The following is a 144179-nucleotide window of genomic DNA, read 5'->3' as shown; positions in this document are numbered from 1 at the left end:
CTTTCTCTTTTGTTCACTCACAGCACTTAGTACAGATCCTGGCACATAGTAAGTACTCATTAAATGTTTGTTGAAAGAAGGGAAGCATGTGCTGTTGAGATTCTGGTTAAAGAGGTCCCCAAAAGAGCTATCTAGTTCCAAGGAGTCTGTCTGGAGTATGACTTCCTGGACCAGGTACCTTAGGAAAACATATAGAAACTGCCTGTGAGGAAGTCATGGCCATTGGTGCTACTCTTAGGGTATGAAGTGAATAGGGAGGGACAGGGAGGTACTCTAATATCATCTTACCTGTTATGTCACAGTGAAATACCTCAAAGAAGCTTTCCCCAGTCCACTAAGTGTAGGCCGTATGAGTTTTTTATGGCTGCTATAACAAATTACCAAACTTGATGTCTCAAAATAACAGAAATTTATTGTCTTACCATATTGTAAGGCCAAAAGTCTGAAGCAGGCCTCACTGGTATAAAATAAAAATGTCAGCCTTCTGCTTTCCATTTTTGGAGGCTGTAAGAGAGTAATTTCTTGCCAGGCTACCCACATTTCTTGGCTTGTGGCTCTCTCCACCATCTTCAAAGTCAGCAATGGCTGGTTGAGTCTTCCTCATATCTTATCCCTCAAAACTCCCCTTTTGTCATCAAATCTTCCTTTATCTTTCCTTTCTCACTTTTAGGGTTCTTGTGATTAGACCCACCTGAAAATTCAAATAATCTTCCTATCTTCAGTCCTTAACTTAATCATATCTGCAAAATTCCTTCTACCACGTAAGGTAACATATTCACACATAGGGATCAGGACACTTACATTTTGGGGTGGTGTTATTTAACCTATTGCAGGAAGTCTTTATTATATACTCCCACAGAACTCTGTGCTTTATAGTATGCTTTATAACATCAACAAATGTTAATTACTTAGCTTGTCCTGTGACTATTCATTTAATGGTTTGTCTGCCTCTAAAGATCTATGAGAACATGGGCAGCATCTATTTCATTTATTCTTGTATCCCCAGTGCCTGTCACAATACTTGGTTTATACTACACATCAGCTAATATTTTGGCAAATGGAAAACCTTCCACCAACCATATTTCATTGATATTCCAATGCCCCCGTGAGACAGGGGTACCATGCCCATTTTGTAGGAGAAGATACTGAGGTTCAAAGAGCAAATAATGCTCTGGTTTTGTTTTTTTTTTTTCGGAATCAGTACGCTCCATTTCATATTTGAAGTTTTTCACGTTCTAGTATGTTGCAGGTGGTATTCACTGCCACACCCCAGGAGCATGTCAGAAGACAGAAAGTTTCCAAGAAGGGCAGGGGAGATAGTATCAAGTTTTGATATCACTGCCAGGGTCTGCTTGACTCTTTGACTGGAAATGGTTGACTGTTTGTGATTTGATAAGCAGGAGCATTCACTATCAAACAGGATTTCTTGGTTGAACAGGTTTAGTGTCAACTGCTCCAAGGAGAGGACAAATTATCTGTATGGTTAACAGTTTTAATCATAGCCTGGTGCCCTGATTCTCTTTCTACACATTAAAAAAAAAAAAAAAAAAAAAAAAAAACTAAGCGATTGGAAAAAAAAAATATTTCTTCTTCAACCTCTTCAAAACCCTGATTTGTTCAAGTTTATACTGGGTCCTTATCTATTGTGTTCAGCCACCAGGGCAGACTATGGTAAGAATCTTTTACAAAACCCATCAGGAATGGGTGGCTCAAGGTGGTGCTATAAAAATACCTGCTGAGTTCCCTGAATGATTAGTGACAGTAGCCGATGTTCCTTAGTGACTATATGGGAGTTAGGGAAGATAATAGAAATACTAGTTTATTTATGTTTTTCATCTCTACCTTATTCCAGTGCTATAGGTATGATGGTGAGTTTAGGAAATCTAAAACCAAGAATAACTTCTATTCTAAAGCAGATGCTTTTTATAATAATGCATCAGAGGCCTCAAGAATTACCCAGCCTACTAGCTGATTGGTGTGGAAAAAGGCAACTTGATACGACGGAATGAGATTAGACCTTAGAGGAAGGCGGATTTGAGTTTGTGTTCCTGAAATCACCACTTACTGGCTGTGAGAATTTGGACAAGTTACTTAATTTACCTGAGACTTCACTTTTCATTTAAGAAATAGGTATGTGTTTTGAACTTGAAAATAAATACTTCACGTGGAAAGTACCTAACAAAGTGACTGGCTTGAAACACGTTATTTCTCTTTCTCTTTCCTCCATCTTTCAAAGAGTTTAAAACCTTTCTGCTTTGCAAACATTTCTTCAAACAGCAACGATTATTCTAGACTGCTCCATGTCAGCATAATTTAAAAAGTACGCAATTGATACATGACAGCTTGGTGCTATGTCAAGTTATCCACCACCGGGACAAGGAAATGACTGAAAATGTTCAATCAACCCCCCCATGCGATATGCTTTACAAAGTCAAGTAGATGTGGTCAGCATGGCCGAAAGCTTTGCTACCAGTGCAGAGGCAGTCTAAAAGTTTTATTAGAGAGAAAGAGCTGTGCATTCTGAATCAAAGTCCATCAGGAAAGACACATTCAGTGTTATTTAGTGACTGTCACTTACCCAGCAGGATTTTGATGTGTTTATTGATGTGGTTACCTGTATAAATCAGGATTTGATAAGATTTTAGGGCCTGTAAATGAGCTCTTTGTCTACATTCCTGAATAGGTGAACAACTGCTTGTGGCACCAATTGAGTTCCTGAGGAAGTAATTACTCACCCAGTGAGGTGCATGACAATGAGAGGGCTGAACCCACTCTCAACTGGTATGAATGAAGAGCAGGGAATATGCCAGCAAGCACTCAGAACTGAACTCACAGACAGAGAAGCCCTTGAAAATTAAAAAAGAAAAGAGAGAGTTGAGCAGGATCTTGACCTAAAGACTTTGAATGGACCGCAGACTGTCTTGCCCAACTTTACTGAAGCCTTATGGAAGAAATTTCGGGTTTCCAAAGAATGTGTCCATGCCAAGGACAGGTGGCCAAATGGGAGAAGGAAGACTACAGAGGTAGATGTAGCAGTGCCCATCATGTTCTGTGGGGCAGCCTCATGGGGTCTGGAGCTCTGGCTCCACTGACAGATACCCCCAGTAAGATAAAAATGGCTGCTTTAAGCTCTTGCCAGCTGCTGCTATTTCAATTCAATTCAGGCTCTCTCTCTTTCTCTGAATATGTGCTTGTCAAACAACTTTTGATCCTGACTTGGACACTGATTGCCTTCAGGTGGATGGAGTTGGGATGGGTTAGTCCTGTGGTCAGGTAAACGTGTCACACTTTGCATACGTATCAACTTCATGATATTTAATCAACTTTCAGTTCAATCTTGGGTGATCTATTTCTAGGAGGCAGACTGAATTGGGAGATTCTGTCCTTTAAGGTGACCCGTGTACCTACCTACCTATCTACCTAATTGCCATTTTGTATTCTCTTGATGAGGTTGGCAGTTGCCAGTCTATTTTCTTGGGTAAATAATATCACTTGCATACTTTTTTCCCCCCATCCATTTCTGCCTATACAAAGTTACTCTATAGATCAAGAATTGGAGAATATTTTTTTCCCACTAAAATAGTCTTTGTGGGCCTTCCGTCTTTGTTTCAACTATTCAACAAAAATTGGTTTTGAACGAATATCTAACTGCCAGAAGAGCAGTGACCTTCCTTGTGGGAACATTCAGAACTTAGCTGAATCTCTTTAACTGAAAAAAAAGTTAGTACTATTTTTGCTTTGTATTTTATATGGTAGTGATAAAGGGACATGAGCCTCACTGTCAACCTCTTTGGGAAATAAGGCCTCCAAAGATCTTAACCTGGCCCTTCCTTGTGCACACTCATCTTCTGTTAGCAGGCAGCATTGCATGTTGGGACCCTAGAGCCCTTTATTATCATTCCTCCATAGAATTTTCATCAACTGACTCCCATCCACACCAATGAGACCTCTTGAATTTTATCTCATTTTACAGTTATTTATTTATTTTACTTGTCTCACTTAAGGAATAGATTCTAGTGCTGGGGGCGGTGGCACACACTGAAATTCCAGTGGCTCAGGAGGCTAAGGCAGGATGATTGGGAGTTCAAACTAGCCTCAGCAACTTATCTAGGCCCAAAGCAACTCAATGAGACTCTGTCTCTAAATAAACTATAAGAAAGGGCTAGGGATATAGCTCAGTGGCTAAATGCCCCTGGGTTCAATCCCTACTACAAAACAACAACAGCAAAAAAAAAAAGAGAGAGAGAGAGAGAGAACATTCTAGAAACACCACATTTCTTTATCTTTCTCATATTCAGTTTCCTCATATGTAAACTAGGACCAATGTATATAGGATATATACGTTACAGCTCTGGAGGGCATAGCTCACGTTCTGTCTTTCCACATCACTGCCCCATGATGCCAAGCATAACTCCTTGTATAGTAACTGCTTAATTAATACATTTTGGATGAATTAATGAATTTAATTTGAGGTTACTGATCTCTTTAGTTTTGAGCTTTGGCTTTCTCTCTCCTTTTTATTTTCCAGGTGAATGGCCATGTGTCTTTTCTCTCTGGATCCTAGAAGTTCTCAGTTTCTGAACTAAGCTTCTGCTATAGATTCCACTGGGTCCTTCCCTGTCCCTCTCCGAAACCTGAAGAGAATTTAGGAATTCTGCCAAAGCCCTGGGGTTATTTGAAAGTACAAGAAGAGTCTGCCTGGGATTCCCCTTTCTTACAGTTTCGTTTTGAGTGTAATATAATGTTAGAAAGATAATTTACAGAAAATACACTTAAAAAGGAAGATATGGGGGTGTTATTTATAAAAGAAGAATGATACGTGTATTGGCAAGATGTGTGACTCTTAATAAATCATTTTAACTCTGTGTGAGAGTTTGAGCATTATAGTGATGGAATATAAGCCTATGTTTATGAACTGTGTAGAAGTTGGCAAACAAAAACTGGACTACCGTTCCACCTGGGGTTACACACAGGGATGCCTTTTTTTCCCATAATTTTTATTGGTGCATTATAGTTGTAATAATGATGGGATTTGTTGTTACATAATCACAGATGCATGTAATATAACAATATAATTTGGTTAATATTATTCCCCAATATTTCCCCTTGGTCTCTTTCCTCTAAGAGTAGAGGATCGGGGATGCATAGTTTGCCTTTTTCCAAAGAATCACTCAAGCATTCACCTGGTCGTGTGTGTGTGTGTGTGTGTGTGTGTGTGTGTGTGTATACAAATACTTGTATATTTGTATACACACATGTGCATATATAAGTATATATCTATGTATTTTTCTATGGAGGGATGGAAAGAGAGATTGGAAGAGGGTTTATTTTAAGAATTTGCTAACATGATAATGGGGACTGAAAATCCATAGAACAGGTTGGCATGCTGGAGACTCAAGTGGAATTCTGTTTTGTAGTCTTCAGGCACAATTCTTTCTTCTCCAAGAAACTTCAGTTTTTGTTCCTGAGGCCTTTAACTAACTGTAGGAGGCCCACACACATTGAGGATAATCTTCTTTACTTAAGTCACTGATTGTTAATCACATCTACAAAATACATTTTTAGCAACAGCTACAATGATGTTTGACCAGACAACTGGGCACCATAGTTTAGCTAACTTGACACATGAAAGAAGCCATCACATCTATTAGGAGAAAAATCTCACAGTTACAAATTCTAGGAAAATGTATTTCCCTATTGTCAAGATTTTCTGGGATGGGGACTCTTGAAGGTGGTGTTCATCTTCCTTCCCATTTGTACCTTGGAGTGAAGTCGAGAGGACCTCTTCTGCCACTTCCGTTGTAACCACGTCTCAGCTAGCTGAAAACTTCTCCCTGACTTGCTTCCCACCACAGGGCACAAATTCAGCTACCACACAGGTTTGGCGGTTTTTAGAGTTTACACTCATGCTGGACCCAAAGCCCGAAAGCATTACTTCTATGCCTAAGGAGACTGCAGCTCCAGACAGATTTGCTGCATGAAAATCCATGAGACCCCCCAAATCCCATGCATTATGTTGACCCCCAGTCCTGTATCCCATGTCCCCAGCTTTTCCTTTTGCAGACCTCAGTTGTTACTAAGCTAATCACTTGCAGAGGTTTGTCAAATATCTAGCCTTCAAAGGGTAGGGATTGATTTCTTCCAATAAACTTCTTGTCCTTGAAGCTAGTAGACTCACTTCCTTCCTAATTCTGAGCTTAGTAGTCCCTGTCTTATATGGGGGGACAGCTCTAAAAGGATCTGTTACACCAGGGCAAAGAGTGACTCCCAAACACAGGTTTGAATAACGAACAAAGGTCATTTTGTATGTAGGGAATACTCAAAGAACTGCTTCCCTGTTAATTTTTGAGTGTAAAGCATGGCTGGTAGCTTCTCCTGTGAAGGTTTAAATTTCATCTCAACAGGAACTTGGCTGCATGCAGTCATATATATGTGTGCGCATAATAGGAACTGTTGATCTATTTTTGCATGATGAACCCTCCAATAGCATGGATTCCGTTCTGTAATCTCCAAACAATAAGCTTGGTAGGAAGAGTAGATGTTTTGATGCCATCTCATTATGAGGCATTTTACTACTCCAAGTTTCAATGTGGGATTGTGTATATAAATAATATATACAAGGACTTCATGCTTCTAAATGGCCCCAACAAAAATCTATAAATTTGATTCACCTCAGTTAATGGAGTCTCTTCCCTAGCCAGATTGTTCTTTGTGTGACACTGTTGGGAAGTTTGCTGAAGTCCTTATGCCTCATGTAAAAGCCATGACATTTCTAGCTTAGGTGGTTTGTCCTGTTGTCCTTGGCTAAATTTTCTTTGTAGCCTAGTTAAAACCTGGACACCTGGGAGCTTAAATTATCCCTGTAGGATATTAGTATATTAGCTACCTATAAAAATGAAATTTATATGAGGCATCTGTTTACATTGAGCATCCCATAAAACTGTGGCAGAGAATTCAAAGGAAAAGGCTTTCAAATGAAGGTTTCATAGCCAAGAGCAAAAGGCTCTTGAGAGTGGCATCTCGATAGCTAATTTCCATTTTAGATATTAAAAAGAATTTTTAATAGACAAAGGATCTCATTTTTCCCCACAAATGGCAGTCTAGAATATGCAAAAGAACTAAGAAATCCTTTAAAGTTCATATTAGGTATTGCAGTGTTATTTATTTAATCATTATTATTGCATCAAAGAGAAAATAAAAGGAACAGAGATTTTAGCATTAATTTGTTGACATGTAATCGAGGACTTGGGGAACAGGAGGAATAGTAATTTCTAATTGTTATCTAATAGGGATTCTATAAAGTCGGTGAGAGAAAGCGCTGGAAGGACCTAACGTGGCACACAGGGGCATATCTCTTCCTAGGAAACTGAATGTTAAAAGAAGTCATTTTAAAAGTCTACGGTAACAATCAGATTTGTGGACTAATCTAGTGCTAGCATTCTAAGGTTGCAGGACACGTAGATGTGCCTAACATAATACAAAAGTGGGGGAAAAAGAAAAAGGGGAACTCTTTTCCCTCCCTATGTTACTGCCTTCAAGATGGAAATTGATCAGTCCAACTTGAGCATTCTGCCTACAGCAAGGAGATCCACATTCCACCAGGCCTGTAGGCAATAATAGAGCGACAATTTTCAAGAGAAAAATCAAGGTGCTACTACCAGAAAATGGAGAACGGCCAAAGGTAGGCAAAATAAACACTCAACCAATTTGAGATTGACTTCAGTAATTGTAGTATAATTCACTCTGTCCTTCCCATTCCAATCAACCAGCCTCTATCACTTTGGATCAAGTTTTCTCTTATTCCTTTTATTCTTGGTCTAGCCCTTTTTCTTTTCTTTCTCTTACTTATTTTTCATAGTATTTCAAGGGTAGTATATGAATCGAATAGATTGAAGGAGCAGGGGAAGTCATCAGCTAAGATCTAAGCCTCTCTAGGGCATGGATTCTCTAAGAACATGTTTTCATGTTACCAAGAAGAAAATAAGGCATTCTGGGGAGAATGTATGCCTCTTGGTGTGAGTGTTCTGGATCCAAAATGGCTAGAAAGGGAAGTAGTAATTATCCTGGGTGTTTTTCCTTGAAATGGTGTGGTTGTCTGAAATGTTGGGGAAAGGCTATTCCTAAATGGGGGAAAGATTTTTTTTTTTTAATTTTCTTTCCATTTGAGCTCTCCCAGGCATAGGCCAACCTCCCCCTTATATCCACGGGTACTTATATATTGGGAATTATAAATACATAAACATTTTTTGACAAGTCAAGATTACAGAATGTAAGATTGGGCTCTTATGGAGTCTAGCTAATACCAGCTGCCAAGTGACAAGCCATTTTCCACGGGCTTGACACATCTAACATCAACACTGAATCATACTGTAATTTCTTTTCACATCAAAAAGCCTTCATTGGACTCCCTTTCGGGTAGCAGTTATTTTCCATTTCTTTTCTACCCTTTTCAGCAGAACTTCTTGGGAAAAACATCTATTCTCACTTTCTTCTATTACCTCTTAAAGCACAGAATGATTAGGCTTCCTCCACCTCCTCACCACTCCACCAAATCGCCTCGTGACAGATTAGCCAGATCTTCATGGAGTCAACTCTCAGTCCTCGCCTTACATGATCTAGGATCAGTTATCCCTAGTCAGTGCCTTCCTTTTTTTAAAACATAATTTTTATTTGTTCTAATTAGTTTTACGTGACCATAGAATGCATCTTGACACATCATACATAAAAGGAGTATAATTTCCCATTATTCTGGTTGTACATGAAGTAGAATCACACTGGTCATATAATCATATAGGCACATAGGGTAATAATGTCGGATTCATTTTGTTATCCTTCCTACCTCTAATTTCCCTTCCCCTCCCTTCACTCCCCTCTACCTAATCTAAAGTAACTCTATTCTTCCTTAGCCCCCCACCTCTTACTGTGGATTATCATCCTCCTATGGGAGAAAATGTTTGGCCTTTGGTTTTTTGAGATTGCTTATGTCACTTAACATGATATTCTCTAGCTCCATTCATTTACCATCAAATGCTGTCATTTCATTCTTCTTTGAGGATGAGTCATATTCCATGGTGTATATATGCCACATTTTCTTTATCCATTCATCCACTGAAGGACACTTACTTAGGTTGGTTCCATAGTTTAGCTATTTTTACCTTCCTTTACATATACTTTCTTGACTTGGCTCTCGGGCATCCCCCTCACCCCCAGAACTTCTCTTAGTTCAGTGGTCACTGCTCTGCTCTCTCTTCACTTTCTATCTTTACTTACTTTCCTGCTGATTTCATCCAGTCTCATATCTTAGATATTTCTAAATGTTGACAACTCTTGAATCAAAATGCTCAACCCAGATATGTCCCTTGAGCTCTAGCTTCACAGAACCAACTGCCCACTGGACATCTTTATTTGAATGTTTAATAGAAAATCTAAAACTTGTTATGCCTTAACTGAATTCCTAATCTCTCTGTCGTGAAACTTGCTCAACCCATAGACTTCCCTATCTCAGCTGATGGCAATTCTGTTCTCCCATTTGCCCCATCCCAGGCTCTACAGGACTTCATCAATGCTTGCCCATCTCTCATACTTAACATTCAGTTCGTGAGAGAATCTTATGAGCTTTACTTTCAACTTAGGTCCATATATTCACACTTGTCACCATTCTGCAATGATCACTTGCTTTTTTCTTCTCCTATACTCTGTTTCCTAACTGGTTGTCTTACTATTGCCCTGTGTCCCCACCGTTGAGAAATCTCAACACAGCTGCCAAAGGCTCCTTTCAAAACCATTAATTAAGTCATGTCACTGCCTTGCTTAAAACCTTACAAAAGGTCTCCATTTTCTTCAGAGTAAGATCCTAAGTCCTCACCACGGGCTGTAAGACTCTGTGATCTGATTCCTATTGAGCCTCTTGTGTTTCTCCTACCAGTTTCTCCATTGCTTACTTCTTTCCAACCACATCAGCCTGCTTACTGATAGGGCCTCTGTTTCTGATGCCTGCTTCGCTCTCCTGCTCTCATTACCACTGGATCAACTTATTGACTTTAAGCTTTTGCTCAAATGCCATATTCTCAATGAATCCTTCTCTGATCAACACATTGAACACTGTAGCCCACTCTCCAACCCCACAAAACCTCCTACCAAACTCCAAACCTCTTACTTCTTTTTCCTAGGACATTTGTAACCTTTAAGCATGCCATGTAAATTATTGATTACAGCTAATATTTATTGTCTTTCTTCTCTCACCACAGCTAAAACCACCAATATATTCTCAAGTGCTTGGAAGAGAAGTTGTTAAAAAAATTTCTTTTTTGCCAGGCACGTTTGAGCACTCCTATAATTCTAGCGATTCCAGAGACTGAGGCAGGAAGGTTTTTGAGAGTTCAAAGCCAGCCTCAGCAGCTTAGTGAGGCCCTCAGAAACTTAGCAAGACCCTGTCTCGAAATAAAAAGTAAAATGAACTGTGATGTGTGGCCCAGTGGTTGAGCACCCCTGGATTCAATCCCCATACCAAAAAAAAAAAAAAAAAATTCATGAGTGAAACAATACACAGAATAAATGATCTCACCTAAAACACAAAGAAATCCCAGTGTATAAACTGCTATTTTCCTTTTACAGGAGGGGAAACTGAAGCTCAGGTTAGGAAAGAACAAAGTCCACCCAGAGCTAGTTAGTAAGCATGCACCTGGGATTCTAAATAGCCTTATTTAACTTCTGAAGTCCTCACTTTTATTTGAGCTCATTGTGAATGCCGTGATGATGACAACAACAACTTCTTCTTTTTAAACTCAGGAAGATATTCTTTTTTCTCACAGATTTTTAGATACAGTCCTTCCTATCAGTGGGTTCAGGGGTCAAGACGGCCAACATTTTAATCTAGCATCTTTTCTGTAATGTAAATTTTCTCTTTCCCGTATGAGTTGGTACCTATTTACTGGTGATGTTTAAAAACATAACAAATTAACTGACTTGAATAACAGCACTCAGCAAATGGCACCGTGTTTGGAGTGCAGGATTTTGATGTCAGTGCTCCATGATGGATCACTTCAGCCATATACACCTGTGAAGTCCAGTTGTCAGAGAGGACATCCGGGAGGAAGGACCACCATAAAACCTTTTTCCTGAAACTTCCTCTGAGCCAGAGGGACAATGTGCACACTGGCTGGAGAATGGGCGTATGTTTGATAAAAACAAATCCAAAAAAAAAAAAATAAAAATATTGTGTTGGAATGTGTTGAGGATCAGAACTGAATGCAGACAAGGCTGTACAAGTCACAAGTCACTAATTTTCATTCAAATGAAACTGCAGCAAATTGTTCTACATAAAAGAAGGAACCAGGAATCCATGAAACCAAGGAGTTTTTATCCTTTCAACTACTTCCAATCAGGGCATCACAAACGGTGGGAGAGGAAAGAGCAGATCTCATTCAGACCTCAAGGAATGAAGTGGATTTCTCATTTGCATTGTGGCTTCCTTCCTTTCTCTCTTTCTTTCTCGTTCTCAGCTGTAGGTGACATTGTGGTGGCCGCGCTGCCAATCCTCACCTGCTCTGTCATCTCTGAATTTATGCTGCACTTTTTGGTATCAGCCCCAGTGATCTCTCTTTCTCTTTCTTGCCTTTGCACCTCTTTGCTCACTCACTTCCTGACAAAATAAAACTAATTTTCATTCTGAAACTGTATTTAACCCTGTTCACGATTGCCGGTAATTCAAAACCAATAATTCCCCAGACTGCTTAAATTCAAGGAACTTTATTAAATTTTCAGGTTACTATAATGATTTTCTTTGAGAAATCTAAAAGAAACCTTCTCACTGTGTTTTTGTATTTGGAACTGGCCCTTTATAGCAACTTCCACCATCTTAGAGAACTTTTTATCTCTCCATAGATCTCTCTACGGCAATCACAACTCTTGTTTCTTTTCCTGGCAATGAACTTAATAACCCCAAAACTCCCTCCATTGTGGAGGCTCAGGGAAACTTAAAAAAAAAAAAGTCACTTTGTTGAATGGAAATGATTTAAGTGTTGGACAAAACTAGGTTAAAATTGTATTTGAAAATTTGCCCTGTTTTTAAGTTGTAGTCATCCATCGTACTGATTCTGGTGGATTGAGATTTCAGTTATACAAAGGACATTTCCATATTGGAGATGTGAACATTGAATAAAGCTGGAGACGTCACTACATCTGATGTTAAGACCTTCTCCAGAGCCATAGTACCAAAACATCAAGCTACTGACCTGGAAACAGACATACAGACCAATGGAACAGACTCAGTGTTCCAAAAATAAGCCCAGGTGTCTGCAACCAACTGATTCTCAACCAAGGCACCAAGAACATAGATTGGACAATGGACAGACTCTGCAATATACTGCAATATACTGGATATTAGTAGGCAGAAGACTGAAACTTGACTCCTATCATTAACCCTGTTCAAAAATCAACTTGAAGTAGGTCAAACAGCTAAAGGTAAGAACTGAAAGCATGATAGTGTTAGGAGAAAAGAAAGGGTAAACACTTCAATGAAATTTTTGGATATGACCCGAGAAGCACAGGAAACAAAAGCAAAAATAGGTAAATGGGATGAGGTGAAGGTAAAAAGATTAAGGCATAAAAAAGGAAATAACAGGTGAAGAGATAAACTACGGAATAGAAGAAATACAAAAGGAGCCTAAAAACCTTAATGATATAAAAACAAGTAATCCAGTTTGAAAATGAGAAACTGATCTAGACACTCTCAAAAGAAGAAGTACAAATGGCCAAGAAATATATGAAAAAATGCTCGATACAATTAGCTATCAGGCAAACTCAAAACAATAATTACATAGTATCTCTCACCAGTTAGAACGGCTATTATTAAAAAAAAATGTTGGTGAGGATGTGGAGAAAAAAGAACTCTGATGCACTGTTGGCAGGAATGTAACTTGGTACAGCTATTATGAAGATCAATATGGAAATTTCTCAAAAACCTAAAACTAGATCTACATATGATCGAACTCTGCCTGTCCTGGGAATATATCCAGAGCAAATTAAATCAGCATATCAAAGGAATACCTGCATGCCCGTGTTTATCATAGCACTATTCACAGTAGCCAACATATGGAATCAATCTTGGTGCTCATCCATTGATGAATAGGATAAAGACAATATAGCATATAGACAAAATGGAATATTATTCAGCCACAAAGAAGAATAAAACCCTATCATTTGCAGAAAAATGAAGGGAAATGGAAGACATTATGTGAAATAAACCAGACACAGAAAAACATGTGAAAAAATTTAAAAACGTCAATGTGAAAATAGAATAATGATTACTAGAGTTTAGAAAGGGGTCAGGCACAGGGAAGGTGGATTAAGGGAAGTTGGATTTAAAGAGTCCACACCATATGCATGTGTTAAAATGTTCCATGGATCTCCATTAATACACATAAATTAAATATAAAATAAAGTATTTTTTTTAAAAGAATGATTAGAATAAAAAATGAGCCCTCATACATAGAAGTGGACAGCCCCCAATTCAAAAGTGTACAAAAAAATGTAAAATTAATAGTAAATTCCAATTTGAAATATTGTAGAATTCTAATGCTTCATGGAGTACAAAATCATTTAGAACAAAAATAAGCAGGGGAATAATAATTAGGATAAATATTAGTGACATCATGCTCTGAAATTTTAAAATATTTTTGCATAATTAATCTGCTTTGTTTTTACAATACCCTTGGGAAGTAAATTTGGCATGTTTTATCAGTGTTTATATTTTGCCAATGAGTAATTTAAAAACAAACAAGGAAAATAATGAATATAAGATCACACAGCCATAAGTAGCAAAGATGGACTTAAATATATGTTTTTGACTCAAAATTCAATGATCATATTAAACTAAAACTAGACTTAAAATAATTACTAGTTATAATAAATTGGAATAAATATTAATTATAATTATCTTTACCATTATTATTTTAAAGTCAAAAAATCAAAACATGAACATTAGCCTTTTGAAAGACTGACTTCAAAATAGACTTGGACAATCTTTTTTCTATAAATTAAGCACTAAAGTGTACAAAGCAATAAAGAATGGTCAGTCTTTTTTTTTTTTTTTTTTTGTAGATTGGAGAAAAGATGCAATCATGTTCCTTTGGCCTTTGGAGGAGGGAGAGAAAGAAATTGCATTTTTCCATGGCTAGCAAAACTGCTGGAAATGGATGAGTCGCCAATTTTGATAAGATCCATGACTGGTATCATAATTTGCAGTGATTCATCTGTGATTTTTTTCCTCTTCCAAAATAAGGTCTGAAACAAAACCAAAGCCTTAGGAAAAAAGATAACAACTGGCATTTTTATCTCTTTTGTGTGTTTGTATGTGTGTGAAATGGAACTTATGATAGATTTAGAATACATTTGATTCTGGCACAGTAAGCGATCTTAAAGATCATCTGGTCCACCCCCTCACTGCGCTTCCCCCAAAGTCTGGGGTGGGAGAAAATGAGGCCTGGAGGGGATGGTCCTTCGATTAGCTCCTGGTAAATCCAGGAGCAAAATTCCATTCTGCTAACATGACTTGTTCCTGGGGCACAATATTCCTTCTATATGACTAATTTTTTTTAAAAGCGTTGAATTATGAACTGTTTCTCTCTACCCTCTATCAGGTGACAGATCTTTCTTATTGTCCTTTAAATAGTATTAATACTCTAGTTTATATGTAGCTTGACATGATATACAACGGAATGGCTCCAAGCCCTATGAATTGTTCCATATCACAATGCTCTATTCTCTCTTTCCCTTGTGCTCACATTTCTTAGTAAAACTAAAACCCACATCCTCATGACAACCTCCAGTCCCAAGGCATTGAACAACACAATAGCACGCATGTCTGTTGGGTATATTTTAAAGGTCTCTTTATTAAATGTGCAGTTAAAGGTAAGTTCTGAATTCTCGAAATCTTTTAGATATGAGTTCTGAAGATTGGAAAGAGAAAAATCACAGTATATGATTCTGTCTGGCTTATCTTGTGTGTGTGTGTGTGTGTGTGTGTTTTCTTTTTTTTTTTGGTGGGGTATGTGGGGAGGAGGGTACTGGGATTGAACTCAGGGGCACTTGACCACTAAACCACATCCCCAGCCCTATTTTGTATATTATTTAGAGACAGAGTCTCACTGAGTTACTTAGCACCGTGCTCTGGCTGAGGCTGGCTTTGAACTTGTGATCCTCCTGCCTCGGCCTCCCCAGCATCTGGGATCCCAGGCATGTGTCATCGCTCCTGGCCTGTCTTGCTATCTTTTGGACACCATGCAGCAGCAGATCTATAGGAACTATTATGACTTCTGGTAATCATCGCCATAGCAAACTCTCTCAAGTGAATGTTTGTTGGGGTTTTCAAGTTACCCAGTTCAAGTGTGTTTCAGAACAGGATATTATCTGCTTTCGTCATATTTGGGTATATCATTTTAGTAGAAGGCACATTTCAATAGATGCTGTAGAATTATAGATATTTTGTATTTATGAGGCATGTGCTAGTTATTCGATCTCTGCCCACCACCTCACTCTTTCTAAAGAGAAAGGATGAAGAGAAATGAGAAAATCAACAGTGAATAGAATTTTTTCCTCCTTTTTTTCTTCTTTTAAAATAAAAGTTCTTGGTAATTAGACATGCCTTTCTAGACATTTCATTCAACATCAAAAACCTTTGGATTCTTGGCAATAATGTGATCATATATAATTCTTGGCAATAATACTATTAATTACTTCTATATAACTTTGCAACAAAGCAGATTCCCAAGCTCCATATTCGTATTGGTTAAAGTTTTGAACCCACGTTTGAAACTATTAATATTTATCTTGATTGGCTCACTCAAGTTTTTAAATTCTTTCTCTTCTGGCCCATGTGGAAAGGATTAGGGAAATTTTATCAATGCTTATTCATAACTACCATATGTGGTGCTAAATTATTATATGAAATTGAACTGATTATGGGCAGTGAATATTAATTTGTTGCCGAAAATCTCTTCATTTCTGGATCCGTGTTACCTTGAAAAGCACGTCTGTTCCTTCGGTGAAGGGCTGACAAGTTGGTGAAATAGAAAATGAGAGAAAATGGGGATTGGTGAGCTGGATGCTTCTTTGCCAAATAACATAAGAGAAATTTGCAAGCATAAAATACAGGCTCATAAAGGAAATTCAGGAGGCTTATGTGGACCTGTTCACAATCATAATCTTTAGCCAGTCATAGCTTCAGTCAGCACTTCTAGAAATTATGTGTGTGTATATAACTGTACATATATGTGTACGTATATATACACAAATATATACACATATATACACAAACAATATGCGTACATAAATATACATATATTACATTTGTATTTATAAAATAGTAGCATGAGAATAAATTGTTCTGCAATATCTAGGGTGGGAGGCAGCATTGTGTAACGGGTTATGCCAGTGAATACCTTGGACTTTCTTGCCTCTTCAAACTTGGGCCAAAGATTGAGCCTTAATCTCTGAGTGTCAAAAAGAGCCATGTTTCAGTCAAGGTCTGAGCATGAATGAAATCGTACACTCAAGCATGGGAATTGAAAAGCATGTAAACAAGAAACTCTACTCTGAGATACAAACCAGGGTTAAGGGAACCTAAGAAGACAGAGGACTCAGGGGTCAACAATACCAGGGAGACAATGCCATTCCTAGATATTAAGGGACTAGTGAAGGAAACATTAGAACCTAGAGAGAGCGCCTGAATCTGTGGAAAAGGGCCACGTGAGAGAACTGTGGGTTTTCAAAGAGGGATGCAAAAACTAGTGGTGACCCACAAGTCAAGGGACTCCAACCTTTTTGTCTGCCTTCCAGTCTCATAGTGGTGCCTCTTATTGGTCACCATGAACTGGAAGCTGAAGGACAAGTAAACCAGCTCATGGGGTGTGTACAGGTCAGCCACCTGGAGAAGAGCGTGCTAGAGAGTGTGTCCAGACCAGCTCAGGGCTGCTGTGAAGAAAAGGTGAGTTCCAGTGCAGGCAGGGTGTTTTGACATCTTAGGTCCTCCAAAGCTCCGAGCAATGGCAGAGCACTAGCCTCCATTTTTTGTAATGTAACTGAAGAAACGGGATCAATTAATCTTCAAAGCCTTCGGTGACCACTTTTCATGAAGACATGGCCCAGTTAAGACACTAGCTAGATAAGCAGGTGTGTTGTATAGGAGGGTGGTCCCCACATTTTAGTATTATATATTCCATTTATTTTTTTCTGTCACACATCCTGGTTCTTATGATAACAAAAGAAAAAAAAAGCAGCTCATTTATGCTACATTTACCAATATCTTGCTTTATATTGACCATTTATGGTGAATTTTAAGTTTAAATGTGTTCAGTACTATGGACAGTCAATTTTACTATTAGACTTAAAAACAAAACTAAACAGATTATTAGTTAAATTATTAGAAGACTGCTCAGGAATTTTAATTTTTATGATATTAAAACTCAAAGATGATAGATAAAACATAGGAATTGTTTTATTGATAAAAAATTTTTATTGCTAAATTAAATTCTAACAAAAAATGATTATTTGATACATGGGCTATAGATATTAAGTATGATAAAATTGATATAAAGACTATTCAAGAAACAGAGTTATCAGTAATATTTTAATAAACCAGATAGAAGACTCATCTAAATATTGAAAGTACTCTAGTGGATTCACCAATCATAGTATATAATAGCAATTATAGTAACAATTACAGTAACAATTACTTTTCATTCCTAATAATTAAATGAAGTTTAAATGAGTAGATTTCTTGGTTAGCACTAATATTTACTGGGTTTCAGTACCACATATTTGTAGTACCAGTTACTCAGGAGGCTGAGGTGGGAGGATCATTTGAGCCCAGAAATTTGAGTCTATCCTAGTTAATAGTGAATCCCTCCACTCAAAAAAAAAATATATTGGGTGAATTGATGCAGAATGGAAGATGGAAGTCATATATCCCAAAGTATGCATAATTTACATCTATTTCATACACTAAAATGTATATGTGAGGACATAGTTCAGAGCAGTCACTAATCTAGGGATGATTAGAGCATGGCTGTGGTGATCTTATATACAGGAAGAACTAGAATGCTTATACTTCTTATCTTCCAAGTTCTATTAACAGAGTTTTCTGAGGAGTCATTTGAGGTTCTGTGAGATGTTAAAGCTTGTCATTTGCCAAGTATGCACCACATTCCTGCCTCTATTTTTAGAACTATCCTGTCTTAGTTAAGGGGAACAACAAGGTAAGCTGTAGTTCAGGATACCACAGAGTCTCCGCTTTGACCTGGAGCTATCATGTGTGGGTCAATCAGCAAGCCTGCTGAAGATGGCCAGGATGTAATGATCAAGCCCACATTGGTGGAAGATGAAATGTCAGTGATGCTGGTAAACAGAGAGAATGGCAGAGAAGCACAAACTCAAAGGATGTAGAGGAAGTGGCATATCGAAGATGATTGTGGGTTGGCAAGAAAAGCAGTCACCCGGAGACCCTGAGCTTACTTATGTGTTTGTTTTCTGCTGATCAGCTGAAGTGGAAGATGGCTTATTCTTTGCAGGTAGATGGTGTTTAGATGACCATAGGAACTCAGAAAGAGGAATTCACCATTGTTATTAAAAGTGAAGAAAAAAAAAAGAACAAAATCGTATCACATTTTTGCAATTTCTCTGAATCAATGTCCTGATCTATCTCATTGACTCTGCCTACCTCTCATTTTCCCTTCCTTCCGTCTGCGTAGAGAACTCTTAGTCATTCTCTTTCTCTCCAAACTGTTTTTCCATAGTCGCCTTCCTTGATTCCCTAAGGCTAGAAGCCACTACTTTGAAATATATCCTTTTAGCATTTTATTCTAATACCCATCACATGCACTTATTTATTTCTGAGATTATTTCTTTGACTGTCTTCCCAACTTAATACCTCAGTGAGGACTGGGGCCACATCTTCTTAGTCTCACTGCTTTCTAATGCATAATGGTTGTTCCATACAGATTTGTTACACACTCAATTGAAGAATCAGAATGACTAATAATATTTTAATCCTGTGGTATTTTCTCTTGAACAGTATATCCAGTTGCCATTGGTATCCTTAACCCATATTCCCTCAATACATTTTGGTCATGTTTACCATCTAACATATAATGACCAATATCTTCAATGATTTCCTGTGTACTTTGTTTGGTGGAGACCACTCCAGTAGAATATTGGGTAGCTGGAAGTGACTGGGAATTGGCATCCCCTTGGGCATCCCTCAACAGATGCCTGGTAGGAGTTGATGGATAAGTACCTGGGTCCTTTGCACCTTGGATAAAATCGCTCTGAGGATATGTTTCACATTGATTCCCTGAGATGACCCTGCAGGGAATTGTTCCATAACCCTTTCTTGGCTTTCTACCTCTTTTCTCATGGCTCCATCCACCTTCTGGACTTTTCTGGAATCATCTCCCTAATAAATTACATATATTTGACCCTTCATCTCCAAATATGTTTCTGGGAAAATGAAAATTAAGATAAGAAAGAACTTAAATGAGTTCAAGCACATGTGTGTCCATGCATAAATACTGGGACTTCAATCTTACCTTCTGCCTTTTTAGTTTTGTAAATGTTTTTCTTTTAAATATTTCCAATAATAGTTTACTCTCAAAAGGCTGAAAGAGATACACAAAGCATCTTAAATCCAAGGAAAGATTAATAAATAGGGATTGTCCCAACAAAAGAATGTCCCCCTATCCCCAATTATATTATCCATGCTATAGCTCACCCCATGGTCCATCCCTAGTCTGAACAAGTTCCCACTAATTTTATTGCACTTATTGCTGAGAGGGCCAGAAAGTAGAGGGATTTCAATTTTGATGCTTTGGATGTACAAGTTATTGAATTACAGGGATGTCGAAATCCACAGTTACACTGCTAACTTCACATGACTGACTTGTATTCAGTTTTTCTGATATTGAGCAGTTTTCTAAAATCCCTGGCTTCCAGTTTTCTTCAGATCTTTGCTCAAATTTGATCTTGTCAGTGAAACATTCCTGTAAACACTTTGAAAATTTTAAACTCCATGCCCTCCCGGACTCCTTGCAAACCCCACTGCCCTACTTTATTTTCATTCATAGAATGTGTTATCAGCTGACATTCTATTTTTCTTATTTATTTTCTGATTGTCTGCCTTTCCAATTAAGAAGATGGGGTTTTTGTCTGCTTTATTCACAACTGTATTCATAAGGCACATAGGAGGTACTCAAATCAATAGGTGTTGAATACAATGAATGTGTTTGGATACTGAATATTATACATATGAAAATGACTGTACACATATAGGAAATGTGAAGGCTACTGATAGTCAGTTGTCCTTAAACCTTAGAATCCCAGATTCTGGTTGGAGATTATAGCCATTTTAGAAATTGAGAATCTTTTTAAACAGTCTAACATGACTATTAAAATTGGATAAATTGGTGAAGAAGCGTCTTCTCTGGTATATTAAATAGATGATGTTGTGTGTTGCTAGGGATCGAACCCAAGGACTTCCTCATGCTAGGCAAGAGCTCTGCCTCTGAACTACATCTCAGCTCTAGAGGGTGGTGATTTTTAAAGACTATAAACTTACTTGGACTTTCGTGTTTTCTAAGATCCCAGCAATTCTAAAGTGCTATAAACAAACAGCTGTATAATATATGCAGATACACTGTAATGTGTCTCTAAGTATGTTTTTTTTCCTTTCCTTAGTTTGTTGATGTACACTAACAACAGTAAAACCTCTTTCTGTTCACTTTTTTTCAGTGCGAGATTTCCTTTCATGTCTTTTATGTCACCTTTGAGTTCTGATCTGTGAATTCCCTCCAGCAACCTGTTGAATGTCTCATAATGAATAGTGGTGCAGTGAGGTCAAGCTGTGCAGGTTGTGGGGGAATAAGAGGGGACAGAGAAACCACTTAGTATTATCCACCATTTTCACAGTTTTACCATGGACAAATGCTGGTGTCAGAAACCTGCATAAGAGCTATCTTTTTGTATAAAATACTGGACAGTGAGAGATTAGCATTCCATTTGCATGCTACCACATCAATAATTTATCAAAATTTCTGGGGCTGGGGCTAGGGCTGGTTCTTAGTGGTAGAGCACTTCCGTTGCTGGAGGTATTGTGTCCATCTATAACTAAAATATATACCTATATGTACATATATATACACAGATATATAAATTTACCAAAATTTCTACTTGTTCTTTCTGATAACTTACTTTTTTATTCTTATATTTTACTAGGCCACCCTGCCTTTTACTAGGACCCCAGAACAAGGTCAAAGAAAAACAGGTGATAGCCCACATCCTTGTCTTGTTCAAAGTCTTAAATAAAATTATCTAGAATGGGTCTCCATTAAGTTAGATGTTCCTTGGAACTTGTCTAAACACATACTTATTTGTTTAAGAAAAAATGTCGTTTCTAGTCATAGTTTGCTAAAAATATGTTTTCTAAATATAAATGAGTGATAATTTTATTGTCTTTTCCAGAATTTATTGATATGCTTATATTTTTTCTTTTCTTTGGTTACTATATTAATTTGTACAACTAATTTTCTCATGCTAACACATTTTATTTATTTATTTTTATTATTTTAAAATAGTAAATACAGCAAACTGAATCATGAATCCATGAATTCATGTATATCACTGAAATTATTTATTCCTTGACTATTTAGTAGAATCCACCAATAAAATCATATGGGTCTGACTACTACCTATCTATTGAAATAGTTTTTTTTTTTTTAAATGACAGACTAAATGCTGGTAAAGATGTGAAGCCATGGGAATGCACTACTGCCACTTTGAGTACCACTCAAATTTGGCAATTTCTTACAAAGTTGAACATGCACTTCCCATGCAACCCAGTAATCCTACTCCTATGTATTTACCCAAGAGAAATGAAAACACATATTCACATGAAGATCTGTATAAGAATGTTTGTTGAAGATTTATTCAAATTGCTAAAAAAACCTGGAAATAATCCAATAGTTCATCAATGGGTGCATGGATAAACAAACTGTGTATATGTACAATGGCTTACTTTGTATTAAAAGGGAGTGGACCACTGATACCTGTCACAAGGAAGAACCTCCAGATCTTTATGCTGAATGAGAAAACATCACAATTGTCTTTCACAATAGCAATACTACATGATAAAGTTTTTTGGTAAAAGCAAAAAAAAAAGAGAGAGAGAAAACATCAGACAAAAGGCTACGCAGTGTTCTGAAAGAGACAAAGTTATAGGTTCAGAAATCAAGTTAGTGGTCTCCAGCAGCTGGCGTAAGGAGAGGGGAATGGACTAGAAAAGCATATAAGGAAATTTCAGGTGTTATGGAACGACTCTGTATGAATGAATTGTGGTGATGGCCACGTGACTGCATATGCTTGTCAAAACTCATTGAATTGAACACCTAAAATGCATGCATTTTACTCTGGGCAAATTATAGCTCAATAACAACAACCCTGCACCTTATGAGAATATTAACCTAATTAAATTTCTCTAATTATGAGATTATTCAGCTTTTCTAATCTCCTCTTTTATATTGGAATTTGACTTCTCTTTTAACTTCTTGCTTTAGATTGTCTTTTAAATATTTGTCCAATGTGTTGTTGTAGCTTCCTTTTCATTTTTGATAGTATTTATTTGAGCTTTTTATGAGTAAATTTGAACAGAGATTTTAACATTTTATTAATCTTTAAAAATAGCCACTTTGATTTGTTTTGTTATAGAATTAATTTGTTTTGTTTTGTTATTTTCCATTCATATCTTTTATTTCTTGTCTTTTAATTCATGAAGCTTTGTTAATTTCTTGAGATAGATCTTGATTTTATTAATTTTTAAGTTTTCTTTTTTTTAATTTAAAAATTTTAAATGATACATTTCCTTCTACTGCTTTTACTATGTTCCCCAAGTTTCAATATGTACCATTTTAAAATTCTTCATTTATACTGAGATTTCTTCTCTGACCCTTCGGTTACGTAGAAGTATGGTCCTTAACTTTCCAACTTAGGGTCATTTCATACTTATCTTTTGATTCCTGATTTCTAGTTTAATTGCATAATGATGAGAAGATGTATTCTGCTTTAATCCTTTGAGATTTGTTGATACATGCTTTATGATTCAGTATATGATCAAATTTTGTAACTGCCACGTAGACATAAAAAAATGTTGTGGTCTGTACAGATGTTGTCTGAAAAGCTTAATATATGTTCATTTCATCAAACTTGTGATTTGAATTCATGCTTTGCCTGTGTGGCCTCCCAATTACTGTGAGCTGTATGATCAAAGTTTCCCCCTATGAATGTGGACTTCTTTCCCATACATTTTTTATTAATATAATTTGAGACTGTTCTTACATGCTTTCAGCTTTAACATCCTATTCCTTACTGGTGAACAGAAACCTTTTAGCATCACGATGTGACCCTCTTTAAATGCTTTGAAGTCTGCCGTGTCTGATATTAATATAACTACACCATCTTTCTTTTTTAGGATTGACTTTTTTTCTACTTTAGTTTCAAACTTTTTATAGCTTTGTATTTTAAATGGATATTATAAATAGCAAAAAATGGATTTAAAAATATTTAACTTTAATAGAGGCACTTAGTCCATTTATACTTGTTATAATTATTGGTATGTTGGATTTTAAATTATATTGTCCTTATGCTGTTTAGTTTTATGTTTCATTTTCCTTGCTTTCTTGTCTTAGTTTGAATCGATTGGTTATATATATATATTTTTTTTCTTTACTAGTTTTATTCTTTTAACTGGACTTTATAGAAATTCTAACCTGAAAAATCAACTCATCAAATTCTAAAGTTAAATAATATTCTTAAACTCCAGAAAAATATAAGAATCTTAGAGTATTAAGATTCTAATTCCAATGTGATTATTAATATTTGTGCCACATACACCATCATCATATTATTTTAAAAGTCCACATTTCTTTAGATTTCATACATTTATACCTCTATTTGCTCTTCATTCTTTCTTCTTTCTGACTTTCTTTGGGGGATGACTTACTTTCTTTTCGAAATATAAACTTTAGAATTTTCTTTTATACAGGTGGGAGATGCTTATTTTACCTTAATATTTGACAAGTATAGAATTGTAGGTTGATGGTTATGTTCTCTGGGAAAACTGAACATACAGTTTCTTTAGCTTCTAGCTTTAATGATTCTTAGAAATTTGAGATGGTGATATGTCTCTCCAGTTTGGTTGCTTTTCAGGTCTTGTTGACATTCTTCAGATACACTGTATTTTGAAGTATGTATTTCTTTCTATCTTTCTGGAGTTTGTTGGGGTTTATTAATATGCAGATTGGTGACTATCATCAGTTTGGGGAAGTTTTCAGTCATTTTTTCTTTCAGATATTGCTTCTGTATCATTTTTTTTCTTTTCCTACACTCTAATTAGACATATATTAAATTTTCTCACTCTATTTTCCACTGTGCTAATCTACCTCCATGCCCTATGTTTTTTTTTTTATCTCTCTGGTTTGCATTCTGGATGACATATTTTGCCTTATCGTCATGTTTTTTCCCTACCCACTCCTGCTGGCTCTACTGGGTCTGCTATTAAGTGTATCCATTAAGAATATAATTCAATTTTATTTGTAACTTATTGAAGTACTGTTTGGCTCTTTATAACTCTACTTACTATTATATTCTCAAGCCTCTTTTATTCTTGAACTTCATAAAGTCTATTTGCTGCGTATTTTATGTCTGATTCTACACAACTATTTCTTCTCCTTCTCATACCATGGTGCCTAATTCCTTGTGGATTTAATAATTTTTGACTGAAATCTGCTCATTTCCCTTGACACTTTATCTTTGGAAACTTTTTGCAGCCTGTACTGAAAATAGTGTCTTATATAGAGAATTTGTATTTATCTTTGTTAGGTGCTTAAAACTACTATACCAATCCAAGACTATTTTAAACTGAATCTTCAAGGTTTTTAGATTATCCGGATAGTAGGAATTCAGGCTATAAACTTTTGGCAGCTGATTTGTGATTATGAATTCTCAGAAAACATATTTCACCTCTCCACTTAGCACCAAGATTTAAGACAAGCAATAATTTCAATGTTTTAATGTGGACGGAGTTTTGTTATTTCCAAATGTTTGAGCCTTTGTGAATGCAGCATGAGAATCAATCTCACCCTGGGCAGCCTCTGAGCTTTAGGTTGTGAAAATCCGATGTTTAGGTGTTTTGGTTTGGTAAGTGATTTCAAGATGAGAGGGGCCTAGGTGCTTTTCCTACCTCTCTAAACTCTCCCTTCTGTTGGCTATAAGCCTGCAATTTTCCACATTCTTTTACCAGATGCTTTTCTGTAGTTTGTCCATCGTACTTCCATTGTCTTGAGCAGGAGTGACAATCCATTTATCTAGTCTTCTATGAGTCTGGAAGAGGAAGTATCAAATACTTTCTTTTCAAAATCTGAATAAGTGATTGCGAGTAATTTTTATGAGGAGTGTTAACTCCAATTAACTAGATGCAGTTAGCTACAGTCTTGAGATGAGAAGGGTTCTGCGGCCATGGCCTGGCTAGGATGATAAGAGAGCTGTATTTTGTTTGTGATGCTTTTGGATTGGGCTAATGTGGGAAATTGGTAGGGGAGTGGCATATATGCTATGTTCTGTCCAACCATGACCTGTCTTCTGATTACTTTGAACATTTCCAGGAACCATCATTGAACTCTTCCTGTGTTGTTCTTGATTCCGAGTTCTAGAACTCAGTGAGTAACACAATCTTCCTCGCACATTTTTTTCATGGAGTTTTAAGGGTTGAAGTATCTAAATACACTTATGAAGGAATCAGAGCATCATCAGATCAAAGGTACAATCACACTGACACATTTTAGATAGTACTATGAATGGGTAGTGTGACTTGGTTCCATTTTTCTTCTATATTTTCTTCTTTTCTGTTCTTAAGATCTGCTATGAAAAATAAATAAAGATTTTGCGGCTATGCATAATTTTTTGCTTTTAACTTCCATAAAAATATTTTATGGTTGTATTTTTGTGAGATGACATTAACTGTGGAAGATTGAGGAATGGAAGATAGTGGTGATGGTGGTGGGTGATCAGAAAAAGAAAACTCTGAGTGGCATAGAGTTAAGTGGAGTCAATTTAATTATCTGTCATGGTAGAAATCAACTAGCATTAGGTGAGACTATGTCCACTTTATCTTTTCTGAAAAATTTTTTATCACATTTCAAAATAAAAGCCATCTGCAGATTTTAGTACAGATCAACTTCCTGACTCTGACTTTTTTTTTAAAGTCAGCCGTGTCATTAATAAACTTCTCATAATCTAACGACATTTGTAAGAACATAGTCCTTCTTTTTCTGTAGGGGATTCCCTGGTGAATGCCTGAAATCACAGATAGTACAAAGCCCTGTGTGTGTGTGTGCGTGTATGTGTGTGTGTGTGTACACTATGTATACTATGTTTATAGCGTGTTTTCTATCTATACATGATCTGTAATATGTCTAATTTATAAATCAGGAATAATAAGGGATTATAAATAATAATTAACCATAAATTTAAGCAACCTCAGCATATGATTCTTTCTTTCTTTATTAAATTGCGTATTTTTACCTTTCCACTAAAAGAAGCAATTTTTGCCTTCTCTTTGCTAGAGTCCCTACTCTTGTGTTTTGGAACCATTGGTAAGAAAAATAAAGGTTACCTGAATACAAATATTTTGATTCTACAACAGTTGGTCTGGTAACTGAGAGGGGTAGTACTGAGTGACTAACAGGAGGGTAGTACATGTAGTGTGGATACCAGAGAAAGGGATGATTCACATCCTAGATGATTATAGCACATAATGTACAAGGTTCATCATGCTACTTGGAATAGCATGCAATTTAAAATTTATAAATTCTTTATTTCTGTAATTTTCCATTTAATATTTTCAAACTATGGTGGATAGTGAGTATCTGAAAGGGTAGAAAATGAAACCATGGATAAACGGGGACTACTGCCCTAATGTATCATATGGAATTATTTTATAATCTGTGCTGATATTGTGGGAGAGAAAAGACAGGATTTCACCTTATAATATAAGCAATGACAAAAACAAATCAATAAAAAATTAAAAAAAGACTCTTTGTGTTTGTTTTTCTTTTAGGTGACCAAAATATCTAATATAAAAAACTTAACAAAGACTTTTTGTTTGTATGTTTCATAGTTTCAGAGTTTTCAGGCCATGGTACCTGCTTTGGGCCTATGGAACACAGAATATCATGGTGGAAGAGCATGATGGAGAAAATCTGCTCAGCTTATATGTTGTTTTATTTAGAGATTTGTCCTCCAAGAAAGAAATTAAGATGATATAAGGCCATATGGGTGGAGCCCAGATCCAACAGGATTAGTGTTCTTATAAGAGACACCAGAGTTCACACACTGGAGAAATGTCCACGAAGAAATACTGAGAAGATACTTACAAGTCAGGAAGAGAGTCCTCACCAGAAACCAAAATTTCCCTGGCCAGGTGTAAGTTTGAGAATTTTTCCATATATTTGAAGAGGTATTTTATGTCTTATTGTGTAAGTGGTTTGTACATATCTTTCCTCATTTACTTATCAGGTGGTTCATTCTGTTACTCAGACTTTAGGAGTTCTTTGCATACCAGAGATGTTGGCTCTTTGTGATATCAATGACACAGTGGTTTTTGTTTGGTATATTTACTGTTTTTATTTTGTGCTTTTAAATGTTTCATGTAATAAAATGCATCTATCTCTAGGTACTTTAGAATTGGAGTCATAGGAAGAATTTACACAGTCCCGAATTATAAAATTCTCTTCTATTGTTGGTATGGATTCAAAATTTTCTTCTAGCACTCTAGTCTAATGTAGAAATGGTTTATATATAAGATATACATCTACTCTCATATTTGCTTATTTTCAAAATGATTAGTTAAGCCAACACCACTTATTTAAAATTCTTGCACTGATTTATACTGACATTTCATTCCCACAATTACTTGTGACTTTTCGTCTATTTGTCTTTCAATTTATTTATGCAAAATATTTACTATACTGTTTTAAATGTGGAAAGTTTAAAAAATTTACTTTTACATTTTAATATCTGGTAGCTGATGATCCTATCTTGCTTCTTTAAAAAAAATTGTTCTAATTAGTTGTACATGACAGTAGAATGCACCTTGATACATCATACATAAATGGAGTATAACTTCTCATTCTTCTGGTTGTACATGATGTAGAATCACACTGGTCATGTAGTCATATATCCACAGAAGGCGATAATGTCAGGTTCATTCTACTATCCTTATTATTCCATGCCCCATCCTCTCTCTTCACTCTCCTTTGCTTAATCCAAAGTACCTCTATTCTTCCTTAGCCACTCCCATTATTGTTAATTAGCATCCACATATCAGAAAAACTATATTGCTTCTTTATTGTGCTAAAGAAGGATCTTTTGAATTGTATTTCAGTACATGTTCTATCAGGATTGATCCTTAAATTTTGACAAATACCTTTCCATAACTATAAAAATTATTGTATAATTTTTTAAAATTCTATCAATGTGATATATTATTTCATAGGCTTCCTAATTTTCAATAATCCTTGTGTTCCAAGAAAGATCCACCCTTGGTCATATGAATTATTATTTTTAATAATAATAGGAAAAAAATCATATTATTTAAGCATAGTGTGAGAAAAAACCTGCTGTATACCTTTGCTTATGATGCTTTGTTTAAGATTTTGCTATATTAGTTGTATAATTCTTTCTCTCTCCATAAACACAGGTACACACATGCATAGTCATACACATAGTTATGTATACCCAAACATAAGCAACCACACACACACACACACACACACACACACACACACACACATACTTAGGCAGTGTTTGGGCCTGTCCTTTTCTTTGTGGGAAGATTTTTGACTAATTCCAACTCCTTACTTGTTGGTGACATGTTCAAATGTTCTCTTTCATCTTGAATCACTTTCAGTAGTTTGTATTTTTTAGGAATCTTCCCATTTGACTCTAGATAACCTAGTGTATTGGTTGTAATGTACCTTTTCACCCATATTATTGTTAGAAAGTGAGCAGTGCTTCCCCTCTTTGGTTCTTGCTTTTGATAATTTTCATCTTTTTTTTTTCCTTTTGGACTTAACTCAAAGATTGTCAAATTTGTGCATTTTTTAAAAATTTGACTTCTTTGATTTTCTATTTTTTTCTGTTTTCTATTTCATTAATTTTCACCTAAGTCTCCATTATTTCCTTTCTTCTTCATGCATTCAGTTTTAATATGCTTTTCTTTTTCTAGTGTATTAAAGAGGAGTTTAGGTTATAATTAAAATTTTCCTTTTTAAAAATGTACTGTCATGGCATTTGCAGGTAAATGAATGGAGTTGGAGAATATAATGCTAAGTGAAGCAAGCCAATCCCCAAAAAACAAAGGCCAAATGTTTTCTTTGATATGAAGATGCTGACTCATAATGGCGATGGGGTCGGGGAGCATGGGAGGAATGGAGGAACTTTAGATAGGGCAAAGGGGAGGGAAGGGTAGAGAGAGGTCAAAGGGGTATGAATTACAGTGGAATGAGTTAGATAGACATCATTACCCTAAGTACAAGTATGAAGATATGAGTGGTGTGAAAATACTTTGTGTACAACAGTGACTTGAAAAATTGTGCTCTATATGAGTAATATGAAATGAATTACATTCCGCCATCATGTATAACAAATTAGAATAAATAATTTAATAAAAGCAAGAATAAAATTGTACTGTCTGCAGCTATCAGTTTCCTTCTAAGCACAACCTTAGCTGCAAACCCTAAGTTTTTTGTATATTGTGTCTTAATTTTTTATTTATCCCCAATATTTTCTAATTTTCCTTGTGATTTCTTCCCTGATCCATATATTTTTTTCTAAAAGAATGTGTTCAATTTTTACATATTCATGAATTTCTCAAATTTCTTTCTGTTATTGATCTATACTTCTCTACATTGAGATTGGGGAAAATACTTCACATGATTTCAATCATTTAAATTTGTAATAACTTTTTTATGGCATAGAACATGAATTATCTATTTCTCCTTTTAATTCTCTCAGTTTTGTTTCATGCATTTTAGGACTCTACTGTTAGTTGTATATATGTTTATAGTTGTTATTTCTTCCTGATGGATGAACTCTTTAATTATAATATGTCCTTTACTTAAAATAACATTTTTTTTGCTTTAAAAATCTGTTTTGTTTGATAATTAGGATAAACACTCCAGCTTTTTCATGTTTGCTTATTGCATGAGTTTTTTTTCAGCTGATATTCCTAAGTGAGATTGATCTATAAATTTTCTTTTATTGGGCAAGCCTCATTACCTGTAGTGTTAATGTTGTTCTTGCTTTGTATAACAAAATAGAATTTTTCTTTATTTTTTGATCTTTTGAAAAAAATAACAATTATGTATAAATTTTGAAACAATCATGGAAATTATATTGTGAGCATGAATGTTACATGATTCTAGAGAAAAATGATTAATTCTTTGATATAATTGCAAAAGAAAATATCTTAATTCTTGGAGCGGCATGTTGCAATATATAGGGACAAAATTATATAATATCTGGGCTTACTGCCTTAAATATTTCAGCAAAGCATAGATACATCAGATCTTTCTTTTCAGTGCTGAAGATCTGAGCACAGAGCCTCATACATGCTAGATGACTACTCTACCACTGAACTATATCCCTAGCCTCTCAAATATTGATAAATGTTAAATAATTTGGGTGGTGTCTATATGGGATGTTGTTGTACTGTATATTTTATTTTGCATTATAACTTTTTTCAAAATATAGAGTGACATAGATTCTAATTCATATTCAGTTTATCTGAATTTTCAAGTATGAGGCCCAGGAATCTGTATTTTTAAAAACCACCAAAGTCATTAAAAATACTCTCAAAGTTCATAAGAGTAAAGAGAAGGGGAAGGAGACATTATCAATTGAGAGATGCTAATAGAAATTCTTGAGACAGAATGCACATGTAAGTGTGGGAATTGACAAGGTAGAGAGAAGGAAAACACAGCCTAGAGTTTTCTGACATGTTTAGATGCATCAATATGGTGGCAGATTGGAGTGAAAGGTAGGGCTAAAGGCACCAGGAAACTGGATAAAATCTGTGTTTGGGAGAGCTGACATCCTGTCTCCCCTAGAGCAAGCAGACTCAGGCAGCCAGGTGTATACCCCCAGGTAGCCTTTTCCTCTGGAGTGACTCAGTGTCCCCAGATAAAAGATATCGAGGTCCAGATGCCTGTTCTGTGTCTAGCACTTCATCATTTACTCCCAGAAATGCAAACTTGCTTCAAGAGAAGTTTGTCTTTTAGGAGTATTCATAATGACTTTCATTAAACAATAAAGAACACTAACAGTATGTTCAACATGGAAAGAGTTGGTGGATTTGATGTCACTATGGTTATCTTTCCATACCTATGCCACCTTCCAGGGAAAGTTACCTGAAACCCACCATGTGTTTTGACCCAACACCTCAAAACTTGGAGAAGAAGTCTCTGAAGTAAGGTTGCTCAGGTTCCAATCCTGTCTCCACTGCTTACTAGACAGAATTCCCAAATTTTCTTATGGTTAAGTTTGGCCGATGGAAAATGAGTAGAGTTTGTGTGTACAACTTCAAGGCCACCTGTGGTGGTCTTTCCAGTGTTGAGCTGGCTGGAATGTAGTCAGTCCTCAGAGAGAGGTGAATTTGTTAGCTTCGAAATGGAAGGCACTTGAGTCCCTTGATCAGTCCTTGGAAGGAAGTTGTCTGCCCATTGGTAATACCCAGTTTAGACTTTGACGAGTGAGAAATAAACTTGGGAAGTCTGGAAACCTTTGAGCCTTGGGGGTTATTCTCTCACAGAAGCCAGCTTCACCCTAACTAATACACCATTCTTTTCTGTTTTCTTATTCATCTTAGCAAAGAAAAACACAAGACCAGCTGCACCAGAAGAAATACAGGGAACAGCAATGGCTTTACGTTTCCTCTTTGTTCCCATGTAGATAAGCAACTGGCTGTTCTGAACACTGCAGGGAAAGCACTGGAATGTTTCAAAAGACCACAGAATGCTCCTTCCAGTAAGCAATGGGTAATAACAACAATAACAGTAATACCATTAATGGCAATAATAATCAACATTAATCTTTCTTCAGCGGGGCCTGAATGTCTTTCAGTGGCCCAAGGGCCATTATGACTCCCGTGTGACTAGGCCCCGCTGTGGGTCTTTTCTAAGGCAAAGGGGGGTGGGGAGGGCACAAAACCTCTGAGCCTGGTACACAATAGAACATAACCTCCTTCTCAACATTGCTTTTCATAAGAAGCCAGTGGAGATCTGTCAGGGCAAAAGCTTTCTACAGAGGCTCCCAGAATGAGAACGCCTGGTGCCGAACGCTTTTACTGGAGAGCACCGGGCAAGCATAATAAAGTCAGTAATTTCTCCTGCCTGCAGCCTTGAATTAGGCCACATGGTAGAGCTTTTTAGGCTGATGAAAAAAATAAATAAATAAATAAACCCATAGAACTTTAGAAAAAACGGTAACGCCTTATTAAATTATTTGAAATCTCTGGAGTTGCATCTCTTTTACGGCTCCAAATTGGCATACCTGTTAACTTAGAGTGTTCAAATTTCTCTAAAATATTATTGTATTTAAGACATAGTGCCATCCCCAAACTGCACATGAATTACAGTGCGTCGGGGAAAGAGAGAGAGAGACTCACCATTTCCCGGCTTAAAAACCTTTACCACAATTAGTAGTTAGTAGCTTTCAGAAACATTTGCTGGATAAGTAACCACGGTCAAATCGCATAATTTTGCCCCCACCTCCTCCTCTCTCTCTTTTCTTTTTATTCCAGGGTTTTGAGTGCTGGTCTAAGAGCTATAATTTCATCTTTAGGCATATTTCTTCAGGCATTCTTAATGAGGCATTTGATTTGTCCAGTCCTGCCTTCTTGAATTCAGCCTTTTAGGGATTTGGGGTTGGGAGAGTGTGGGAAAAAGGGAGTGTGGAATACCACCATGCTACTGAGAAAATACAAGCTAAGGATCCGAAGAGATTATGAATGATCTCTTTTCCCCTTCAGGCAGGGCTATCTCTAAAAGTATTTGAGACAGATAATTTTCCATCCTCAAATATTTATTGCTTGCCTATTGTGTGCTGTGCATATTCCAGGCATAGAGATACAAAAACAAATTTATTTTTTAAAAAGCTTTCAAATATGTGGAAATTTTAATAGTTATGAACTTCTTTCTATGAACTCAGTGGAAGGGTACTAAATATTCTACTTTTATCATTTAGCAATCACAGACATGAAAATAGTAAAAGAAGTCGGGTATAAAAAAAAAATGGAGTTTTGCCCCCTTTCTTTAATTAGTTTTGGATACCTTTAATATGTCCTGAATCAGTATTTTCCCCATAACAGACTAATGGGAAAAGAAAGTCATTAAATGATTCTCTAATAATTGAAATAGAAGTGTGTTGCAGACATAAATAAAATATTTCCAGAAAAGTTAAATATTTCCACACTGGGAATGTGAATTGCTTTTATTGCCTGGCTTTGTATGTACAGAGCCATCAACGGGTGGCTTTGCTGAAGTTTCTTTCTACTTGGAACTGGGAGTTCAATGTGTCAGAGCAAAATGCAACAATGTTGGGGGGGTCCTAGGTCTATCCCACAAAGTTCTCTAAAAGGATTTTTCAATTAATTAAGTACATTTCTCTGGTGCAAAATATATATATATATATATGGTAAAATTATATACAAAAACATGTTCTTTTGCTTGACTGTTACTTAAGAGAAATTAGGAAGAATGTGAAAGATATAGATGTAGGTAGATTTGGCAGAAATTTGGAAATGATAGACTTTTCAGTTCTATCATTTCATATTGCTATTTATGAGGCAAATAATAATGATCGTCCTCTCAATGGGCAATAGGATAAATACTTAAAATGTATTTTTTTTCCTTTTTCTTATTTTATTGCATTGCCAGAAACACTTTGTTATTACTCGGGTAATATTTTGAGTTCACCAATAACATAAAGTGCAGAAAAAAAAGAAGAAAAAAAGAAAAAAACCTTTTGGGGAAGAATAGAAAATGATTGGAATTTAAAAATTAAGACACAGGAAGGAAACTAGAGGAAGTAAAAGTAGTTAGTGGTGAAATATTAAGATGTCAAGAGCCCAGTATTTGTTCTTTAAAGGAAAAAAATGGTGGTAAAGAAACTTCTAGAAATAATTTATAGAAATAGTCCAGACAAGTTCCATAGGAGAGTAGAATCAGCAGGCCCTAAGCCCAAAGAAGAAACTATATTAAGTGGGAGAAGATAACCTAAAACAGGTAGCATTTTACCAACTTGGCTATAAGCTCATTGGAAAAGAAGGAGAGATATTTTTGTTTTTCTTTAAAGGTTGTCAGAGATTTTTCTCCTGAATTTCAGATTTCTTTACCCTAGAAGAAAGTTAAGAAACCTTCAGGATGTTTCTTCTGCTAGTGGCTGACAACGAGATTGCCCTGATGGTGGAGGATTGGTGGGCTGAAAGAGCACAGGGGGGTCCAGCTGAAAAGAATTGAATTTCTCAGAGCTAGGAGGTTGGGAGCTGAGGTGGGTCTTTTGCCTTGTGCCCAGAAAATTGTGCAAGGTCTGAGAACTCTAATTAGGTGACTAGGTGGATTCTGTGCCTTAACGCAGTGTTGGTGGCCCTGGGAGCTCTGACCTGGGTACTAGAGGCAGGGTTGGCACAAGATAGTGCATACAACAAAGATTCAATATGCCTGCTTTTGAGGGATCTGTGTAGATTTGGGCAATGGGCATCTCAGATGTGACCCAAATGAGCTGAAAACTAGAGGTTCTCTTCAATGTGTTGGGTTGCCATAGCAGTAGGTTTTGAATAATATTTTAGGTGAGGAAATAAACCACTCTTTGAAATGACAGAGGTGTGATTTCTTGGAACCCCTGATGTGTGGGGATTATATTACATTTAATCTAAAGTAGAAAAACAAAAAAAAAATTCTGCTGTTGGCATGTTCTAACATACTTTTTTTTTAAATAAGTTTACTACATGTTCAGCAAACCATAAAAATACATAGATTGTTTTGAGTGTTTTAGAGTTTTGTATAAATAGCATCATATGGTTAAGCAGGATACGGTGAAGGAGTAGAGTTGTGTGTGTAGTGTGTTATTTATTTTTAAAAAGATCTAAAGTGAATATAGTAAAATGTTAACATTTGTTAAATCTGGATGGTGGAGATACAGGTGTCTTGTAAATTTTTTTATTCCTGTATTTTTCTGTATGTTTGAACAGTTGGTTATTTTTTAAAAATAAAGAAAAAGAAGAAGAGAGAGAAAGCCTACGAGATAGTTCTGAACTCCAAAAGTGATAGAATGTTTAATACTGGTTTTACTTGATCATATTTGCAAATTGGTCTGTTACAATTCTTGAGGTGAAGTCTTTTCTATTTGGTGTCAAACCAATATGACAAACAGAACATGTCAACTATTCCTGATTTCTACTCAACTTTAGTAAAAGTTACAATGACTCATTCAATTGCTCAGTCCATAAACCTAGCAATCACCCTTGATTTCTCTTTTTCCCTAACTTATCAACTTCAAGCCACTGATTTCTACCTCCAAAAGCACACATCATAGGTGGACTGTTATCCTCACTTCTGCTGTCACCTCCTTATTGGGAATCATCTTCTTTTCCCAGGAATTCCACAACAATCTTCCAGCTGATATCTCTGATCTGATTTTTTCCATGCCAGTTCCTTCATAGGCAAGTGATTTTATAATAAAAAAATAGAATTGTATTATTTTATTCCTCTGCTAAAAACTTGCAACGACTTCCCATTGTTCTTGGAATAAAACACAAATCTCTAACCACAACCTACAAGGCCCTGCACGATCTGACTCTATCTTCAGCCCCTCCACGTCCTTCATCTATGCTCCAATCCTTATCGGTTATGGGGACACACCAAGTTCCTCCCCACCCTTGGGGAGACTCTTGCCTTTTTTGTTTCTTCTGCGTATAGCCAGTCTGTGCATAGACAGATTCTTCTCTTCTTTGTGTCTCAGCCTGCACCCCTCATTGACCATGGTATTTTAAGTAGATTATTCTTCTTTTATTCTTTCTCAATTCCTATTTTTGTTTCTTTCATAGAACTTACTGCACATTCGTAACTTTACATTATTGACTGATGGCTTGCCATTTGTCATTCGTATTTGACTTCTCAGGATCTAAATTCCTACATATTTAGGAAATCTCCCACATGATAAATGGAAGCCTATCCTCAGCATGGAAGGTAAAAATGGCAAATACTCACTTTCCCAGAATCCCATGCATCCTGCACACATAACTTAAACTGTGCCATTTAGATCACATGCATCTGACCTTGACTTAGAAGCTGGTGCAGTGAATTGATTCTAGTGATTGTGGCAGTGACTCATTCAATTGTGGCAGAAGCAACAGAGGCTAAAATCCACTTTCTAGAAACAGTAGGGACCTGGTTATAGTGGAACTGGTTTGCTTTCCAGTTCTATTGTGGTGAGCATTCCCAGCTTGGATGTATCTGTCTGAAGTGAAAGCTGAGATGCTGTCACTGGACTGGTGGCACGACTCAGAGCTTGTTTCCCACTATAGCCTCCAAGCTCATTCTCGTAGCCCTTTTTGTGATTCTGAAAGTTGACCAAATTAAATGCCTTTTAAAAAATACCTTTTATGCTTAAATTCACTGAAGTTTCTGTTCACTCGTTAAGACTGGCACTATGACTGAAGTACACACAGCACAAAATTTAAGGAGGTGCTCACGACCATCTGGTTGTAAAGTGCTAGCCTTGTACTTGCCATATCCCTAAGAGTGAATGCCTCACTGGCTCTACTCTAGTGCCAGCCCTGGACTTGCAATGATAAGGAGATACAAAATCCAACTTTTCTAGAGACCCAGAGCTTCTGCTGTGATGAGTGGCCCATCTCATAAAGCTAAGTAGTAGAATATTTTACAGGACCAGCCGAGAGGGAGAGGCGACAGATTCAACACACCACTCTCCTCCAGCCTGTATAAGAGAAGGCAATGAATTAGATGGAATTTTGAGAGGCTTGAAGGGAGAATCTGTTTTCAGAAAATTGCCAGTGTGCTATAAATTACTCATTTCCCCAACCGATAGGAGAAGGGAGAGTTATACTTATCCTTCATCTCAAGGTGAGTGGAACTTCAAGAGAAAGATCTAATGTGTTTTACATCTTCTGTACAGATTGAAGGACACAGGAGCTGTATTTTGACGCCAATCGAAAGACTTGATTTGTTTGTCGCTCCTGGAGGGCAGAGGAGGTTAGGTGTCATTAGAAATAACCAGAACTTCCTGAGTTTGGCAAAACAATTGACAAATTGCTCTCCAGTCAGAGTTATGCTTTGTAAATACACAGCAGGCCTGTGTATTCTGTTTAGGGGAACAATATAGAAAAGCCAAGAGTCCAAACCAAAATACAAACCACCAGGGACAAGGAAGGAGTGGAAGAGTTCATACCTGACCTACTGAAGAGTCTTTGATTCTGTCATAGGTATGATGTCATCTGCAACAGAAGGTCTTAAAAAACTCCTGAAGGTGATTTAGGAGAGGAAAGAATCAACACATGACATCTACTGCACGCAGAGGGTATTTCTATGAGATGCCAACTTTATAGTTGTGCAAAATGTTTTTTGTCCTCTACCCCCAACAATATCTCCTCTTCTTTCTCCTTACCATGGGGTGTGAAATTGAGGGAGTTCACAACTCCAAACTAGCCAAACAACCATTACGTCTCCCCTAGATTTCTGCAGTTTCCTGATTGCTCTCCCTCTTGGATTTGCCCCTCTTCCATTCTCTGTAATCACAGCAGCCAAGTTATCTTGAGGTAACCCACACCAAATCTTGGCTTCCCATTGGCCCTCCAACTTCATGTCTTTCTGCTTTTCTCTCCCACCCCTACCCCAGCCTTCTTGCTGTTTTTCAATAAGTCAGATCATGTTCTGCTTTAGGTCTTTCAACATTCATTAATCTTTGGCCTGTCAAAACTTGTATCTATCCCATCTACCTCTATTTCTACTTAACTATCACCTTCTCTAGGACACCTCTACTTGAATAGTACTTCCTTGACACTTCCCATCCACCTTTTCCTACTATATTCATTACTCAACTTTATCATTATGATATTGCATATTTCATTAATTTCTCAAGTAGAATGTCCACTTTATAAAAGTAGAAAACATGTCTATTTTGTTCTTTGCCATATATGCAGCATCTAGATCAATGTGTGGTAGAGAAGTTGCTTAACAATTCTCTGTTCAAAGAATGGGTCAGAAATGTGTGTGGGACCAGAAGTAAATCCAGAAAGAGAAAAGGCTGAGCATGCCACCTACTCTCATATAAACTTGCCCCAGGAAGAATTCCAAATGTAGCATAAGACACAACTGGGTAAGTGCTTACATTATAAACTCTTGGAGTTCCAGTATCACACCAGACTGAACTATTTGCTACCATGAGATAGACTAGTTAATGACTTGATAATGGCCAGAGAAGTCATGGGAAAACCCAAGATGTCATGTTGGGTAAAGAGAAGTAGGAGGTTATTCATAATTGCAGTGTACCAGAGTTTGGGTCTGTGCTTTCTGGGCACAGAAAAGAATTGCATTTCTGCTCTCTCTCTTTTGGCATTAAGCGTGGCCTCATGACTTTCTTTGCCAATGAAATGTGGGTGGAAGTAAAAAGCCTCATTTCCAGACAGAAGCTTTCAAAGCTAGAGCACAGTTTGCCACATTCTCTATTGTTATGAGGATCATGAAAACTCACGTTGAGATAATGCCTTTGTTAGCTTGGGTCTTTGAGAGATGTCAAGGAGGAAAACGCTCATGCCAACTTACAATGGACTGGGAGGAGGAGTGAGAAATAAACCTCTCTTGTGATAACTCAATAAGATTTTCGGGTTGTTTGAATGGACTGAATATTTAGAGGACTATGGTTGTCATTGATGCTGTTAAAATATTTCTAGCTTCCTGAACTCCAGGCATGTGATGGGTGTGAATTTCCTGCCACCTACTTCCCATGGTTAAGTTGGGTCTTATGACTAGTTCTGGTCAATGACTGTGAGCAGAAGTGATGTGAATTCCCCACTGCCTGGAACGTTCAAATGTGGGATGCATAGCCAGAGATCTTATTCCTTCTGAAGCAGGGCCTAGAAGTTCTTTTTCCCATCTGAGAGACCTCTGAAATAGACGAATTATTTTCAAAGGATGGGCTTACCAAATGAGATGGCCAATTCTAGTTTGCTTTCCCTTCCTTCCTCCTGCTCTCCGTCCCTCCTCTATGCCTTGTCTTTTGTAATAATTAGTGTAGCTGGCCTCTCATTCCATCCCAAATTAATAGTTTTAGCCAGTTAGGGTAATCTCTCCCCACTTGCAATGGTTGGTTTATAAATGGTACATGTCCCAATCCTGTCAATGAAATGTGGCTAAAATCTTAGGAGGAATTTCAGTAAGAGGTTTCTTTCTCTAAAAGGAAAACACAAGAACAAACACTTTTTTCTTTCTTTCTTTGAACATTGTCATGCTCAATATGAGGACTGGACTTGCCACATATACTTTTTAAATTTTATTTTATTTTTGGTCCAAGGATAAAGCAAACACAGAGAAGAGCTCAGTTAAGAGAACTCCTAAAAAGCAAACATGGAGCACCCACCTCCTACCTCTGGACTTTGATTATGAGTTAATATATCCCTGTATTGTAATATTAGTTTAACTTAGAGCTTGCTACTGGTTGCAGCCCAAAGCATCTTATCCTGCTACACTTTTATGCTTGAATTTATCCCTTACTTTGTTCTGGAAAACAGATTTTCATCCAAATAAAAGGAAAATGAGAGAAATAAAGCCATAGAGTCAGTAGTCCTTACAAGGATATATCTTTCTAAGGTATTTCTAAGACTTTCTAAGTAAGAGAGAATACAGAATATATTAAGCAGAACAGAGTAGATGAAAAGAGTGTGTCAGGATTAAATATATGTGAATTTTAGAATTTTTGGCTACTTCTGGTTCCATTTCTCTCACCCAATTCACTCTTATAAACTCATGACCTTCTTCTTGAAAGTCTTAGAAAGCAGGCAGCAGCTTCGGAGGTAGGTATCCAAGAATGGGAGGAGAGAGAGAGGCCGGAAACACCTTAAGGAACTAATTTGGTGGTACAGATGAAAGATAAGGAGTACCTGAGAAGAATTAACAATGTCAGTGGGAGATTGAAAAGAAGGAAAATGTTCAGATGCCATTGAGGTAGAATCAATTGATTTGGAAGGGCCTGACCCATATTCTGGCAAGTGGAATATGGGTAGGAACAAGACATCACTGATAGGCTTGCTCCTTAAGACGTGACCTCCCAGCCCTCATTTCCCTTCTGAAATGAGTTTAGAAAGGTACCAGATGGTGTAGCCACACAGTGAAGGGAGCCCAGGTACTTGTCACGAGATGCCATGGAAAGTCACCTGTCTTCCATTGCACTAGGACACAAGGTTTTGGTTCATTTGTTATTGAAGTATAGCCAAGGAAACACTAACTTAACATTTATTGTTGAAGAAGTTCATTAGTTTGTTTTAGGTTTAATGAGCTTGTGAGGCTAGTCTTAGGCATTTACAGTACCTGCCAGGCAGTAGGAAAGGTATGTTTGAAGTTCAAGGGGTCATTGAGACGAGAGTTCCTATTTGCCCACATAAAAATTCCATATATGAAATAGTATACACAATTTAAAAAGACAAGGAGACTTTATTATCTTTTAATAACAAACACAAAGACTGCGGCTCAATTTAGCTCCAAAATTAGGATTCTTAAAAAAAAAATTCCAAAACATTTATTGTCTTGTTTTCTTTTCCCTCAACTTTATTGAGGAATACTTGACCAAAAAAATGTATTTAAGGTGTATAATGTGATGTTGTGATATAAATTCATTGCAAAATGATTGCCACAATCAAACTAATTGACATACCCATTATTTTTTCATTTATCTAAATGTACTTCCCCACCATTGCACTGAAGACCAAAACTTTAGAAAGAAAATCTACTCCATCTTTCCAACTCTGAGGCTGTAGGGCACAAGAGCAGGAGAAATCTATTTGTGTGATGCGGAGGTCACCAAGGAGGGCTAAAAGCTTCTAAAACCTCTCCATCAGAAGAGATTAAATTGGCATCTGAACGGAGTTTTATATCATCAGGCAAACCTGCCCCTTTAGGGATAAAAGCCTGTTCAATCAGATCTATGTTCACTCTTCTGACTAAGAGAAAAGAGCTTCTGAAGAGGAGATTCAAAGGAGAATGACGGATTCCTAAGGTCTTTGCTCTGGTATCACATGAATCTGACCTTTCTGCCCTGACCCTATAGGAACAACCTTGTACAATCAGGTCATACGATCGAGGGCTTTTTCACTCTCTTCAGGATGCTGTAACAATACACTGTGAACTAGATGACTTATGAGCAACAGAAATTTACTTCTCACAGTTCTTGGAAGTCTAAGAATAAAGTGCTGGCAGATTCTGTGTCTGGTGAGGGCCTATTTTCTTGTTCATAGATGGCACCTTTCCCTATGTCCTCACCTGGTAGGAGGCGGTAGTCAGATCTCTGAAACCTTCTTGTGTGTATGTGTGTGGGGAGCTGCAGATAAACCCAGGATCTTGTGCAAGCACTCTACTGTTGAGCTACACCCCAGCCTGTGAAGCCTCTTTTATAAAGGCATTAATCCCTTTTGTGAAAGACCCACCCTTATGATCTTATCACCAGAAGGCCCCCCTACCTCTAAACATTATCACACTGGGGCTTAGACTTTGACATATGAGTTCAAGGGGACCACAAACTTCAGTCTATACTAAGGGCTTTTCTAGGACCCATAATAATGACAATAGCAAACATTCATCAAGACCTCACTATACCCCAAGCCTCGGGCCTTGTTTATACTTGTCCTCTCACAATAACTTTCTGAGTTTTAGAGTCTTAATAGCACTATTTGCATCTGAAAACAGAGGCTTCTTGATTTGTTCATGGTCACAGGATATAGGATACCCCAGAACTCAAATCTAGGTAATCTGCATTCAACATTGAAGCTCTTAAATACTATCTTCTATTGATTCAAAACTTTACTGTTTTAATTTTTTTTTAAGATCTATGAATTGATGGCATGCTATGTTCTCATCAGAAATGTTCTTATTCCCTTTGTGGTACATATAATAATAACACATCTTACATTTTGTGATTTAGACTCTGTAAATACAATACAATGCTATTTGGCATCCCCTGGCTGCCCACACACACATAGTTAGGTGGGAGAGAGGGGACTGACTTAACAAGATGTCCTATGTGGAAAAGAGGCTTTCCAGATTTCTCACAAACCAGAATCCATTATGCAAACAAAATCTGACATAGAACTCCAATATGTTAAGCAGAGAAAAGTGCAATAAATGAATTTTATGTTAAAATATACACACTTCATTAAATGGTTAATTAGTGACACTACTAGTTAGCACATTAGAGACTTCTAGTGGATTCCATTGCTACTTGAATGTGTTGGTGTCTCTTTTAACTCAATGTTAAAATGTCAGAAGGCATATTTAAACTTTCATATTTATATTCAGATCAAATATGGAAAAAATCCAGGACACATCTTTGTGAATCCATAGTTTAAAAACCATTCTTCATGGTTTATAAATCACCACAGGATAATTATTTTTCTGAAATGAAAACATCATCTAGTTTCTTTGTGATACTGAACATTAGTGCATCAAACGTTATTTGGTATGACCTAGCCATTCAAGGAATTGCCCCGAGGAATCATAGAGTTTACATGAACCTAAAGACTTAAGTTCTCTGACTTCATCAACATCACTCCTAACACCGCTGGGCATTTTTAGTAGTATGACAGTATTTCCGGGGTGAGCCTTCCAGGTCTGAGTCCCAATTCCTCCGCTTGCTTATAAATTCCACAAGCTTCGACAAGTTGTTTAATCTTTCTGATCCTTGACTTCATCATCCATAAGTATAAATCAAAATACTTGTAGTCATTTTGTAATAGTGTCTTAAGAAGCAAATAAAATAATTTAAATAGGTGCTGGGGTCATAGCACAAAAGTGGAGCACTTACCTGTCATGTGTATGGCTCTGGGTTCGATTTTCAGCACCACAAATAAATAAATATTCATTAACATAAAAAATATTTTAAAAATAATTTAAATAAACCATCACCCAAAGAATGTCTGGCCTGCAGTAAGCAATTAATGAATTTCAGTTGTTATATTTATTATGGTGGCTCTACAGAGGAAAAATTACAGTGGTAGAACTGGGGACAGAAAGATTCTCGAGTGATGATTTCTGATCTCCAGAAGATCTCATATATTTGAGAAAATTGGAAATAAGCATGAAAAATAAATGCCAATAAATGTCAACACAAAGTCAGAGTTAGATAAATGATAAAGACAAGGGTGTAAAAAGTCACAAAAGTCACTCTGTTTGCAAATTATATTTATTAAGCAAGTTTGTAGACTTCATAGACATATCAAAATATATGACAGAAGTTTAATCCGGGGTCTGTGGAATACATCTGAGCTACTGTCATGTTGATATTGGACACAATATTCAGGAAGACTGAGCCAACTTTAAAGTATCTGAATATTTTACATAAAAATCTGAACATTTGGTATTTTTTCTTTTATTCTTTTCTTGCATACTACACCTCCAGCTCTGCATGACAACACTCACTTGGGACCAAGTAGTGGCTGTCTCTCTTACAAATGTAAATGGTTCCTCTGATTGACCAAAGACCTCATCACTTCCCTGATGCTTCCCTAATAATGTGGTTAATTACACATCTCTGTTAGCACTCCCTCATGCTGTTGTTTTTCTTTGGGTGAATAAATATTCTTTCTACCTCCTTTTTTTTGTATGTGGAAATAAAGAATATTATGACATGTTTTCCTTGCAAACAAATGTCTCATACCCGGTTTGCTTTACTTACTTACCACATCTGTCTGTCTCCTGTAAGCTTGTGATTCCTTATCCTGAATGATTTGCAAAGATTTGGATACGAAAGGACATTTAAAGAATGCTTCATTGGAAAAAAATGCATAAGGAGGTAAATGATTCAAGAACAAGAGCCAAATCCTATAGGGATGATTGGAGAGGGTTGGAATTTCATAGGGGAGGTGGGTCTTGAAGGAAACATGGGTCCTTTGGCTAATAATGTTTGGTCAGGTAAGTGTCTAAACTGGGCAAAATAAATAGTCGTCAAGAGACCCTGAACTTAACTATTTGATTCTCAAATGTTAACTCCATCACCCCCTGCTTAAAAACTTTCAGTGACTTCCCCTTGTTTTCAAGTGCTGGGGTTGTAGTTTTGTGGTAGGTGCATGTTTAGCACGCACAAGGCCCTGGGTTCAATCCCTGCTCAGCACTTCACACGCACTCAGAAACCTAAGCTCTTTAGATTCACTACAGAAACCTTTTTTTTTTTTTTGGTGCTAGGGATCCAACTCAAGGAAAGCACTCACCAAATGAGCTATATCCCCAGCCCAAGAAACCCTTTTTGATGTGGCCCCTTGGCTACCCTTCCAAGGCTTGTTTTGGGTAACCTAAATCTTCCACATTAGCTCCCATGAAGAAACCATGTCCAGTAGTTTGCTGTTCCCTCAGAGTCCTAGTCTTGTATTTTGAATATATTTTCTGTTCCGATTTACCCACAACTTCACTCCACACCTCTTCTGAGAAAACCTCTCATATTGCCTTCCTCCAAAGCTGAGTTTAGAGCTCCTTCTCTTGGTTTATTTAACACAGTGAGCAGGACAACATATTCCGGTTTGTGCTCCTTGAGTTATCACAAGTTTATTACTGTCTCCCTTAATGGATGTCCAAGTCCTTGTCCAAGGTTCTGGAGTCAATCCTTTTGAGGAAAGCATAGTAGGGCTTGCTATCCCTGAGAGAGGGAGTCTCTTCATGAGCCTGGAGAGTATAAGGGACTGTTCTTTCTTAGGCCACTAAGGGGACAGCAAAGGCTTTTATTTGCTCATGAATTGTCAACGCATTGCCAACTTCTCTGAAATTCCAGAGCTCTCCCCATAATTTTTTGCAAATTCCTGACAGCTTATGCCCTTGTGTATCTATCCCTTGACATTACAGCTGCTGTGTGATTGTCCTTGTTTCCATCTTACATGGTCCTAGGGGTACCTCTCCACCCCACCTTGCCACCAATTTCCATGAAAAAAGCCTCTAGAAGTTAGCTTTGGCTGGTTTACTTATTTTATTGAAAATCTGAGGGGTCACAGGAGAGGTCGCAACGTATAGGAAAATATTTTGTTCATACTTAAATTTCTCAAATACTCTTCTTTTTCTTAAGTGCTTGTCAGGGCATATCTGTAAGCAAATATTGTTTACTTTCCAAGGAAATAACATTTTTCCATCACCAACTCATACCGACCCTAAGTATCTCCCTTTTTATATTGCTATCCATCTGCCTTCCATTATACCTTATGGAATGATCCAAAATGAGTTTATGTTTCACAAGACAGATTTCCAAATCTAATCATAGTCATGAACTTGTACTGGTAGAACATCCCCAGGATTTTACCCAAGACGGGAACTCTGAGAAGGACAATCACAGATTTTTGTAGTAATATTTTCAGAATTTTTAATGCAAAAAGCTTTCTCCAAGGTTACCTTAAATTAATTCAATGAATTATGAGTTTTCTGTCACATCCAGGTGGATGAACACTTTAGGAAACAAGTGAAATGGACTATTATCCTAACTTATTTACATAAAGTAAGAAATGGGTCACAACCTTTTTATTTAAGCTGATCAACTTAATTATATCTCTTTGGATACAAGCATTTGCAATGTTTTCTGTGGTTTGGGTGTAATTTCCTGCCAGAGGGGGATGTGGAGGCGGAGGGAAGGGGAGGAGTTGCTGAATTTTGGCATCAAATTCTTCAGTCCAGCTGCTCTCTGTTAAGTGTCAATGACCTTACTCAACAGAATGCAGACTGGTCAAGGTCCCCGTAATGAGAAAACCAAATTACAGGTATGTAATTTTCACAGTTTTCTGCCAGGATCTCCAAGCTGGTGACAAATTGATATACTACTGTCTGTACAGAAGTCTGCTTTCAGAAAACAGGCCACTCTCAGTTGAAACCCTATACCTGAAACATTGCATAATTTCAAACCTCTGAGATATTAAAAAAACATCCTTCACCCAAGTCTCTTGTAGAATGTTGAACAGTACAGCATATTTGTTTAAGCTTGGAAAGCCCTGCCAGGACAACAGACTGTGAGAAACATCTTTAGTCACTAGGGACCTGGAGATTGTAGAAAAGCATCTGAAATGGGAGATCATGTAGGTCCTGGAAATTTGAACCTCAAATTGTGAATGTTATTATACATTCCCCTACAGGACTTTTAAGTATTGATAACTAAGCAGTAACTATTATAGTTACGTATGTTTCTAGAAGGTAATTTCTTCAAACAATAATTAAAAATAGTCTTAACAGTAATAGAAATGATGTTTACGAAGATTTTCATACACATTAAGTTCCATTCTAAAGGCTCCTCGTGCATTCATTCATTTGACCCTCACCATACCTCCATGAGGGAAGGCTTAATATTGTTCCCATTTTGAAAGTGAGCGAACTCAGGCACAATCATTTGACTAAGGCTGTACAGCCAGTGAATGGCAGGACCAGTAGTCAACACAGGCCACTTGTGTCTCCAGAGCACTCATGCTCAGCAACCAAACAGGTTTTTTTTTTTTTTTTAAGACACTATTATTTCCCATAGGACTAAAAGCATCATTGGATGGTATATTCCTGACAAGGGCTAAACCTTGGGTAAAATATAAATGATGGAATGAATCAAAAAAGTGAAGATATAGGGAAATAGATCTCTTCTCATTGAAAAGGTAAATAGTCAAGCTGAGATCTTGGCAATTTCTAAATGTGGTGGAAATGGGCCCTAACTCTGGGTTATTCAGTGGGTCTGAAGTCAAGCATGAGAATCTATGTTCCTAAAATTTCTCTAGGTGATTAGATCACTGAGCTAAATTTTCCTTACATCTGTTGGGCTTCAATATAGTTGCTGGATAGATAGAGGTTAAAAAGAGACATGACTTCAAGGTGCTAAAAAAAAAAATCAAGGTTTGATGAGTTGTAGGGAAATAGGTAGGTACCCACCTATAAGAAAGTATAATAAAAATCTCTCATAGAGCAGAGAAGTGATAACAATTCCAAGAAAGGAAAAAGAACAAGGAAAATCAGAAAATGCTGTGTAGAGGAGAGGGCAGCCAGACTGGATTGCCTGAAAAGACTAGACGGGAGAGGGCCTCTGGGAAGGGAGGTTGAAAGAAGAAGGGTAGGGATGACTTTTCTGAACAAAAGGAATATATTTATTCAACAGCAGTCATAGTTTACTGCCTGTTTTCCACCTGCTAGGTTTTGCATTATGTGATGGATGAAGAACATGTGCAAAAGAAGATGCATGTTCTTCTGTGGCAGTTCAAGAATCTGGGAGAAGTCAGTTTTGTTGACATGGGTTGCAAGATGAAAGTGGGAATGGTTTGAGAGGTTGCAAGTTATGCTCCCTGGAAACAGACTCTGAGGTGGTGACTAGTGAGCAGTGGGTTTATTAGGGACCACCCTTGGGAGAGACACCTGTGGAAAATGGAGTAGGCATGCAATTCAGGGCAAGGGAAGTTCACCTTCAATGCAGTCAATCCCTGCAAAGTCTCATCCAACCCCATAGGGAGCTCTGGGTCAGGAGTGGATAGGGAAGAGGAAGAAACTTAAAAAACATTGTGTTTAGAGCAGAAAAAAAAAGAATCCCTCTAAAAACAGTAACACGTTTTTGAAGTAGGCCATTTACTGCGTGCTTGGTTCTTTTCTAAATATATCTGTATGTATATAACCCTATATAGAAAATTTCATTTATTATAATTTTCTCATCAATTCCCATCTATTATTAAATGAGACACACACACACACACACACACACACAGCCTTATGGGATATTTTTATCACTGTTCTCGCTTCACAAATGAGGGATGAAGATACTGGTCCTAGATCCCCAGGATAGAGTGTTGAGAAGCCAAGCCTCATACCCAGGCAGTCCAGGTGGCTCCCGCCCCTAGGCTCTTAACAAACAACTGAAGTAGATTGAGAATTACCTTGATCTACCAGTGCATTTTTTTTCCCTTTTCTTTGTTCCTAGTGTCTACACAATGAAACGTAAGGCAAATTAGTCTTCATGCACAAGGGAAAGGGAATACAATTTGGGGAATGCAAGAGGTCTGCTCTGCATGGGCATGCGATACTAGCTCTTGATCCACACTGGGCCTTGCCATCCAGACTGTGGCACCCACCTCCCACAAACAGAGCAACATCTTGTTTCTTTAAATTCCTGTTACTCACTTAAATTCATTCCGTCTTCTTATGTTTCTCCCTCCCCCTTGACCCTTCATGCTTATGTATCTATATAAAACTAATAAAAACTTGAGCAGGAAATAGAAAATCACCATGAAACCAAACCAAACCTGCAGCAAGACCTCAGAGGGCTCCGTGCAATCAGAGCTGTGTGAAACTATTTTCTGGGAGTTGTAAACCTAATAGCTTGCTGGGTGTGAGGCACAGCTGCAAGGCTCCTGGGACAGATATGCCCCTTGTTGGAAAACAGAAGGGCTTGTAAAATTATTTTCACAAAAATTTTTTTCTTTAATATTTTCCCAGCTACCTTGGGCACTCCTTCGCCTCTGCCCTACTTAGCTAAGTAGCTAGGATCTGGGAGGAGTGGGTGGTGATGGAATAATGATATTTCTCCTTTATTTATTTATTCATTATTGAGGAATAATAAATTGTTCTTACAATATCTTCCTTTTTTTTCTTAAATCACTTAAAATGATTTTATTCATTGTACGTGGGTATGTATGTGGTTATGTAAAATCATCGTTAAGTCTGTGACCTTAGTTATGGCTCAGGAATACTCTCTTGCTTCCAGAGACATTGCTCATAGGCTTCCATCCAGGCCATCATGCTGCTGCTCTGTACAACGATGCCCCCTTGTCACCTCACACAATTATCCTGCTACCTAGACTCTTTTGCCCACACATTCAAAAGCCCATTCTTTTTCAAACCTACACTTCTGCACAGTTCTCTGTGTTTTTGGAGACTGGATTATCTTTCAGTGTCTGTGCCTAAGCCTGATGTCCTGCTTGAAGGGATTGAATGCTGATTTTGTTTGGCTTGAGTTTTCACTCCCTTAGGCTCTAAGCTTTGGAATTAGCTTCAGACAGGGTCACATCTTGCTTGGTTGATTACGGCATATATCAAGGAGCTTGAATACATCATTCAATCGTTCTCATACTTCCATCTTCTCAATGATAAAATATATTCAACAGTATACACCATGTTCACAAGTGTTTTCATGTGGTAAGTTTCTGCCCATGTATTAACCATTTAGTCCCTTAAGCGATATGCCATCAAAACCCTGTGTTAGGGATAAAGAGAGGATAGGGCAAAAATCATACCCCAGGTTGCAGACCCAGGAAGACCTGGATTTTACTCCTGGGTGTTATGACTCTGGAGTCCTGGCTTTTAGGAGCCTGTGATGATGCCATCCAAATCACAGGGTGGTGTGAAGGGTAAAGAAATGCTGCTTGCTTACGTCCATGAGCCAGCACTGAGAGAGCGTGCAAAGTGTTTTTTCTTTCATTTATGCGCACAGGTCTATAATCACTGATGCTTCTGCCTCCAACATTGAGACTTACGGCATTTTCTTGCCTCTGTACAAAGCAATATTCTGTAAATTTATGTTACCTTGAGTCCATAACCTTTATAATTTACATTGACTATTATGTACAATCGTGGTTATGTATGAATAGGTGTGAGTCTGGTCTAAGATGAGATTAAAACTTGTCTCATGTGTTATCTTCAAAAGAAGAAGAAGGGAAGGAACACGAAGGAATGGAGCAAGGCTCTAAGTCTGTGTTTAACACTCACATGAACTCTCCTTACCACTCCCCCATCTTTCCTTCGTTCCTGACCCTCACCCTAGCCCATCTAGAGTAAAACAAAGAGAAAGTAGAGATAAGAATTTTATTAAAATTCCCATTCTGGGATAATTTGGTCCACTAAAAATGTAGCAAATAGATGTAGCTCTTCAGAATGATGTTCTAGCCTATAACCAGAAACTTAAGTCCTATGTGCTTAAAGTAGTGGTTCTCAAAGTATGGGGCCCTGGTTCTAAAACCATCAGCATCCCTTGGGAAACTGGAGTGTGCTGATTCCTGGGTCCATCTTAGACCCACTGAGCTAGAAATTCTGGAACAGTGGCACAATAATCTGTTTTGATAAACCCTTTGGTGATTCTAATTTATGCTCATATTTGATAGTCATTACTGGGAAAGGTGGGGGGATAGTTAGCAAACTATATTTGCAAGTTAAATTTTGCATGTCACCTGTTTTTATAAAGTTTTATTGAAATACAGCCATACCCATTCATTTTTGTTTTGCTTTTATAATTGCTTTTGGGATATCAACGAAGGATTGAGTTATTCAAATAAAGCCTTTATGATTCACAGTAAATATTTAAAATATTTACTATCTTTAGCTCTTTACAGAAAAAAAAAATTCTGAGTCCTTGCTCATGAGAACTATAGGAACAGCAACTTCTAAGTCAACTGCTTGGAACTGCCTCTGCCGGCTCTACACTTTTTGACCTTACACAATTTCTTTGTGATCTTTAGGGTTTTTTTTTTTTCTTCTTCTAAGTTGTGACAATGAATTAATATATGCAAAGACAAGAGTAGAATTCCTAGCAATTAACCATGACTCAGTAGGTGAATGTTATTACTGAAATAATACTAAATAAAATTTTGTTAGTTTATACTCCAGACTGAACAAAAGTAGAAAAACATACCTGGTTTATCAATCATACTCATTAGTTTGGTGGAGACCAAAGAAAATGTTTAGTCTTACAATTCTTCAACTGAAAATATTCAAAGTAATGAAATGTGTGCTTAAGTTTACACTTCAATTTCAAAATGTATTTATGTATTTAATCTCTTTGGCCTTGAACACATCTGTTTAACAAGAAAAGTCCATTCATCTCTCAATGCTTCTGAATTTTCAAAGTCTTTATTAATTGATGCTGTTATTTATTTTGACTAAAATTATATAGAAAAATACTTTTGGAAAAGAGATGTTAATTGAAGAATAATTTACACTTGACAATTTTTCTTCCCCACTATGGATATTAAAGTTTGAACTTGATGTGAATATTAAAAACATCAAGAACCAACATTTTCAGCTGGGCATGGTGGTTCTTACCTGTAATCCCAGCAGGTCTGGAGGCTGAGTCAGGAGGATCACAAGCTCAAAGCCAGTCACAGCAAAAGCAAGGCACTAAGCAACTCAGTGCCCCTGTCTCTAAATAAAATACAAAACAAAAGGGCTGGGGATATGGCTCAGTAGCCGGAGTGCCCCTGAGTTCATTCTCTGGTACCCCAAAAAACAAAACAACAAAAACAAATAAACAAAAAAGAACCAACATTCACATCACAGTTTTTATATACATTATATTATTTGTTGTGATATGTATGCATTATATATCAACTGAAATAAACCTATATAATTAATGTTTCAGTTTCTGTTACTTTACTAAGAGATTCAAAATAATATTTATCGTTACTCATGATTCTGTATGTTGACTGGACACAACTGGGCTGTTTTGTATTCCACATGATATAGCCGAGAGCGCTCATGTAGCTTCATTTAGCTGAGGACTTCATTGAGGGATGTGACTTCCAAGACAATCTTTCTTCTTCCATGTGTACTCACATGGCTGAGAAATTGGACTGAATGTCTTTTAGCATACTGGCTTCCAAGATGGGACATTCCAAGAGGATACTCAATATGAACAATTTTCAAGCTTCTGCTTGCATCAGACTTATAAAATTTCCATTGGCCAAAGCAAGTCATATGTGCAAGCCTAGAGTCAATGTGTAAGCAACTTAAATATATAAATACATGAATTCTTGAATGCTTGCTCATCGGAGACTACCAATGCACCAGTCATTCATAACTTCTGAATAATGAGACTGTAGTAAATCCAGAGGATATGAGGATTGACTTGACTGCTTTAAGCTGGGTGGGTATTGGAGAAGGGCTATGCACACTTATTTATCTTAACATGTGCTTGGAGCTAATTATAGAAGACAAATTTGTTTCCGAATGTTTGTTTAAGGACCTAAGTTTTGAAGAACTGAGCACAGAAGAAGACCTTCTATTTTCCATTATTCTCTATCCTCTTTTAGAGATTTTGAGCACAAAGTGCAGGACAGATGTTTTGGATTAGCTTACACATGGCAGCCAGAGTTTGGAGTGCAGTCGTATAATACACAAATTATGCCAGATTTTTCTGACAGAGTCAAAAGTCAAACTGTGGCAATGAGAAACCCAGGTAGCATTTGGCTAGTATTATTGATACAGTTAAAACGAATCAAAATATTTCTTACCCATACCATCTAACAATAAAAGGACACTAACTACCATCAAACACTATAGTGACAGTTGATTTTCAATCCCTGGGTAAAACCCCTGACTCCTTAACACTTGTGTTAAATAACCCATGAAAAAAATTTTCCCCCAAATGATACAAGGCTCTATTAAGATCATATGTTATTTGAGATTATTTTTTAAAAAGAAAATAGGAAAGTAAATAGATGTCATCATTTCTTAGAAAGGATCTGTTTATTTGAATGGACTAGATATAAGTATAAAATCTAGAAATTTATACTGGACTTGCGTAGCTACTTCAGGGAATCTGCTTAGATACCATGAGTTTAAAAAATGTCCTAAAGTGGGGGGGGTTCCTCTTTGAATTAATATCAAACTTCATGAATGAGTGCATATCTGCCTGAACAGCTGAAGGAACCCTAGTGATTAGTGGAGTGGTTGACAGGCTTCTGGGTCATCCTCACTTCTGTTCAAACTTGATCCAGCTTCTCTAGAGTCTGAATCAGTCCTTAGAATTTAATCATATTACTACTTTGCAGATAATTTGCAATACATGCAGGTGAGTATTTAATGATCGATAAAGATGATTGGTGGTGAGAGGACTGCACTTGAGACATAATACATAGATCATGTGACAAAATAAATTCATTTGTTCCATCAAAGAGCATTTTGGGATATCTGTTACGTTCCCATCCTGGGTACTTCGAAGAATTTCTCCTTCTTACAGAGTAACAGGGGATGGGTTTCTGGAGCAGGGTGAGAAATCAATGTGAAAGGAGAAAGAAAACATCTGAGAATCCCTTGAATTGTTTCTTAAATCTCTGAAACATGATCATTATTTCCATGGCTTTCATTAGTTTCTGAGGGAACCCAGTAACTCCCCAAATATGGAAAGCCAGTACAGCATTTGGGATGGAAATAATCATGGCTCTTTACCTCAAGGCTCATTTTCTAGTCTAACCCCCTCATTTCTCAAGTGAGAAAATCCAGGCCCAGGAAACTGACATGAGTGCTTTGTTCAAAAATCACTCATGATTACTGTTGGAGCTCCATTTGAATCTCAATGGGTCTCACTACCTCTTGGGTGGTTCCACTTGAAATGATAACCATAGTTTATCCAAATGTCTTATTGATATAAGCATCCTAAAACAGAATGAATATTGCAGTTCCATCCATAAAGGGATATTATCCTAGTAGGAAATACATCTTTCCCATGGCTTCCCCATTCTCCACTCCATTATTCCCTGGCAAAGAACAGGGATTGGAAAGAGGACTTCTTGCATGGCTAAGGGCTGTGGAAACTGTGGGGGAAGAACAGCTTCAGTGAATCAAAGTTCCCGGAATCTTGGATATGTAAAGCAGGACAAGAAATTCTCCCTACTGACCTCCATAATATAGCAGCTCAGATTAAGACTGTATCTTCTCATTTCTAAGTTCCTCTTTCCTGATGTAATGTATTGGGTTTTGTTGATAAGAAAATGATTCATGCTATTAATATACTTAGTAGACACTGAACATGTGAAGTCAAGACAATTTAGGATGATGCTGGAGAACCTCATGAGATATAGACAAGATGAAGGGGAAGAAACTATAGATTTTATATATTCATAGAACCACAATGGTAAAGAAAGACAAGTTAGCGTTCAACCAAATGGAGTAAAGCGTTCAGTTGTGACTGAACTGCCAAGGCCTACTTCCGTTTACATAGTTTCAGGGCCCCTCCTCATACGAATGACATCATACAGGAAAAAGGTCATATACCAATTTAGTAAGTCGTAGATAGAGCAGCAAGTTACTAGCTTCACAATGAGTTTTAGTTGAGAAAGAGTTTGGGAGAGTTCCTTGTGGTTGAAAATGATACGATCTACTTAAGTTATCAACAAAAGAGTCATATTGATTTTGCACACACTGGAAATTCCTGGGTACTGCATAACATTTTTATTAATTGTTGACAACATGTGGCCTCTTCTTCCTGCCTTGTGGTCATTGCAAGGTGAGCAGATTCCATATGAGGAATTGGTAGGGCTCTTCTCCTCACATGGTGGCTTTTTTGGACTGGCTTCATCCATTTGTGTGGATTGTCTGGATTTCTTTCTGCCCCTTGTAACCATTAAGGGTGAAAAACGGTCTCAATTCTGTTCCTTAAATATTACACCATAAAGACATAAATATGTAGGACATCTCTTTCAAAACACTCATCTTCTTTTATCAGAGGTCCAGCTTCACCTGCTCTGGGCAGTTCCAGAGGGAGAGAAGGGTCACTTGCAGATTATATTCATGAATGTGAGACACAGCAAATTCATTTTCTTCAGCTTTCTGTGTTTTTACCACATAGAAAGATTTTCAAATGTTTAAAATAAAGATGGATGTTTCTTAGTGTTTTGAGGGCTTTAGTTGCAAATCTGCTTCTAGAAAATATTAAAGCTGTTGGCCTGCTTATTCTACATTCTCCTACACCAAGACTTTATAGACTCTTTTTTTAAAAAAGATTTCTTTAGTTGTTGATGGACCTTTATTTTTATGCAGTGCTGAGGATCGAACTCAGTGTGTCACAATGCTAGATAAGCACTCTACCAGAGCCACACCCCCAGCCCCTTTATAGACTCTTAAAAGCAGGAGGTTTCTATCATAGAAAAAGATTAATTACATTTTCTAGACCTTATTGCTCATGGAAATTTTTTCCCAGGAAGACTCCTGTAGGGTAGTTTTGTTAGCCCTGAGGTAGAACAATGGCAGAAGTATTTGGGCCAAATGGGTACCTTGCTCAGTGCTAGGACATCATGTTTGTCTGGCAAATTTGGCTACTCAGGAGCAAGGTCATTCCTGGGCACATACCAACTCCATTTTTCTTTCACAGAAGTAAATACCAGTCTTTCTAAAACACAAGTCTGAGTTTGTCATACCCTTGCTTAAAAGTCTTCAATGCATCTGTGTCAACTACGAAAACAAACAAAACAAAACACAACTGACCTACTGAAATGAAGTTCAGGCTCTCCTCTTTCTTATCCTAATCTAAGGTTTAAAGCTTTTTTCTCATTATCTTCAGTAACTTTTTGCAGCTATAAAATAATGTCTCTCTGAACTTACCACCTTTTTACACCTTACACTTCTCTAATTGGGATATCTGATGATCCATTACAATACACAAGTGTCTAATTCTTTTAGAAACTTGTCCTAGCCAGGATTTTCCCAAGTTACAATTATTACCATTATTTATCTCGCATCCTCAATTATTTACTCTTCTCTTCTTTTACACAGGTCTTAAGTGTGGGTTTCTCCTACTCCTGTGTTTGAACTTTCAGGAATAAAGTCGTTTTGTAGCAGCATGCCTAGCAATGGGCACAGTACCCAGGACAGAACCGGCATTCTCTAAGTGTGACAAGAGAGCAACCGGGTTCTATGATCAGACTTTCTATAGCCCTGCCTTTGAGGGTGTTTCGAGTGGCTCGCCCTTTGCCTGAGTAGGAGGAATGCAGGTTGAATCTTCTTTGATCTTCTTTGTCTATGGAGGGATGCAGAGAGAACTTCTTTTGCTCTCCCCACTTCAGGTTATCTTATTCCACCGCACCAACTCCTTTATAAGAAGGACACGGATGACATCCCTTGCCATTTAGAAAATCTCACCAAATTGAGCAACCCCAAAGAATAGTTATTTGCATTGACTCATAGGGTGCCAAGGACTAGTGCTGAAACTTTTTATGTTGAAAAACAACAGAGAATAGTGGCTGAGATCATGGAGTAAATTGAAATCTCAGCTTTGCCACCTACTACTGTGTGACCTCGGGCAAGTACCAGAACATCCCTCTGCCCTAGTTTCCCACAGCAATTGCACCCACCTCATAGATAACATAAGATAGAGATAAATTTGTTAAATTAAAAGCTTAAAATAACGCCTGGCCCGATACTCCAAGAAATAATGCAAAGTAATTTCTAACAGGCCATTTTAGGAAAGATATATCTGACTTTTTTTTTTTTTTTCCGTACCAGGGATTGAACCCAGGGGTACTTAACCATTGAACCACATCCCCAGCCCTTTTCATATTTTATTTAGAGACAAGGTCTCTCGGGCCTTGCTAAGTTGCTGAGGCTGGCTTTGAACTTGAGATCCTGCTGCCTCAGCCTCTTAAGCCATTGGGATTACAGATGTGTGCCACCAAACTGGCAATATATCTGACTTTAAGGATTTTTTCCTTCCTTTTTAAAAAAATATATGCATTATATTCATATCTAATGGTGGGCTTCATTCTAATATGTTCATAAATGTGCATAACATAATTTGATCAATTTCAATTGACTTTGAATTTTAGTTCCTCCATTCCTTGGCAGTGTGACCCTCTTTGAGTTGTTGGTTATTCCTATATGTTAGTTTGCCTCCTCTGTAAGTTAAAGTTAATATCCGTGGGCTGGGGATGTGGCTCAAGTGGTAACCCGCTCACCTGGCTCGTGTGGGGCACTGGGTTCGTTACTCAGCACCACATAAAATAAAATAAAGATGTTGTGTCCACTGAAAACTGAAAAATAAATATTAAAAAATTCTCTCTCTTTAAAAAAAAAAAGTCAATATCCGTGCTTCCTTCTACTCACTCAGATATCTCACTAAAGTCATGTAGTATGATAAGTGCTCAATAAATTCTACCTACTATTGTTACAGCTCTTGGTAAATATTTGGGGCAAAATTTTAACTGGGTTAATGATGAAACCTCTTTTGCCATTAACTCTTTAATTATTAACTCCTCTCATAAGTAAAAAAAAATGATTTGTTTACTGTTTTCTCCTTTTCCTTACTAGTATAAATTAAGGTTGAAAAGAAGAGGTCCCTTGTATCAACAAATTGGCTAAAGATCAAGAGCATTAGATTGTTATTCCCATGGAATTTTAAAAAAGAAAGCTGTCATAAAATTCAATCACTTTACTTTAGACTGATGGTGCTCAATAAGTCCTCAATTGCCACCCCTACTCCATAGGGAACATTTGACAATGTCTGGAGACTATCATAACCAATGATAGGTGCTGTATACATATATATATATATAGTGGGTAGAGGCCAGAAATGTTGCTGAATATTCTAGAGTATAGGGCAGCTCTCTACAATGAGAAATTAACCTGTCCCAAAATGTCAATAGTCATGAGAATTAAGAAATGGCTATTTTAGACTTTCAGAAACTAAGGCCTAGAGAAGCTAAACAGTTTTGGGATTTGATGACATTGTTTGCTGTAAAGATGACATTGCAGGGTTCATTGACATTTTATTTCATAATTCCATACCATGGAATCTCTACAGAATCCCAGGTGGCAGAAGACAGCCCAGTATTCAGACTCCTTTCTCAGTATTTCAAACCCCTGTACTGTCATGAGCATCTAGAATCCATTTTTCCCACGTACACCACATTTCATTCCCTTCTTTCCCATTCACCAATATATATGTGTTTACATATATGCAATTTCATTCCTAAAAAAGTGAAGCAGAGAACCCAGTGGCCAAGCAAATTCATTGCAATTCTCAGGTCCAAGAGAAGCCTAGGTCAAAAGCCCCGGTGCGCAGACCTTAGTTGCTGAAGGTCTAGGAACAGGTCAAGGCTCTCATGTATAATACCATGGCTCTGTGCTAAGTGGGGCCCATAGACAATTGCAGAGACGGGCGCTGTGACTACCAACTAAAGAACAAGAATAGAAACGAGGGTAAGTCTTGATGAGCAAGCCACACAAATTCACAGGAAGTAGACTTCATCAGTTCTAGTATCTGTGGTTTTCTTGAATTCTCTTCAGATCTTATTCTGGGAAAAGAAAGTTACCAGGTCAATAGTGTTAATGTGTTTTGCTTTGTTTTGTTTTTGCTCTGATCTACACCAGCAGAACACGAAGAGACAGAGAGACTTACAAAGGACTGGGAATAAGGGAGAAGGAGCCGTCCTGAGAGGGAATCCCTGAGGCAGTTCAGGAAGAAAACGAGGTGAAGAAGATGCATGGATTTTTGATACTGAAAGAATGACTGAAAATAGTTTGTTCTTCTTTAAATATCATTAATGAAACCACACAGTGATGTCACTTCTGATCACGCTGTCATTCGAGGCGTTGATCTGGAGATAACAGGCTTCCTTTCTGCGCATTCACAGCGTGTCTACAGTGGAAAAGACCTTCAGGTTAAGTGTGAGTGGGTGGGACTCGGCAAGAAAAATAACTTCTCCACCACAATAACAAACGATGGGAGAGACTGAAACTTTTTTGGGAGAGAAGAGGGAAAGAAAAAAAAAAGGCAAAAAAAAAAAAAAAAAAGCAAAGTCTAAGTATTATTAAGCATGTGAAAGAAGAGTCATTTATTTACTAGGAAGTCACTCATTCACACAAATGTAACTTTGTGGTCCCCAGAAGTACGTAAATACAGCCCATCATTCTACCACAGAGGATCATCAAAATTTCTTGGGAAATGCCTCATTAAAGAGTCTTTAAAGAAAAATATGAGTGTGCATAGGTCAAATAATTTCCAAAAGACATTAAACACGAGCTACTGTACTATAAATTTTCTGCTTTTCCATGAGTACTGCGTTTTTGCCAAATTTAGTATGAGTTTTGAATTGAGGCCAAACGCGAACCTTCTGAACCACGCTCATCTTTGCAGGAGGAAAGCAGCTTCCTGTTTCTAAGAGGAAGGCCTTAAATGGACGGAGGAAAATGGGTCTTTGGCATCAGGCAGCTGTTCCCAGAGTTCATCCATTACTTGATGGAATAATTCTATCTTATAAAACTTAATGAATAACAATTGGTGAAAAATACTTAAGGATTCCTCAATCCCAGACTCCCACCCCCCCCCCACCTTGGCATGCTCATTTTTCTCCACCGCTCTATACCTGGTTTTGTAAACTTATATCCATGGTGGTCACATCATGGTTTCAGTGAAACATTTAATTACAGAGATCCACGTGTGACATATTTGTAGTTGCTAATTAGTTCATTCTCTACTGTCTACTACTGAAGCTAATAGACCAATGGCCGATGAAGATGGTAAATGCCTTTTTTTTTTTTTTTTTTTTTTTAGGGCAGTGGGTTGCTTACGGTTGGAGTTCCCAGGCCACCTGTTGTCTAGGCCTGCAGATGTGCTTGTTGAAAAAAAAATGCATATTTCTGGGCTCAGTCCTAGACTTACTAAATCAGAATCTCTTCGAAAGTGGAACTCCAGAAACTACATTTTAACCTGTTTCTCAAGTGATTCTTTTCTGTCTAGGGGTGACTATTAAAGATTAAGAGTCAAGAAAAATGATACACATTATGTAAATTGGGAAGCAGAGAAAAAAGATGAAGGTCCCCTAAGGGGACATTATTGAGAATTAAATGTTTTGTTTTGTTTTGTTTTTTTGAGGAAGGAAAAATAATACTGTGAAACCATTTTTGTATATATGTAAGTTATTTTTACATTTTATTATTTATCTAGTCTCTCTTCACCCGTGGCCACTGTGCAAAACTGCAGCTGATAATCTTCACCTAGATGATTTCTCCTACTGATTTTCAAATTTTATTTTATTTTTACATTTAGTGTGTTTTAATACCTCTGCTGGCAAAGAAAGAGAAAATGGGGCCAAAAGAAGGAAACTTAGAAAGGTAATTTTTTTTTACCCCATACTGGGAATTGAACCCAGGGGCATTTTACCACTGAGCCACATCTCCTGCCTTCCACCTTTTTTTTTTTTTTTTTTTTTTAACCTTTTGAGACCAGGTCTCACTGAATTGCTGAGGTTACCCTTGAACTTTCAATCCTCCTGCCTCAGCCTCCCACATATCTGGGATTACAGGCATGTATCACCATACCTGGCTTGTCATATGATCTTTAAAATGACTTAACATTTAAAAAATGTATCTATCTTGACTTTTTAAATGCTATCTGGCATTATCCAGTTTGTGCGATCTATATTATCATATGTTGGAAAGTGAAAAAATAACTAAAATTATTTTTCAGACCTCAACATTATTTACCCCATTCAATTTATTTATTTATACTATTTATTTGTTGGTTTTTAAAAGACCACAAAGTATAGAATGCTTTTTTTAATCATACAAGAAAACCATCTAATATTAAAAGTGTACCTTATATTTAACTTTAATCACTGTTCAGTGATGTTAGTACATCCACTGTTTTCCATGCCATAATAGTAAAAAAAAAAAAAGAAAAAAAAAACTGTAGGAATTTTTAAAATTAACATTTCAATGGATCGAATCTTCTGGAAATTGCTTCTAATAAAAATAAGATAAAAAGAGTGGGAAAAAAAAAACAACTTCCACTGTCACTAAACTCCAGTCACAAGAACAATCCTGAATCTGCTCTCAATTTCCAACTCGAAGGACAAATAATGGTTTGGGGGGCCATTATGTAGATGATTCTTCCATTCCTTTGACTTCTGGGCCCACATTTAATTTCTAGCCTGTTAGGATTAAAACCTGAAATTATGCTGTTATTTCAGTTTAGAATTCTTAGTCTTCTCATAATCATCATTAGCAAGATTCTTGCTTTGTTCAGAGTTATTGTTATAATCAGCCGTAATGATAGCCATTATTATTAACAATGCGGGGCAGACAATAAAGTTTGGACTGAATCTGAGGCTCAGTATATGCACCACTGTGGCCACTGTGCAAAACTGCACCTGAAAACAGCAGGGGCAAGCAGTGCAGCCTGGTCACCCCTACCCCAGCCTTTGGGAGTCCTTGGCAAAGTGAATCAGGGACAGCAGCAGGGCAGGGAGACTTTGAGCCTGGTCCTCCAGCAAATTGAGAAGGAAGACCTGCTTGCCTGTAGAAGTGTTGATTCACTAGAAGATGAGAAATCAGGCAAGATTGAGGACATGCCTCAGAGTGTTGATAAAAAACCGGCCAAAATCCAGGCTGGGGATATCCAAGGTGAGGGGCTACAAAGAGTGACGAAGGTCTTGCGGTGTGTGCAGGTCAGCTGGCTGCTCAGGGATTCAAGTCTCAGGGCCACCTTTGTAGACACAACTTGCCTTTACCCCTACTGGTGCCACCTCTCCCAGCCTGATCCACAAAGCTCAGCAAAGCATGGTTTCACTATAATTTCCACATGATCCCCAATGCCTATCAGTTCCCCAGGGGTATGGCTCAGTGCCAGGAAGATACGACAGGGCAAGCTGGAGAGGACACTGCAGGAAGGGAGGTCCAAGCTTAGCTGCTTTAACTCGGCAGCCCATCCTGGGAGAGAGGCCCAGTGAGGGCCTTGCTTGTGCAAAACCAATCTCCAGCCTGTTGCCTGGAGCTCTGCTACCCTTTCTTTAAGTGATAAACTTTCCAAATTTATTTGAGGCTGTGTCTTTTGCCTTTAATAAAAATAAAAGCAACATTTCTGTCTTCCTATTGCTATTAAGTTCAATGGGAATTTAATAAAAGCACCCTTCTTTTTTGAAAATTTAGAAATGTCAGCTATCCTTTCAGATTTTGAACAAATAAATATTCTCATTCTCTCTCTTCCTCTCTCTCTCTCTCTCTTTCACACACACACACACACACACACAAACACACACACACACACACACACACACAGCCTTAATACTTATTTCATCATCTCTCCAAGAGCCTGTATTTATTCTGCTCTGTCCTGGGAAGAGAAGCAAGAGACTGGAGATTAGGAGCCAGGTGAGCAGAACCTGATTCACAGAATTGGAGCTGTGGAAACGGAGGAGAAAAGGACACACCTCAAAACAAACACTCCATACTGGACAAAAATAAGGGCCAACCAACTAATGATGAGTGATGTGAATTACCAGTATCAGGACACCGAGTTCTGGCTGCTCTGCACTGTAACCTTTGCTAGGGCCTTCTGTGTATCACTGTGCCAGTGGGTACTTTCAGTTTTCTCATCTGTAAAATGTGTTTAATCACATTGACTTGTTTCCTAGGGAAGTAAGGTGATATATTAATATTTGTGAAGCACTTTGAGATCTGACAATAAAAGATGCATTATTCTAAAGAGTGTCTTCTTTCTTTGCTCCTACCCCCAACAGGTAATCTATGCTTTTCTCATATAGGTGTATTGTTTTGCAAAGTTCATGTAAATGATTTCAGGCTGTTTTCTTTTAAAAAAAAAATGAATGCTTCTGCTATTTCTCAAGAACTTGAAAAAGTCATTAAGAATAAAAAAAATAAAATAAAAAAGAGTAACAGCAGCATACAATGAAGGTGAAGGTTTTTAAAATTTCATAAGAAAACAGATTTTAGTACTAGCGTCATACGGGGTTATTATAAGCAACAGTGAGTAATAATGATTACGAAAATGAGGAAAAACACATTGACAGTGTCATTTGAAAACAATTGTGTTAAGAGGCTTTTTACACACATTTTACGCAGTGTGGATATCCAAAATGGGTTTTAGAGAATATTAAGAGGATTGTTTTTCAAGGTATTAAATGCACAAAGAGCACGGATGAGAAAGATGGAGACTTGGCTGATCAGATCCAGCCCAGAGAAAAGATCCAGCTATGGAGGATATGGGAATAGTGTGACAGTCACTTCCTCTCTGGGCCTTTAGGAATTTAAATATCTTTAAGCAACAACTGATTTCCTTTGACATATATTCAGCCCTAAAATATTTTCTTTGCTTTTTCCTCTCTTGCAGTTTCTCTCTACATTTGTGGACTCCTAATATTAGAAGTGAACTACCATCCATTGCTATTGGTTTGACTGGACAAAAAGATAAACCAACACAGTTCCCCTTTTCCTAGTCTGAATGGCATCTCTCTGCCTCACGCTCACCCCCACTTCAAAACCAGTTCCTCATCTGATCTTCCGTATTTTAGTTAACGCAGCCATCGCTGTGCCAGCTGCCTAGTCTCAAAACCACAGCCTTCTCTGACCTCACCATTGCCAGCATGTCACACCAACATGCCCACAGACTCCTTAAATGGGCATGCACATCTCAGAACTCCACATGGCATACATGAGTTACCCGGGCATCTTGTACTCATGCAGATTCTAATTTGGAGGACTTGGTGGTGGTGGTGGTGGGGAGCTGAAATCCTGCTCCCTGGTGGTGTCCGTGTTGCTGGTGGGTGACCAGAGGCGCTAACCTTCACTTCCAGGCAAGAGGTTGGCTTTATGCTCATGTAACTCTCCCTTTCCCTTCCCTGTTTTAGAGAAATTCCCAGACCAGGCAGTACTGTATGCAGGTTATACTTTGAGATAAAAAAAAAATTTTAAAAGGAAAAAGACAAGGAACATCATGAGACCCAGCCCCCAAACAACCGGGGAGCCAACAAAGCTCTACCATCTATCACGTTCTGCTCTCTGACAGCTGTTTCCATTTCATTCCTTTACATACTGTTGTATGCTTTATTTTGTCATAATTTATTCCTTCAACCATATTTTGAGGGTCTACTATGTATGAGACTCTGAACTACTCTCAGGGAATAAAAAAATAAGATAAATGATATCATTTTCTACCATCAACAAGCTTACAACCCGACAGAGCAGGAGCCCAGTAAGCAGAGAAATTCAGTGACGTGTAATATTTTATTGTGCCTAAAATATGCTTCTCACTGTTCCTTTTCCCAACTCCAAATCCTCATGGCCACAGGCTCACTTTGTATCATAACAAGACTGAACTGTATCCTGCAATACTTCAGGTCATCACTGTGATCCCTAGAAATTTGGCATTATCAATGATACCGTTTCTATGCCTTATCAAAAATGTGGTATAGTAATTGTTATCATGAAAGGGCTTACAGTTGTGAGCTTGATCTTTTTTTCCTGGTTCCTAAGGACTGAAAATTCCAGCAACAGATATGACTGTAAAGAAATGGTCCAAAGCCTAAAATTCTTTCAAAAAAAACATGTGGCCGGTGAAATACTGAAGTGACTGCGAATACAAATTCAAATGTGGCCTGGTTGGTGAGTAACTTCCAGGTTTAATGCCTGTCCCTGTTCTCAAAAGATTCCTGGTAGCGGGTTGGAGCAGCCTCTGGGGTGGACTCAGGCAGCTCCATCTTGGGAAGTGCAGAGGCAGAAGGCAGGTCGCCAGGAGCCCTGTTCCTGTCAACTAGGTGCCTCCAGAGTAGGATCTGAAATTCCCATTTACTACCTGGAGGAGTCCAGGAATCTCTTTCTCTTCTAGATGTTTCTGGCAGCTTCACCACACCCATTGCTATTTCACTTTCCACTAGTTAGTACTGAAGGGAACCACGGCTCATGTGGACAGACCTAAGGTGCGCAGATTGCGCACATGATTCCTCTAACTCTGCGGTGATGCAACTCTAAGCTCTATGCCCCAGGAGTTTCCTGGGTTTGATTCCAGCGAGCCTTTAACCTCTGCTGATGGCATTTCTCTTTCTGCCTCATCAACCCAGGGCTCATTCCTTTTATTTCCTTTTCACCTAGGTTATAATAAAAAGCCCTAGGCCACTCACTAAAGTGGCTTGATCCGTGCTGATTCCTGATCAAGGCAGCCCAGCAGCAATCTACTAATGCAAATGTATTTCCTCACTAGCCTGTTTTAAATCGTAATAAAATATAAAACATAGTGTTTATAACGTGTCAGACATTATCCTAAGTGTCTTCAGGAATTGACTTGTTTAATCCTCTTAGCAACCTTATGAACTATTTACTACCATCATTCCCATATTACAAATGATGGACTTTAGCCACAGAGAGGTTAAACAACTTACCCAAGGCCACACAGAAGGGGTCATATTTGAACCTAGACAGTTCTGCTTTAGATTTCATACTTTATACATGAGCTTGGGCCCTTGAATCAGACAAGTCATAGAAAAACTTCCTATTAATAACAGTAATTATTTTAATGAGTGTTACTGAGGCTCCATGAATTTTACATGGTTATAGCTTTTAATCTTCATAATTGTTATGCTTTAGATGTGAGGTGTCCCCCAAAAGCTCATGTATGAGGAAATGCAAGAATGTTCAGAGGTGAGATGATTAGATTATAAGAGTTGTGACCTAGACAGTGAATTAATCCATTGGTCATGGCTGTGGGCAGGTAGGATGTGACTGGAGGAGGTAGGTCACTGGGGACATGTCTTTGAGGGTTATATTTTATCTCTGGTGAGAGGAGCTCTCTTTGCTTCCTGATTGCCATGTCCTGAACTGCTGTCCTTTTCCACATATTCCACCATGATGTTCTCCCTCATCTTGAGCCCAGAGCAATGGAATTGGCCAACATGGACTGAACCTCTGAACCCATGAGCCCAAATAAACTTTTCCTCCTCTAATTTTTCTTGTCAATTCTCTTGGTCACAGGGACACAAAGATGATGAACACAATAATCTTGAGAGAGAAATTGTTACTCTCCCATTTGTCATAGGCAAAAGCTGAGTTTTAAGATTGCTTTAAAAGCCAGGCACAGTGGTGCATGCCTGTGATCCCAGAAGCTTGGGAGGCTGAGGCAGGAAGATTGCAAGTTCAAAGCCAGCCTCAGCAAAAGAGAGGTGCAGAGCAACTCAGTGAGACCTTGTCTCTAAATAAAATACAAAGTTGGGCTGGGGATGTGGCTCAGTGGTTGAGTGCTCCTGTGTTCAATCCCTGGTATACCCTCGCTCCCCCAAAAAGATTTGTTTAAAAGATGTCTGGGATTATTCCACTTGTATAGGACAGAGGCTAAAAAACTATTTATCTAGTTTTCAGATAACTGTTGGGTGACCTATTATAATACAGATTGCTGGCTATTTGGCATTTTATAAAATTGTTTCTTCTTTTCTATTCATCTGAAAACAGAATTATCATTACCTCACTCATAGCCAGGTAACAGGGGAAAATCAACAATAACAACAAAACAAAAACAAAACAAAAAACTGGTATACACTTAGCAAAGATAAACTTAACAAATAAAGATTTTCTTAAAAACGTCGCAAATAAAGATATTCTTAATGTTTTACTTTCTCAATAGATAGGAAGGCTTTTGCTCTTTTGAATGGAAACTGATCCCTTTTGTTCTTAAATATACAGCCCAGGGCTCCTTTCAGATATGTAGCTTACCTTATTTCTACAAATAAGTCAATATAGAATTGCTTTCTGATGTTTTGTATCAATCCTTTGTTATATGATTTTTTTGTAAGTTCAAAAGTTGACCTTTCCAGTTGATCCCCAAATAAATTCTGGAACAGCTGTGTTTTGGAGATTTTAAGTTTTACTCATTATAAAAGCAAATTGGTAAAAATCATTGTGTAAACTGAAGTGTGATAGCCTTATGCTTTTGATTGGTGGTCCATGTTCCTCATTTCTTCCTGGATTCAAAGTTTATGCAGGGCTGGGTTGTAGCACCGTGGTAGAGCTCTTGTCTGGCATGTGTAAGGCACTGGGCTCAATTCTCACCATCACAAAATAAAGATCCATCAACAACTAAAAACAACAACAACAAAAATAAAGCTTATGTAAACAAAAAAAAATCTAAATTTCTCAGTCTGTAGTCTTATTTCCATAATTGTTAAGATAATTAAGTGTAATCATATCAGAAAATCATTTCCACATTATGAGTTTTCACTATTAGCTTGCTAGTGTTCATACTAGTAATAATAATAGTAGTAACAGTATTCCTGCTATTAGTAATGCTAACCTTGTTACTGATCAGATTGTAGCACTAATGATCAAACTCTCAGAAAGAAAAAGACTGAGATTCCAAGGAGTGGAATAAGCTTCTCACAGTCCAGAGAGAAGATAAGACTCTGCCACAGCCAGGTTAAACATGGATGAACTGGAGCCTGACCCCCGCTTTCCATTTATTAAACAATGAATTCTCATAAAAGAACTTTTAATCTTTGCCTGCATAATGACATCCTCAACAATACAGTTAATTGCAAAGCAACTAACGTGTGTTTGCACATAGCTGTTCATACAAATGGTGAGGTTGACGCTCTATCTTTCAGCTTTAAGTTCTTAACGTCAGAGTAGGTGACTTCATTCATTCATAGAGCATATAATTCCCAAGCCTGTTTCAGGCACTGAGTTAAGGAATGAAAACAAAACAAAACAAAAATGAATAGGTCATTCTCACCCAAGGAAATCAACATCTTCAATGTTTGTTTCACATGATCTTTTTCTCAGTCTCCATTTTCTCTTATTGCCATCCACTTAAAGTAGCCCCCAGCATTGATAAGGACAGACCCACTCCATTCACTTATTTATCTTATTCACTTATTCATTCAGTAAATAGCTATAGACGGCTCATGGTACACCATGGGACAAAGAGAAGAAGGAAATAGACACGGTTCCTCCCTCTGATCATGTTCCTTAAAATTTCCAATAGAATTGACAGATTAGAAACAAATATATAAGTAAAATAATTATGGACCTCGACAAACACTATGGAATAAAGATGAGGGAGATGATAACAAGAGGACAGGGTTAGAGAGAATGGCTAGTAAAGGCCTTTGGGGGAAGTGACATTTATTCTGGAATTTGGAAAATGAGCAGAAACTAGCCATGTGAAGGGTGTAAAATAACTTCAGTAAAGCAGCAGAGCATAAATAGCTAAAGAGAGGAAAAGAGCAGGGAGATTTTCTGAGCAGAAAAGGACATGGTCTGCCTTGAGTTTTCAGAGTATGGATATGGCTTCTGTGGTAGAATGAGTTAGTAGGGGCCAGGAATTAAAATTGGGGAAACACTGCATAGTTACCAGCTGATTTTGACAGGGTTAGACGGTGGCCATGGAGCAGGAAAAGAGCTGGAAGATGAAAAACGTTTTAGGAAGAATGGATAGACTTGCTGATAAATTAGAAACAGCAGTATGGTAAACTTGGGAGTCCAGAAAGATTTTCAAATTTCCCAGTTTGAGAAGTTGGATGATCATTATTGTCACTGAGTGAGATGGGGAGTTTGGATGGTGGGATGTGGGTTTTGTGGGGAGAATATACGAGTTGAATACAAAGGAAGAAAACATCTTACAAGAATCCCTTATACCAGTCCCCAAAACCAAAGGCCAAATGTCCTCTCTGAAAGGTGAATGCTTACACACAACAAGGGAGGGAAAGGAGGGAAGAATAGAAGTTCACTGGATTAGACAAATAGGAATGAAGGGAAGGGAGGGAGGATAGGAATAGGAAAGACACTAGAATGAATCGGACATCAGAGCTTTCCTATACTCATATATAAATACACAACCAGTGAAACTTCACATCATGTACAACCACAAGAATGGGAAGTTGTACTCTATGCATGCATAACATGTCAAAATACACTCTTCTGTCATGTATATCTAAAAACAACAAATAAAGAAGATATATTCATAGAATGTTCTTATATTCATAGATTAGTCATTGATTTTCTGATAAAAGATCATTTTGAGCAAGAAAAAAAAGTATCCTTTATATTCATAATTCAGAAACTTGATCTCATATATGGAATGGGAAGAGCAGGATCTGTGAAAGAATATTGTGACCTCATTTAACAAGTTAAGAGGCTTCTGCATAGCAGCAATGAGTCTTTGGTATGCCAGGATTACCTTGTCACAGAATATCTGGTTGGCATATTACTGATTCCACTCATCTGATGCTTGAATCTGCTGGGTTATACCCAATCAAGGAATCACATAGATTGGTTGAAGAGCCACAGTTAGAGAGGGTGCAGATAATAACAGCATCTCATTCTTATATATGCTCATGTAAGGGGTTAATGAAAACAAGATCTACTTGTCAAGTATTTTTTCAAATACTCAGTAGTCTGTTTCCCAATCTACCCATTCATTAAATTAATCTTCGGGGGTTCTATCCAGAAAAGCAAAGCAGAAGCAAATCCTTGGTGCTGAGACCACTCATGGGAGGACCTGTATGGTTAAGTTTCTTGGTTCTCTTTGTAGGTCACTTATCACCTTAGTGTTGTGGGTTTTTTTTCTCAGTGGCCAGTGCTGAGGTTAGATGAGATAACCTTTGAATACTTTTATACCTGTAGGTCTCCACATTTCCAGGATTTATACCTTCACTTTAACATGTCCAGGGGAATATGCATAAACTACAAAGAGAATAAATCTGGTAAAGAACTAAAATTGTCCAATCCTGCATTTCTTATGTATGGAATTTATATTTAAGCAACAAATAAAATCGTTAAAGAACATAATCACCATTCATTTTCATACTATTTTAAAATTTGAGGTGCCAAATCCAGGCTGACTAGACTGTCTACTATTACATAAAGTATTTATTTTTCAGAAATTCATGTGCTTAAAACCTTCTAGAGTTCTAAGAAACTACAGATAAAAAATATATATACTTTCCACACCTCTCACAAATGCCATATGCTAGTTGAGGGAGAACCACTGATGGAGAAGGCAGAGGATAGAAACTAGGTCAGGACATCTCAGGGTGAAGGTAAGAGAAACCAGTGTTATTCTACTTGCCCACCCTTCCACCCCATCTCCTGCTTCAGCAAGAACAAAGGAAACGTGATAAGTGGAACCCGTGAAGATAGCCCAGTGTGTGGACACATCTTAACATGAAGCTCCCGACTAATCCCATCAGCTAGCAGAGTAACTCCACAGCCCCTCCCTCCATATACCATCTCCTGGGAGTGAGGACAAGTGAAACTTACCTTCAAACTCAGGTTTCCTTGGCCTAGGAACAGGCTACAGCTGAGCCTGCAGGAGGCTCTTTACGCCATGGGTCAATGGAATGGCAGTACAACAGTAACAGAGCAGGTCCCTCTCCCACTTTATTGCTGGGGCACTAGAGGCCCAACCCTTGCAACAAGTCACCTCAGCTTCCCAGTGACATTTATGCCTTTCATCGTAATTGTCCTGTTTTTATTCATAATTATTTTGCAATGAATACTAACAATGTCTCAAGTCTACAGCATTAGTTGGTGTTCTCCCCTCTGGAAAAAAAAATGCTGAGGGATGTCCTCTCTGGCAGGTTTGCCTTTTTATGCTCCCATCAATTTAAACTGGATGTTTTCAAGGAGGCAGTTGTGTTGGATCCTGTGCTAGTTTATACCACTTGTGTTATAGTAATGATTATAATACAAGTTCTAATTAAATATTCTGTAATCTTTGGAATTGTAATGCAACAAGAAATAGAATTGTTTCTGTGAAAACAAAGTTGTATGCTTTGGAATGATTCAATAAAGTGAAAGTTGCTAAATATAAAGACACTGAATTAGGAATGAGCAAGACAAGTGGAAAAACTTCCTGAGGCGGGGGGGGGGGGGAGAATCAGTTAACTAAGAGAATTCCACATTCTGATCACTTTGAAAATGTCTATAAGTTCTTCCTTCATTTTAAGAAAACCAAACCTTAACATTGCAACAGTGCCACATCATGAGTGTGGCCATGAAAGGATTTTGATTCCATATCCAAATATTGAATGAATGTGTATTTGTTTAAGGTAAAATGAAATGATTAAGGTATCTTTTGTTCTAATTTCCTTCTTTAGCTGACTTTTTTCAATTATCCAACTAATGACTATGTTGGATAGGGGAATAACTTCTATAAAAGTCAATCCCAATTAGTTTGTGAGTAGGAGAGATATAAATCTAAAAATACATAGAAAGGAATCAAAATTAACTAGTCTGTGATTGTCGAATTCAAGATCATTATTTCAATTTGACCAAATTATCTTGGTATGAGCATGATGAGATGTGAATGTGAGGGACACACTCACCTGCATCTCAGGATACCTGGAACTGCTGGTAGATGCACACAATACCAAGAGCAGCAGCAGTTCCAGGTATCCTCTGACAGTTTTCAGTAGCTTAACATGGTAACATAGGGATCCCAGGATTTGGAGTCACCTGGATGCCATTTTCAGGGCCCAACCCCACCCCTGGCCACCTGAAATCTTTAGCCGAATGGACCCTGGGTTTTCTCATTTACAGAAAGACAAATACATCATCTCATGCATATCTGAAGAGGCAATTAAATATAACAAACCTTATGCAAGCATCTAACTTGAGAGCAGTCTTCAAATACTCAACAAAAGAGCCCTTTTTCTCTTTCTTGTTTTTTTTCAAATGCAAAAATTTAGCTTTTGGGTCTTTGAATAGATCCACAAATATACAGGCCTCCACTCTCTCCCTTTTGCTCTCTATGTTAATTCAACACTGATGCTTGCATTAGGTAATTCTCTGCGCATAAGCATTATTCTAAAGAAATGTATTGGTTATCGATCCTTTTGTATATCACATTATTTATAATTCCTAAGTCTTTGGAATGGCACAAATATATCTTTTGACAACTGTTGCTTTTGATTCACTCACATAATGTTGCAGAGACTCTTGGCTTACAACCATTTCAGAAAAGAAATGGGAAATGTCCCCTGTCTTTATTGATTAAGTCTACATGGATAGATGTGGTAAACTGAGGCACGAGCATCCTTTAGGGGCTTACGCTCAGCCTAATTACTGGGCAATAAGGGTTGAATGTCCTGATATTTAAATTTCTACAAATGTCATATTCATCCATCACTTTTAAAATGCATCTGGAATTGTTTAAGTGGAGAATCTGTGTTTGTTAAAACTCATAGACAGGCCATCGTGAGCACGCTGTGCGGAACAGCCGTGGTAAATCTAGGCCACTATACCGCTCCAAGTAGTTGACAAATTCCACTGTTGCTTGCTTTTTTTTTTCCTTCTATGAAGTTTAAAATAAACAATTAACCTATTTCCAACACAGTGTTTGGTATTGATTTAATTTAGCATGTGTTATTCATCTGCATGCCTCACAACGGTTGCTTAATTGTCTAAATCTTCCCGTGTAGAGTGCTGCCTATGGAATCTCTTCCCACAGAACACTCTTAGCGGAGTGTGGCTTACTATTTCCATAACATCTGTCTTTCCTACTAAAGAGCAGATTAACAATTATGCTTCTTTTAAAGGTGTGTGTGTGTGTGTGTGTGTGTGTGTGTGTGTGTGTGTGTGTGTGTGTGAGTGCGCATGTGTATTTAGGAAGGGATGGGCAAGATAATTTGCTCTCTGGTACAATAGTTTGCAGTCCTATCACCAGGTCAGATATTTTGCTTGTACCCATATTGCAGCTGGCAAGGTTGTCCTTCCCTTTTGCCCTATTGTGCCACAGAACACCACATTGTTCTGCACAGAGACAACATACGCAACCCCTCCTCCGGCTACCACTCCCAGTCTCTTTCTCTTTCACACACACACACACACAGGCACACATACAAATGTATGCGCCTGTATACCCAAAGCTCCTTTCAATTGTGTTAAACAGTAAAGCAGAAGGATTTTTTAAACTAGTGTTTTGTTTTGCAATGGTTGCTGATGGTGTTCGTGTAATACAGTTTTAATCAAATCCCCAAAGCTGAAGACCTTTCAGCATATCTTAGGCTGTACCGTGCAGGGTTTATTCCACTTGAAGTGGCCACCAGGGAGGTACAATTAGCTGTTCCCATGGAAAAGTTTGTTATAGTAATAAATAATAAGTAGCATAGGTAGCGATGGAATCAATTAAAGATATTTTTGACCATCTAATGGTTTATGGGAATGCTAAATAATTGACAACAAGTTTTTGACTATGTTTTCCATCTGCATGTCTCCTTGTAACTAAACATTGACTGTGCACACAGGATGGTATCTGAGGTCACTCCTTTTTCTTTCTTAAAGCCACATTGTCAAGGGTACTGTATGAAAGACAGTGGCAGCCCTTACATAACTGAGCTGATTTTGAGAGGGTTAAAACTCTGCTGTAAATATTTGCTGCAGGCGGAAATCTAACATATGAAGCAGGAGAACAAATTGTGTTATCAGTTTCAAAAACAATCTGTTTCGCCATTCATTTATTTATTTTTTTAACCAGTGTAAAAACAGAACAATAGGAGTTGACTGGCTGAGAGGGCTTTGTGCTTTGTCTCTGGGTTCCAACAGCTTTGATGTTAAAATGGAAATTTGGCAAGTGGGGTGTGTTGGTAAAGTGCTCTAAATGCTTTTGGCATCTTGACAGGGAAAAGAATCAAAATGGTCAAGCTACCTTGGTTCAAAATTGGTGCGTGTATGTTCATGAATTGCTTTCTAAATAAAATCTCAGAAGGAAATAGGATGAATGGGTTTATTGTGTGTATTCAGGGGTGAATTGATATGCTACACATCACCTACAGCAGGTCAGTGATCCATGAGCTTAGTGAGATTTACATGAAAAGACACAGTTGTTCCTTCGAAGTGATTGGATAAGTGACATATGGTTGCAGTGCCAATGTAGGTATCAATGGGAATTAGTTAGATGAAAATTTGGGCTAAATAAAGCTTAAATTGTGATGATCATCGTTTGATTAGGAGAAGTAGTCCTATCTGATGATCTATTTTACAAACATTATCATTGTGAAAAACCCACTCTGTGGATTGGTTTACCTAAATGCAGAATGCATCCATTCTTTCCTGAGGGTCCTTATGAACTCAATGTTAGCCATGCATTACATACAAGCAACAGAAACGATGGCTGCTGGGTTGTGCAATTTCTAAGTGCCTATTAATTATATCTCTAGTCAAAGGTATTTAATGCCATATTACCTTGTATTGAGTAGGGGTGAGCAAACTATGGACCAAAAGCCAAATCTTGCCCACTGTGTATCTTTGTAAATAAAGTTTTATTAAACACTGTGACATGCATTCATTTATGTATTATTTATGACTGCTTTATGCTAGGATGACAGAATTAAAGAGTTGCATCAGAGATTGTATGTACGACCTGCAAAGCTGAAAATATCTGCTATCTGACTCTTTCTAGAAATGTATCCCTGCCCTGAACTTAGAGGATCCCTTAATCTGAAGATTTAAAATGTACCTGTTATTTTCACCATATTCCTTTGGATTCATTCGTTCATTCCTGTTTCTCAGTTCTGAATTTTGAAGATCAAGGAATCTGAGAATGATCAGATGATCAAATAGAACAGTGAGAGAATTCATACTCCCCCCCGCCCACCATCCCTCTTAATCTAGAGTTCCAGAAGTTATTGAACAGAGTAACCTGATCAACTGAGAGACACCCCCTTTTGGAGGGGTTTGGCCAGCTGCCTCAAATCAGTAGCTGAAACACAGGTGGTAGGATCTCTTGGAAGTTTATCAGGATGGTGAAAATTTCCAGAGGTAGGAAGTGGAGGTAAAAATAGGAGAAAAAGTAATAAGAGAAAAGTAGATTGGCTCTATAATTCTAAGTGAGTGAGAAAATATATATGAATAAAGCAAAAGACTTTAAAGGAATTGCGTGAGTGAGGAGGAATGGCTGGGACTTCTTTTCCTTAGATGATGGCTCCTTAATCGTCATCCTACAGGGGGTGGACAAGTTCTGCATTTCAACAGTAGCTGTAGTCTGTAGAAAAATGTAGGCTATTTCTTTTCTCCCCTACCACATACAGGATGAGCTGCAGAGAGCTAATAGAAAATGATGGAGAGTAGGAGACAAAACAGGGTGGTCTTTGCCCTGAATTAGGAAACCCTTGAGCTCTCACCTCTGACACCACTGATATTTCTTTTGAGTGTATGGGCCTAGAGTCATATGTACCTAAGAGGGTACATATTCTAGAACTGTCATACTTGACACTTCCTATTATCTCTTCTAATTAGGTAGGAATGAATAAACATGCAAAAGAGGCACTATTTTGTTACTGATTTTTAGCATTGATAGTTGTCTGATACAAAGAAAAAAAAGTAAATTGAATGAAGAGAAGGGATTGAGTGGCTCGATGCTTACCTTATTTCGGTGCAAAAGGCTGAGGACACCTGCTAGTGGTGCTGCAATATCTCTGGATTACTTTTAGCCTTTCAAACTCAGTGTCTCTCCTTTCTCCCCTCTATCCCAAGATTGTCTCCAATTTTTGCCCAAATGATTATTTTTTAAAGTTTTTTTTAGCTTCACACCTCTTTCTTCATCTATCCCTTTTATTTTTCTTTATTTTTACTTTTTTTTCCTGAGACCTGTCAAAAGTACTCATTACATTTTTTTTTTTTTTTTTTTTTTTGTTGTTGTTGTTCTGCCCCTAGAAGTTCCTGACTTCTGTTTTATTTCTTGGAAATCATTTATTTCTCATTCTACTTCTTCACAGTCAAAACCATACATTTTCAGCTGCCTGAAATGCCTGTACTCATAATTAGGCTTTGTGTAAACATCAAGGGTTTTGTTTTCCTTCTAGAAAGGGCGGTTAAATGAGATTTGGGTGGGGATTTCGGCCCAGCCGGTCTCTATTTTTTTCAAGTTACTTATTAAGACTTGACAACCCACACATTTTATGGAACACAAATAGGGGTCATCTTTCCTACCCAATGTTCTATGAAACTATTAGAAGAGTCAATAGAATTATTGTTAGTCAAGGAAATTAAAGTGAGAAAAAGCAAAATTGACATTCAAAGTGGTTTTGCCTTCCTTGTTATCTAAAGGACTCAGATGTGTGTCAAAAAACTCTTTCCAGGTCTTTGCCTGAGTTAGGTCCTTTAGGGTGCCATGTTTTCACTTATATTTCCATTGTCTACCAGTCTTTTTTCTGACACTCTTATCAGCAGGTCTGTCAAGCATAGAGCTGAGTTACCATCTGATTTGGAGCCTAAATTACCATCTAACTTGGAACAGTCACTTTGTCAATAAGAAGCCCTGCCCTCCTGGTTTACTCTTCAGTTGGTTCCCATTCCTGCTCTGTGGATCTCCACTCCTGTCCCGTGCCAGACCCTTGACTTCATCTCATGTGACTCCCTCTTCACATTAGTGCCAGTGACATTAATAAAGGAGAATTACTCAAATACATTGTTCTCTTTATGCCTTTTTACATTCTGCTTCATTTTAACCAAAACCCTTTCTCTCTTTTAGGTTATGCTTTAAAGCCTGGTTTAGGCATTAACCTCTCTTTATAAAATATACCTCAATGCCCTACTTCAGATAAAGTTAATTACTTTTTCGTACCTCCTTCATATTTCCTGTGTTTCATGAATCACATTGTCAAGAAATTATTTGTTAAATGTCTGTCTACCTAAATTTCAGTTTCCAAAACCTTCCTTTATCCCTGCTACTTAACTTATGAGTGGATATATATAGTAGAGATCCCAGGAATGTGTTGAACTGAGCTGATGAATAGGTAAATAATTAGTTATCTGCCTCCTGGGAGATCAGACACAAGGCCTGGACCTTCTAACAAATGTGGATTAACCTAGGATGAATGTTTAAAAAACTCAATATAGTTTGTCATTAGGTCTATACAAATTCCTATTGAGCTATGATTATTGGGAGTAAAGATTAGGAGATGAAAGTGTAGTATTTTAAATGGCTAAACTCCAGATCACCAATGTTTGGAACCATAGGATATCTATCTATCTAACTATCTATCTATCTAATATGTATATATATATATTTTTTCTCCAGTATCTGCAAAACTCCAAAATACACACAAGTCCCTCCTTCTAATGAGTCAGTTGAATGCAAAATCAACTGTAATTCAAGAAATCAAAAGCACTAAGAGGGGTGAGCTTTGTCAGACTGGACCAACTTGTTCTACCTGTTATGGACAAAGGAAGGTCTGATGAAGTCCCAGGGTACAGGGAGTGGTAGCTTGGGTTGCAAGAAGCATCCTGTGTCTCCCCCTACTGGTTGGTGGAATAACTAAATGAACAACCCCAGGAGTCCCATTGGCCATGACCTCACAGCTTTGTCCCATCTGGTCACCTGGCTTCTGTGAACTTTTAATAAGGAGGGTTGATATAGAGTTCATGTCAGGATATTTTCTCTCATCCAAGCTTTCTAAATCTAGTTAATTAGCATTCTGCATTTCTTAACAATTCTAACTTCACATCCCATTGAAATAAACCATTAAGAAACCCACTTCTGGCATATTTTAATTCCAGGCTATCACTACATTTTGATTAGATTAAAATTGTTTTAAAAAGGTCGTGTTTGAAAATAATCAGAAGGGTTACCACAAGGGATATCATTTCCTCTAGCCTTCCAAGGATGTGTTCAGCATCCCAGTAAATCCAGAAATATGAAAAAAGTATAGTTCTCATAAAAAGCAATACCATCTATGGTAAATCCACAGAACATTTGGGGGAGGGTGGAAAGAATTACCCCAAATTAATTTGCATTATCCAATTATCTTTATTCTATGATTATATATCAGACAGATTCAAATTCCAAAAGAATTAGAAAAGGCTTTTATTGTGTGTATTCATAACAAGAGCCGAGTCTAGCCAAGAACCTACAAAGAAGATATTGTAGGATAGATATGGTTAGATATGAGAACCAGAAATTAAGCACCACGAAGTCAGTGCAATAGAGAGCAAAGAAAAGTAACATCAGGAAAAAAAGGATGAAAGAAATCACCCCAGGAGAGTGGATTTTGAAAAGACTAAAGGTTCATTGCAAACGTCTTCATAGGTCTAGTTGTACATTATAGCTGTCAATTATTTTGGCTAGATGGTGTTCATTATATTTTGTTTACTGTATTGGGGTCTTCCCCAATATCATAACTTTTAGAGACAGTTCTGTTAAAACAGTATAAAAATTATTTATTCACAAATCTGTATTGAGTGCTGTATTATTTTGGATATGCTAATTACTTAAATAATTCTAAAAGATCAGTATAGTCGCTGGATGCAAGGATGGGTTTCTTGTGTGTATCACTGCCTGCTGCTGGCTATTTAGGGACCAGGTTTCTTCTACCCTAAGGTGCTACAGTCTTTAACAGATAGCCTCCAGGTTTACTGAACAGGAAGTGAGAAGAACATCACCCATGAAAGGTTTTCATGGACCAGACCTGGAGATGGCTTACAATTATACACATTCCACATTGCATTGACCAGAAATCAGTCACCCAATGCGAAACTGCAAAGGGGCTCTGACAATGCTGCCCTCCTACCTGGGCAAGAAAACAAATATGGATATTGGTTTTGACATTAGCAATGACAATTTTCTATTTGGGAGTCTAGAGATTTGGCAGTGGGTGGTTGAGGGAATGGACAAAAATACTGCCTTCAAAAACTGGAAATAGACAACAAATGAAATCATCGTTAAGTCAAATGCACGGTCTATTAAAGGGTAAAATGCCCTAAGAAGAAAACTAAAACACCCACAGGTAAAGAGGGTAGAGAGTCAGTTGCCATTTAAATAAAGCAGCTGAGGAAATGCCTCATCAAAGAGATATTTGACAAAGGATCTGAAGGAGGCATGGGAGTTAGTGAATAACCAGGAGAAGAAGATTTTGATTAGAGAACACTGCAAGTCCATGATCCCTGAGGGGCAAGCATAGATGGCATGTTAGAGGAACAGCAAGCCAGATGCCCAGTGTGGATGGAGTAGAGTGAGCTGGTGGTGGGGGGTGCTATTAGGAGATGAAGTCACTGAGGTAAGAGAGGAGGTGGGCTTTGTATTGTTTATTGACTACTGTAAGAAATTCAGATCTCGCTCTTGCCTTAGCCCTTTCTTTCTTTCTCTCTCTCTCTCTCTCTGAAACTGGAAACATTGGAGGCTTTTGAGAAGAGAATTGACCAACCTGCATGGACCCATTTTTAATGACATCCCTCTAGTTGCTGGAATAAGAATAAAAAGTAGGAGGCAAGAGTAGATTAAGAGGAATCCTTTGGAGATCATTCTAATAACCAAGTTGAGAGACTATCAAATCCAATTAGTTGCAGTAAAAGTGGAAAGATGTAATTGGATTATAGGCATATTCTGAAGGTAGGGTCAAAAAGATTTGGTGATTGGTCAGATGTATGGTGGAGAGAAAAGAAATCAAGTGTGACTCCAAGGTGTTGTGTCTTAGCAAACAGAGCAATAGGAGAATGTGCAGATTTTTAAGATGGTCCAACCAAGATCTAAGTTCTTGAAATATTAAAGTTGAGATGGTTATTAGCAATTCCAAAGAAAATGCTGAAAAGGTCCTTATTTTATAAGTGTGCCTGGATTTCGGCGAAGTGGCCTGGCTGAAGAGAAATGTTTGTTAGTTATCAGACTCTAGTCAGATGGGATCCCTAAAGCAATGAGGAAAGAAATCCAGGGCGGCACTTTGAGCCACTGTGATATTCCAGAGTGGAGATGTAAAAGATGAGGAAGGTTGGAGATGAGGAAGATTAACCAAAGGGGCCAGAGAGTAAGTGGCTAGTGAGATAGAATGAAAACCAGGTAGAGACTAACGGAAGAAATGCTTCAAGAAGGAGGGAGAGAGCAAATGTAATAAATGCAGCTGGTAGGTCAAGTGGGACAAGGAATGAGATGCAATCTCTGGATGTAGAACGAGGATGTCATTTGTGTCCTTGACAAAAGCTTTGTTTCCATCAAGTGGTAAAAACAAAACTCAACTAGAGTTAGTTCAAAGAGGATGCAGGGAGAGGAATTGGGGTTTATGAGTGTCAATTAAATACTTAATATTATGCTGAAAAGGGAAGGGAAGAATTAAGGGTTATATTAGCAATAAGTATATTAGCAATTAGAAATTAGGTTATTAATTAGCAATTAGCAATTAGAAATAAGAGTTTGGCAAGAGTGGGAAGTGGGTGTAAAGAAGGAATTTTCTTTAGATATTTGTAGACTAATGAGAAAGATTCAATAGGCAGGAGTCATTGTAGAAGAAAGGAAACTACTAGAGCAATATTTTAGAAAAATTGACAAATGCGCAAGAAAAGGGACTGGCTTTTCCTGGCAGAGGTGACAGCCATTCAGTAACCGGGCACAAAGCAGAGTTCTATGACACAAAGCAAATAGGGGCTGGGTGGGGTGGGAACTGGTGGAGCTTCTCATCCAATTGCCACTGTTTCTTCAGCAAAATGAGAGCAGGCACAAAGTAGGATTGGAAGAGAGGAAAAAAGTACAAAATGGTCACCTGGGAAAGTGGGAGAGGGAACGAACTGGGGAAAAGGGATGTGATTGGCCACATGAAGGGCTCTCTGTGGAGAGTGAGCAGGAATTTAAAGCGAGGCGAGTCAGCAATCTTGTGTTTATTTCCAGCTTCATTTAGCTCCACGGGTGCAGGTGAGGATAAGAGCAGAGTTGGATTTGACCAGAGTTGCATTTTTCAAGTGAGTAAGCTGAACAGAAAGCCAAGCAGATGAAGGCATAGGCAAAGAAAGGATCATCATGATGGACTGCAGAACTTCAGCTGGCTAGAAGTGAGCTAAGCTGGGAAGAGTTTTAAAAGGCTGTTACAGAGAGAAGGTTAATGGTTTGCAGATGCCTGTACTGAGTTGGGGTATCCCATGGTGGAAACTGCAAAGATTGAAGATGGTGAACAGAGGGGAGATTTAAAAAGAGGTTTCAGTTGTGAGGAACAAAATCTAAGGCATGATTATAGACAGGGAGGAGGGTTCCCTGAACTCTTCAGGCAACTTAGCAAGCAGAGTTTGGGATTCATTTGCATGGACGTGGAAATCACCGGAAATTAAGATAGAAGTAACTTTATAGAAGATGACACAGTGTCAGGAACAAAAACCTTCCAAGAATTAGAAAGGGATGACCACTAGGTACACAGGGAGGAAGGGATGATGTGGGGTGTAACTCGATGTCAAGGGATTGGAGGTGGAGATTGTTGGGACAGGGAAAGAGTGCATCTTGGTAACAGAGCTAAAGAGAACACTTGCCTCACACCCAACCTGGTGGTATATAGAGATGGGTAAGAAAAAAGTATGGGGGAGATAGTGTCCTCATGAGACAGCCTGGTTTCAGTTCATAAAACCAGATAAATAAGAAGAGGTTGAGGATGTTGGAGGTTTTCATAAAGCCTAACAGTGAGTTCCAAAGGGCTCTAACTGGAAAGGATTGAGGCCATCAAGAGAAGTGAGAGTTGTGTTTAGAAAACATTTTACACAGAGCTGGATGCAGATTGGTGTGTGGGGTGTGAGGGCCTGCAGCTCAGCTTGAACTTCAGATAAATGATGGGACTCGTTTTTATTTGAACCTATCCCCCACCATCACCAACCTCCTCCTTCATCCCTTGCCTTGGCAACTACTATCTGTTCTTCATCTCTGTAGTTTTGTCAGTTTGAGAATATTGCATGAATTGCATCGTACAATAGGCTACCAGTTTTGCCTGACATTTTTCACTAACTGTGAGGCGCTGAAGTCTATCCAAGTTGTTGCTGGTATCAACCATCCATTCTCCTTCATTGCTGTAGTACATTCTGTTGTATTAAAAGCCAGAGTTTGTCCAACCATTTGCTCATTTAAGGACATTTGAGTTATTTTGACTTTTTTTGCTCCATGAATAAATCTGCCCGGAACATTTCATATATAGGATTGCTACTCTTTTTTTAAGATTAGTTTTATCCTAAGTTTCCTTTAAATTGTGTATTTGATATTCTTGTGGTATTCTTCTACCTAACCCCAAAAATAAATAAATCCATAAATTAAAAGAGTAAAAAACAAACAAAAAAACCCATTCATCAGTGGAAATGACATTGGGACACAGCATACAGAATGATACACACACATACACAAATACACACACACACACAGCACTGTGGATGATTCTTGCAAACATAATGATGACTGCCACAGAAGTTTGACTCCTTTTACATAAAACACAAACAGCAAAGTTAATCAATATTATCAGAAGCCTAGAGAGAAGTTATCCTTGAGGAGAGGTTCTGACTGTCTGAGGTGCTGATAACATGATTGAATTGATGCCTTTCTTGGTCTGCTAATTGGGTGAAATGGGTAAAGCTCTACCCACACTGGAGGTGCGCTTTTCTGAATGTGTATGGACTCCCAGAAAGAATTTAAAAAGGATCTTTAGCATGTTCTCTAATATGTTCCTTTTCTTTATTGCTCACAGTAGGCATGAATCCCCAATTCCATTTCAGTTTCGATCATGGATAACATTTTATATGAGATGCTCTCAAAGAAAAAGGGGGAGAAGCATTTCAAGCTAGGTGGTTTGAACAAACTCTCACTAATTTACTTATAGTGGTAGCATTGATTTCATCTGTAATTCTTTTTTTTCTTCCTGTAATTCATCTCACTGTCAACACCCAACCTGAGAACAATGGAATGGGTAAGTAGAATTTTTATTTATTAAAAGGGCAACATCTTAGAAATGAAATTACAATTTAGTTGGGATAAATTGTCTTATAACTTCATTTTTTTACATTAAAGCTATAATTGAGGGGCATTATATGCTGTTTATCACTGCAATGAAAATGCAGTCAGAATGAACTTCTTGAGGCTGTTAAACTGCCTCTTATTAGCATTGAAACTATACTCACAGCCCATTATCTTGGGCTATATTTTTTTGGTATAAGGGAATTGCTATCAAAGTGTACTTAATCTGAAAGGAATTGGATTATAATTGGAGTCTTTCTGAAAGGGGAATTAAAATTATTTGGTATTGTGGTAAGGTAACAATGTGCTGTTAGAATGTTAAAGGAACGTAGCATGACATTGAAAGGGCACATTGATTATTATCACTTGACGTCAAGTGATTCTCCGTGGTTTTACTCCTAATCAATCTGGGTAGCTAAAGAGAAAATATTTATCAATTCATCTGAGAGAGCTGGGTTTTCACAGAGTGTTGAAAAGTTTTCGTCATATTCTGTCATCCATCCATAGACATCACTTGGTGTTTCTTTACAGGGAGTGCTAGAACCTGAGTACTAGTGGAAACAGAATGGAGATGAGGAGAGGGCAAGGAGATGTCCAGAGGGCAGGAGGAAGAGAGAAGAAGGGGAGGAGCTCCACGTATTGCTGTATGAGTATATGAATATGCCCCAGGGAATCCCATATTTATGTATAATTATAACATACTAATAAAACTATACATATACCTGTAAAAAAGTAGAAGGAAGACAAGAAGAACAGAAGGAGGGATGAGAAAAGGGAAAGGGGAAGTGCTAAGGCATAAAATAGAGGAAATTAGGTTATGGGCACATATGCCTATGCTACAATGAATCCCACTAATATGTATAATTATAACATACTAATAAAAGCATGAAAAAAGGAATTTCTGTGCCTTGGAATAAAGTGGGAATTTTATAAAGGTGAGTTAAATTAAATCATATTGCCAAAAGATCTAAGTAAAGGGGAACTGAAAATTCCTTCTAATGGATTATTTTAAATGCAGCAAGATAATGGGCATGGGATTATTATTGTCATTTCCATATTGTGATATGCCAATATAATTGCTGCCAGACATGCCTTTTGACAGAAAATAAATAAATAAATAGACACTGTCACATGATCTAGGTCAGAGGTTGACAACTATAGCCAAATAGTATTTTTAGCGTTGCAGGCCATATGTTGTGTCACAACTATGTCACCGTAGCATGAAAGCACTCATAGCAGGCAGAGGGATCTAACTGTTTTTCAGTATAACTACATAAAACAGACCACTGGAAGGATTTAGCCTGCAGACCATAATTTGCAAAAACCAACCTAGGTGATTGCCTGCTAACTTTGGTGATTATAAAAGGGAAAGCAAACCGCACACTGGAATTTCAGGGCTGTGTAGGTCATAAGTTGGCCATCCAAATGCAAAATATGACTTTATTTGTTGTAATGATGATTATATTATTAAAATATAAGGTAATTTTAATATAACTGTTTTAATTATAATATACGTATAACACTTATTGCTATCATTAAAAACAAATAGCACTTTATTCTTTTCTCTTTGGAGACATTGAAATACAGCATCTCCTACTCTTAAGTAGAAACATAAAAAACAACTCAGTATAATTTCTAAACAAAGAAGGGATTTGAAAGTCCATTTTTAACCTTGCTCTTTCTCCTTTCCTAATAGAAAGGAAAAGAAAACCGTGTGTGTGTGTGTGTGTGTGTGTGTGTGTGTGTGTGTGTGTGTGAAGCTTTGATCAGAATGCATGGCCCCAGCTGGGAGTGTTCTTCCACTCTCCAATGCTTTTCCAATGCCTTTAAAGAAGGCAACCTGAGAGTAGGTTGGCCCCTCTCCTGACTTATGAGTAATTTGTTGCATTACTGAAACAGCCGTCACGACAGGATCCTGCCTACGCTTTGAAGTATTAGATATATCCAGAAACAACTAGGGCAACTTCTTCCACCAGAGAGGGACATTTGAGGTATCACTGCTGACCGGCAAGCTAGAGTTGAGAGTTCACTCTGATATAAGCCATAAAGAGTGTACTCATGCCATCATTTTCAGAATGGCACAAAGTCACCCTGTGGCCAATCATTTGACCTGTGCAAGTGCCAGTTTCCATATTTGCAGAACTGCACTTTCCAGGGTTGGAGTGAGCACTGCATACAAAGGAGTAAAAGTGCTTGGTACCCTCCATCTAGAGCTGCCTCACTCCTCACGTGTGTTCCCTCAGTCCTCCGTGGGCTGTCACTGCTTCCTTTGTTTATGACGATGAGTACTGGGTAAATTGCAGGAAGTGATAAACAATCACCGACTTATGTTCCTACCTCCTGATTTGTATTCTTCTCAGAAATCTAACAGACTGACATCAGAACGCCAAGTTTGAACTGTGGGGTGGTGGCACCCTCATCTCCTTCAACTGCACATGCCATCCAGGGCAGCAGTACCAGCGCATTTCCCAATACTTATATTTCCAGTATTTTTTGACATTTAACACCATTAGAACATACAGCGGAATCCAAGTACAGTTTCTTTGAGGTAAAAATGTGAGTGTTTTTTTTCATATCTCAGTGTGTGGAATAACCTTTAGATGCAAAGTTAGCACAGCAAACATTGACATGATGCAGGCGGCTCGGAGCACAGTTCCTAAAAATAAATATAAGAAGTTCATATGCTATAAAAAAAAAGTTAAGAATTTTAATGAAAAAAAAAACAGCTTTGAGGCTTACAGACTCATGAAATCCCACTATTGTCTTTGATCTCATGAATACAATCGATTGGAAGATACTAAATATAGTTGTGCCAAATATATAAATGTATACATATACATAAAATTGGTTAAACCTATCAATTTGCTTTTCAGCTTATTGTTTTCAAAGTTTTCCTTCTGCTGTGAAGTTTAGTTATTTCCACTGGGGTCTCAATTCATTTGACTACGTAAGGTTACACACTTTTGGAATTAGAAGTTCTGGAAAGGAGTTCAGAAGTTAGTTTTTTTTTTTTTTTTTTTAGGGCAAATTGATTGACACTTTAGCTCCTTAGCTGTTGTCTTTGTAGGATTGTTAGGATGTCTTTTAAGGATGATCTAGAAGTCTGTTGTTCCTGCAAGATGACACTCACCCTCACCCACATGGCTACTGGGTGTGGTCCTTGGAGGAAGCACTAAACCCAAGATTCATCTTCCTTAAAGATGAGGTCTTTTGCCAGGATGCTCCCTGATCCTTCAAGCACGTTATCTTTTGGCTCCCATTCCTTTCCTTTAAAGGTAATAATATGTTCAAGGACTTTGGAAAAACCTTCCTTCCCTTTTTCTCAGCTTTGCAGTTTAATGAGATTGACCTTGATTTCAGTTTCCCTGATAAGTCCAGATTAGTTTAAGCAAATCAGTGTATCCTGCATCCATGATAACAGTCATTGACCAAAGGACATTCACATGTCCCAGAATCTACTCTTACTGGTGCAGCTGAGCAATGTATCCTTTGCTTAAGCCACAAGAGTGTCTATAAGGACTTGGGCTTAAGTGTTCAGATAGAGACTTCCTCTTTCCTATTGAACACAAAGGCAAATGCAATATCCTTGAAAGCTTCTGGCAGTCTTTTTTAGAGTTAGGTATGAATGTAACTGGGCTCTTGGTGGCTTTCCAGAGTCATGGGTTAACAATTTGCTTGAAGCCAGTGATACCTCCATACTGTAGTTACATGAGCAAATAAATTTATTTCAGTACTTAAATCTGTATGCATAGCTCTTTTGTCGCAAGCCCCAAATAATCTAAACCAAAGTCCATAGGATTTTCAGATAGACCTATATGTGTGTGAATATAAGCATGAATATGGAATAAACTCAAATGAGAATTTAATTGCATAATGAAGGTTAGTATCAATTTAGCACAATATTAAACTTAAAATCAGCATACTATAGTGATGTAGCCACCTCAATGTTTACAGCAGTTCAGCTCACAATAGATAAACTAGGGAACCAATCTAGGTATTCTTCAATAGATGAATGGATGAAGAAAATATGGTATATATACACAATATAATATTACTCAGCCTTAAAGAAGAATGAAATGATGGCATTTGCTGATAAATGGATGGAGCTGGAGAATATTGTGCTAAGTGAAATAAGCCAATCCCCCAAATGGGAAGGCCGAATGTTTTCTCTGATGTACAGATGCTAATTCACAATAAGCAGGGTGTGGGTAGGGAAGAATAGAGGTACTACTTTGGATTAGGTACAGGAGAGTGATGGGAGGGGAGGAGTATGGGGGTAGGAAGGATAGTAGAATGAATCAGACATTATTACCCTATGTACATATATGACTACATGACCAATGTGATTCTACATCATGCACCCAGAAGAATGAGAAATTATACTCCATTTGTGTATGATGTGTCAAAATGCATCCTACTGTTATACATAACTAATTAGAACAAATAAGAAAAAAAAAAAAGAAGCTACGCAAGCCGGGTGTGAAGGTGCATACCTGTAATCACTGTAATGTAGGAGTTTAGGGCAAGAGGTTTGAGGTCAGTCTCTGCAAGTAAGCAAGTCCCTGTCTCAAAATACAAAATAAAATGGTCTGGAGATGTAGCCCAGTGGTAAGCACCCCTGGGTTCAATCCCCAAAATCACAAAAAGAAAAAAGAAAAAAGTTATACTGACTTTAGGTTGTTACTCCTGTGCATTCCCATTACATCCACCTTCCTAAATTTTTTTCCTTCTGTCTCTTAAACTCCAATACTTTCTTATTACCTATAAATGCCCTATTAAATTTTAAAGTTATCCTTTATATAACATTTACTAAACCATATATTACATCATTTGATTTATAAGGATGCCAAATCTATAACAACCCTATTATTAGAGTGTCAGTATTCTTGTTTTAAGATGAGGAACCTGAGACTTAGGATGACCAAGGAACTTGTGAAAGGTCATATAACTGGTAAGTGGTACAAATAGGAATCAAGTTGAGGTTTACTGGAACCAGAGTTTGTGCTCTAACGCTGTGTTCAAGGATAGCTTATGGGCTTGTCCTCAGGACATAAAGTACATTGTTGTGGCCTTCCATGTTTATTCAGTTCAACAAATATTTATTGAATGTCTAATATGTGCCAAATACTTTTCTGTGTGATGGATAGCTACAACTGTAAGCTAGCTAGGCACAGACTCTATTTTCCTGGAACTTAAGGTCTAGTGGGGAATATACATGAGACAGACTGGAATTATCAACCCAGTGTGGGAAAAGCTGCTATATGGGAAACTTTTTTTTTTTCAGTTGTATGTGGACACAATATCTTTTATTTGTTTATTTATTTATTTATTTTATGTGGTACTGAGGATTGAACCCAGGGCCCCATGCATGTGAGCCAAGCACTTGTACCACTGAGCCACAATTCCATCCCTAGGAGGAATTTTAAAGTAACTAGTAAATGTCACCTAAGCCATCATATGGTATCAGGGGAAACTTTCAGGATAAAGAGAAACCTATACCATGACTCAGTAGGCATTGGCCAGGTGTCAGGTGCTTAAATAGATGGAGCAGGAAGTGTCTTAGAGAAAGGGAATAATGTGAACAAAAACCTGGCAGTGAATGGTGGGTTCAGAGAACTAAAAGAACTTTGTAGCAGAAAATGTCAACAAAGAGAGACTGGATAGGTAATCAGAAGCCAGGGTACAGAATTCAATCTTTATTTTAAGAATGATAATGAGAATTGAATATTTCTGTAAGTGTCTTGATCAGAACTGTTCTTTAGAAAAATTACTTTTGCTGTTTGCAAAATGGATTACAGAAAGCAGGAGAGGGAATTGTGAGACTAGATAGGGGACTAGTAATATGGGTGAAAGCTGAAATGGTCTTAAACAGAGGTAGGAATGGAGAGAGGGGAGAGAGAGAGAGAGAGAGAGAGAGAGAGAGAGAGAGAGAGAGAGAGAGAGAGAGAGAGAGAGAGAAGAGGATGATGAATATAAGACCGCTTTAGAAAATGGAATTGGTGGAAATGAAACTGATCAAATTATGTTATGTGCATGAACAAATATACTATAATATTTTGTTAAGTATAATTATAATACACCAGTTAAAAAATAGATGTGGCCCAATTTGGTGAGATTTGAGGAAGAAGTGACATTAAAAATGACTCTGCATTATATGTAGGATCTGGGAGAAGAGCAGGTTTGGAGGGACAGGGAGATCGAGTTGTCCCCTTACCAGGTCTGTGGTTTCTAAACTTAGGTGTTACAGAGCGCTCTTGATTTAACTTTTTCTTCTGCTCTTTCCCCCCATGATGAAAACTATACTATTGCATGAGGTCAAATGCATGTCTAACTTTCTCAGAAAACAAAAACTTAGGAGAGCTGCTGCCACCTAGCATATATGAAGCCAGTATAGTAAGGTATCAGTAGTTCTTCTAGACCAAAAGCCCAGTATTCCCCAATTAAACATATTTTAGACAGACTTTAAAACAAATAAAACAAACAACTTGATGGTGCTTGAAGGTTTAAATGAATTTGGGAAGTGAGCAATAGATGGCATGTGGGTGTCCAATAACCGTGCAATAGGAAAGAGGTTTAAGCCAACACTTCTATGCCAGTCATTTTCTTGGGCTTTTAAGCAAATTATCAACAAACCTTAATAAGGAGCTCACATAGGAGAAATCCTTTGATGAACCTAAATAATAGAAGAAAAACAATGAACCTTTTTGAAGTTAATTCCAGATTTAGCCTGCAAAACATTAAACTCCCTCAGCCAACATTTGTATGCAGAGTCTCCCCACCCCCACCTTATGCCACATTTATATTTTCCTCAGGATTCTCAGTTCTTAGACAGGAGACATGCTGGAACATGTACAGTCAATGGTCTTCAACCCAGTCTCTGAAAAAGTGAAAAGACAGACAAATAAGAGATAGGATATAAATCTGTGACCAGTGGTGCTTCCTGAGCTCTGAGATTGTTGACAAATAGTTACTCTCTTAACTGCCTTCATCTGGTTTTGATTTTTTCTCTTCAGTTTTCATTTTTGTCACATACCATAGGTTATAACAACCATGGAAAATTACTTATGGCTCTCTGTTTCAAGTCAGTTTGGGCTACTATAAGAAAATACCTTAGGCTGGTAATTATAATCAGCATAAATTTATCTCGCACAGTTCTGGAGGTCAGGAATTCCCAGATCAATGGACCAATAGATTCTGTGTCTGATGAGGATTTGTTCTCTACTTCAAAGACATGCCTTCCACACATGGCAGAAAGGGCACAAAAGCTCCCTTGAGATTCTTTTTTTTTTAAGAGAGAGAGAGAGAGAGAGAGAGAGAGAGAGAGAGAGAGAGAATTTTTTAATATTTATTTTTTAGTTCTCGGCGGACACAACATCTTTGTTTGTATGTGGTGTGGAGGATCAAACCCAGGCTGCACACATGCCAGGCGAGAGCACTACCGCTTGAACCACATCCCCAGCCCCCCTTGATATTCTTATAGGGACACTAATCGAATTCACAAAAACAGAGCCCCACAGCCTAATCATCTCTGAAAGGCCCTACCTCTTGACACAGTCATCTTTGGGTTGAGTTTCATCCTATGAATTTTGGAGGAGAACAAACATTCAGACCATAGCACCCACTTTTCGATGAGGGCAGTTGAAATTTCAGAACCTTCCTCAATACAATGTTTCAGGGGGTTACAGATATTTAGTAGAAATTGGTCAATGCAGTGTTTTGAGTTATTGGTGCTCATTTCCTCCGTCCTCTTGCCAAACGAGTTTGTATTTCCTCCCACTTCTCTTTTTCTTGATTCTAGGTTTGACCATGGAACTTGCTTTGGCTAGTAGAATGTTAGTGGACTGATGCAAACCAAGGCTTAAAATGTGGTTTTGTTATACTTCTGCCTCATCCTAGGAACCAAAGTAAGTCACAAGAACCAAGTGGGAAGAGACTAGAACCCTAGATAGAAAAGAACATAGATACAGGGCAGGGTGAAGAACTGAGGTCAAGAATAAAATCCAGGCTGGGTGTGGTGGTGCACACCTGTAATCCCAAAGACTCAGGAGGCTGAGTCAAGAGGATCATAAGGTCAAAGCCAGCCTCAGCAACTCAGCAAGACCCTATCTCTAAAAAATATATATAAAAAAGAGCTGAGTATGTAGCTTAGTGGCTAAGAGGATTCAATCCCTGGTAACACACACACACCCACACACACACACACACACCCACACACGAATAAAATCTGCTATAACCTTAATTACTGCTTTGTTTTACTTTTTACTAGGTTGTATTTCCATCCCCGTTGGTTGAGTTGTCCCAGATAAGGGGACAGAAAGGGAGGTCCCGAGATTATGAGAACTATCCGAAAGCCACCATGGTTTACAAGCATGATTAACTTGGAATAATTATTTATAATCAAATAGTCATTGATTATTTCATTGATTATATGATAAAGATTAATCCTAAGGGCACTACAAACATCTGGGTTTGCTAGACAAGTATGTGTCACTGCCTGAGTAGGAGGTATTTAAATTTGAAGTGTTAAAAATCACCACCCATTAATCAGTCAGCAATAAAGTCAAAGAGCCTTTGAAATAAAAACGTACATGCATGAGAAAATATAACTTATATTTTAAGGATTGCATATGTTGTTTTAAAAATGCATCTATATGGTAAGGTGAGTCATGACTCAAGTAGAGACAAGACAGAAAACTATTTTTGTGAATCAAACACTTAAAATGAAATGGGAAGAAAATGAACTCTTGGTGTGGTTTTCATGATCACAAGAACCATTTCTTCATGCGGGAACATGGGATGAAGGTGGATTAGCAAGGTTGGATCACAGTTCATCCCATTCCATGAAATGTCCTTGAAAGAACCTTTGTTGTCCCTAAACCTGGATAGAACCTGCTGGCCGTCCCTTCTCTTTTAGAAATGCTCATCTCTGTGTCATACTAGAAGCAGAGGACTGGGGTTAAAGGAAAGAAGAAAGTTATATGATCTTTGTAAGAAGAACCTCAAATCTTGGTCCATGGGTTGATGGGGGACTCAGAGACTGTGGCAATGATTCCTGATTTATGGAAGAGATGGAGGAGAGGGAAACCAAGAGAACAAACATTTGGAGGGGTGAGGGAGTTGAAGTTGAGCATTCTGCAGTGACTGAGCAAGCAGCTGGTGTGTGGCTGGACAGCTTGAATTCTCTGCGGGTAGATTGGATATTTGGATGGAAGGACATGAGTTGCTTGGCTTGGGCTTTCATTGTGAGCAGCAGGTGTTATAATGGGCAGCCTGGATGATTTTTTTTTTTTTTGAGAGGCTGGAGAGGGAACCAGACTTTTGCCATTGCTACTTCTGTAGCAAAACATTTTTTGCTATTGTTTCTAGTACATCTATTCTGAATCTCATCTGATGGGATTGGACGGAATTAAACCATTTAACAAAATTGGGCAGAGTTGGATATTTTAGGAGGGTCACGTTTGCCCATTTGAACACTTGGATTCTATTTCATCTTAGAGCCAGAGGCTTTAAAACAAGCAGCATTCTTTTTTCAAAATACTATCATGTAAAAATATCTTTATGGTTTTTGCCTTAAGAGAGGGAGATCCTATGTTTACCTATATTGTTACTCCTGCATTTGGCAGATTTTGGAGCAGGCTCCATTGGCTTGGAAAGTATGCAACTCAGGGCAACTGTTACTTCATTACATTTATCTGGTTTTTGTTGTTTTAAGTTTTCCTGAGATTCATATACACTGATACTACTCCCAAATTGCATAAAACAAACAAACAAACAAAAGAAACTAACAGTTTCAGAATTAAATGCAAAGAAAAAAAAAAGAAAGATGGAAGTCTCTTTCCCAGGCTCCCCCTCCCTGGAGGCCAGTTGTCCGCCTGGTGACCTCCACTGGGAAGCACATTAAGCTTTTCATAGTCCAGCTGGCCTTCTGTGGGATTTGCAAGAAGGTTCTTTGCACATCTCACTCTTGCTGTCTGTAAGTGACTGTTCTGCTGTGCTGACATTTCCTCCCAGAATCAGGTGGGAAGGGCTTCCTTAGTCACCCACTCCCTTTTGAACAGAATGCCCTTTGCAATGGTTGATGCCATTGCCCATCCACAGCACAAGCCAGGCAAATCAGCAGAGCATTGCTCAAGCACTGGACGGAATGTCTCACTGGTTGGGTAATGGTGACAATCTGGGAACAGGCAGTGACTTATGTTGATCAGGATCTCTCCTGCTCAAACTGATGGCTGGGAAGCAGGCCCCTTGGCCTGCAGAGAGGACAGTGTGTTCCCTCTCTGGCTGGCTACAGGGTGGGAAGCACTGCTAATCTGAGCAAAGAGAGCCCGTTAATCTTGGAATTATCTAAGAAAAGGCAATTGCCTGGCACCTCCTCAGCACACAAAGCAGGGGCTGCTATCACAACTGCCATCAACAAGGTCTAATCGGACAGAGGCTTCAGAACAGCTGAATAATGTACACTCAGATATCTCCTGGTCCCTGAGATGCCCGCTATCTGAGCTCCAGAGGAAACTAAAAACACAGAAACACTTGAAGGCTGTTGCGTAGATTAAAAACTTTACACAAGTTATTCTCAAACTTTAGTTGGAGAGATTGTTAAAACACACATTCCTTAGCCTTTCTATAAGAATTCTGAAGGAGTTGGTCTGGACCAGGGCCCAAGCCTCTGAATTTCTATCAAACTTCACGCAGCTCATGTTGTGAATCCAGGGCCTGCAGATTGAGTTGTCCTGCCCTATTTATTCTCTCTAGATTGCAGAGTTAGTTTGGGGGAAGTTTTTGCTCTGACCCTAAATGTCCTGAACTCTGGAATTTCTGACCACAGGTCTTTGAGCTATGATTAGCCCATGGCTTCATAAATGTTCCAGTAATTATTAGATTCAAAGCCAAAGAAATTTGATAAAAATACAGCCATTTGGTACCTACTATTTTTGTTAATGAGGAGCTTTGTCTAGACTAGCAAAAGGAGTTTTAAAAAGTTCTCCCTCTGCTTCTCAGAGAAGTCTGTTGGTTTAAACTAAATTGATGTGATCATTCTACTCAAGTTCCCGAGGGGCTAGAATGAGACTGTTTTGCTTTAACATCCTTCATAAAGGTCTATGATTTTGAGATTATCCCTCGATATTGATAACAGAGGTGTGCATTGATTCCTGCTGGGACCAGTCTGCTGGAACATTTGACTGACACAATAGTAATTATCCCAATGTTGTTCTCAGGTAACCACTACAGAGTCGCTGGCTACACACTCCGTTCTCCCTCCCTCGATTAGTTTTACTCTCAATATTATGCAAGCTGATTTTAAAAGAAATAATCACATTTGTCATCAAAATCACATATTAATGAGCAATGTTATATATGTAACTACAATCCAGATAAAGAATTATCTGGAGTCGAGCTGGATTTCCAGAAGTACACAATAAAATCATTAGAGGAGTAAATAAGTTTGTTTGTGCTTTCATTCAGACACAGAGAAAATAAGTCAGACTTATATTTTGCCTGAAAATGTATCACTCAAAACATTTCTTTGTCTTCCAGATTGTGAATGTGTATGTGTGTTCTCGAGTCTTCTGATATAGCAGAGAAGCTTGATTGGATCAAATATTGTTCTATTAGTTGGATTAGATCCACTAGTTTTGCTTTAATAAATGGTGTCCCAAATCTCTGTGGCTCACCTTAGATGCCCAACACTGGTCAGCTGTGCTTATTTTAGTTATCGACAGACCATGTTGAATGGTTGGTCTATTTTGATTTGTGCTGTCTTTTCTTATAGGGAAGGCAGAAAAAGGGCAAGGTGCGGGGCTTTAAATTAACAATTAAATGATCTAGCCCAAATGTGACACATGTCATTTTTAACCACAATCAATAAGCCCTTTGACCAGGAAGTAGTTATGACCTTGATCATCATCAGAGATAATGAAGCACAATCTGCCGTGAGGGAAACTGGGTATTGGTAAACAATAGAAGGGTCTGCCTCAGGTGAACTCTGTACAACATTTGAATATGGAAGGAAAGAAGAGAGAGATTCTTTATTGGTCTATAAACTACAAATGCATGTCAGTTTGTGGCATGAATCCAGGCCTGACTAGAGCCTTCTTAGAGAAGGTCAGATCTCTTTTTGGAAAATGGTGTAATTAAGAGTCTGATCAATCACTTTAAGGTAAAATATTTAGACCACCAGGTTAAACCTCCTTTGCTATTAGTCTATAAGTGGGAAGCATACCACATTGGAATGAGATCATGATTCTGCCTTGTATCTACTATTCCATAACTTCAGACAGATTGTCTTACCAACTCGTACATGAAATGGTTAAATGAAATCATCTTTTAGCTTCCTTTCAGCTCCAAGATTCTGTGATTCTATGAATTATAATCTTCACTTGGATTTATATAATACTGACCAGAATATGGTGTGGTAGAAAAAAGATACTCGGAAGTATTAATGATAATAGTGCTGGCCTTCTAATGGAACATACATAAGTTATGTAATGAGTTCCCCTTAATATCATATATCTCTCTCTTTGGTGCCAGAGTTGAGTTATCACTTTTAAGCCATCTAAAATTCCAGGGCTTTAGTCTGGATAGAAGTCCTGCATGTGGCGCTGAGAAGGAGCACACCAGTAATGACTGATTGTAAAGGACAGACTCTGGCTCTTCACCTGCTTGATCTCTGTAGCTTTCAGGGTCCTGTCTATTTGGATCAATGGTTTGCTAATTACAAACTGTCTTTGGAAGGCTCCAGCATACTCTCTGGTGATTCATGCTTTTGCATTGATTTTCACATAAGCTAAGATGCAGTTGCACCATTTAAGCACTTTGAAATTGGTCATCAATGAACTATTTTGGACTTAATAGATTTGATAACACTTGAAGACTCATGTTTTGATTTTTGGATTATACTACCTAATACAGTGGGAGCTAAGGCTTATGTCCTATTTATCTGCTTTTTAAGAGAATCCCAGTAACGATAGGTTCTGATTTATGGGTGGACTTCTATACAGGAAGCCTGAGATGGAATGAAATCTGAAAATTAGTTCTACTGGCCCCAGGATACCAGAGAACATTTATCTTACTTAGACTTGAAGTTTCTCCCGCTAGTGAAGTGATCTTCATTTTAAGCAGTGAGTTCTTTCCCTTTGCACAGAGATTGGACCTCAATTGCTGAACTATAGATTTAGAACCACACTGAGTCCTTTGGATTCTAAGTACTAGTTTTAAGAAACATTGCAATCACTATATGTTCTAGCTGAGACTTAGAATGAGTGATATAAACCATGATTTTTATAATTTTTTAATCACTGGAAAAATATATAGAAGATAAATATAGTGCTTGCTTCAGATGATTTAAAGTGCCTGGCTTAGCCCTCCAACCCCACAGCCCTCTTCTGATTTTCCCAGGTTGTCCCTAAGGTCACTCAGTGGCATGCTAAGGTGCCAAGGGACTCATCAGGGATCTCTTCCAGGTTTGGAACTTCACTTAGTCAAGAATGTGGACAAGAGTGTGGACATTGAGAGCTCTATCTTGAAACTCGGATGCACTTAGAATAGTTCCAGTTATCATTTGTGTCATGTCTAACTTCTTTAATCCTGTTTTATATGACAATTACACCTAACTTAAAGAACACCTATGAGGGGAAATTGAGCAAAAGGAAAAGAGTAAGATGTCTTTGGATATAAGAAGCACATGGTGATTGTTAGCTCAACCCTTTTTAAATTTTTTTTTTTTTGTACTGGGGATTGAACCCAGGGGTACTTAACCACTGAGCCACATCTCCAGCCCTTTTTACTTTTTATTTTGAGAGAGGTTCTCACTGAGTTGCTTAGGGCCTCACTGAATTGCTTAGAGCCTCACTAAGTTGCTGAGGCTGGCCTTAAATTTGCAATCCTCCTGCCTCAGTCTCCTGAGCCACTGGGATTACAGGCATACACCACCATTCCCAGCCCTCCTTCTTCTCTTAACAGGAAACATGCCTTACTTAGTGCCACAAAGTTTGAGAAATTAATAGGAAAACTGACACAGGTTTGGATCAGTCATTGATTGGTGATATCTTGTTTTACATCCTAAATTTAAGAATTAATTCATTTGCAAAGAGGCACAAAAGTATCAAATTTAACAGATAGAAGGAATATTTTTTTATTCATCAAATTCACTTTTTCTAGGTAGCCGTAAGTATCACTTCCCTGCGTGTTCCCAAATCTTTTAGTGTTGTAGGGTCATTCTTTCTTGAATACCTAAATAAAAATGCAAATGGTGTGAACTTGTACTGTTAATACTTAAGCCTCCCTGTGTGTCTTTCTTTCTGTGATTGATCTCTTCTCTCTAAGTAGACTGAATCCAAACCTCTTTTTGTGGGTATTCCTAAAGTATCACTATACTAAATGGACAGGTGAAGGCATAAGGATAGTACTACACAGAAACCAATCAAAACTGTTCCCAGCACATCTTTACTTTGGTCTTGCAATGTTCAATTTCATATATCAACTTGGCAAGTTTATGGCATCCAATTAATCAATCAAATATTGGGCATTGCCATGAGAGACTTTGTAGAGATGGTTAACATCTACAGTCAGTTGCCTAGGAAAGGAAATTTTTCCCTCCATGATATAGATGAACCTCTTCCACTCAGTTGAAGTCTTAAGAACAAAACAGGTTTTCCTAAGAATTTCTGACAAGACTAGAATATCAATTGTTGCCTGAGAGTTTCAGCTCGTCTACCTGCCCTACCTCACAATTGTATAAGCCAGTTCCTTGATATCTATCCAACCATCCATTCACCTAACCATTCATCTACCCATCTTTCCTTCCCTTCTTCCTTTCTGATGATTTTGTTTCTCTGGAGAACTTGGACAACTTATACCGACCAGGTCCCCACTGGATATTTCCCATCCATCTTATTTTCTCTCATAATGGAGATTTGGGGGGCAAAAACTCTAATGGCAAGAATTTGTTTCATTCCAATATTATGAACAGTGCTGGCTGCCATTTAATCGGCACTGATATGTGTCAGGTGCAGGCAAGGCTATTATATGCTAGAGCCTGCTTCTCTTCAATGGCCTCTGTATGGTCTTGCAGTACATCAAAGTCCTGTTGATTTCAACCAGGTGGTATAATTTTGTAAGGACCCTCCCAGGATCCCCTACTCTGCTCCAGCCTCAGGAATTCCATTAGTTCCTTTGAGCCAAAGTTTTTGTTACAGAGAATCCTTTGTTTGGAGGAAATAACCAGGGAGAGGAGGGCAATAACAACCCAGCTGCTAGAAGACCCAATGCTAGATCAGAATTTTCTTGACTGCTAGGTAGGTAACAAACAATGGCCCAAATTTTTAATAAGCACAGCCTTGAGAATTATCCCCAGGGAGCAGACCTGGATGCAGTTCCCCAGTGGGGGGCCACTGGGCACCTGCAGGATGTGGTAGAAAGGAGAGGGAGAAGAAAGGTGGGAGACTGCCAAAGGAAACGTCAACTCCTTCACACTTGAATTGGTTCCAATCACACCTGCTCCCTTTAGGGGAAGCCTTTCCATTAACAGTGATTGTGACAACTTGGCAGGCAGACTAAGTTTGGATGCAGGTAGATTATCAAAAGGATTTTTTCCCCCCTAATAATTATATTCTTTATTTCACTGCAAAATATGTTCTTTGCGACTGCTTTCTTTTCCAAGGTCTCATAGGGAATAAAAAGCAATTGCCCTGTGATCTAGTGATAGTTCTTTCTATTGTTCCTTAGCTCTCATATTGTGCTCCTGCTTTCTGAAGAACCTTGTTCCATTGATCTTTCCTCCTTCTACTTTTCCCCTCCATCTTGGGTTTTCCTTTTTCAGTCTACCTAACATTTCTTTATCTTGCCAGGAAACTTTCTCCACATCTTGATGCCATTTCTCTTAGCTCCTTATAAAAGTGCGCCTCTTTTCTATGTCCATTTCTTCACTGTTCTAACTCAAATCAATGTGGTTTCTGGACATGTCATTGTATCAGAAATCTTCGAGAATCCTTTAGGCTGGTTTTGAGAGGCAATAGTCTTTTCTCAGACCTGTCTTCCTGGGTCTCCTTTTAGCCCTCAGCACTTCTAGCCACAAAGTGCTTGCTTGGCCTCATTTCTGAATTTGGCTTTCTTGACACGGCTGATTTTTTTTATGTCTTCTCTTTATTCATTACACTTGTCATCCATTCCCTAAATGTTGATTTACTCCAAGGTTTCAATCATATTTTTCAATAATTTCATTTATTTAAATTTCTTTTTTTCTCCATCAGGACTTTGTCCCCTCTAGATGGTTAAAGCTGCAACTACTAGTATATACCATTCTCCTGAATTTTACTTGCATGAAAACTTACTAGGACACTTCTACTTTGAAGTTTTTATGTCTTTTCTCTCCTGGAGTATTTGCAAACATAAGGCTTACCCTGCATTCACAAACTAGTATCCCTGTATGCATCCTAGTCACTGAGGTTATGATCTTTGGAGTCCCTGTATGCATACTCACAATTTTTCTTTTTTTGTACCAGGGATTGAATCCAGGGGTGCCTAGCCACTGAGCCACATTCATGTCCCTTTTAATATTTTAGAGACAGAATATCCCTGCCTGGTTTAGGACCTTGCTAAGTTACTGAGGCTGGCTTTGAACTTGCCATCCTCCTGTCTCTGCCTCCCAAGCTGCTGGGATTACAGGTGTGCCCTACTGTGCCTGGTGACCCAGAAAATCTTATTGAACCTTCATGATGATGTTTTCAGTGATCCCTTAATTTCATGACCCCAACATCAATCTTGTTCACAGCCTCTTTCCTGTTCTTATCCACCCCACCAATTGGTGCCAGAAACTCATGTTTTAAAGACATTTTTTTTTTTGGTTGGTCGGTTATTCTATCCTCTTTAAACAGTGGTTAGAGACTAAAGTCCAATTTCCTTCCTGTGATTTTCAGGACTCTACTACCACACCCTAATCTTACTTTTTAAACCCCATGTAACAGTGACCTGTAATATTGGGTGACACATGATTATCTTGTATTTCCATCCTGAGCGTAACATCTTTTACTTCTTCAGAAGGTTTTCCTGCTGCTCCCTGCTCCCACCCATCCTTTGGTGCCCACCTAAGATTCTGACACCTATTTGTCTGCTTTAGTTGTCAGTTGAGTCCTGCCTTTTCTGAACTCCTGGAACATTTTTAAGCCTCAGTGCATCTTTATATAAATATATTCATGTCACTGTCCTCCAGTCTTGCTGAGCAGGCCCTAAACTCTTTTGAAGTAAGGGACTAGTTCTCTGATTGGCTTATCCCAAATGTCTAAAAAAGTATTTGTTTCTGTTGAGGCCAAGAGTTGCTTTATTTCTACAAAAAAAATTAACAACAACAACAACAAAAAAGGATAGAAGAAAAAGCAGAATTTCACAGTGATTTAGCAGTGCCAGTGAGGGACTTTGGTTTTTACTTCAATTTTGCCATGTATTGGCTGTGTGACCTTAGTCACATTATCTCAATTCTCTAAACCTTACCTGAAAAAAGCAGATAATAACAGTACCTGTCTCAAATGGTTGTAAGAATGAGAGATAATATATGTAAAGTGGTCAGCATATTTCCTGGCACATATTAAGAAGCCAATAAATGTTAGCTATTACATAGTGGGTACTCAATTCACCTGTGATAAAGGACTGAATTAGTACCTTGCTGCTGAATTAGAAAATTATACACTTTATAATTTTAACATGTTCTTCAAGTCCTATTTCTGCACGAGTTTATCAAAACTTGAATGACTGAAATGAATTAAATGTGTATTGCCAAATTACCTTTTACCAGGCCGGGGTTAGGAAAAGTGAGTCATGTTTATTAAGTGACTGTTACATATACAATGCTTTAGAAACCTGATGGTACTTTGGGGTATAGATTAGACTTAATCCATATTTCAAGAGAAAAGGCAGATTAGGAAAATTTTGGTTTTGACCCCATTAGTAAGCAGTTCTCTAGTTTAGAGTGGGTTATTTTACCTCTGCGAGTTTTAGTTATTTGAGCCTTTCTGAGATACAGTAAGAATTAAATTAAAAAATTATATTTAAAATACTCAAATAGTATATTCTGTCAACAAAAATGCTACTTGATCTTTGTCTTTGACTATTTTAACATTAAAGGGTGGTCATGTAATTTTTAGTAAGGTTCAAACTCTTTTCATTCATTCATTATGTGAAAAATATATTTCGTCTGTTTTCAGAAACTCTGGGCTTTTGTTTGATTGGAGCCCTTTTTTTTTTGACTAGTGAAATAAAAATGTATTGATTGTTTACTATGTGCTAATACTCATGGCAGAATTATATACCTACATACACACATAGGCAGGACAATAATACTTAACAAAATATTTTTAAAGTGCTAAGTGAACAGACAAAAGGGAGTAACTAATTCTTCCCAGATGGGGTGGCAAAAGCGTGAATGAAGATTGGTCAGGTCTCCTGGGCCTTGGAGGTAAAGTAGAAGTTTGCCAGGCATTCACATGGATGGGGACGCCTGCAGTAATAACAGCATCAACAATGGCAGGGAAGCTTCAAAGTGCTATTGCATTTCAGAAATCATGGATATTGTGCTGTGATTACAGTGGTGGTGTGTGTATGTGTGTTGGAGACAGTGGTGTGCTCATGTCAGATCTTACCAATGCACTCATGAGGACCATTTTGTCTATATCTCCCTGTGTTTGCATCCCTGATATATCCTTGAGATTTGGAGATTGACCAATGATGGGTATTTTCACCTGGAAAATTGGCAAACACAACTAATCAGGGTTTTGTTGTGGGTGGTGGTTTTATTTTTCTTCAGATGGAAGATTTTTATACATTCATCAGTACACCTCTTGTAAGATGTGGCAGTTTTGACAAGGTTAGTTTCAAAAGTTAAATAAGGTGAGATCGTGAATGGCTTAGTAAGATGAGCTAAGGAGTTTGAATTGTAAATAAACTCCATTTATGATTTATACTGACATGTGACATTTTGTGGGCAAAATAGCTATAGAAAAATGATCCTTTGAGAATGGGTAACACATATGTATACAGAAACTTGATTTTGAGGGCAAATGATTATAAACTGGGTAAGCATATCAGCATTGGCAATGCTCAGGGTAAGAAATGAAAGCATTTGGAAATAACTTGGTAGTCTTGGCAGCAAAAATAAAATGTTCTCTCAGTTGTAAGAATTCTAAGAAGCATTTCTACTATGTAAACATTTTTTGGTAATGCTAACATTTCTTCCTGACATTTCATCTTTCAAGCAATGGCAGGTAAACATTGAGCCTATACAATTATTTTTTTAAAGAAACACTTTCTCTTCGTGTTCCTTTCAGAAAACAAATGACCAGTGAAGTCCTTAATGTAATAGGAAGTACACTAAAGGGTAGAAGAGGCAAATTAGGTAACTTCCTTTAAATAGATGATCAATGACAATTATATAGAGCTTGGTTGTTCTTAAAATGAAATAGTCAATGAGAGAAAGCTATTTACTGAACTAATCTTGCAGATATTTTAACTGTATGATACAATCTGAAAGAAGAAAGCAGGAAAAAAAGGTTTAAGTCCTATGGAGGGAAGTGACTCAAATGTCTACACTTTACATCATTGATTTTTATTAATAAATAACATCTTTTAATGCTTAGGTTAGGGTAAACAGTTTGCCAATGAGGACAGCTGCACTTACTGAATGCTTGTTCTCTGCCAAGAATCATCCTACAAGCTTTACCTGTGCTTTTTTTGTTTGATGTTCTCAAAAGCTGTATAACAGGCTAATCTTATTATCCCTGTTTGACTGATGAAGTAGTTGAGACATAATATCAAAAGAATAGTAAGTGGCAGAGGTAGGATTCAATTCCAGGAGGTCAGCAGAGAAGCAACCTTAGTTACCACTGAAAACACAGTAGTTTTCCAAAGTGGGGGCTCCAGAGCAGCAGCAGTAGCTGCTGCCTCTGGGAGCTGGTTAGAAGTGCACATTTTTGGGTACACTCCAGAACTATTGAGTCTATTCATCCGGGGTAGGGTCACAATCTGGGTTTTAGTAAGCCTGCTAGGTGATTCAGATACATGCTAAAGTTTGAAAGCCACTGATTTGCACCGTACTCTCTTTTCAATCATTTCTATGAATACCCATGTCTACTTTTCTTTTTTTTTTTCCCTGGAGATTGAACATAGGGTCTCACACATTCTAAGGATGTGCTCTGCACCTGAGCTATACCTCCAGTCTATAAATATCTAATGTTCAAATGAAAATTACCTTATAATATTGAACAACATGGGGATGCACACTACATACAACAAGGAATGATCAAGAAAGTCTTCATGCATGTCAGAAAAGCAAAAACTGACACTGTCTTATACTTCCCATATGGCTATACCCTTCTAACTTGCCACAACCCACACAGCACCAACAAAGGATCTGGAGTAGGGGCAACTGACTGGAGATGGAGGAAAATACAGAGACAAAGAAAATAGAGACATTTTTAAGCAAAGCTGGGGCCAGGGGAGACAATGTACTGTGATGGAGGAACAGTGACTCAGAACTACCTTTGCAAGTTTATAATCTAGTGTCTTATAATCAGGAAGTTTAACTATAGGGGCATTGTAAATTGTTCAAGTCTTGTGAGTTATCAAGAGGCTTCTTTGTGCACTAAAAAGTTACAGAGCTAGAAACATTTTTGCAGCTATCCTTCTGCACCCAGGAAGCCCATCATATTGGAACATCTGATAACTATTAGCATCAGAGTGGGGTATCAAGGCTGTTAACAATGTTAACAATGTTTCCCAGGCTTGGCATCTGCCTACACCACAGGATCAGCTGATGATGGAGGCTCATCTGCTCTCCACAATACCTTAAAGTCTGAAAAAATTTGTACCCTGAAATACATTAAAATGAGCAGGGTCACCCTGACCAGTATATAATAAAACCTTTAATATTTCTCATAAACTTGTACTCCCTAACTAAAAACCTGAACTGGGCTGGATCACCAAGAAGGTTCACTAACATGGATGATAATTAATACAGGCTGGGAGCTGAGAGTATTGACCAGAACTGCTTATACGTAGCCTCTCCATGTAGCTTAGATTTCTTGCATCATGGTTTGAGTGACGAAAGGATTGTCCCAAAAGCAAGTTTCTAAAGCACCCTGGTGGAAGCTCACGGGCTTTTAATCATCTACTTTTGAAAGTATGTATATTTTTTGTTACACTAAAGGGAGCCAGGTCCAAAGAGATAGGGATGCAACTCAATTTCTTGATGTGAGGAGCAATGTGTAAGAACAGTAGGGAAAGGAATGGATGGGACCCACTTTGAAGACCACCAAACACTCTCCTGTATTTTCTTAATTCATTTTTCTTGGTGTTTTAATTTGACAATATCCTCCAGTTAAGTCTTAAAGCTAAGCAAGTATTTGCTGTTATTAAGGACTACGTAGACTTTAGGACTTTACCTTTCTGCCAGGCTAACAAATCATTCTACCACAGTGTCATGCATGATGGTAGAAAACATAAGACACCCGAATCAGAGACAAATGACAACTTAATACCCATGGCAATAGAAGTAGCCAGCATTTCAGCATATTTTTTGCTCTGGCCACCTGAACCTCTTTTCCCCTAGGGAGACATGACAAGAGCCAAAACACACAGTGGGTTGTATCACAAGAGAGAAATACTGAGCTGAGGGCACACTAATCTTTTATAAAGGGCAATAAGCAAACCTGCTTTTTGCTCCAGAGGGAAATATCTTCTCTCTTTTCCAAGGTTACTAGAAATAAATATCCTAGAAAAAAACAGTTCAGAAGAAAAATACACACATCTAAGAGATATGAAAACCAAAGACATCCATGAAGAATTGTCTTCCAACAGCCACGTGATGATGATCGTGGTATGTGTGGAAATGAGGGGAAAAGGTGGACCTCTCAAACAGAAAAGAAGTGGAAAAAGGTTTCTATATTTTGGAAATTTCAAGGAGTTCAGTTTAAAATGTGTGACTAAAGGAGTAAATAAGGATACAGCAAATTTAAAGAATGTCCATAGCATGTTTTACATTTTTTATTTATTCTGTAGGCAATAACAAACTTCTATGTGGGAAAAGATATGGTTACTGCTGGAGTATTATAAGCTTATTTTATAGGATCTATAGAGAATTTAAGTGCCTAGAGGAGGAACACTCCTTAAGAAAGAAAGAAGAGCCCGAGTTGAGATGGTGGCAACTGGAGGGAAGAATAAATAGAAGATACAGAAAGTTAGTAGGTAGACTCTGTAGACAAAGACCACTGCTAATGTCCCTTAATGCAGTGTATTGTCATTGTCTAACTATATATTTCTTCTGTTAGTCTCTTAACTTTTCCAGGGGAAGGACCACATCATCTATTTCCTTATATCCAGATGTATGACTTCATTTTTTTGGGGGGGGGGTGAAACTGGGGATTGAACTCAGGGGCACTAGACCATTGAGCCACATCCGCAGCCCTATTTTGTATTTTATTTAAAGACAGGGTCTCACTGAGTTGCTTAGCATCTCACTTTTGTTGAGTCTGGCTTTTAACTCGTGATCCTACTGCCTCAATCTCCTGAGCTGCTGGGATTATAGGAGTGTGCCACCATGCCTGGCTGACATCATTTTAAAAAATGGATTTGTTGATGAAGGACAGAGTTTAAACTGCATCAACAATGTAGAAATTAGCTGCAAATAAATAATGATCCAGTCCAATGGAAGTTATATTCTCATGGAAAAGACAAATAATAACGTAATCAAAAACTAAACATCAAGTATTGTGCCAGGCGGTTAAAGATGCCATGATAAAAGTAAAGGACCGGGGATGGTGGTGGTGGGACACTATGTTAGGTAGGATGGTCAGAAAAAGCTTCATTGAGAATAACTTCATAGCTTCTGTCACTTTGCTAAGGATATGTAGTAGGAGCTCATAGATATGTGGGCCAGGCAGAGGGAGTCCCAGGCCAGGCTGAGGTGCTCGTAACTATAATTAAGGAATCTACATAGTTGTGTTCAATAATATTCTGGTTTGGGTTCCTCCAGAAGCTTATTCAGAAACAAAGGTTTATTTTGGAGGTGGTCTCTAGAAACACTAGTAGCCAAAGTGAAGAAATGAGGCAAGGATGTGGAGGTACCAAATAAATGTGGGTAAGTGGAGATGCATCCCCATTGCGGAACTCTCGGAGCCAGAGTGCACTGGTCAGTGTTTGGCTCTCTGGAAATAAAAACAATCTGCCTCATAGAATTTACCAAATTCTTTGTTGTAGATACTTCCATCAGAGTCTTTTTCAAACTACCAATGTGTCATCCCTAAACATGGAGTTTGGAAGAACACATGATAGCACACCGTGAATCACACACTATTTCCACCATCCAGATACAGTAGATGTAAATGACCACAAGAGCTCAGAGAGTAGTAAGATCATTAGGAAGTGATGCATCTGGGTATTTATTACCTTTGTTTTCAATATAATTTATTTAAGTGACATGGATGTAATTATGTCTTCAGTAATGACTACTTAACAACCAACTGGCCAAATTCCTGAAAATTTAACATCAGCCCTTGCAGTGGAGTGAGCTGGCTCCAGCACACCACTGCAGTGTCCCTTTGAGAGGCAAGGGGTCTCGGGTATTATTCCATAATGGTTGGAGGCTGTTCCTGGAGAATGGGGAGGTGGCAGGACTTAATCCTCAAGCACCTCAGCATTGTGTTCTTTGAGAGCAGAGCCAATCGTCATCATCATCATCACCCAGAAGAAACCCTTAGAAAACGGCACTGGCAAAACTTGAGGATTAGAGTGAAGGACTGGCACGATCTTCTACAAGTAGGTAGAAAAGATCCTGTATTCTGTGAAAGTTGAAGCAAGTAAGCTTAAAAAAAAAAATGGTCGCCCCTGTGTTTGTGCTGGTAGACTTCTGAAGAGTTTGATGTTCATTTTTATGTTGTGTTTTTTGGAGGACAATCACGTATTACGTTTGTAGTAAAAGTCCAACATGCACAGCGACACTGGCATCTTTGAGGAAATAAAAGGGAAAGTGGCAGCTTCCTAGAGATACCAAGACAGTTGCAGGGATAAAGTCAGGAGTGGAGAGGGGATACAAGGGCATGTGACTTTGAAGCAGCCATAGCACCCCTTTACTCCAATCACTCAGTGACAATGTAACCCTTAAAAGGGGTTTGGTGAGATCCCACTATTCCATAGATCAATCAAGGTGGTGGAATCTTGGACCACATGTGCATTTTTGAAAGATGGAGAATTGGAAATCCTTTGGTTAGCTTTTTCCTTTTTACATATTTAAATATTCTAATTATCATTGATATTTAAAATCTATTATTTATTCAACAAATATTTATGGAGCCCTACCTATACACCAGCCATACAACAATGCCTGGCATTGTTGCTCTGTCAAGGAAATCAGTACAATTACTTTACCAATTAATGATATTGCCCCTTAGCTAACTGTTGATTGACAGAAGGCCTTCATTGGTTCAAAGCCTGCTTCTGTCCTATTTGCTTGTCTGTCCCAGGAGATACAGTGTACTAGTAGTTCTGCAGAACTGATCAGGTTTTGCCCTAAGATAGAGTTCAGCTTTGAAAATATGCCCCAGCCCTAAGCCAAACCATGGAATGTAAGTCTTATATAATGCCAGCATCCTTTTCCCTCTTAGGAGCAGGTTTCTGCCTCCTCTTCATATAACAAAAGAATTCAGGGGCACACAGAGTCACAGAACTGGAAGGAAGTTCAGAAAACACCGATTCAAACCCTTATCTGAATTTCTTCTATGTCTCTAATGTCTTCTCAGAAGATTAAGACACCACCATGGTGGAAAATGTCCAGGATCTGAACAGGAACAAGGGATAATTGCAGAAATGCTTTTGCATAAACATATTTTAAAAACAAATATTTATTGATCATTTGCTCTCCTAGACCTTACTCAAAGAGATGAAGCTAGAGTGGTGTCCATGATAGGAAAAGTTTCTGACATCACAGAGCCCAGCTTAATTTCTGATGATGTGCTAATGACATTTGGGCTAAGCCCCGCCTTGTTAAAATCTAGGGAAGAGAATTTCAGGCAGTGGGTCACAGCAGATGCAAACACCCTGAAACAGAAAGGGTTATAACATGTTAGTGGAATAGACAGAAGGCCCACATGACTATGGAACTTAGTAACAGGAAGACAGTTTTGAGATGAGAGAATTAAACAGAAATGAGACTGTAGAATCAACTAGTACATGGAAAAGACCTTGGATCTTATCTCAAGTATGATGGGAATTCATTTGTGTTTTAAAATGGGTAGGGACATGCAATAGGGATCAATGTTAAAACAAAAACAAAAAAAAAACTGACTTCTGAGTGGAGAACAGGTTATTAAAGGCAGAACTAGAATGAAAACTAGAATGAAATTTGCTTATAGGGTAGAACTCAAACCCTTTCCCAGTTTCTGTAAGTTCCTCTGTGGTCTGTTTCTGATTCCATCTTCATTGCTCACCATAATTCCTCATTCTTCACAAGACATGGTCAACTTTTTCCTTTTCTGCTCTTTCTTCTCTGAGGCCTTCACATGTTTTACTTATTGCCTGGAGCATGTTTCTGCACAGCTCTTTCTTTTTCTATACCTACCTAGCACTAATGAACTGCTCCCTATCCCCATTATTAGTTTCAATCATTTTGATTCACTTTTAGATCTGCGATTACACCATAGCATCTTCTACCTCTGGGTCTTTGCACATGATATTTTACTCTATTTTGATCTTATTAGTTCCTATTCATCACTCTAATTTTAGCTAAGCTGGCAATTCATTTAAGAAGAAAAACTTCTAAATATGGTCAAGCCATTATACTTAATGCACCCAGAAGCCTGTGGGTATTTGAGGTTTATGCTGTGTTATAATTGCCTCTTTTGGAGTATAAACCCAATCAGCAATCTTTGTTTCTATGGTGTCTGCCACATAACCAGACGTTCAACAAATAGTGGTTGAATGAACATATAAAACCAATACTAAGTCCAAAGAACTTCCTCAAAGCTATAAATGAGAAAAGGAGCTATGACTCAGAAGCTGAGAAGAAGTTCAGTTGAAGGAGGATAAGGTCAAGAAAGAATGAAGAAGGACCAACATCAATAGCCTCCCATGGCAAGGGACAACCTTATTAGTTATTGGCATAAGAATATACGTGGCACACTTCAAAGTAAAGAGTTGGGCTCACTACTGTATCAAAAAGAGGATGAGTTGTTTTTTTTTAAATTAGAAAGCAATAAAAAAATTAAATGGTATTTTAATGATTTATAAATTTATTATTATTATTATTATTGGCACTTTTGATGGACTCATTTTTCACTCTGACAGAGAAAAACAGCTTGGGAATTTTCTTAAATATGTAAGCATTCTTGTCTGGAAAACGTTTGGTGATAAAGGTCACTGTGAACTTACCAAGGAGCTCAGTGGGACAGAAATGGCATTTATTTATGTGTATTTATGTGCTTATTCACTGATGGCTTTGCTGAGGAAAGCTATATTGTCAAGTGTTCTAATTAAGAAATAATAATGTAATTGATTTTTTATGGATTATCTTCAATTGAGTCCCTTTACAACAGCAAACTCTCATTGACTACTCGGGATAATTGATGGCTTCTCAGCACAATGCCCTTGGCTGATTGCAGAGCAGTTGATTCTGCGTCTCACAATGATCATGAGCAAGCTTGGTTCTCACAATGGGGACCCCTAGAAGGGGAGCAAGCTGCTGCGAAGAGGATGCCATTAATTCAGTGAGTGACATGGGTCAAGTTACTTTCAATTTTGCAAAATGAGGGAGGTGATTGGACTAAATCCACATCTTGAAAACTAAAACTAAAAATTCAACAGAACCCTATAATCACACAAATTTTATGTAGAAGACAGTTATGTAAAACAGGCCCAAGAGGTAACTCCAGTTAAAGTGAGTTTGAGAAATACAGAATTGGATCCAGCTTCTCGCCTCCAACTAACAGAGCGAATGCTGAAGAATTTCCGGATTCACAGTTTGAAACAGCTTGGAGATGATCTCCAAGTACACCTCTAGTGCTAAAACTCTAGGATTCTGTGGAAAGACTTCAAGGACTCCAGGGCAAACCAAAACAGCCATTAGTCTCTGCTTTGGAACACATGCCTCTTGAAGCATGTGCTATCACACCCAAATCAGAGTAGCAAACTTGACTCAAAATATCCAGGCTGTGGTTTAAGCAAGGTGGAACAGTTAGTCCTCTGATTTGGGTGATTTCATGTAAGAGTGTGTGTGTGTGTGTGTGTGTGTGTGTGTGTGTGTGTGTGCCTGTGCCCACACATGTGTGAGTTAGTCTACAATCCTATGAAACTTGGAGTTTTCTATTTCAGTAGACTTTAGGGGTTGTCATTGAGGAGAGCTGTTGAGGACCAGTGAACACTCTGCTGGGAATTTATAAAAGGAGATCTATTAGTTGCATTCATTCATGAGGTAATTAAAATTCAGAAATGCCAACCAATGTCACAATAATTCTTTATGACTCCAAAGCTCATACTTTTTTTTTAACCCCATGGTGATTTATTCTTATGTCCTGTTATATTGTTTGGGGAAGGTTGTTCCAATCTTTTTTTGCTGCTGTGACTAACGGATCTGACCAGTACAATTTTATGAGGAAAAGTTTATTTAAGGGTTCACAGTTTCAGACATCTTAGTCCATAGAAGGTGGGCTTTAGTCCTTGGGGCTCAAGGTGAGGCAGAACATGATGGTGGAAGAGTGTGGCATATGGAAGCAGCTCACAGCATGATCGAGAGAGAGAGAGAGAGAGAGAGAGAGAGAGAGAGAGAGAGAGAGAGAGAGAGGGAGAGAGAGATATTCCACTGGCCAGATACAAATATATACCCCAAAGCCACACCTCCAATGCCCCACCCCCTCCTGCCACACCCTCCCTTCCTTCAGTCAGAATTCAATTAATCCCATCAGGTGGTTAATTCCTTGATTGGGTTAAGGCTCTCATAACCCAATGATTTCTCCCCCAAACCCTTCTGCGTTGCCTCACACATGAGTTTTTGAGGGACACCTCACAACCAAACCATAACAAAGGTAATACACAAAATTATTATGCAAAACTCCAGCCAATATAAAACTTTGCATTTTTTACTCCAAGAGGGTTGAAGGAATGAGATAACTGAGTCAGGTTCCACGTCAATTGGGATATGTTCATATGGTCTTAACTAGAAAAGTGATTCTCAGCAGAAGTGATTTTATCTCCTACCCAAAAGGTGCATTTGAAAATGTCTGGAGACATTTTTGGTTGTCACAGTTAGGGGAGGAGGTGTTTTGTTATTGGCATCCACTGGACAGAAGATGCTGTCATGCATCCTGCAATGACAGGGCACGCTTCCGTGATAAAGAATTATTGGGCTCAAAATGTCAACAGTGCCAAGATTGAAAAATTCTGAACTAGAGCTTCAGCTAGCATTAGAAGAGGTATTAAAAGACAAGGGGGTCAAAAGGTCAGTGTGAGAACCCAGATATAATTTTAATGTATTTGATTTTTTGGGAATATTTTAGTAAGTCTGCTCCAAAGTTTCTTAGCTAGCTAATGATGCCCTGATTAATAAATCTGCTGGGAATGAAGAATAAGCCCTGTTCAGATACACTCATATATACAAGGCACATTTTCATAAATCATCTGGAGCAGAAGTTACTATTATTAGGGTTCCGGAAACACCATTTTCTGAACTTATGATTGACCTTGGGCTGTTCAGAAGAACATCCTCACCTCATAAACCAGAATGACATGTTTTACCCATCAAATTACTAAGGCTGATATATTCCCATGCAGACACTCTTCCTATCAAAACATACAAAATGTTAAAACATGCATTTATTTAGGTTAAGTGAAGTTTTATATGTATGGGAAGCACAAGAATGTTTCACCTCTCCTCCTCAAAGATGTCTGTGTCTAATTCTGGGAACTTGTGGCAAACCAGACTTTACAGATATGCTTAAGTTAAAGACCTTGAGATGACATTGTCCTGCATTATCTGAGTGAGCCAATGTAATCACAAGTGTCCTTAAAAGTAACAAAAGAAGTCAGAGTAATGTGATATGAGAAGGACTTGCCTCATTGCTGACTTTGATGATGCAGGAAGAGGCTGTAAGTCCAGGAACATAGATGGCTAGTGAAAACTGGAAAATGCAATGCAATGGATCCTACCTGGGGACCTACAAAAAGGACCACAGCCAGGTCAATGCCTTTAGTTTAGCTGGAAGAGACCCATTTAAATCTTCAGACCTACAGAACTGTAAGATAAGAAGTTAGTCAATAAGTGTGTGTTGATTTCCTAAGGCAACACCAAAAAGTTAATACAGTATACCACCTGTACCAGGTCTGCTTAAGATTTAATTAACTTTGAAGGCATTAGGACAATGGTAAGGGTCCTACCCTCAGGCATCTGTTTTGATTTTTGGATATTCATGGAGAAATCAGATTTGTGCATGAAGTTGGAGGAGGAGGAAGCCAGAATTTCTGGGGCCCAGCACTGGTCACCAACATTACATAGAGAGCCATCCACTAAGGGAGGTGAGTGATTGACCAGGGGGAGTGCTTGGGACAGAGAAGAGGAAGAGAAAATATTAAAAACATAGGTATTTGACCAATCACTTCCAAGGTCTTGATTTGATATCCTAAAACAATAGTATTCAATACAATTTTAATGTAAGCCATACAGGTAATTTTAATTTTATTAGTCCAAAAATAGTAAGAAACAGGTGAAATTAGTTTTCATAATATACTGAATTGAATGCATTTAACATTATTATATTAACGTGTAACCAATATAAAAATTACTGATAAAGTATTTTATATAATGTTTCATACTAAATATTTGAAATCTAGTGTGTGTCTCATATTTAGAGAACATCTCAATTTGGACAAGCCACATTTCAAGTGTTTTATAGCCATATTAATAGCTACCATGTAGTAGCTAACCTATTGGATGGTGTGGCTCTAGACTAGACATATAAGAGATTCAGATGAAGCCTGAAGAAGTAATTTTGACAAAGAAACTTGGGAAATTTAAGGCATTTGAAAGGCTGCCTTAGAAGCCAGATGGCACAGATGCTTCAGGTGGTTAGAGAATAGTTCTCCCAAATTTTGCATAGTCACGGCAGCAGATCTGATGGGAATTTTGTGGAGAATAGAACAGTCTTGAAAAGATCACTGTAGCAGCCCCGTGATCACAAGCAGCCCAAGGTCACCCCTCAGATGAACAAAAGGCTCTGTGCTTCATTTGCAGGGGTTCAGCACAAAAAGTGAATTCCAGAGCTTTGTTTCTATGCACCTGTCTTTGCTCCCATTTTAGCTGGTAAGTTTTAATAGGAGAAGATCTTTGAGTTTTCTAGAACATCATTCTTCTCATGGTAGTGGTCTATAAGTCTCTTGAATAAATTAATCATTGAACAGATGTATTTATTTAAGCAGACTAAGAGAATTTGTTCATTTTCTTATCACAAAAACTAGCAAATTGTCAAAGGAAGAATATTTTGAGGGCTTTTTCATTATTTTGTATTACAATGCCTGGAGCATATTAGGTGATTTTTTTTTTTTTTTGCTTGTGGAATGAAATATCTGGCTTTTTTTCAGAAAATATTGTATTGCTAAAACTAGTCGAGCAACTTATTGTATGTTTGACTAATGGACTATCATGATAGCATTTTTTTTTCCTTTTTTGAATGAGAAAGGAAATGACTCTATTACCCCCATGGAAAAACACATGAAAACAAGGGGAAAAAATCTAATTCAACATAACTCTGTAGATTTTCTATTAATAGCCCCAGTGAGTGCTGAAAAATGTTTGAAATTCACCACAATACCCAAATCAAAACCCTCAGATGATATTACCACAAAGGCTATGAACTCTCAAGCCAGTAAGCTAATGGATGAGATGCTAAATAGCAACCGAGGACCAAGATATATTTTTAATTACTGTTGGTATTTTGCTTCTGCTAATCCATTACATAGGAGCCAAGATCCTGCTTTTTTTTTTTTTTTTTTGCCAATTTCTGACTTCATCCATTTCTGGAGCTCAGCCCTGGTCAGCAACATTAGGTAGGAGGTCAACCACTAAGGGAGGTGAGTGATTGACCAGGATGACACATCTATACCACAGGTAAAACCAAGTGAACCCAAAGATGCACACTGACAATGTCCTCAGATAATCATGCTAATGTTTTGCAGCATATTATGATTCTTAGGCGAGATGCTATGTTGAATTCCAGATTAGAATAAAACCTTTGCTTTTGGGCTGGAGTTGTACCTCAGTAGTAGAGCACTTGCTGTGCATGTGTGAGGCACAGGGTTAGATCCTCAGCACCACCAAAAAAAATAAATAAATAAATAAAATAAAGGTATTGTTCCCATCTACAACTAAAATTATTTTAAAACAAAAAAGACCTTTACTTTTACTTTTCTTTCCCTGATAAAAACAAGATGAAAAGCATTTTATACAAAAGTCCAGTACTGGGAGACAAAAGACATAGTCATATCTTTTCACTGGATGATAAAATTTGAGGCATTTTAGTCTTTTTAAGCTTTAGTTGTCTAGTTTATTGAAATGATTAAAAACTACCTTCCCTCTTTTTTTTTTCCAACTGCATTCTGTGAGGTTCAAATGACAAAAAGTATTGTATACAAGATTTTTTTTTGTTGTCATCATTAAAGGGTAATAGAAAGATTTAAATGATTATTTTATGATCCACATCATATCAGTGAGGTAGACTAGGACTCTGTCGATTTGTTCATGTTCATTTTCCTTTTGTCTTTTTGAACTCATTTGCCCTTTTCCTAACATTGGTCCCATAACTTTTTTCCCCCTATCGGATGTTTTTTAACAATTTCCCTTTGTATTTTCTTTCTGTGTTTCTTTCTTTCTCCTTCCTAATTAAAAAAAATAGTTTAAAAAATATAAATAGTTTAGGTATAAAATACTTGGTATAAAGTAGTCTCTCTCTTATTTGGGTTTCCTTTGCATCTTGTGCCCATTTCCCAAAATATCTGTGTTTATTGTTTTTAATGGAAATATACAATGCAATGCCTTATTTAAAAAATACAAAAGACAGTGGAGTAATTCTGACATAACTTTCCTGTGTACCTATATAAATACACCACAGTGAAATCTCTCTATTGTGTACAACTCTAAGACTGGGATCCTAATTAGAATAAAATGCACTCCATATTTGTATAAATATGTCAAAATATAGTCTACTGTCATGTATAACTAAAAAGAACACCTAAAAAATAAAAAAACTCTTATTTTGTATAATTTCTCTTTCAATTAAAAATACATGTATTCTACATTTATATATGTCATACACATCATCTGTGTAGATTATCTATTGCTATATTATGAACCACCTCAACTCACAGTAGCTTAAACCAATCTGTAATTCTCACTATCCTGTGGGTGAGGCATCTGGCAGGGCTTTTCTTGGCAGCCCTTCTGCTGCATGGGGTCAGTTATGGCCATTCATTTAGCGGTATTGAGCTACTGACAAGGATGAGCTGGAAGATCTGAGGAAGCTCCACTTCTGTATCTAGCACCACCATAATCCTCAGGTGGCTTCTTTCTCCCTAAGTGACTTGGGCTTCCTTGAAACATGGAAAGTGGATGGTGTAAGGGCTTGGGCATCTTCCAGTGAGGAGAGGCTTCCAAGAGGAGTGTTTGAAGAGGTAAATATGAAAGTCCTGGGGTTATAAATTCTTATGTCATAGTAGTCAAGGGTTCCAGCAACCACCAATGCAGAGATTTGAAATTTAATAATTTTTTATGATTTTTTTTCTATTGATCAGCCTATTTTAAGACTACCTTTGGGCTAGCATCTTAAGGTTTAGCCACAAGAATCTGTCCCATTATAAGTCACAGAGTCACCCTAGATTCAGGAGGAGGGAAAAAGATTCTACTCCTCAGTGGATGAGTGGTATTAAAAAAAATCACAGCCATCTTCGATTGATGACAATATCTGTTTCATTTTATATATTTTATTTTTTCATCCAATTTGTGATAGAAGGAGACCTGCCAAAGAGTACAGAGAATTTTATTTTTGCTTCTTAAAATAATAATTAAGATTCTGAGAAATACTGAGGTAAGAAGCAGTTCTTTTAGAAATAAAGGTAGTTTTCTATTTTTAAAGAATAAGCCCTTCATCATGAGCACATGGGTTTGCTTTAAAGCCCATATTTTTATAGCACAATGTTTTGTTAATTAAAAAAAAAACCTCCCCAAAGTATTTTTAATCACTTGGACACATCTTGACTGCCAATTTGTGGACAGGCTAGTTTCTTCATGCATGCTTTGACATATACATTAAACCTTCCCTTACTATTCTCTTGATGAATCTAATTCCCATCAAACCTGTGACATAACCTATAACTATCACCAGCTTCTTTGTGGGAGTTTACGATCTTCATGATATATGCCTTTTGAAATATACGTCTGTAGGCTTATGGTAAAATTAATAAAACCGAAATTAAAACTGACAGCTCTGAAATGATATGCTACCCTTAGCATATGGAATAACTACCGTGAACACTTATGGGGTTTGTTGCAAGATTATAGACAGTTACCCAATGGGGGATAACTTCTGAACTGTGTTGCTAAATCTCATTTGACAGGTTTTGGATTTGGTATAATTTTTCTATAGCATTTTAGTGTTGGGTGAGCAATATGTTAGCTATGATTCAGATGACATTTTATTTCTAAGCCCTTTAGTCTTTCCCCTCTGAGTTCTCCCTCACTTCCCTGTCACACCCTTCCTTTTCCTCCCCTTTCCTCCCTCTATATATACTCCATCTTATCTAAATATTTTAGCAGGTTCATGGCTAGGGGATTTTTTTATGAAATATGATCATAAAAAATCCTTTTGTCTGGCTGCAAATCTGAATGTATACATCTGCAAATCTGAGAAGGCACATAAGTTTCACTCATCTGTCTATTGATTTATTAATGTTTTTCTTTTCTATACTCAAATGTTTACATTTATTTCTCCTGTGATGGTACAATTGAAAAATGTAAGAATTTAGTCCTGTATACTTGTGTTCAGTGATCCAGTCTTATAAAATCTACCTCAGCTCCATTTCATGCATGAACACATGCAGGTGCATACACACACACACACACACACACACACACACAGAGAGAGAGAGAGAGAGAGAGAGAGAGAGAGAGAGAGAGAGCAGAGCGAGCGAGCGAGCGCTAGTATTATTTGTTTTTGCTTTAATAGTTCTATTTATCTCTTTTTCTGGTGGGCTGCCAGATAGAAGTTGACTTAGTGAAGAACATCAATATCTCTACAAAAGAAAGACTTCTGTAGTTTGGGGGGGGGATAGTTAACCGTGGGTTGCTACAATAGCTAAGAAATACTCCTATATTATAATAATGTAAAATCTTTAGGATTCCATATTCTAGAATCTCATCTTGTGAGATTATTCAAAACATGAAAATAGCCAGGAATTAAAGCCAAAAGGAATTTTGAAGTGGTTTTGGGTAGCTCTATCAATCCCATGTAAGGTCATGGACATGAACTTCTCCAAAATTTTTCCAATGTAAGGTGTTCTGAGATGAGTTAATATAGGGTTATCCTTAGCAGCTTTTAAATAATTACTCTTAAATTATTTCTGTTTCTGCCGTCTGGATCATTCTTCACTGTAAAAAATAAGATGCTACTTAAGTGCTGTAGACATTCATGATTATCTACTCAACATCCAATTCACTCTTTTTTCTTGGCCATTAGGATGCAATGAACCCTACTAAATGTTCATGTTCCAAGTCTTTCTTTCAGTTAAAAGTGAACTTGGTTTAAACAATGTGTTTTGTGAACAGAGATCCATGAGTATTTTCTTGGGAAGATTTTTTTCCTTTCTTTACAAATAGTATGGTTATATTCTTTCCCCACTGTTCCCTTCTTGTGCCTAGAATGATGATGCAATGGTTAGATTCACAGGAGCCATTTTGTGACCACGTAGGAAAAAGGTAATCTATTTCATAGACTTTGACCCTGACAATGTACAACTGCTAAGCCTATGCAAGCAACTGTCTCCCTCCATGACTTATTATAAACTAAAACAAAAACAACAACAAAAAACACATTCTACCTCTTTCAACTATCATGTCAAGCATTTTGTAACTGTCAGCCAATTCTAATTACTGTAACTTGTAAATAGATGTGAAAGATTCATTTGTGATGCTAAGTTTATAATTTTAATGTTGCTTTCTGTTGTTGTTATTATTGTTGTTTTGACATGTAATTTTTTTTTTCTGTTCTTCAAATTGGTTCCAGTCTCTGCTTTGATGCCTGAGAATATTTGCAATATAATTTCTGAAGTTTTTACTTAAAAGTGTTATATTCATGGAGGAGTTTGGAGTGGGGGTAGATTAGAGAAATTTGTGTGTCTAATGAACACTGAGTACCTAATTGTTTTAAGTATGTGGCTATGTAGAATATTAGGTAGCTGGATCTGGTCCAGGAACTCCAAGCCTACCTATGGATTCCATGTCCTAAGAGTAGGGAAGAAACAGCTGAGAGAGAGCATCTGCTAGGCTGAAATCCTCAGTGCAGGTGTCAATCATTTTCAGGGTTCCCAGATACAATCTCCCTTCTGAGCTCTCCCTGCTGCTTTTCCCACTCTTAACCACACGTACCCTTCAGGTCTGCTGTCTCTTGGAATGACATCCTGGCTGCACAGGATGTCACTTGGCTGCCCTTTCATGACCAGAGATGGCACAAATGGCCTCTGCAGGGCTGCTCAGACCTCTCCACCCAGGAAAACAGTGCAAATGCCCTCTGTAAACTCCATTAATGGTAAGAAGAAGACATTCTGGTGAGATGTGATATTGCCTAGACAATTAGAGCAACATAACACCCATGAATCCTCTGTTCTTAGAGGCACAAAATTATTATTATTATTATTTTTTACTTTTGAGTTTTTCAATTTATTTTTTTAATCATAAATCCCATGCATGTTCCCAAAGTACTTAATTAAAAAAATCTCTCAATTTTATGTGGTAAATAATTTTAGGAGACACGTTTTTCTGTGTTTTAACTTATGGCACAATAGGCTCTGCTTTTTCAATGTCTTTATGGTTTATTTATCATGTCCACAATCCTTGCCGTTGTCAGATTCCTTCAGGCATATGCTGGTGGCAAAAGATTAGTTCATAACATTTAATTTCTATCATGCACCTGATGTGGAAAGTTTTGAAAGACTTAATAAGCCCACCAAGTGGGTTCTTTAGCTATTTCAGAAAACCAGATACAGTTTGTGGTCCTTATGCTGAACTTGAAACTCTGAGCTCCCCAGAATACCTGCTTATGGGACATTTTTATATATCTTCCCAAGAAAATGATTCTTCTCCAAAAAAAAAAAATGCCCATGGTCCTCCTGATCTTATATTTAGTTCTATTTTAAGGTTGTTATAAGTGGCTGTTTTTGGAAATGGAAAAAAGAAAGGTCCTCATCAAAAACATGATGACTGCAGATGCCACCTCACGTAGTATGTGGATCCTTCATTTGCTCATTTTGATGCAATCTGGGCAGTTATCTGCTGATGACAAGATGAACATAAAATTGAATAGAAATGTCCTTCATTTTAAAACTTTTTTCTTATGACACCTTTATTTTCCCTTTGACTCAAAGAACAAAGTGGCTTACCCAGGATAAAAATTGAAAACCAACCCATATATTTCTGCTTGTGAACACTATGGGGACTAGCTCTTAGCTCTTCACTTTCCTTTTGTAATGTTCAAGTTTTAAGTAAGGTTAAAAGCATGTGTCTGTGATGATAAACTATGAAAGTCAATTCTTTTGACATGGTAGCAAACATTGGTTTTTGCATTACCTAAATAATAATACCATGTTATCCAAATTTTAAAAAAAGTATTAATAAAATAACTTTGTCACTGAAAGTCTATTATTTATATGATAATTTAGACCTAGATACAAAAAATAGTATAATAGTTGACTTAGTATAACTAAGTCAACTCAGTCCTTTAGAAGGGATCAACTAATAAAAACATTTATTGACAATTTCTCAGTCACCAAGTGACCAAGCAAAAATGGGTATTATATAAACTGCAAGTGCCAAGAGCTATTACATCCAAAGAAACATCAAAAACTCTGGCAAAAAGTGTCAGACTCAACTTTTTAGATCTCTGAAAAACAGTTAATAGTTTATAAAACCAAAATAACACTGAATTAAGAAAGGAAGGACTTAACGTGGCAGAAAGTCTTCCAGATATTGTTTTGAATTGGTTCTATTTTCTTTTTCTAGTTAGCAATGTCTTCTTTTTTTTCATTTTTTATTTTTATTTTTTTATTTTTTTTAAATTTTATTGTTGGTTGTTCAAAACATTACATAGTTCTTGATATATCATATTTCACACTTTGATTCAAATGGGTTATAAATTTTGCAGGCAGTTCTGTTATTCCTCCTCTTTCTAGAAAATGGGGAGGGTTCATAAGCCAAGGGATTTTTAACCTTGTTAAAAACATTGGTTTATTTTGTATTATTAACTATAACCCCTTTTTAAAAAAAAGTGCATAAAATAAATATAAATTCTGTGAATCATCACAAAGTGAATACTTATGTAACTTCTTCCAATTTAAGAAGTAAAACCTTGCCAGTTCCCGAACACCTTTCTCAGGAACTCTCTCAATATCATTCTATTACTATTTCCCAAAGAAAATCCTGATTTTTTTTGAATAATATTCTTCTTGCTTTAATTCACTGTTTAATTGCTTACATGTGAAATACTGAAAACTACTTTTGTCTCTAAATTTTACATTAAAAACCATATAGCATATGTTTGTTAGTGATATTTTCAGTCAAAATTATGTTCATGAGATTTACAGATATTATATTTACCATTCAGTCATTTTTATTGCTTTATAGTATTCCATCCATTACATCATAATAATTCTTTATTTATTAAGCCATGCTATTGTTAAAGGGAACTTAAGAATAAGAATTCAGATGACTTTAGTAGAGCAGGCAGACTCATAGGTAACCCTCCACACCCTACATTCTCACCATCAACTCCCATACTAGAGCCCTGAAGTTGGTTCTCCGACATAAAGAGGCAGTCACAATACCTGCCCTCAAGAAAACGTTTCTGTTTGGCCAGAATCGATTGGCTTAGAAATCTACTTGATGTCAAGTTTCTCCAAGAAATGCCTTCCTGAGAATATTGAATTGGAACAGAGGAAGAGTATAAGTTTCTGATTTTCTAGAATGCCACTTACCAATCTAGGCATGACCAACAGTCATGTTTTCCAAACGGATGAGAGAAAAGATTAGAAGTATCTACAGAGGAAGCAAAGAAGGAAGGAGACGCCCAGAGATGCACTGTTTTCAGACTGTCAGGAATTCTAATGATCACATTCCCGAGGTCAGTTTCTTCTGAAGCTTTTAAATCTTATAATAAATTTCATTTTGGCTTATGACAATTTAAACTGAGCATCTATACACAAAAGCACATGGTCCCTCCACTGTAGGTATTTTTGACTATTCAACTTAGGCAATGTAGCATAATATTAACTAATGACATTTTCAATAATTTTGTGTTTGGGGATTCAAGTATCTGGAAGGTGACACTAACTTGTTGGATCAACTTAGACAAGTAAAAATAACTTCTCTGTGACACAGGTTTCTCATCAGTAACATATGGGGGTTTGCAAAATACAATCTCTAAGACTCACTCCATATCTATTATTCTTTCTGAGTGGCAATAGGAAAACTTAGAATTCATCATTTGTACTTGGCTTCTTAGAGGAAACAGGAGGATTCTAGCAAAAATATATTCTAGGGCTGGGATTGTAGCTCAGTACAGCCTCTGGGACTGAATCATCTTTCAAAGATTATTAGTGTATTTGCTGTAAATGGGAGTACCCATAGGAACCTGGTACACACAAGGCCCTCAGTTTGATCCTCAGCACCACATAAAAATAAATTAAAAAAATATATGTATATATCTGTATATATACATATATTTTTTTCTAAAAAAATTTAAAACCAAAATATTTCAGAACTCCTTTACTTCTTGGTAAATGATGATGCATTCTCCATTATAATATTTCCTGGTGCATAGCAGGCACTCAATAATTATTTGTCAAATTGAAGACTGAATGAATGACTATCAGTTTGGATTATTTTATATCCCATGATCTAAAACATTAAGCACATGTGTTAATGATGTCAGTTTTTACTGTACCCTTACCATAAATCCATAGTCTTTTACAAAAGCCAAATGCAATCTCTAAAACATGTGGGCTTCTGCATCTGGGTGATTCAGAACTGAAGGGGTTAATGAAGAGTCAGATGTCTCCATAGGATTTCTGTGAAGCACAAAAAGTACAGTGCCAATAAAATCCCCTGAAGAGTAAACAAAACTTGGAACTGTTGCAAACAATAAATTGTCAATACCTTATAGAAGAAATGGATAATGAAAACTTATCATGCCTATAGTTAGTATCCTCTTTAAAAGAATTTACAGAGCCTATGAAATTAAATTCTGTGCACAGTTCTCTTAATTTGTCCTTAATTAAACAATACTCCATAAATGGTGCATTCAGTGACCAAATGTTCAGAGACAGCAAAATGGTGGGTCCCAAGCCATTAGGAATGAAATAAAGGCAGTCCCTGGAGAGTCTGCAAGAATCTGGTCTCTCTAAGTGACAACTGATGGTTTAGGAAAGATAATTAACTTTGCAATTACAAACTGCAGCTTTCACCAATGCTGTTTTTCTCCCAGTATAATCTTTTAAATGTTGGATTATTTCCTATAACATAAAATAGTTTGCTTGGAAAAGGAAAAAGCAAACAAATACCCCACCTTAGGCTGCTGAGTTCATCAGGAATTAAGGTCTTATTGATTAATTTAATGGGTATTGTTTTTTATTTCTAATGTTAGATCAATATCCATTTAATGTGCAACAGCTATGCAGATCCTCAACACTAAAATTTCAGTAGTAAATTTATACAAATAACAAAACAATATTTGTATTTTGCACCAAACTAGAAAAAATAAATATTCTATTTATCAGAAATTAACTGTGAAATTCCTGTTCAATAAATGAAGAGCTAAAACTTTAAAAAAAAAAAAAGCCTTTATTCTGCTATAGACCTAGTAACTTTATGGCATTTTTTTTTTCTGCTTAAGTGATTCTCTGAAAATCTCATTACTTTATTTATTATGGATTTTTAAATTACCTTAGTGCCGGAATAATCCAGTTTTCCTCCTCCTCCCCCAATGAATTCAGTCTACCCTAACTCTACCTGACCAACTTTTCTTAATGTCAACAGACACTGTGCATTAGGTAAATGTTAATGGCAAATAAGAATTGCTTTTTTTAAAAAAAAAAAATCTGATTGCGGGAAGGACACTTCATTGTGTCCATGTTGATTGAACTGTGAGCTGAACAAATATCCTAGACTCATTTTTAATTTAAAAAATACCCATTTTCTCCTGAACAATGTTCAACTCATTGGATAACCATGCCCTTCTCTACTCTGCTTCATACTTTGGTTATTTCTGTTTCTAAATAGATGTGCCTATGTGTGCCAGGTTCATACGAGTGCTCCCATTCACAGCAAATACACTAATAGTCTTTGAAAGATGACTCAGTCCCATAGACAGCAAATGGCCTTTTTGGTTTGTTTGTTTGTTTTTTACACTGCACAATTTAGGTGAAGAATTAGAAGGAGCTGAAATACATACTGATTTTGCTTTGGTAGTTCCAAAAAGTCAGAGAAAATTTGTCAGATTTGGTCCTATGTCATTAGGCTTTTACATCATGAACTTAGGTTTCATCAGAGGCCCTGAGGTTAAATAATCTATGTATGTTTTCTGAACTTGAGCAGAACCACCCTTCCTCCTTTCCTTCTTTCATCCCTTTCATACATCAAGTATTTATTAAACACTTACTACATGCTAATAATAAAAATCCTGTGGGTATGGAAATACATGCAACACACCCAAGAAAGTCACTATTAAATGGAACCTGAAGTCCTCTGTTTGAGGATCTCATACCCATACAGTTACCGGGCCCTTTAGGTAAATATAAGAAATGGGTGGCTTTCCTTCCCAGAGCCTCCCTTCTACATTGCCATGAAAACCCCAGACAACTTTCCAAGTTTATTTTCAAGTCTACTTAGCAAAATTTTAATCTTTCTGTAAAGAAAAGAGTAATGAACACAAATTATCTACCAGGTCACTTGACAAAAGCCCAATTTCCCTGCAAGGTTGTATCTGTTTCCACCTTTATCAATTCATAAGGATGTTACTTCAATGCTTTTGACTTCTGTTCCTGTCATTGGCACCTTTAAATTAACCTGAATTTGATCTCTGCACTGGAGAGACCAGTCCTAATGGCATCTGTATATATCTCCTGGGCTCCAGAGATTTTCTCACACTTCTCTAGCCTGTGACTTCTCATTCTTCTCCTCATTTCTCTGACCTGCTTTTAATTTTGGATTGGACTTCATCTTGCACCTAAGTTTTCTCTTTTAGCTCTCTCACATGATCACCTGGTTTGCATTTACTCTCCCATTTCTAACTGGAAAATGCCCTTATGTCTCAAAAAATATCTAGCAAATATGACCTCACCCTGCCTCTAGGTCTCATGAGGTTTCCTAGCTCATGGAAAAAGAAATGAAGCAGGGATTGAACTCGTAACCCTTAATCCAAACTTCATCCCCTTATTTTTGGACAGTTACAGAAGTTTCATAACTGGTCTCTGTGTATTTATTCCTCTAATACTCAAGTTCATTATATGCCATTTTAAGAAGAGTATATCTTTGAGCTTATTTTGATTGTATTGTTTTCTGCCTTTAAAATATTCAATAAGCCCTGTGGTTTATCCATGGCACAGTCCCACATTACTCATGGTAGGAAATGGAAAATATTCATCTTTCCCTGACAATTACCATAGGACCATGGTAAAGTGCTTCTTAAAATGTATCCAATGGATGCTAATTCAGTGTGAATTTTGCATGGAAAACTTTCTTTCAGCAAACACGAATGCTAAACAGAATGAAATAAATTACTTGGGACTTTCCCTAAACCTAAAATATGGTAGTGTGTTTGGAGTATTCCAAAGGGAAATAATGGATATAATACCAGACATGGGTCTCCATTTTTACCTCTAGAGCATCTTGAGTAGCTAGTGCTAGTGTTCTGTGGAGAACGTATTTAGAGAAATACTGTTCAACAAAGTATTTAGAGTAATTACAAGGCTTCTGTACTTCTCACTTCCTATCCTATGTGTCTTCTAAAACTTTAAAGTTGTAAATAACTTTATTTTCCAGGCCAAAAAAAGGCCATTTATTATTTCAGTGTAACCTATGATTAGCTAAATACTTGCCTTTACTCCTCTTTCCCCTGCCCTATATCTCTCATCTAACATTCTCCAGTTAAAATTTTACCCATAATTTAAGAACCCCAAGAAATGTCTATCTAATCCATGAAATCTTGATTCATTGCTTAATTACATGTATTCTCAAATTCTATGTCATTATCATAATCTGTTGGGTATGGTATCTAATAGATATTTCCATTACCAATTTACCAACTTTGCTTTTTTAATTTTAATTAATTAATTATTATTATTATTATTATTTGGTGCTGAGAATTGAACTCAAGGCTACACTACCCAGCTCTAGTTTACAAATTCTTAAAATAATACTATTGAATTTTAAGTTCTCACCATGAGCTAGCCATGCTTCTAAACATTTTATTTAGTAATTCAGTCATTTCTCCATATTGGGATGGCTTTGATTGTCTAAACTAGATGGCTTCCATTCATCCAGCCAGCCAGCCAGCCATCATATTTGGTAAGTGCCAAATCATGTTCTAGGGCTAAGCATTGGGGATACAGCAGTAAACAAGCTAGACAATACACCATCCCTCATAGAGTTTACATACTAGTTGGAGAACACAGACGGTGAATATGTAATCAAAAGAATAAATCATATGACTTGGAGGGTGGTAAGTGATAGGTAGGAAATAAAGTAGAATAGTGATACAGAGAAGAGTTACAGGCTTGGGATAACTACATTAAGTTATTCTGGTTAGGGAATTTAATATGTGTTAGCAAAAAGAAGTATTTAAGTTTGATATAAAACAAAGAAGTGAAGTTCTATAGGTGGAACAAAGTCACTTCGGTCATAAAGATTAAAATGGGGCTGGTGTACATAGTGACACATGCTGTGCATTGCAAGACTCCTAAGAGCAGTATTCATATCCTTGTCTATGTGAATGGTGCCTCTATTAGGCAGATTTTTATAGAGAAGCAGAAACACTAAGAGTGATAATGGAATAAGGGATTGGTGGTAGAGATTATGCCTTAAATAATTGTTTTCTATGGAAAGCCATTGCCTCTTTAGTGTGGCATGGGAGTCACTGTAGGTAATAAGGGTTACTAGTTGCTAAGGAAAGATTATATAGCTGGGCACAGTGGCACATGCCTGTAAACCCAGTGGCTTGGAAGGCTGAGTCAGGAGGATCACAAGTTCAAAGCCAGACTCAGCAAAAGTGAGATGCTAAGCAACTCAGAGAGACCCTATCTCTAAATAAAATACAAAATAAGGCTGGGGTGTGGCTTCATTGTTGAGGGCCCCTGAGTTCAATCCCTACTAGAAAGAAAGAAAGAAAGAGAGAGAGAGAGAGAAAGTGGAGGGGGGAGGGAGGAAGGAAGGAAGAGATTATGTAAAAAGGGGATTGGGGGGAGAATAAACTGGAATTCCAAGGACAAATCAAAGGGTATATCTGTCTCTTGCCTCCAGTCCAAATAAAGGGGAACAATGTGCACAAGGACCTGGTAGCTTTCAACATGTAGCTGTACAAAGCACATGGCCTAATTCTTGGAAAAACTCCAGTGGAAATGGAAGGAGCTTCAGCTTCACTGCTGCCTATGCCTCCACAGTGAGCCACAAGATCAGTGACAAAGTGCACAAGCTGCAACAGTACATGCTGGTCTACACTGAACCTGGGGTGTAATGAATGCTGCTTCCAAATCTTACACAGATTTCTCCTCTGACCAACTCTAACCAAAATCATACAAAGAATGAAAATTGGCACTGTGATCCAGTTTGGCTAAAATGGCAGACAATATGGCCCTGGGTTGTGCAATGCATGCTTTAACTACATAATATTGCCTCTTTCATGGAAGTTGCATCTCATATTATAATATCTCACATTGAAGTACCTTGCCTTTAGGAGAGTAGGACTCAGGGTCTCATTGCTAAAAATAGACATCTATATGCTGGCATCACTAGACCAGCATCACCTGGAAACTTGTTAGATGTGAAAATTCTCCAGCTTCACTGGATTGGAACTCTGGGGGTGGGTCCCAGCAATCTATAATTGAATAACTCCTCCAGGTAATTCAGAGGCATACTTAAATTCCAGAGTTACCAATCCAGATGTTGAATTCCTTAGCAAATAAATAAAAGGAGAAGCTGAAGTAGGTATCAGTTGGTGAATCTGCAAATTTGATAAGTAGGAGTAATGACATAGTCACCACTGAATTTCAATGTTAGACAATTCAAGGTAGCCGGAAAACAGGAAATGGCCGCAAGCTTTTATTGGTAACATGTCCTGTTTAAACTGCTAATCACTAGGGAGCGTTGTTGTTGTTTTGTCGTTTGCTTTTTGTTTTTTAATCCTTTATTTCCTCCTTGCTCCTTTGCCTCTATACTCAAAGCTGAAATTCTATCTCTGGTTTTTCTGGCCTACCATCTTAAGACTGTAGGGAATCTTACCAGAAATATCAAACGGTTGAAGAAGGAGGACTGAGCTACAGACAAAATGTCTTACGGGGAAAAAAACACAAAGAGAGAAGAGGTTTCCTTTGATGGATGGAGATTAAAAAGGGAAGAGCGAAGGAAGACTGCAATAGAACTTCCATATATCCTGATGGCAAAGAAAGGTTTCAGAAATAAAATAGTTTATCACGTGTATCTAGGCCTATAGGAAGGAAGAAGCTTCAGAATAGGAATCGAGGGTCCCATACCTCAAGTAGAAAGAGCTGAGAACTTCTGGGATGGCAGAGGTCTCATCTGAAACTCTGTGGACATAATGACCTGTAGCTTCTTCCACATCACACCCCACCAAAGGACAAACACTTTGCTACTGTATAGAATTCTAGAAATGGACCATGGAAAATGACTAGTGGTTAAATTTTCCTCTGAACCTAAGAAGTGATTTAAAGAAAAGAGAGTAGTATTTTTGCAGATCTCAGTATGTGATCAGAAGTTAATACTTCCTCTCTTTTCTGGCTAAAATTGTGTCTTCTCACTTTATTTTGTTAAATAATGTCCAGTAGAAGACCAATTATTCTTAAGTGGCTGCTTTTAGAATTTGATTGCCAGAAACAGGGAAAAAGAGGAAGAGGGAGGCAAATTTAATCAGATTCCAGATTTAGTTATTATAAATGATGTATGAATTTTGATTTGCTGGGATTGGATATCATTGCTACTAACAGTGCTCCGACAATAGTTCAGCTTGATGCTTTGTTCCTGTTGGCCTAGAAGGAGAGTCAGTATATTAAGTCTAATGCACTGAAAGGATAGAAGGAGTGATTACATTTGGGCACAGGGGAATGCATGAGTCAGGGTCCCAATTCAAAACAGATGGAACTTTAACATTTAAAATAGAGTAATTCTAGAATTTTTTTTTCCTTTAACAAAAGCATGGATGTAAAGGAACAACACAGGGCAAAGAGCTCTCATCCAGGGTTTATCAGAAGCAGAGCTATTAGCATCCAAGTTTCAAAAAGAAGAGAAAGATACCAGGGAAGGGAAAGGTACTAGGGCTTAGAAAATCATGCAGTATCAGAGACCTTGAAAGAAACAGTGATCTTCATTTGGGAGACAAAGCCAGAGATGAGTTCATGAGAAGGATCCAGGGCACATATCTCCAGAGCTTACCTTCCTCTTTCCAGTCTCCCCCAGGAGTCCACATAGTCTGAGCTCACTGTCAAGCCAGAGTCTTGAGAGCCCAGTTGATACAGTCCATGAATCCAAGCTCTGCAGGCAGAGGGCAGGGTGGGAAAAGGTGGGGGACACTAACGAAGGGCAAATGAGTTAGAAATGATGCCTTACAGAAAGTAGTGCCTGAATATTATGGAGGTGTTGACCAGGTATCTATTAGAAGGATTTAGCTTAGGTTCACTTTTTTTCCCCCCAGTCCTGGGGATTGAACCCAGGAGCACTCTACCACAGAGCTACACTCCCAGCCCTTTAATTTTTTTTTTTTTTTTTTTTTTTTTTTTTTATAACCTGAGATACATTCTCACTAAGTTGCCCAGGCTGGTCTAGAACTTGTGATCTTCCTGCCTCAGTCTTCCAAGTTGTGGGGTTGAAGGTGTGTGTTACCATGTCAAGACTTTGATTAACTTTTTGTTAAAAAATATTTATTTCTTAGTTGTAGGCGGACCCAACACCTTTATTTTATTTTTATGTGGTGCTGAGGATCAAACCCAGTGCCTCACACATGCTAGGTAAGTGCTCTAACTCTAAGCCACAATCCCAGCCCGACTTTGAATCACTTTCTAAGTTGGTGTTATGTTGACAAATTCTGGCATTTTATAAACAAAATTCTACCCTATTGGAATAAGATGTAGAAAGGATATACTAGAACATTTTCACCCAGGGATGCTGGATTTCTTAAAATAGTGTGTGTACCAATATCCAATCACCTGCTGTTATAGTTTGCATTGTTTTCCTCAAACAGATGTTGAATTCTTAAGCCCCAATACCTGTGAATGTGACTATATTTAGAAAAAGGGTCTTTGTAGATAAATGGGTTAAAATAAAGTGATCATGACATTAAAAAAAAAAAGAAAAGAAATTTGGGCATAGTGAGAGAATACTAGGTGAAGAGGCAGAGGTCATGGGAATATATTTCCAAGCAAAGGTGGGCCCAGGGTGCCAGCAAACCATCTGGAACTAGGCAAGAGACATAAAACTCAGTCCTGCTGACAACTTGATCTTAATGCCTGGCTTCTAGAACCATGAGACAATAAATTTTTCTTTTCTAAAAATTTTTAATTGATTTTAAGAAAATAAATGACAGCAGAATCACATTACAATTCTTATTACACTTACACAGCACAATTTTTTTATATCTCTAGTTGTATATGTTGACACCAATTCGTGTCTTCATACCTATACTTTGGATAATAATGTCCATCACATTCCACCATCCTTGCTAACCCCTTGCCCCCTCCCTTTCACTCCCACCCCTCTGCCCTATCTAGAGTTCGTCTATTCCTCCCATGCTCCCCCTCCTTACCCCATTATGAATAGGCCTTCTTATATCAGAGAAAACATTCCGCATTTGTTTTTTGGGGGATTGGCTAACTTCACTTAGCATTATCTTCTCCAATGCCATCCATTTACCTGCAAATGCCATGATTTTATTGTCTTTTATTGCTGTGTAAAATTCCATTGTATATATATGTCACATTTTTTTTAATCTATTCATCTACTGAAGGACGTCTAGGTTGACTCCACAGTTTAGCTATTTTGAATTGTGCTGCTGTAAACATGAATGTGGCTATATCCCTGTAGTATGCTGTTTTTAAATCCTTTGGGTATAGACTGAGGAGAGGGATAGCTGGGTCAAATGGAAGTTCCATTCCCAATTTTCCAAGGAATCTCCATACTGTTTTCCATATTGGCTGCACCAATTTGCAGATAAATTTCTTTTGTTTAAGTCACCCAGTTTGTGGTATTTTGTTGTGGCAGCACTCGAAAACTAATACACCAGTTACTCAGGTAGCTTCTTATTCTTTATAATGCTTTTCCTCTGCTACAATGTAATATGTCAATGATGGGGAAAGTCTGGCTCATCTTTCATAAAATATAAATTAACAGGCTATACACTGATGTCAATTTTCTATGAAACCCAGGAAAATGAAGTTTTGAGACTCCTCAATAATACTGGCCCCTTTTAAGGCCTAGTATCTAGTTTTATATTTTTAGTTTGAATTTTTCCTGAAAGGCAGTAGCCTCCCTGTCCCCCATTACCTAATGGGTCCTCCCTTTAACTTAACCTTTGTTGTTTTAACTTCCAGTCCCAGCTAGCAATTCAACACAGTTGCATATATCTTTTTATACTAATTCACTCCTAACATGCTTTCAAATTCATTGTTCTTATAAGCAACGATCATTAAAAATAAACTCCAAGAGAGGAATAACAAACAAAAAAGAACAAACCACCTTGAGAGTCCTTGAATGGAGAGTATTCTAGGCCCAGTGGGATTCCAAAATGAGGACAAGAAGCCTTCTCTAGTAGGCACCAAATGGTGATTTTAATTTTTTATTTATTTATTTATTTTTGCCTGAGGATTTCTGTTTCAGGTGAATTTCCTCAGGGAGAAAGCCCATTTCTGATACTTCTAGTTTCCCACCATTTTTTCCAGGTTGTGAAATCTCAATTGCTTTGGAGAGAAGATGGATTAAAATTAAAATTGCTCTCATTAGCATATCTAAATGGAAGCATCTTGTCTTCCTGTATGCACTCATTAAGGGTAAGCCCAACAGCATTCCAGAATTTGCCTCATTAATTACACGGTGGAATCATGCACATCCCCAGTATTCCTGAACAGGATGGGTGGAGCAAGGGTGTCTGATTTGACCTGGCCATGACTCTTGGGACTTTCTGTATCTGTGATTTATAAACACCCTCCAACATGGGCCCTACTCCCATCTGTCACTACAATAGCTATCCTCAGGTTTCACAAGCATGTCCTCAAATTTAAATCCTATTTTAGAAGGAGAACAGTTTTCTCTTAAATTACATGGAGTTGGCAAGTTGACTGGAGTATTGCTGAAATCATCTCAGCAAAAGAAACTCCATTTATTTTTTTTACATTTGCCCCGGACAGTAACATCCTGGCACTTTCCCAAGCCATGCTGACTAATGGGAATTGTAGAGTCCACACACACCTCTTGATATTTTATTTTGCAAACATTGTGCATGACTTGGACCTGGTGTGATGGTGGGTTGCTGATTCCTCAGTCTTCATGCTTCCATATGGAAGGCACTGTGTGAGAGAAACACTTTAGTCTCCTCTCCACATCCTTACTCATCCCTATCTCAGGGGAGGAGAGCTCATCTCATTGGTGAGTTTGGGAAAAGGAACTGGGAGCTCTTGAAACAGTGCCTACCTGGTTCTCCTGGAGGGCACCTGTACTGCCTGTTTTCTGCCATGCAGTCAGTATCCCTGGGTCACAGACATCAGATGTTTTCAGCTATACCCATGATTAGGTGTATACATAGGCCTGTTTTGGATCATTCCTCCAAATAGGCTGCCATATTATCTTCTCTTCCTATTCTCCTGTCAAGAGTTGGAATCTATTTTCCTACCCCTTGAATCTAGGCTCACCTTCTGATATACTTACAACAATAAAGTGCAGTGGACACAGTGCTTCACAAATTCTAGACCCACTTCTTGAAGAGCCTGGAAGCCTCTATTTCCTCCCTCTTGGAATCTAGTTGCCATATTATATGGAAGTCCAGGTGGTCTTGCAGAGAAGAAGTGGGATGTGTGCCGAGACAAAGTACCACAGGATAAGGGACCATGTGGGGAACAACTCAAGTACCAGTTCCCAGTGCTACTGCTTCAGACATGTGTGACCACCCTCCTAGGCCATCTAGCCCAGCCTGTGTGCCACTTAAATATAGCCAACATGAAGGGCCCCAAACAATATCACACAGAGTAAAACTTGTCCAGTCAATCCACAGAATCACTAGAAGCAATAAGACAATTTAACACTGTAAGGTTGGGATTTGTTACATAGAAATCATCTTTCTTGTGACTACATATAATTTTAGAGGTGAAGACTTAGCAAGTCCATTTAGACACACACACAAATCATGTTCTCCAAATACCTTTATCATTGGTCATTAAAATGATGTTTTAATCCCCATGTTCTATTTCTAGATCTGCTTAACCACTGAGCTGATCCTCTGGAGAGTAAAAAAATTAAAAAAAAAATGCCTGTAGTATGAATTGAATAGTTAAGACTCTGAAACTGCAAACCACCTTTTAAACAAATCTTTGTGTCCTCTTAAAATCAGCCAAATGTCTCCTCCAAAATATCTTTCTTGATTCAAACCCCTCTTTTCCATTTTTTCCCAGAGAATAACTTGATCTGATACATATTTGTATTTTTCATTCTACATTATTCATGCTCCTTAGAGTTAGAGGATATGTTTTATTTGAAATCATATTAATACATGCACAAAAAGCCCAACATAAAGTTATATGCAGTGCTTCTTGAATATGTTTGAGAAATCTGTTTCACTTCAATAAATAGTATGAAATGGCCTAATTTTCTAATCATTTTTTTTCTTCTAAAAAGTTTTTATTTCAGTGCTTTGTTCTAATTGGGTGATATCGAAAGAGCATTAACTTTTGACCAAGACTGAGTTGAGTTTCAAATTTATCTCTGGTGGTTTTGGTTTATGTAGCCCTGAAAAGTCACTGCCCATTTCTGAGCTTTAATCTTGTTATGAGATAGCAATAATAATAGACTTTCTGTAATGATGGATTTTTAAATAATTTAATTGAGATATAATTCATATAAGATACAATTCATTCATTGAAAGTATACAACAACCACAATATAATTTTGGAATATTCCCATCAATCTCATACCCATGAGAAGTCACTCCCAATTTCCTCCTTCTTCTGAGCACTAAGTGAACATCCATCTACTTTCTGTCTCTGTGGAATTGTCTATTCTGGAATAGACATTGGAATCTTATGTAATATTTTGTGATCACATTCTTTCACTGAACATAATGTGTTCAAGTTTCATCATATTGTAGCATGTATCAGTACTTTTTTTCACTACTGAATATTGAATACAAGGCTTTACACATGGTAGGCAAGCACTCTATCATTGAGCTCTATGCCCAACCCTATTCCTTTTAATTGTTGTATAATATTCCATTGTAAGGCTTTACCAGGTTTTTTCCTGTCAATTCATTAGTTGGTGGACATTTGAGTGATTCTATTTTTTGGTTCTTATGAATCATTCTACTTCATATGAACATTGGTGTACAAATTTTTGTATTGACATATTTTCATTTATCTTAGGTAGATATGAATAAGCATACATGCAATGCATAAGTGTTTTAGTCCCTCCACATCATCACCAACACTCCCTTTTTAACTTCAGTCATCTTGCTGGATGTAAAATGGTATAGCATAGTGATTTTGGTTTGTATTTCCCTAATGAGCAATTATGCTGTGCATCTTTTCATATACTTATTTATCCTTTGTATACCTTCTTTGGAGAAATAGCTCTTCATATCCACTGCTCATTTTAAAAATTGAGTTATTCACCTTTTTATTTTTGAGTCATAAGATTTATTTATTGTAAATATAATTCTCTTATCAGATACATGTTTTGCAAACATTTCTTCCATGTCTACCAGTTGTGGTTACACTTTACACTTTCGCTGAGTCGCAAAACTTTTTTCATTTGGGTGAAATCCATTTTATCTACTTTTTCGTTTAGCTACTTTTATCTTCAGTGTTGAGGCTAAGAAGACTTTGCCTGACCTAAAGTCACAACAATTGATTCCTTTATTTTCTTCTGAGGTTTATGTTTCAGCACTTATAATTCTCTTGAGTTAATTTTTGTGTATTGAGTGAACAAAGGATCCAACTTCATCTTAAACATGAATATCCAGTTGAAACAGGACATTAGTAATGGTTTCTTTTTATTTCTACTTGTATATTGTCAGGATATAAAATACTCAATCATCAGGAACAGAGATTGACCAATGAAAAATTGGTGGAATATTCAAAGATATATAGAAGGAAAAAAACATTATGCCCACAAAAATGAAGATTCATTTTTTATTGCTAAATTAAACCACAAAAAGGAGTAAATCTGTAGTCCAGTCTAGACTTGAGATACACTTTAAAAATTAGCATAACATTTAATTTGAAATGCATTATACATCTTTTTTTAAGTCTCTTGTAAATGTGGAAGGAGGATTTAATTTGATGTCATCATACTTTTAAGTGCCTATACCTTCACAGTCCTTTCTTTCATGTAAGTTAAGTCCTGAGTCTTACTCTACTTTTTTCACAAACTCAATTCCCCCCACCCCTCTCTGCAACCAAATCTACATTGGCTTTTGTCTTCTTCCTTCCTTCCTTCCTTCCTTCCTTCCTTCCTTCCTTCCTTCCTTCCTTCCTTCCTTCCTTCCTTCCTTCCTTCCCCTCTGTTTCTCTCTCCTTCACTATTTCAATCTGATTCTTTCTTTTCTGTCTCCAACCCTTTGCTTTTCCCCAATGTCAATCACTCTAATAATTGTCAGTAACTTAATATTCTCTCCCTCAACTCTTTTTGTGATTTTATATAAGAGAAACTCGGGAGCCCAGCTGGCGGGAGTGTTGAATACTTAGACATTAATTTTTTTTTGTTTCCTATTCACTAGATAAAAAAAAATATTTCCAGTGTTAAAAATCTTCTGGAGTGGTAAAGATGGCAATCACGGAATCGTGGGCTGGTACCCTTATATAGAACATTGCAAAAAACGTTATCCTTGTTTTAACCTTTGTACCTATTCCATTCTCTCTCTTTTGGAACAGTGAGATAACTTAGCAGACACTTCAATAACATCTATTTTGTAAAAGTTAAATTAGATAACTAGCATAAAAGCTGCTCCTTTCGTAGCTGCTCAATAAATGTGACATTCCTTTCTATTCTCTGCCCACCATTGGGCAACAGAGCCTGTGTAATCCAAGAACAGGAGAGTGTCACATTCCTTCTGAAGGCTTCTGCTGGCTCCTGCAGATTTTCTTGAACATATGAAAATGCATCTAGGAAGCTGGCAATGATTTTTTAGGATTTAACCGTTAAGAAAAGACTCTTTTGACAGTGGCTTAGGGTTATTCACTAACATATTTACTGTACAGATGTACCTTGGTAGATTTTGAGTAAAAACTGGTACAGTGTTCTACATTTGCATTAATTAACAAAACACTGGCAAGTGACATTGTGCATAATTTAAAAAATATTTTTAACTCACTATTGTTTATGTTGACCTCTTCAAAATATAAAATGAAAATATTTTCTTACCAAAATAGTTTTTCTTCTGCCTTATTAGCATTCTGTTTTCTCAATGGAGATTTTATTGTATTTTCTGTCTCATCAAGTGAAAAATTAAATACAAATAATGATTATAAATAAATAGATAAATATACAGACAAATTTATTTTGAGATACCAAAACACTAGGTTCATATAAATGCTAGAAATAAGAGAATTTGTTCCTAATATGTGTGTAGAATAGTATCTACCAAGAAAGTAGTAGTCTCTATAGGGCTATAAAAATATACTACTCTCTGTAGACATGCCCTGCAGAACCATCACCACTGCCATATCCAGTACTATCATTTCCACTGCCACTACCCTGAATCTGTATTTTCCAACAGGATAAAGGGTAAAGAGAACTTAGGCAAACCCTCCTGCAAAATGCATAGTCTGTATCCGTCTAGCTCAGCTAACATGGAGCAATAGCAATTACCTGGCTAAAGTCAATGAAAGCAGTCAAATAGGTATCAATTATAAGTCTGAAGTGTCCTTCTTGCCTTCTTGGCTTTGATAATTGACACATCTCTATTGCAACATAATATAATGTGTCATAAAATTATTTTCATACATTTCTCCAAAAGATATGAAGAGAATGTTGGAAAGTTTATCAAAAGAAGTCTGGGTTAAACATGATATATTCTAAGCAACTAGAAGATTAATAATAGCAGGAAAGAAAATAAGAATCTCAGATACAAGAAATGCAAGAGGATGGTCCTATGAAAGATGGGGAAAAGAAAGAATCACAAGAATGCAGCAGAAATTCATAGACCAAAGGTACCTCAAGCATAATCTTCAAATTTTCACATCACCCTGAGCAGCAAAAAAAAAAAAAAAAAAACCAAAAACAAACAAACAAAAAAACCCCGAAGGTGTGCAAGTAAGTGGCGATGAAACAGAAACCACATCTCACCTAATATCAGTGAGCATGGATAACCTGTGTCATACAGAAGAATTTCAAGACTTACATTTCTGTCTTCTGCTGAGATGGCTGATTGGTTTTATGAGTCACACGCCAAATTTCTTTAGTAAGTGGTTGTCTAGCCACATCCTTGGCATTCTCTTTAAGCAAGCTTTCTAATTTTTTGCAATATGGGCAGTTTGAGAATTTTCCAAATTTTCAAGTACTTGTTCCTTTTTTTGCTTAAAAATCCTGTGTTCAATATATTTCCACCTTTTTGCATTTTACTATAAGCAACAAGGAGAAACCAGGCCACAGTGAGAACACTCTGCTTAGAAATCTCCTTGGCTAAAAATCCAAGTTCATCATTTACAAGACTTACAAGCTGCTTTCCACAAATGTAAGAACATAATTCCGTATAGTTCCCTACCTCATTTATAACATGGATAATCTTCTATCCAGTTTCCAGTAACATGTTCTTTTTTGTTGTTGTTGTTGACAGACATGATAAATAAATAAATATATGAGATGTTTTAAGTCATATAAATATAAGCATAGTTACAATCAAACTCTACAAATGAAGATGTATTCAGTGGAATCTAACATTCTTACCACTTCACTATTTCTTTCCTCTGCTACCATCTTTATTTCCACCTGAGACCTTACCAGAAGTACATTTAAGGTTTATTTTTGAACCAATAGTGTCTCTGAAGCAATCTAGATTTTTTTCTATCATGCATATCCAAACTTTCCATCTTCTACCCATGATGCAAACTCAAAGTCATTTCTATGTTTTTAGATACTTGTTCCAGCCATACTGTTCTCCCAGTAGAGAGATTTGTATTCATTTGCTAAGGACTCCATAACAAAGTACTTCAAATTGACTGGCTTACATACCATAAATACAGAAACTCATTGTCTCATTGTACTGGAAACCAGAAGTCCAAAACCAAGGTGCTATTATCAGGGTTGGTTCCTTCCAAAGGCTGTGAGAGAAGGATCTTTCCCAGACATCTTTGTTTGGCTTATAGATAGCCCTCTTCATTCTCACACGACAATGTCCCTGTATGTGTGCTTGTGTCTAAATTTTCCTCTTTGATAGGAAGGTGACACCAATTATATCATCTATGGGGCCCATTGCTTCAGCAAGACCTCATTTTAACTAATTACATCTGCAAAGATACCATCTCCAAATACAACCATTTTGAGATAGAAAGTCAATGTATGAATTTTGCGAAAGATAATTCTAATAATAACAATGCTAATGACTGAAACCTGTTTTAGTCATTTGTGAAGATCACCAGATAATTCTGACTATCCTGTTCTGGATATACGACAGGATGATACTTTGTACCTTTTGAATAGAAGGCTATGACTAGTTACAGTCTTTGAATTGTACCCAGGAGGGGATTTGTGTAACTCCTGGACTCAGTGTATAACTGCCAGTGCAGAAATTTCGAAAAACTCTCTTGCCCTTTGGATCAAGCAACCCACAATACTCCAGATGATAGCTACTTGTCTGCTTGAGTTCTGAGTAACTATTATGAGCAGAGGCCTTCTGCTCACATATGACTGATACATAGGATAATATAAAATAAACGGTTAATTTTTAACTACTGGGATTTCTCGTTGAAGTATAAATTTCTTATTGTAGTATGAATTGGCCTATCTTGACTAATGTAAATGCTTTACATCCTATCATGACTTGTACAGTGCAGAGTAGGTGTTTACTTAAATCAACAAGCTCAGACTCTTTTTTTCTGAGTGCCTACTATGGGTGAGAAACCATAAAGCACTGGTGATACACAGATGAATACCTACCGTTTCCGCTCTCCAAGAACTCAAAAATGATAAGAGAGAGAGACATACGAACAGGTAAAGGTAATATGCTCAGATAGAGACAAGCACAGAATGATATATTAGAAAATGTCATACATTGGTGGAGGCTGAAAAGGGAATGAGCAGCTGCTTAACACTTCTAATAGTGATGAATTCGCAGGAAAGGATGAAGAAGGAACACCATGAACAGTTGAAACAATGTCAAGGAAAACTGCAGTGTGTTTGGGTTTAGATAGAAGATAGGGCATGACCAGGAGACAGTTGACAGATGAGGCTAAGGCCAGAGCATGATGGGCCATGTGTTTGGGTTTTATCTTAAAGACAATGGGAAATTGCTTAAAGTCTCTGAATTGAAGAGGATGTAGCAGGTTTTCAGTTTAGATAGACCACATTGGTTGTGTAGTAGTTGCTTTAGGGCCCCGCACCGCATCCCCTCAGCCCACTTGGTTTTAGTGCAGTTGGGATACCAGTTCTGAGCATTTCTTCTGGTATAATGCATCAAGTACAAACAACAGTGTTCCTTCACTTTTCTGCCTCATAACTTTTTCTAAAGCCATGGAATGCACAGATAGAAAGTACCAGTTAATACCTCTAGCATAACCCTGAATCCGTAAGGAGACAGCACTGGTGTATGGATGTTTCCCCAGAAAGATCTCTGCAGAGTTGGGTTCCCATCATGGTAACTAGCTCAGTAACACATTCTTGACTGATTTTTCCTTCTTGCTTTCCCCACATCATTATTTCAGGTTTTAGGGTCTCCTCTCACTGTAGTTTGGCTCCGTAGATCATTAAATATTCAGTAAACAGCATGGTGCTATTGGCAACTGGTAGAAACTTTAAAAGGTAGGGTCCAGTGGTAGGCTTTGGATAATCAGGTGCATGCCCTCAAAGAAGATTGTGGGATCCTGTCCCTTCCTTTGGCCTCCTCACTTCCTGTCACAGGGTAATCAGCTTCTTCTACTACATGCTCCTGCCAGGATGTCCTGTCTCATCACAGGCCCAAAAGCAATGGGCCAACCAATCATGGACTGATACCTCCAACACTCTGACCACAAATAAATCTTTTCCCTTTATACTTTGATTTTTTTTTCAAGTATTGTTAACAGTACCAGACTATTGACTAACACCACCTCCTGATAAATATTTGCAACCAAATATTCAGCCTCTACTTCAGACTCTGCTTTCTGGGAATCTGAGTTAAGATAAATTACAATGTCAAGAACAGATGTATTAAAGATTTTTAAATGTAAAAGCCACAGCTCTCAAACAAATATAAAATGAACACACGTCAAAGATTTTGTTTAACTTATTAATGAGGGAACCAGTAAGATATTACAACTGGTTCAAAGGAAAATTCAAAGCACTACACAAAAATAACTGCAAAGAATAGTGAAATGAATTTACAATTGGTATTCAATTGACTTTTTTTTTTTGAGAGGGAAGAAGACAATCCTTCACCAAGTGGTATTCATTTGTGTATGTATAGAATGCACCCATTTGTATTGCTTGTAGTTATCTATAATTTACAAAGTTGTAAGTAGGTCAAAGATAATGGGAAGCAGAAATAACCTGGGAGGGTGTTCTACAGGACACTCAGCGATTTATTTGTTTTTTGGTTTGATACTTTTCAAAGTCTTTCACTACCTCTCATAGATGATGTGGGGAAGATCAGCCAAGAAACTATGTTAAGAACTAGCGCAACACCCATGTGGCAGATATCAAGCTCTGAATTTATCAGGGTGGAGGGACAAATGACAGATACTTTTGGAAGATAGAAAAATACTTATTAGCTGGGGCTGGAGCTCAGTGGTGGAGTGCTTGCCCAGTATGTGTGAGGCACTGAGTTCGATCCTCAGCACCACATAAAAATAAACAAAAAATAAAACAAAGGCATTCTGTCCATCTACAACAACAAAAATATTAAAAAAGAAAAAGAAAAAAGTACTTGTCAACTGATGGGATGTGGGGCATGGGACATGAAGGACTGAGGATGATTCCAAGTGTGTAAGGACATTTGAATACTTCCCTATCTGAACTGAGCTGAATAAATACAAAATCATGGGAGTAGAAAGTTTGAAATCACTGGCAATGGGGGAAAGGGTTGTCAGTGACCATATTTCATATTATAAGCATCTTATTGCTTTCATCTAAGTGTAAACATTATGAAGTGGGAGGCAGAGTAGCTCAGGAGTTGAAAGCACAGGTCTTGGAGTCCATCAAGCAAGAGGTGCACCATGTTTTACCACTTCCTGGCTATAGAATGTTGAGAAGTTATATAGCCGTTCTGAAAAGTAGGGTTCTTTTCCCCACCCCACCCCACCCCCCGAAAGGTGATGGGAGTGTTAACTGACCTATTGTAAAGATCTTTTGCTGGCAAAAACGTAGAACTAGAACTCTGAAACCAGAACTGGAGAAGCATTTGGGGCTCTGCCTTGAAGGATGAATGGTTACTGCTGCAGGAAGAACAACAGTAAACCCTCTGGGAAGATTTATCTGTCTATTAAACAGTGCCACCTTTATAACCTGTACTGATGTGTTTTATTTCTCAATTAATTAAATGAGATTTATAGAAAGTGAGCATTTGCCTGATAGTAGGGGAGAAGACCCAGCAACATGGTGCCTACTTCAGTATGGACTGCTACCTGCCCCCAGCTCACCAAGAGAAGCTACCAACGATCTAGAATGTCATCTGAAAGGTCAGTGGAGAGCTGCCACCAAATCACTGCCAATGATGCCCTCACACCTCTCCACTGGGGCAGTTTACACTTTTGTGGTGGAAAGAGATTAGCTTGGTACTAGGTACCAAGGCCTTGATCAAAAGTGAATGTCTTGGAGGCTTAGAGTTTTGCATGGTTGGTCCTAAATATATCTCTGTCTTCACACGAATATGAAAAACTATGAACATACACTCACCTTTCGAAAGAATGAGGAATAACACCTAGAAACAGGGGAGTGGGAAAATATGTGTGCCTATAAACACTGCAATGATTCTTTGCCCATAATCTATACCACCATTGCCATCAGCATTAGCATCATCCATGCCACTATCACCAGGAATGCCTTTCCTAGAGTCATGACACTGCGGTTCTCAGAAGGGGACAGATTTTATTAAAGTCCTGGGTATTTTGAGATGGGACAGTAGGAGAAGCAGGAAACTGAGGGCAAAAGAGGAGAGGAGGAGGGAGGAGGGGAGAGGAGAAAGGGGGCAGAGAAGAGAGGGGGAAGGAGACGTGGAAACTTCTTCCCAACCTGGAAACAGGTGACAGTTGACAGGCTTAGATGTGATGATGTGACTGCTTATTACTGAGTGGACACTCTGATCTTAAAGTACCTGATGTACTTTAATCAGAAGAGCTCTCATTCTCACAAAAACATCTTGTGACCTGAGTGTGACCCAAGAAATAGCAGAGTCATAGGACCTAAAAGATACCAGAGAAACTGAAACAACCAGTAACCATTACTGAGCAATGACAGAAGGATTTTCCCAATGCTGTAGTACTGGAGAGATCCCGACCTTCAGACTTTTCAGACTTCAGTGTGCAACTTTAGACGCACGTGTGTGTGTGTGTTTGGGAACACAATAAATAAAATAGAATTTTGAGTTAATTTATATAAAATAGAGAAGGAAGACATTTCTTGTAGCCTTGAGGTTTGTACTGAGAATCGAACAGCCATATGTGATGATGATAATACTAATAAAAAGAAGTGTGATTTGTTTCAGAGGCTTTTAGCTCCAAAAAAGCTCCACTTTATTATTTATTTATTTATTTATTTATTTGGAGGCAAAGGTTGAACCCAGGGTACATAACCACTGAGCTACATCCCCAGCCCCTTTAATCTTTTGAGACAGAGTCTCCCTAAGTTGCTTAGGGCTTTGCTAAATTGCTGAGTCTGGCCTTGAACTTGCAGTCCTCCTGTCTCAGCCTCCTGAACAGCTGGGATTACAAGTGTGCAATCCTTGAAATAACTTCAAGACAGATATTATTTATAAACACCGGAAATTGGGTAAGTCAATAGGTCGCACAAGGCAGAGAAGCCAAGCAGTGCCACCGGGACTAAAGTGTGGGTCTGCTTGACCCCAAAGCTCAATTTTTAATGACCGTAGCAGAGACTTTGGCATCTGACATCAAAGCTGGCTTTCTAGGGCAGACAAGTCAGATCACTGGCATGGCAATGGGAATTCAAAAGCTGAGAAAAGATGTCCCTGAAGAAAAGTATTTTTTCCAAGGCTTATTATTTCAGGTAATAAAGATATTTGAGGGAGGAGGAAGTGAAGTGCTTTTTTCTAATTAGCAACAATCCAAGTGGAGATGGACATCCTCAGGGATGTGGATGAGGTTTTTATATCTCTGATCAGAGACGTGGGCTGTGAGACATGGAGGAAAGGGCTGCGGTGAGGAGGGAGCCCAAGGCAGGGAGTTGATACAAGAAACTCTGGGGATTGAGTAGGTTGTTGGAGTGAAGAATCCCCCAAGATGGGCAAGGTTGTCTCTCTAGAGATGGCAGAGACAGAGGACTATATGATGGCTTTATAGTTTTCAGAAAGCTTACTGTGCCCTATAACCACCTTGAAATTTTCTAATGCCTCAGGCAGCCTGACAGATGGCAAACTAAGATTTGGAAAAGGTGACAATATCATGACAGAATATAAGAGCTAGAAGAAATCTTGGGACCATCTTGTCCAGTGATGTGCTGAACTGTTTTTTATGAGGAAGCCTCTTTAGCTAACCAAATACTATCTGCAAACTAGATGTGTGAAAGAGATCTGGTTAAGCTGTGTTAGGAGGCTAGCGTCTGGTTCATTTTTTCCCTCCTTTTCCCTTCTCCTTCTAAAGGGTAGGGCTGTTTGACCTCAAAGTATACATGTGCTAGAAGACAGAACTTAAAAAGAATAACACCAAGTCTCAACATCTCATTTTATTGAAGAGTCAACTGAATACTAAAAAGACAAGGTGGCCAGCTGGAAGTCTGGACCCTGCTTCTCTTGATCTTCAAATTAATATTCTAATTTACCTTCCTGCAAGGTAGGTTTCCTGTGCACTTAGGTATTCTCATATATCTCATGAGCCTCTCAGAAGACAAGGTAAGTTGATGTTACTAGTTCTATGGTAACAACAGTAATCTATTTAGTGTCTCCTATGTTCTAGAGTATAGCAAGTAATCTATTAAAACCTTTATTGTAAACTCACAACCAAGTTAAGAGTTAAGTCTTATTTCCATTTCATTGATGAGGAATCTGGAGCTCAGATAAAACGAGTAGTTGAAGATTACAAAAGACATAAGTTCAGAGGCCAGAATTTGAATGCAATGTGTCTTTTTTTTTAAAAGTTATTTCTCCTACTTTACTTAGATACTCATAGAGTGCTTTATTTTGTGTGTGTTCCTTAAAAACAACAACTAGGGCTGGGGCTGGGGCTCAGTGGCAGAGCACTTGCCTAGAAAGTGTGAAGCACTGGTTTCGATCCTTAGCACCACATACAAAAATAAGCAAATAAAATAAAGGCATGCTGTCCATCTACAACTACAAAAATATCCAAGGGGGTGGGGCTAAACACACACACAGTAATCATACAGATGTGTTGATGTATCTATCTGTAAATGTATATATATATATATATATAATAAATGTGAAGGGTTTTCATTTCATTAACCAAATTCACTAGACAACTGTGTCAAATAGTTCTACATCCCCATGAAAGCACAGCTTCTGTTCATGGGTGGACTGGTGAACTCAGTCTCATTGGAGACGAGGGACAAAGCGGAGGTAAAGGAGAAAGGA

This window comes from Ictidomys tridecemlineatus, chromosome 2, assembly GCF_052094955.1.
Source record: "Ictidomys tridecemlineatus isolate mIctTri1 chromosome 2, mIctTri1.hap1, whole genome shotgun sequence".
Classification (NCBI taxonomy): domain Eukaryota; kingdom Metazoa; phylum Chordata; class Mammalia; order Rodentia; family Sciuridae; genus Ictidomys; species Ictidomys tridecemlineatus.
Note: the sequence above shows the minus strand (reverse complement) of the source record.